This window comes from Ranitomeya imitator, chromosome 3, assembly GCF_032444005.1.
Source record: "Ranitomeya imitator isolate aRanImi1 chromosome 3, aRanImi1.pri, whole genome shotgun sequence".
NCBI classification, from domain to species: Eukaryota; Metazoa; Chordata; class Amphibia; order Anura; family Dendrobatidae; genus Ranitomeya; species Ranitomeya imitator.
Window position 1 is genome coordinate 731,653,253 of NC_091284.1, and position 144,179 is coordinate 731,797,431.

Consider the following 144,179-nt stretch of genomic DNA (forward strand, 5'->3'; position numbering starts at 1 on the left):
ATTCAATATAACTCACGTTTATTTATTAAAAACACGGAAATTTTGCAAAAAATGTTTGCAATTTCCAAACCCAATTGTGATTTAAGGGCATAAAAACTATGGTACACAAAATAGTTAACAAATAACATTTCCCATGACTTCTTTACAGCAGCACAATTTTGGAAACAATTTTTCTTTGTTAGGATGGTAGAAGAGTTAAAAGTTGAGCAGCGATTTCTAATTTTTTCAACAACATCTCCGAAACCATTTTTACTTTAACCCCTTAATCCCATATGACGCACTATCCCGTCGAGGTGACCTGGGACTTAATTCCCAGTGACGGGATAGTGCGTCATATGCAATCGGCCGCGCTCACGGGGGAGCGTGGCCAATCGCGGCCGGGTGTCAGCTGACTATCACAGCTGACATCCGGCACTATGTGCCAGGAGCGGTCACGGACCGCTCCCGGCACATTAACCCCCGGAACACTGCGATCAAACATGATCGCAGCGTTCCGGGGGCATAGGGAAGCATTGCGCAGGGAGGGGGCTTCCCTGAGACCCTCGGTACAAGGCGATGTGCTCACCTTGTACCGAGCGTCTCCTCCCTGCAGGCCCCGGATCCAAAATGGCCGCGGGGCTACTTCCGGGTCCTCCAGGGAGGTGCTTACAAGCGCCTGCTCAGAGCAGGCACCTGTAAGCCAGGAGCAGTGCGCGTCAGATCGCTGATCTGACACAGTGCTCTGCAAAGTGTCAGATCAGCGATCTGTCACTATATAGTGATGTCTTCCCCTGGGACAATGTGATAATGTAAAAAGAAAAATATTTAGATATGTAAAAAAAAAAAAAAAAATAATAATTCCTAAATAAATAAAAAAAATATTGTTCCCATAAATACATTTCTTTATCTAAATAAAAAAAACAATAAAAGTACACACATTTAGTATCGCCGCGTCCTTAACGACCCAACCTATAAAACTATCCCACTAGTTAACCCCTTCAGTGAACACCGTAAAAAAAAAAAAAAAAAAAAAGAGGCACCAAAACATTAAAAAAAATGATATGAATGAGGTATTGCTGTAATCGTACTGACCCGAAGAATAAAACTGCTTTATCAATTTTACAAAACATGGAACGGTATAAACGCCTCCCACAAAAGAAATTCATTAATAGCTGGTTTTTGGTCATTCTGCCTCACAAAAATCCCACTATTATTATTCATTTTTATAGCGCCATTTATTCCATGGCGCTTTACATGTGAACGGGGCAAATATAGACAAGTACAATAAACATGAGTAAAACAAAGCACACACAAGTACAGGGGGAGAGAGGAACCTGCCCGCGAGGGCTCACAGTTTACAGCTATAAAAGTAAATCAAACCCCCCCCTTCATGACCCCCTTAGTTAGGGAAAAATAATAAAATTATTTTTTTTTTATTTATTTCCATTTTCCCATTAGGGTTAGGGCTAGGATTAGGGCTAGGGTTGGGGCTAAAGTTAGGGTTGGGGCTAAAGTTAGGGTTTGGATTACATTTACGGTTGGGATTAGGGTTAGGAGTGTGTTTGGGTTAGGGTTTTAGTTACAATTGGGGGTTTCCACTGTTTAGGTACATCAGGGGCTTTCCAAACGCGACATGGCGTCCCATCACAATTCCAGTCAATTTTGCATTGAAAAGTCAAATGGCGCTCCTTCCCTTCCAAGCTCTGCCATGTGCCCAAACAGTGGTTTACCCCCACATATGGGGTATCGGCGTACTCAGGACAAATTGTACAACAAATTTTGGGGTCCATTTTCTCCTGTTACCCTTGGTAAAATAAAACAAATTGGAGCAGAAGTAAATTTTTTGTGAAAAAAAATTAAAAAATGAAATGTTCATTTTTATTTAAACATTCCAAAAATTCCTGTGAAACACCTGAAGGGTTAATAAACTTCTTGAATGTGGTTTTGAGCACCTTGAGGGGTGCAGTTTTTAGAATGGTGTCACACTTGGTTATTTTCTATCATATAGACCCCTCAAAATGACTTCAAATGAGATGTGGTCCCAAAAAAAAAAAAAAAATGGTGTTGTAAAAATGAGAAATTGCTGGTCAACTTTTAACCCTTATAACTCCCTAACAAAAAAGATTTTGGTTCCAAAATTGTACAGATGTAAAGTAGACATGTGGGAAATGTTACTAATTAAGTATTTTGTGTGACATATCTCTGTGATTTAAGGGCATAAAAATTCAAAGTTGGAAAATTGCGAAATTTTCAAAATTTTTGCCAAATTTCCGTTTTTTTTTCACAAATAAACGCAGGTAATATCAAAGAAATGTTACCACTATCATGAAGACCAATATGTCACGAGAAAACAGTGTCAGAATCACCAGGATCCGTTGAAGCGTTCCAGAGTTATAACCTCATAAAGGGACAGTGGTCAGAATTGTAAAAATTGGCCCGGTCATTAACGTGCAAACCACCCTCGGGGCTTAAGGGATCACATTTAGGCCGTGATCTCACAAAGCGAGATACGGCCGAGTCTGGTTAAAAGCAAGCTCTGGCACCGGCACTCCGGAGCCGCATAGCAATACATGGAGCTGCACGCTCCGCTCCGGAGTGCCAGAGCTTGTTTTTAACCAGCGAGACTTGGCCGTCTCTCGCTGTAGTGTGACTCCGGCCTAAAAGTGACTTTGAGGGGTCTATATGATAGGAAACACTCAAAAGTGACACCATTCTAAAAACTGTACGCCTCAAGGTACTCAAAACAACATTCAAGAAGTTTATTAACCCTTCAGGTGCTTCACAAGAACTGAAGCAATGTGAAAGGAAAAAAAAAATGAACATTTTAACTTTTTTTCACAAAAAAATTTACTTTAGACCCAAACTTTTCTATTTTCACAAAGGTAACAAAGGAGAAACCGCACAACAAATTTTGTGGTCTATTTTTCTCGAGTACGCCGATGCCCCATTCGTGGGGAAAAATCTACTGTTTTAGCGCACGACAAACCTCGGAAAGGAAGGAGCACCGTTTGATTTTTTGAACACTAAATTGGCTGGAATGGAGAGCCGGTCGCATTTGGAGAGCCCCTGATGTGCCTAACCCTAGCACAACCCCAACCCATGGAAAAAAAATAAATTTATGTTATAATTTTTATCTAACTAAGGGGGTGACAAAGGGGGAGTTGCTTTCCTTTTTTGATTTTATTTTGATCGCTGTGATAGACCCTATCATAGTGATCAAACAGAACCAAGAGGAAAAATTCCCTATCGTTCCCAGGCACCAGCCTGCAGATTTCAGCAGGTGCACTCAGCTTTTTTTTTTTTTTCCCAGGAAGACCGGATGGGTTCAGGGGACTCATTTCTCTCTACTCTAATGTTAGATCATATCAGAGGAGAAAAAAAATATTATAAAAATATTTTAAATCTTTTTTTTTTTGTTAACATTTTTTTGGTGAATAATGGCGATCACGTGACAAGGGACCGTAAAAAAACGGCCCTGGTCCTGATCTCCAGGGTCTCAGCTACCCCTGAGACCAGAGATTTCCGATGCGGAGGAGAGGAGGGAATATACCCTTATTTCTTGGCACCGTTAAAAGTCGGCACTGAGGAATAAGGCCCCTTAACTAATATTAAGGCGTATCGGCGGTCATTAAGATGTTAAGTAAAACTTTTGTTTTTTTATACTTCCTGGTAGTTATTGGCAGCACATCACTCCATAAACAGGAGATGTGATCTTGATGGGTGGGGATAAAGTTAACTATTAGTGATTGTTCTGTCCACCATAGGTCGTCACCCTGTGTACACAGGCCAGTAAACGAGTGATTAATTACTGTAATGGCTCCTTTAACGGTGTGAATTCGGTCTGTATAAATGCACCATGATGCTCTGTTCACAGCATTTCTCTTTATTCTGTTGATCTGTTAAATCCCAGGCACAGGAAAGTGAAGTTAGTGGGAACTCTGGACGCATTACATGATGGACGCCAGCAGTGCCTGACGGTCCTCACTGACTTAAGTATCGGGTACAGTGTGCTCAAGGGAATACAGCAACATAAATTAAAGAAAAAAATAAATGCAAAAAAATAACCATACGTATAAAAGTCTACACAGAAAAGTTTGAGGGTCTTGTCATTTTAAAAAGCAAAAGACTTCTGTCCCAGCTTGTCGTGCCAAACCGATGAATGAGCTTGGAGCTGCCATCTTCAATCATGAGCTTCGTTATTTCCTTCTCCATGTCCCCATGGATCGATAGCATATGAAAGTGATCAAAGTCTTGCCTGCCCAGCTTGCGCAGTCGCCGGGCCGCTGATCGGTAACACTTCCATGGCTGCGGCTCAATCAGTAAATAGTCACACATGGTTTTCAGCCGCTTTAGAAACTCTACTAAGCCTCTGTCACCGTGATTCAAGTGAATCCACATCGTTATGGACATGCAGAATCCAATATGAAAGGAGTTTTGGCCAAACCTGTCCAAGTAACTGTACAAGGAGCCCAGTGATGGCGCCTCGGTAATGTCCAGAGTACAGAAGGTGATGGCGTCAGGGTGAGGATTTGTGGACTGAGCTCTAGTGATCAGGTCGGGATCAATGTCACAGCACATGAAGTGGGCACTTCTCAGGGCTTCTGAGCAGCCTTCTGGATGCATGAGATGGTTAAATAAAGCAACACTCAACTCCTGCAAAAGACAAAAAAGTGGCAAATAAATCAAAATGGCCAACACTATAGACAACCTGATGGTGGGACAGTCAGGTGTCATGACCAATATCCTTAGGCCTTGACAATACCTTTAAACCTTCAAGCCTAGCCACAGTCTCAGCCATAAATACCCGACAGGTCCAACTTCTGGGACTTGTTATCATTTAGAGAACAGAGTCTGACTTTTTTTTTTTTTTTAAATTACACCTCAATAAACATGTGTCCATGAATGTGTGAGACCCTCTCCACTAAAATCTATGGGAGCTATGAGAAAATCACATCAAGCAGCCCTTTATGTGTATACAGGAGAAAAGACTGGTCCCACTTGCTACATTGAGCAACTGAGAGTTTTCATTCATACGCAAATAAGGTATTAAGTGCTCTGTGTGTGGCATGGCATTTAAGCCCTTCACGCCCTTGGACGTACCAGGTACCTCATGGTTGGGAAGTGCTTCCAGGGCTTCTGGGTACGTCAAGGCAATTTTGCGCATGATCGCTGAAGGGTGTTCTTCTGATATCACAGCAGACACCCAGCTCTCACTGCCAGCAAAGGTGCTGGCAGTTTAACCCCCTAAATGCAGTGATCGATATCAATCACAGCATTTGGAAGGTAGTCAGAGGGAGGGGGCGCGATCATTGCTGTAATAACCAGATGTCATAATGACGACATCCGGGTCAACAGGCTCTAGCATTTCCCTGTGTTGGATTTGGTCCCTTCTATATGTATTTTTAACCTTTCGGTTATTATGCAGTGTTATATTGATGTTTTAATAATAAATATGCCTTATATTGAATATTCTAGTGTTGATTCTGTACTTTGATAGGATTTATACATTCAATCAGTGAATATTCACATGTTATTTGCCTATCTAATATATAATTGCCTAGAATACTACTTCCTGCAATTTGTGCCAACTTCCTGTCCGGAGCTAATGTCCGGAGCTAATGTCCGGAGCTAATGTCCGGAGCTAATGTCCGGAGCTAATGTCCGGAGATAAGTGACGTCAACAGTGTCCAGTGTCTGATTGGTTGCCGCCTGCTGCGAGCGACCAATCAGAAACGTGCCGTACTGTGACACACTCCGCCCGCCATTTTGGTGTGATTTTTGAATTTTTACCTCACAGCAAGTTTCTACTGCGTGGAGGCGGGCCCAGTGACGTTGCTCTTCAAGCTCCTGCCGAATTTCGTCAAAAAAATGATAATACCATTTACCAAAACTATATATATTTAGTTGTGAAGTGGTTCAGTGACATTTTCACACCAATTTTGAACTTTTGTTTGGTGTTTTCTCCATATACTGCCTATTATTTTTGTTCTTTCTTACTATTATTTATTAATTGTATTCTTACATTTGAATAAATAAACTATATATGGATTCTAGACTCCCGATTCTTTAGAATCGGGCTGCCATCTAGTAATAGATAATTCTATTATCTTTGTTATTGTTTCTCTAAGGCTCTAGCATGCGCAGAACATGATCTAACTAGAGATGGGCGAACCCAAACAGTAAAGTTCGGCATCCGTACCGAACACCTACGGTTCGGGCATGGAAACCGAACACGGACTTCATGAAGAAGTTTGTGATACTGTTCTGGTTCGGCTGCCCGAACACCGGGTGTCTGTCACGCTGAAGTGCATGACAGAACGGCAAACACTGATTCTGATCGGCGGTGAAACCATCCCCGCCGGTCAGAGAGCCGCGGTTCCCACACTATCAAAAGGCAGCGTGAGCACTCAGCTGTGATGGGAGGTATGAAGTTTACCGCCGGTCACTGGTGTCAGCTGATGGGACTCCAGTTCCCATCATCGGACACCTGCTGTGGCTAATAACAGCGAGAGCAGGAGCGGCTGATGAGAGTATTCATTAACCGGCTCCTGCGCTGTAAATATTTAAAAAAAACAAAAAAAACCGTTGTGGGTTCCCATATATTTTTGCTAACCAGCCAGGCAAAACTCACAGCTGGGGGCTGCAACCCTCAGCTGCCAGCTTCAACAAGGCTGGTTATCAAGAATGGAGTGGTCCCCACGCCGTATGTTTTAATTTTTTTGTTTATTTATTTTTTTAAACGGCGTGGGGTTCACTCCATTTTTGACAACCAGCCTTGCTAAAAAGCAAACAGCTGGGGGCTTGCATTCTCAGGCTGGTAAGGGGCCATGTATATTGCCGCCCCCTCCCCCCCCCTCCTGCCTAAAAATAGCAGCCTGCAGCTGCCAGAAAAGGCACATCTATTAGATGCACCAATTATGGCGTTTTGTCCGGCTCTTCTCACTTGCCCTGTAGCGGTGGCAAGTGGGGTTAATATTTGAGGGGGTTGATGTCACCTTTGTTAGGTTGCATCAAGCCCACGGCTTAGTAATGGAGAGGCATCTATAAGGCACCCATCAATTACTAATCCTACAGTTATATGGTAAATAAAGCACACAGCAATGATAGTGTACTTTAATAGAAATAAAACAAGACACACTTTTTCCTTTATTATTTAAAAATAACAAACATAGTTATACTCACCAAACTATTCCACTGAAGCCCTTGTTCTCCTGTAATAAACCAAAAATAAAAAAATAAAAAAAAACACATATCACTCACCTCTCTCATTTTATCCCACACCATAATCCACGTCTGGGGGATAAACAGTTTTCAACCTGAACGATGCCATGATGCAACCATCCAGGCTGAGTACCACTTGTGACTCAACTGCTGCAAGAGCAGCCTCAGTGAGTTTTTCTCACGGTGCTAGTGGGGATTTCACTGAAGTCACAGCAGTTCTGTCCAGCTGGGAATGCAGCCTCAGTGACTGGAGGCAACCTTGATGACGTCAATGAGGCTGCGCTTGCAGTTCAGTCATCAGTGGTTCTCAGCCTGGACAGTCGCATTTTGGCACCATCCAGGTTGAAAACTGTTTATCCCACAGACATGGATTACGGCATGGGATAGAACAACGGAGAGGTGAATGCTAAGGTTTTGTTATTTTTGGTTTAATACAGGAGAACAAGGGCTTCGGTGGAATAGGCGTTTGTTGAGTATAACTGTGCTTGTTATTTTTAAATAAAAATAAGGAAAAGTGCTGTGTGTTTATTTACCATATAACTATAGGATTAGTAATGGATAGGTGCCGTATAGACACTTCTCCATTACTAAGCCGTGGGCTTGATGTCACTGGACAATACAAAGGTGACATCAACCCCACAAATGTGAACACTACTTGCCACTGGGCAAGTGGGAAGAGCCAGGCAAAATGCCAGAATTGGTGCATCTAATAGATGTGCTTTTTCTGGAAAGCTGCAAACTGCTATTTTTAGGCTGGGGGGGGGGGGAAACAACCATGGCCCCTTACCAGCCTGATAATACCAGCCCCCAGCTGTTTGCTTTAGCAAGGCTGTTGTCAAAAATGTTGGGGACCCCATGCAGTTTTTAAAAAAAAATTATTTATTTCAATAATTTAAAAAATACGGCGTGGGGAACCCTCTATTCTTGACACCAGCCTTGTTGATGCTGGAAGCTGAGGTCCTCAGACCCCAGCTGTGAGTTTTGCCTGGCTGGTTATCCAAAATAAAGTGGAACCCACGCCATTGTTTTTTTTTTTATTATTATTTACTTACAGCGCATGATCGGCTGATGAATACACCCATCAGCTGCTCCTGCTCCCACTGTTATTAGTGGCAGCGGGTGTCAGATGATGGGAGCAGTCTTAAAGGTACCCTAAGTGCATGCCTCTTCTTGGGAGAGTCCGTGCACCACAAACTGAAGTCTATACTAGCGATGATTTATGGAAAATAATGAAAGATTTTATTCCCCAGAAACCCTGAGATTTTACACTGAAGTCCAATTGTGTTTTCTTTTTTTTTCGGTTCCCCGTAGATTACAGTGGGGGGAAAAAAACCTCTAAAAATACAGTACTCATGAAATCACATCCATTTCGGAACATTGAATGCAGCAGATTTCCTGCACACACGAAAAAAAAAACCTCCAGCATTTATGCCACGTGGGAACGTTGCCTAAAGGAAATCTGCTTTGCTGCTCACAGCAACCATGGTGCAGATATATTAAAAAAGGGAAACAATCAATCAGAATCTAAAAAGAAAGCTGTACGACCACGAGTTTCTCTCAAGGCCATTTTTTATCTATGCCGCTGTGATCTATTTGAGAAGCATAAAAAAACGTTAATAAAGTGTTCAAGTATGAATAAACTTTTTATTAAAAAAAAAAAAAAAAGTGTTCAGCGATGAGGCCAAATCATCCGAATGGGTTTTTACATTTCCCAAAAACGCATCCATTTATAATCACACAAAATTATAGCGGATTTTTTTCCTTTTTTCACTAAAGTTATGAAAAAAACATTCAATATAGATGGCCGGGCGCTTAACAAAACTTCTGTTCAAAAATGGAAACTTGTGCTTGTCTGAAGCCGTTATGAAGTGCTGGATGAAGCACTGATACCAGACCCGTGACCGTCTCTTCGGGGTCTGTACACACAGGAGCGATCCGCTGCACATACCATCTGGGATACCATGGGGGGCCGCTCCCGGTATAATGCGGAGGGCTGCTCCTGTGTGCTCTGACCCTATAGCGGGGCGCGCGCTCCTGGGATACCACGGGGGGTGTGGGGGGTGGGGGGATGGAAAGGGGGCGCTGCGCTCCTGGGATACCACGGGGGGGCGCTGCGCTCCTGGGATACCACGGGGCGCTGGGCTCCTGGGGTACCACGGGGGTGGGGGGCGCTGCACTCCTGGGATACCACGGGGGGGGGGGAAGGGCGCTCATGTGCACAGACCCTATAGCGGAGCACCCCTCCTGTGATACCGCGGAGCGCCCCTCCTGTGTGCACAGACCCTATAGCGGAGCACCCCTCCTGTGATACCGCGGAGCGCCCCTCCTGTGTGCACAGACCCTATAGCGGAGCACCCCTCCTGTGATACCGCGGAGCGCCCCTCCTGTGTGCACAGACCCTATAGCGGAGCACCCCTCCTGTGATACCGCGGAGCGCCCCTCCTGTGTGCACAGACCCTATAGCGGAGCACCCCTCCTGTGATACCGCGGAGCGCCCCTCCTGTGTGCACAGACCCTATAGCGGAGCACCCCTCCTGTGATACCGCGGAGCGCCCCTCCTGTGTGCACAGACCCTATAGCGGAGCACCCCTCCTGTGATACCGCGGAGCGCCCCTCCTGTGTGCACAGACCCTATAGCGGAGCACCCCTCCTGTGATACCGCGGAGCGCCCCTCCTGTGTGTACAGACCCTATAGCGGAGCACCCCTCCTGTGATACCGCGGAGCGCCCCTCCTGTGTGTACAGACCCTATATCGGAGCACCCCTCCTGTGATACCGCGGAGCGCCCCTCCTGTGTGTACAGACCCTATATCGGAGCACCCCTCCTGTGTGTACAGACCCTATAGCGGAGCACCCCTCCTGTGATACCGCGGAGCGCCCCTCCTGTGTGCACAGACCCTATAGCGGAGCACCCCTCCTGTGATACCGCGGAGCGCCCCTCCTGTGTGCACAGACCCTATAGCGGAGCACCCCTCCTGTGATACCGCGGAGCGCCCCTCCTGTGTGCACAGACCCTATAGCGGAGCACCCCTCCTGTGATACCGCGGAGCGCCCCTCCTGTGTGCACAGACCCTATAGCGGAGCACCCCTCCTGTGATACCGCGGAGCGCCCCTCCTGTGTGCACAGACCCTATAGCGGAGCACCCCTCCTGTGATACCGCGGAGCGCCCCTCCTGTGTGTACAGACCCTATAGCGGAGCACCCCTCCTGTGATACCGCGGAGCGCCCCTCCTGCGTGTACAGACCCTATAGCGGAGCACCCCTCCTGTGTGTACAGACCCTATAGCGGAGCACCCCTCCTGTGTGTACAGACCCTATATCGGAGCACCCCTCCTGTGTGTACAGACCCTATATCGGAGCACCCCTCCTGTGTGTACAGACCCTATAGCGGAGCACCCCTCCTGTGATACCGCGGAGCGCCCCTCCTGTGTGTACAGACCCTATAGCGGAGCACCCCTCCTGTGATACCGCGGAGCGCCCCTCCTGTGTGTACAGACCCTATAGCGGAGCACCCCTCCTGTGATACCGCGGAGCGCCCCTCCTGTGTGTACAGACCCTATAGCGGAGCACCCCTCCTGTGTGTACAGACCCTATAGCGGAGCACCCCTCCTGTGATACCGCGGAGCGCCCCTCCTGTGTGTACAGATCCTATAGCGGAGCACCCCTCCTGTGATACCGCGGAGCGCCCCTCCTGTGTGTACAGACCCTATAGCGGAGCACCCCTCCTGTGATACAGCGGAGCGCCCCTCCTGTGTGTACAGACCCTATAGCGGAGCACCCCTCCTGTGATACAGCGGAGCGCCCCTCCTGTGTGTACAGACCCTATAGCGGAGCACCCCTCCTGTGATACCGCGGAGCGCCCCTCCTGTGTGTACAGACCCTATAGCGGAGCACCCCTCCTGTGTGTACAGACCCTATAGCGGAGCACCCCTCCTGTGATACCGCGGAGCGCCCCTCCTGTGTGTACAGACCCTATAGCGGAGCACCCCTCCTGTGATACCGCGGAGCGCCCCTCCTGTGTGTACAGACCCTATAGCGGAGCACCCCTCCTGTGATACCGCGGAGCGCCCCTCCTGTGTGTACAGACCCTATAGCGGAGCACCCCTCCTGTGATACCGCGGAGCGCCCCTCCTGTGTGTACAGACCCTATAGCGGAGCACCCCTCCTGTGTGTACAGACCCTATAGCGGAGCACCCCTCCTGTGTGTACAGACCCTATAGCGGAGCACCCCTCCTGTGTGTACAGACCCTATAGCGGAGCACCCCTCCTGTGTGTACAGACCCTATATCGGAGCACCCCTCCTGTGTGTACAGACCCTATATCGGAGCACCCCTCCTGTGTGTACAGACCCTATAGCGGAGCACCCCTCCTGTGATACCGCGGAGCGCCCCTCCTGTGTGTACAGACCCTATAGCGGAGCACCCCTCCTGTGATACCGCGGAGCGCCCCTCCTGTGTGTACAGACCCTATAGCGGAGCACCCCTCCTGTGATACCGCGGAGCGCCCCTCCTGTGTGTACAGACCCTATAGCGGAGCACCCCTCCTGTGATACCGCGGAGCGCCCCTCCTGTGTGTACAGACCCTATAGCGGAGCACCCCTCCTGTGATACCGCAGAGCGCCCCTCCTGTGTGTACAGACCCTATAGCGGAGCACCCCTCCTGTGATACCGCGGAGCGCCCCTCCTGTGTGTACAGACCCTATAGCGGAGCACCCCTCCTGTGATACCGCGGAGCGCCCCTCCTGTGTGTACAGACCCTATAGCGGAGCACCCCTCCTGTGTGTACAGACCCTATAGCGGAGCACCCCTCCTGTGTGTACAGACCCTATAGCGGAGCACCCCTCCTGTGTGTACAGACCCTATATCGGAGCACCCCTCCTGTGTGTACAGACCCTATATCGGAGCACCCCTCCTGTGTGTACAGACCCTATAGCGGAGCACCCCTCCTGTGATACCGCGGAGCGCCCCTCCTGTGTGTACAGACCCTATAGCGGAGCACCCCTCCTGTGATACCGCGGAGCGCCCCTCCTGTGTGTACAGACCCTATAGCGGAGCACCCCTCCTGTGATACCGCGGAGCGCCCCTCCTGTGTGTACAGACCCTATAGCGGAGCACCCCTCCTGTGTGTACAGACCCTATAGCGGAGCACCCCTCCTGTGATACCGCGGAGCGCCCCTCCTGTGTGTACAGACCCTATAGCGGAGCACCCCTCCTGTGATACCGCGGAGCGCCCCTCCTGTGTGTACAGACCCTATAGCGGAGCACCCCTCCTGTGATACAGCGGAGCGCCCCTCCTGTGTGTACAGACCCTATAGCGGAGCACCCCTCCTGTGATACAGCGGAGCGCCCCTCCTGTGTGTACAGACCCTATAGCGGAGCACCCCTCCTGTGATACCGCGGAGCGCCCCTCCTGTGTGTACAGACCCTATAGCGGAGCACCCCTCCTGTGATACCGCGGAGCGCCCCTCCTGTGTGTACAGACCCTATAGCGGAGCACCCCTCCTGTGATACCGCGGAGCGCCCCTCCTGTGTGTACAGACCCTATAGCGGAGCACCCCTCCTGTGATACCGCGGAGCGCCCCTCCTGTGTGTACAGACCCTATAGCGGAGCACCCCTCCTGTGATACCGCGGAGCGCCCCTCCTGTGTGTACAGACCCTATAGCGGAGCACCCCTCCTGTGATACCGCGGAGCGCCCCTCCTGTGTGTACAGACCCTATAGCGGAGCACCCCTCCTGTGATACAGCGGAGCGCCCCTCCTGTGTGTACAGACCCTATAGCGGAGCACCCCTCCTGTGATACCGCGGAGCGCCCCTCCTGTGTGTACAGACCCTATAGCGGAGCACCCCTCCTGTGATACCGCGGAGCGCCCCTCCTGTGTGTACAGACCCTATAGCGGAGCACCCCTCCTGTGATACAGCGGAGCGCCCCTCCTGTGTGTACAGACCCTATAGCGGAGCACCCCTCCTGTGATACCGCGGAGCGCCCCTCCTGTGTGTACAGACCCTATAGCGGAGCACCCCTCCTGTGATACAGCGGAGCGCCCCTCCTGTGTGTACAGACCCTATATCGGAGCACCCCTCCTGTGATATATCGGAGCACCCCTCCTGTGATATATCGGAGCACCCCTCCTGTGTGTACAGACCCTATAGCGGAGCACCCCTCCTGTGTGTACAGACCCTATAGCGGAGCACCCCTCCTGTGATACAGCGGAGCACCCCTCCTGTGTGTACAGACCCTATATCGGAGCACCCCTCCTGTGATATATCGGAGCACCCCTCCTGTGTGTACAGACCCTATAGCGGAGCACCCCTCCTGTGATACAGCGGAGCGCCCCTCCTGTGTGTACAGACCCTATAGCGGAGCACCCCTCCTGTGATACCGCGGAGCGCCCCTCCTGTGTGTACAGACCCTATAGCGGAGCACCCCTCCTGTGATACAGCGGAGCGCCCCTCCTGTGTGTACAGACCCTATAGCGGAGCACCCCTCCTGTGATACCGCGGAGCGCCCCTCCTGTGTGTACAGACCCTATATCGGAGCACCCCTCCTGTGATATATCGGAGCACCCCTCCTGTGTGTACAGACCCTATATCGGAGCACCCCTCCTGTGATATATCGGAGCACCCCTCCTGTGATACAGCGGAGCGCCCCTCCTGTGTGTACAGACCCTATAGCGGAGCACCCCTCCTGTGATATATCGGAGCACCCCTCCTGTGATATATCGGAGCACCCCTCCTGTGATATATCGGAGCACCCCTCCTGTGATACAGCGGAGCGCCCCTCCTGTGTGTACAGACCCTATAGCGGAGCACCCCTCCTGTGTGTACAGACCCTATAGCGGAGCGCCCCTCCTGTGTGTACAGACCCTATAGCGGAGCACCCCTCCTGTGATACAGCGGAGCGCCCCTCCTGTGTGTACAGACCCTATAGCGGAGCGCCCCTCCTGTGTGTACAGACCCTATAGCGGAGCACCCCTCCTGTGATATATCGGAGCACCCCTCCTGTGTGTACAGACCCTATATCGGAGCACCCCTCCTGTGATATATCGGAGCACCCCTCCTGTGATATATCGGAGCACCCCTCCTGTGATATATCGGAGCACCCCTCCTGTGATACAGCGGAGCGCCCCTCCTGTGTGTACAGACCCTATAGCGGAGCACCCCTCCTGTGTGTACAGACCCTATAGCGGAGCACCCCTCCTGTGTGTACAGACCCTATAGCGGAGCACCCCTCCTGTGATACAGCGGAGCGCCCCTCCTGTGTGTACAGACCCTATAGCGGAGCACCCCTCCTGTGATATATCGGAGCACCCCTCCTGTGATATATCGGAGCACCCCTCCTGTGATATATCGGAGCACCCCTCCTGTGATACAGCGGAGCGCCCCTCCTGTGTGTACAGACCCTATAGCGGAGCACCCCTCCTGTGATACAGCGGAGCGCCCCTCCTGTGTGTACAGACCCTATAGCGGAGCACCCCTCCTGTGATACCGCGGAGCGCCCCTCCTGTGTGTACAGACCCTATAGCGGAGCACCCCTCCTGTGATACCGCGGAGCGCCCCTCCTGTGTGTACAGACCCTATAGCGGAGCACCCCTCCTGTGTGTACAGACCCTATAGCGGAGCACCCCTCCTGTGATATATCGGAGCACCCCTCCTGTGTGTACAGACCCTATAGCGGAGTACCCCTCCTGTGATATATCGGAGCACCCCTCCTGTGATATATCGGAGCACCCCTCCTGTGATATATCGGAGCACCCCTCCTGTGATACAGCGGAGCGCCCCTCCTGTGTGTACAGACCCTATAGCGGAGCACCCCTCCTGTGTGTACAGACCCTATAGCGGAGCACCCCTCCTGTGATACAGCGGAGCGCCCCTCCTGTGTGTACAGACCCTATAGCGGAGCACCCCTCTTGTGATACCGCGGAGCGCCCCTCCTGTGTGTATAGACCATATAGCGGAGCACCCCTCCTGTGATATATCGGAGCGCCCCTCCTGTGTGTACAGACCCTATAGCGGAGCACCCCTCCTGTGATACCGCGGAGCGCCCCTCCTGTGTGTACAGACCCTATAGCGGAGCACCCCTCCTGTGATACCGCGGAGCGCCCCTCCTGTGTGTACAGACCCTATAGCGGAGCACCCCTCCTGTGATACCGCGGAGCGCCCCTCCTGTGTGTACAGACCCTATAGCGGAGCACCCCTCCTGTGATACCGCGGAGCGCCCCTCCTGTGTGTACAGACCCTATAGCGGAGCACCCCTCCTGTGTGTACAGACCCTATAGCGGAGCACCCCTCCTGTGATATATCGGAGCACCCCTCCTGTGTGTACAGACCCTATAGCGGAGTACCCCTCCTGTGATATATCGGAGCACCCCTCCTGTGATATATCGGAGCACCCCTCCTGTGATATATCGGAGCACCCCTCCTGTGATACAGCGGAGCGCCCCTCCTGTGTGTACAGACCCTATAGCGGAGCACCCCTCCTGTGTGTACAGACCCTATAGCGGAGCACCCCTCCTGTGATACAGCGGAGCGCCCCTCCTGTGTGTACAGACCCTATAGCGGAGCACCCCTCTTGTGATACCGCGGAGCGCCCCTCCTGTGTGTATAGACCATATAGCGGAGCACCCCTCCTGTGATATATCGGAGCACCCCTCCTGTGTGTACAGACCCTATAGCGGAGCACCCCTCCTGTGATATATCGGAGCACCCCTCCTGTGATATATCGGAGCACCCCTCCTGTGATACAGCGGAGCGCCCCTCCTGTGTGTACAGACCCTATAGCGGAGCACCCCTCCTGTGTGTACAGACCCTATAGCGGAGCACCCCTCCTGTGATACAGCGGAGCGCCCCTCCTGTGTGTACAGACCCTATAGCGGAGCACCCCTCTTGTGATACCGCGGAGCGCCCCTCCTGTGTGTATAGACCATATAGCGGAGCACCCCTCCTGTGATATATCGGAGCGCCCCTCCTGTGTGTACAGACCCTATAGCGGAGCACCCCTCCTGTGATACCGCGGAGCGCCCCTCCTGTGTGTACAGACCCTATAGCGGAGCACCCCTCCTGTGATACAGCGGAGCGCCCCTCCTGTGTGTACAGACCCTATAGCGGAGCACCCCTCCTGTGATACAGCGGAGCGCCCCTCCTGTGTGTACAGACCCTATAGCGGAGCACTCTAGAGGAAGACGAGGATAGAAATAAATTATATCTAAACATAAAAAGGCAAAATAAGAATCAGAAGTTCTCTAACTGCAGGAATGCCTCTACAGCACGTCGGCCGGCTGCTCCTCCACACTCACCCCAGTGTTACAGCCGACGTCCAGCGCCAGCAGCGTCTCCCGCAGCCCACCCTCCCTCCGCAGGAGCTCCAGCAGCAAGCCCGGGGGCAACAAGCTTGTGCGGGTCTCGGGAGGATGAAAGCTGTAATAATTGGGGAAGTTTCCATGCTGAGCGGCTCCGGGGTCTTCTCGCTGATCTGCCTCGGAATTATCCATCTCTTCACCATATGACTGTACCCGGCGAACACAGCTGCCTGCTGCACTGGGTACTTCCGGTCCGCGGCCATCTTACTACTCCCAGCACGTGAATTCTGAGGCGGCTGTCGTGTTTCTACACCCGTGACTTTACCCACAGAGGAATATTACTATGAAACCGCTATTAAAAGCCATTTAATAGTATCACATCTGTATGTTTAGATTATTCAATTATTTAGTACTGACATTAGTTTTTTTTTTAAGAAGTACATTTAGGTTTGCCACTTTTTACTTCTCAACATGTGTTTATCAGTGGTGAGTGGTGAGTGAACCTGCTTGGATGCTAACAGTGTCTTCAATGTAGTTGAAAAGTAAGTCCCCGCAGCTGCAGGTCTCAGTTGTTGGACAGTTACACCATATGCAGGAATTGCTTGTTTGTTAGACAATCCCCACGTTACGGCTGCCGAAGAGCTGCCAGACGCGCCGCGGGGACTCGAGCACACTGAAGACACTCGGATAGGACACGAGGCTGCTGAGATAACACCTTATCCGAGCTCGTTCGCTCATCACCATTTATTGAAGCTGTATTTTTCAGCTTTACTTTTTTTTTAAGCCAGAGCTGCTAAAGTGTAGTTTATCCGATTCAGATAAGTGATCTGACGTGCACCTTGTTAAAGGGAAAATGTCACCTTTTTTGCCTTATAAACTCTGCCCATCACCTTTAACATTATGCAAATGTTGTTCTTACAACCTGTTTACATCCTCATAAGTGCCTCTGCTAACCTCCGAAAAAAAATTCAAAATTGTGTGGTCCAGTCCAATAGGCGAGTCCAGATTGTGATCAGCACCTCCTCGGTCCTTTGAAATGCCACCTCTTTTATCCTGATGGAAGATGATCATGTCTCTACGTGGTGCCGGGCAGAAGTTGATCACGTCTCCACATTATGCTGGATGGAAGTTGATCACATCTCTATGTGGTGCCGGACAGAAATTGATCATGTCTCTACGTGGTGCTAGACGAATGTGGATCACATTTCTACATGATGCCGGGCGGAAGTTGATCACGTCTCTATGTGATGTTGGATGCAAGTTGATCACGTCCCTACATGGTGCAGGACGGAAGTTAATTACATCTCTACATAATGCCGGACAGAAGTGGATTACGTCTCTATATGATGTTGGACGGACGTTGATCACGTTTCTACATTATGCCGGATGGAAGTTGATCACGTTTCTACGTGGTGCCGGACAGAAGTGGATCATGTCTCTACATGATGTCGGACGGAAGTTGATCACATTTTTACATTATGCCGGACGGAAGTTGATCACGTCTCTACGTGGTGCCAGACGGATGTGGATCATGTCTCTACGTGATGTCGGATGAAAGTTGATCATGTCTCTACATGATGCTGGACTGAAGTGGATCACGTCTCTACATGATGCTGGACAGTAGTGGATCTCGTCTCTACATGATGCCGAACAGAAATTGATCATGTCTCTACTTGGTGCCAGACGGATGTGGATCACGTCTCTATGTGAGGTCGGATGGACGTTGATCACGTCTCTACATGATACTGGACGGAAGTGGGTCACGTCTCTACGTGATGTCGGACGGAAGTTGATCACGTCTCTACATGATGCCAGATGGAAGTGGATCATGTCTCTACATGATTCCGGAATAAAGTCGATCACAGCCATACGTTGTGCCAGATAGAAGTTGATCACATGTCTACGTGGTGCCGGATAGAAGTTGATCACGTCTCTACGTGGTGCTGGACGGAAATTGATCATGTCTCTACATGGTGCCAGACGGAAGCAGATCACGTCTCAACATGGTGCCGGATGGAAGTGGATCACATCTTTACGTGATGCTAGACAAGAACCCTGAGAACTGCCTCCTACCTACCAGCGTCCTTGGCTCTTTTTTTTATTAGCTGACCTGGACATTGCACTACAACGTCACACCAGGCTGTCTAATCAGCCTCCCGTCCAGCAGCCACAGATTAGTGACGTAGAGGCTGGATCGGGTCCTGCGTCCTGGCAATCAGTGACTAATTTTGAAGATCCATGTGGATTTTTGTAGCCTTTTGACTTGATAGTGTCAAGATTGGAGCACATTCAACGAGGAATTTAGATCAATGAAGAGACCTGTCATTATTTTGACAATGCTGGGAGGTGTTCAAAACATTGTTGGGAAAAAAGGGTAAAAAAAATTGATTGTCATATGAACAGCAAACTGGATTTTACATTGAAGAAAAATAGATTCCACAGAGAAATTAAATTGTTTATTTGAGAAGGGTTTTTGAGCTGTTTCATTTAGAAAATTTTCAAAAGGTCGGTGTGAACTTAGAGGCCAATACATTATTGCATTTGCACCTACAGTGGGGGAAATAAGTATTTGATACACTGCCGATTTTGCAAGTTTACCCACCGACAAGCAATGAAGAGGTCTGTAATTTTCATCGGAGATACACTTCAACTGTGAGAAACAGAAGCTAAAAATAATAACTAGAAAATCACATTGTATGATTTTTAAATAAGTAAATTGCATTTTATTGTATGAAATCAGTATTTGATCACCTACCACAGCAAGAATTCTGGTTCTCACGGACCAGTTGGTTTTTCTTTAAGAAGCCTCCTACTCAGCATTCATTATCTGAATTAATTGCACCTGATTGAACTCGTTACCTGTATAAAAGACACCTGTTCACACACTCAATCACACTCCAAACTCTCCACCATGGACATGATCAAAGAGCTAAGGACACCAGGAACAAAATTGTAGACCTGAACAAGGCTGGGATGGGCTAAAAGACAATAGGCAAGCAGCTTGGTGAGAAGGCAACAACTGTTGGTACAATTATTAGAAAGTGGAAGAAGTACGAGATGACTGTCAATCTTCCTTGGTCTGGGGCTCCATGCAAGATCTCACCTCGTGGGGTAAGGATGATTCTGAGAGAGGTCAGAAATCAGCCCAGAAGTACATGGGAGGACCTGGTCAATGACCCGAAAAGAGGTGGGACCACAGTCTCAAAAATTACCATTAGTAACTTTCTACACCGTCATGGATTAAAATCCTGCAGCACACGCAAGGTCCCCCTGCTCAGGACAACACATGTCCAGGTCCATTGTAAGTTTGCCATCTGGATGATTCAGAGGAGGAATGGGAGAAGGTCATGTAGTCAGATGAGATCAAAATAGAACTTTTTGGTATCAGCTCCACTCGCTGTGTTTGGAGGCAGAAGAAATAAGAATACCACCCGAAGAACACTGTCCCAATTGTGAAGCATGGTGGTGAAAGCATCATACTTTTGGGGTGCTTTGATGTAAAGAGGACAGGATGACTGCACCGTATTGTAGGGAGGATGAATGGGGTCCTGTATCGCAAGATTTTCCCTCAGTAAGAGCACTGAAGATGGGTCGTGACTGGGTCAGCATGCCAATGACCCGAAACACACAATAACGCCAACTAGGGAGTGGCTCCTTAAAAAAGCATTTTAAGGTCCTGGTGTGGCCTAGTCAGTCTCCAGACCTGAACCCAATAGAAAATATTTGGAGGGAGTTGAAACTCAATGTTGCTCAGCGACAGACCGGAAACCTAAAAGATCTGGAGAAGATCTGTATGGAAGAGTGGGCCAAAATCCCTGATGCAGTGTGTGCAAACTTGGTCAAGAACTATGGGAAATGTCTGACCTCTGTAATTGCAAACAAAGGTTTCTGTACCAAAGGTTAAGTTATGTTTTTCTATTATATCAAGTACTTATTTCATGCCTTAAAATGCAAATTAATTATGTAAGAATCCTACAATGCGATTTTCTGGATTTTAGATTCTGTCTCTCACAGTTGAAGTGTACTTGAGATAAAAACTACAGACCTCTCCATTATTTGTAGGTGGAGAAAATTGAATGATTGTCAGTGTATCAAATACTTATTTTCCCCATGTTATAGTTTATATTGTTTTTCATTTTTGCCTAATTCTTCTATTAATTTGCACTTTTTTTTAAGTATTTTCTACTTATTTGCTCATCATATCTTTATGTTCACCATTTTGATACAGGAAAGACACAAAAACATCTAACTGTGTCATTAATCTCTCAAATGATAAACCCAACAAAGTGGAGCTGGCCCTGCTTTCCAGAGGACGCTCATTTTGTCCTACTAAGGCCCTGGATAAAAATGAACTGGAACATTTTTTCAGGAGACTGCGCCTGAGGGAATATTTCAATGATACAGAAGATTAAAAAAACACTCGGACTGAAGGAAAAGGGATCCTAACAACCAAGAAGAGGTCAGACTGGACACCTCCACCTGGACGCAACTCTCATTTGGATAAATATATAGACTCCTTCAGACATTTGATAAAATTCACTATCATAGATACTAACAGGAGACAAGCATCCAACATCAGTGCCCAGGAGAGAAAGGCCATAAAGTCTTTGAAAACCAACAAAGAAATCATCATTAAACCTGCTGACAAGGGAGGTGCAATAGTCATGATGAACACATCAGACTATATGAGGGAAGCAAACAGACAACTTATGGACACACGCTACTACAAAAAATTGGAGTTGGATCCTACACAGGCCTATTACAAGGAACTAAACAAGTTGGTATCTTGTCTGCCCGTAGAATCCATAAGAGGCGATGACCTAATACCAGAAAGTCAAAGAACAGGGATATTGTACATGCTTCCCAAAATCCACAAATATGGAAACACAGGAAGACCAATTATTTCATGTGTGGGCACCCTTACTGAGTAGGTATCTGGATGGGTAGAGGGTATTCTTAAACTCCTGGTAAAGGAGACACCCAGCTTAATTCAGGACACAACTGACCTATTGAATAAACTATCAGCAATAGGTCCTCTACCAGAAGGAACCATCCTGGCCACCATGGATGTGGAATCTTTGTACTCCAATATCCCACACCAGGATGGATTAAATGCCTGCATATTCTTCCTGGAAAACACAGGGACTGATGCTGATTCTGTGGTGAAACTTATAAAATTCATCCTCACCCACAATTTCTTTGAATTTGACAAGATATATCTACAGGAGACTGGCACAGCAATGGGAAGTAAAATGGCCCCACAGTATGCAAATCTTTTCATGGCCAAGCTTGAAAGTGACTTTTTGTCTTCATGCCCCATCAGGCCTCTGGCGTACTACCGCTACATTGATATTTTAATCATCCGGACGGAGTCTGAGCCACAGCTAAAGACGTTCCATGAACAGTTTAATCAATTTCATCCCACTATCAACTTAACACTCAACTACTTCTGTGCTGAAATTAACTTTTTGGACACCATCATTAAGCTGCAGAACAATTAAATAGAGACATCCCTGTATCAGAAGCCAATCGACCGTCCAACATACCTTAAATGGGACAGTTTCCATCCAAAACACATAAAAAACTCTATTGGATATGGGGATGAATACCTTGGTCGCCATAGAAATACTTTTTTGAATCAGGGCTACCATCCGAGAACAATTCAAAACCAAATTACACGAGCAAAAAGAATATCAAGGAATCACCTGCTACATTACAAAGCTAAAGAAGAAAATAACCGGGTGTCTCTAGTAGTTACCTACAATCCAAATCTGGAGGTGCTAAGAGGAGCTGCACGGAAATTACAACCTTCACTTCAAAAAGATGCCCGCTTACAATCCATTTTTCCAGACTCCCCACTACTGTGTTTTAGGCAGCCCCAAATCTAAGAAGCATCATTGTCAGAAGTGTTGTGAATTCTGTGGCAGAGCTCCCTCCTGTGGTCACAAGTGGTACTTCGGCTGATTCTCTCTGTGAGCTTCTGTTGGTGGAGGGAAGTGGTACTGCGGCTTCTGAGTTTCCTCCCTCAGGTGATCTGGTGAGGTCGTTAGGTGCTTCTCTACTTTACTCCACCTAATGCTTTGATCCTGGCTTCCTGTCAATGTTCCAGTGTTGGACTTGCTTTTCCCTGGATCATTCCTGTGGCCTGCTGCTCTGCATAGCTAAGTTCTTCTTTGCTATTTGTGTGCTATTTTTTCTGTCCAGCTTGTCTAATTTGTTGCTGGAAGCTCTGGGACGCAAAGGGTGTACCTCCGTGCCGTTAGTTCGGTACGGAGGGTCTTTTTGCCCCCTTTGCGTGGTTTTCTTTAGGGTTTTGTGTAGACCGCAAAGTTACCTTTTCTATCCTCGCTCTGTTAAGAAAGTCGGGCCTCACTTTGCTGAATCTATTTCATCTCTACGTTTGTCTTTTCATCTTAACTCACAGTCATTATATGTGGGGGGCTGCCTTTTCCTTTGGGGTATTTCTCTGAGGCAAGGTAGGCTTATTTTCTATCTTCAGGCTAGTTAGTTTCTCAGGCTGTGCCGAGTTGCATAGGCAGAGTTAGGCGCAATCCACGGCTGCCTCTAGTGTTGTTTGGAGAGGATTAGGGATTGCGGTCTGCAGAGTTCCCACGTCTCAGAGCTCGTTCTATGATTTTGGGTTATTGTCAGATCACTGTATGTGCTCTGACCGCTATGTCCATTGTGGTACTGAATTGCCTTTCACAACAGTACAGGAAGCCAAAAGTACTAATGATTCTCAATAGAGGGAAAAAAGAAGTTCTGAGACCATTTTTTTTTCTTTGCACTGTTTTGCCTTTTTTTTCCCCTAGACATTTGGGTGGTTCAGTACACAGGTGTAGCGATGGACATTAGAAGTCTGTCTTCATTTACGGATCAGCTCTCGGCAAGAGTACAAAAGATTCAAGACACTATTGATCAGAAAGCTATGTTGGAACCAAGAATTCCTATTCCTGATTTGTTTTTTGGAGATAGAACTAAGTTTCTGAGTTTCAAAAATAATTGTAAATTATTTCTGGCCTTGAAACCTCGCTCCTCTGGTGATCCAGTTCAACAGGTTTTGATTGTTATTTCTTTTTTGCGCGGCGACCCTCAGGACTGGGCATTTTCTCTTGCGCCAGGAGATCCTGCATTGAGTAATATCGATGCGTTTTTCCTGGCGCTCGGATTGCTGTACGATGAACCTAATTCAGTGGATCAGGCAGAGAAAAATTTGCTGGCTCTTTGTCAGGGTCAGGATGAGATAGAGGTATATTGTCAGAAATTTAGAAAGTGGTCCGTGCTCACTCAATGGAATGAATCTGCGCTGGCAGCTATGTTCAGAAAGGGTCTCTCTGAAGCCCTTAAGGATGTCATGGTGGGATTTCCTATGCCTGCTGGTTTGAATGAGTCTATGTCTTTGGCCATTCAGATCGGTCGACGCTTGCGTGAGCGTAAATCTGTGCACCATTTGGCGGTATTACCTGAGCTTAAACCTGAGCCTATGCAGTGCGATAGGACTTTGACCAGAGTTAAACGGCAAGAACACAGACGTCTGAATGGGCTGTGTTTCTACTGTGGTGATTCCACTCATGCTATCTCTGATTGTCCTAAGCGCACTAAGCGGTTCGCTAGGTCTGCCACCATTGGTACGGTACAGTCAAAATTTCTTCTGTCCGTTACCTTGATCTGCTCTTTGTCATCGTATTCTGTCATGGCATTTGTGGATTCAGGCGCTGCCCTGAATTTGATGGACTTGAGGTATGCTAAGCGTTGTGGGTTTCTCTTAGAGCCCTTGCAGTGTCCTATTCCATTGAGAGGAATTGATGCCACGCCTTTGGCCAAGAATAAGCCTCAATACTGGACCCAGCTGACCATGTGCATGGCTCCTGCACATCAGGAGGTTATTCGCTTTCTGGTGTTGCATAATCTGCATGATGTGGTCGTGTTGGGGTTGCCATGGCTACAAGCCCATAATCCAGTATTAGATGGGAAATCCATGTCGGTGTCCAGCTGGGGTTGTCAGGGGGTACATGGTGATGTTCCATTTCTGTCAATTTCGTCATCCACCCCTTCTGAGGTTCCAGAGTTCTTGTCTGATTACCGGGATGTATTTGATGAGCCCAAGTCCGATGCCCTACCTCCGCATAGGGATTGTGATTGTGCTATCAATTTGATTCCTGGTAGTAAATTCCCAAAAGGTCGACTGTTTAATTTATCCGTGCCTGAGCACGCCGCTATGCGCAGTTATGTGAAGGAATCCCTGGAGAAGGGGCATATTCGCCCGTCATCGTCACCATTAGGAGCAGGGTTCTTTTTTGTAGCCAAGAAGGATGGTTCGCTGAGACCTTGTATAGATTACCGCCTTCTAAATAAGATCACGGTTAAATTTCAGTACCCCTTGCCATTGTTATCTGATTTGTTTGCTCGGATTAAGGGGGCTAGTTGGTTCACCAAGATAGATCTTCGTGGTGCGTATAATCTGGTGCGAATCAGGCGAGGAGATGAATGGAAAACTGCATTTAATACGCCTGAGGGTCATTTTGAGTATCTAGTGATGCCATTCGGACTTGCCAATGCTCCATCAGTGTTTCAGTCCTTTATGCATGACATCTTCCGAGAGTACCTGGATAAATTCCTGATTGTGTACTTGGATGACATTTTGATCTTCTCGGATGATTTGGAGTCTCATGTGAAGCAGGTCAGAACAGTTTTTCAGGTCCTGCGTGCTAATTCTTTGTTTGTGAAGGGATCAAAGTGTCTCTTTGGTGTGCAGAAGGTTTCATTTTTGGGGTTCATCTTTTCCCCTTCTACTATCGAGATGGATCCTGTTAAGGTCCAAGCCATCCATGATTGGACTCAGCCGACATCTCTGAAAAGTCTGCAAAAGTTCCTGGGCTTTGCTAATTTTTATCGTCGCTTCATCTGCAATTTTTCTAGTATTGCCAAACCATTGACCGATTTGACCAAGAAGGGTGCTGATTTGGTCAATTGGTCTTCTGCTGCTGTGGAAGCTTTTCAAGAGTTGAAGCGTCATTTTTCTTCTGCCCCTGTGTTGTGTCAACCAGATGTTTCTCTTCCGTTCCAGGTCGAGGTTGATGCTTCTGAGATTGGAGCAGGGGCTGTTTTGTCGCAGAGAAGTTCTGATTGCTCAGTGATGAAACCATGTGCTTTTTTTTCCAGGAAGTTTTCGCCTGCTGAGCGAAATTATGATGTGGGCAACCGAGAGTTGTTGGCCATGAAGTGGGCATTCGAGGAGTGGCGTCATTGGCTTGAAGGAGCTAAGCATCGCGTGGTGGTATTGACTGATCATAAGAACTTGACTTATCTTGAGTCTGCTAAGCGGTTGAATCCTAGACAGGCTCGTTGGTCGCTGTTTTTTGCCCGTTTTGACTTTGTGATTTCGTACCTTCCGGGCTCTGAAAATGTGAAGGCGGATGCTCTGTCTAGGAGTTTTGTGCCCGACTCTCCGGGTTTGTCTGAGCCGGCGGGTATCCTCAAGGAAGGAGTAATTGTGTCTGCCATCTCCCCTGATTTGCGGCGGGTGCTGCAAAAATTTCAGGCTAATAAACCTGATCGTTGTCCAGCGGAGAGACTGTTTGTCCCTGATAGGTGGACCAATAAAGTTATCTCTGAGGTTCATTGTTCGGTGTTGGCTGGTCATCCTGGAATCTTTGGTACCAGAGAGTTGGTGGCTAGATCCTTTTGGTGGCCTTCTCTGTCGCGGGATGTGCGTGTTTTTGTGCAGTCCTGTGGGATTTGTGCTCGGGCTAAGCCCTGCTGTTCTCGTGCCAGTGGGTTGCTTTTGCCCTTGCCGGTCCCGAAGAGGCCTTGGACACATATCTCTATGGATTTTATTTCTGATCTTCCCGTTTCTCAAAAGATGTCAGTCATTTGGGTGGTCTGTGATCGCTTTTCTAAGATGGTCCATCTGGTACCCTTGTCTAAATTGCCTTCCTCCTCTGATTTGGTGCCATTGTTCTTCCAGCATGTGGTTCGTTTACATGGCATTCCAGAGAATATCGTTTCTGACAGATGTTCCCAGTTTGTTTCAAGGTTTTAGCGAGCCTTTTGTGGTAGGATGGGCATTGACTTGTCTTTTTCCTCGGCTTTCCATCCTCAGACTAATGGCCAGACCGAACGAACCAATCAGACCTTGGAAACATATCTGAGATGCTTTGTTTCTGCCGATCAGGATGACTGGGTGTCCTTTTTGCCTTTGGCTGAGTTCGCCCTTAATAATCGGGCCAGCTCGGCTACCTTGGTTTCGCCATTTTTCTGCAATTCTGGGTTCCATCCTCGTTTCTCTTCAGGACAGGTTGAGTCTTCGGACTGTCCTGGTGTGGATACTGTGGTGGACAGGTTGCAGCAGATTTGGACTCATGTAGTGGACAATTTGACCTTGTCCCAGGAGAAGGCTCAACGTTTCGCTAATCGCAGACGCCGTGTGGGTCCCCGACTTCGTGTTGGGGATCTGGTTTGGTTATCTTCTCGTCATATTCCTATGAAGGTTTCCTCTCCTAAGTTTAAACCTCGTTTCATTGGTCCGTATAGGATTTCTGAGGTTCTTAATCCTGTGTCTTTTCGTCTGACCCTTCCAGATTCTTTTTCCATGCATAACGTATTCCATAGGTCATTGTTGCGGAGATACGTGGCACCTATGGTTCCATCTGTTGATCCTCCTGCCCCGGTTTTGGTGGAGGGGGAATTGGAGTATATTGTGGAGAAGATTTTGGATTCTCGTGTTTCTAGACGGAAACTCCAGTATCTGGTTAAATGGAAGGGTTATGCTCAGGAAGATAATTCCTGGGTTTTTGCCTCTGATGTCCATGCTCCCGATCTTGTTCGTGCCTTTCATGTGGCTCATCCTGGTCGGCCTGGGGGCTCTGGTGAGGGTTCGGTGACCCCTCCTCAAGGGGGGGTACTGTTGTGAATTCTGTGGCAGAGCTCCCTCCTGTGGTCACAAGTGGTACTTCGGCTGATTCTCTCTGTGAGCTTCTGTTGGTGGAGGGAAGTGGTACTGCGGCTTCTGAGTTTCCTCCCTCAGGTGATCTGGTGAGGTCGTTAGGTGCTTCTCTACTTAACTCCACCTAATGCTTTGATCCTGGCTTCCTGTCAATGTTCCAGTGTTGGACTTGCTTTTCCCTGGATCATTCCTGTGGCCTGCTGCTCTGCATAGCTAAGTTCTTCTTTGCTATTTGTTTGCTATTTTTTCTGTCCAGCTTGTCTAATTTGTTGCTGGAAGCTCTGGGACGCAAAGGGTGTACCTCCGTGCCGTTAGTTCGGTACGGAGGGTCTTTTTGCCCCCTTTGCGTGGTTTTCTTTAGGGTTTTGTGTAGACCGCAAAGTTACCTTTTCTATCCTCGCTCTGTTAAGAAAGTCGGGCCTCACTTTGCTGAATCTATTTCATCTCTACGTTTGTCTTTTCATCTTAACTCACAGTCATTATATGTGGGGGGCTGCCTTTTCCTTTGGGGTATTTCTCTGAGGCAAGGTAGGCTTATTTTCTATCTTCAGGCTAGTTAGTTTCTCAGGCTGTGCCGAGTTGCATAGGCAGAGTTAGGCGCAATCCACGGCTGCCTCTAGTGTTGTTTGGAGAGGATTAGGGATTGCGGTCTGCAGAGTTCCCACGTCTCAGAGCTCGTTCTATGATTTTGGGTTATTGTCAGATCACTGTATGTGCTCTGACCGCTATGTCCATTGTGGTACTGAATTGCCTTTCACAACACAGAAGCTCCCTGTCCTCTCCAACAGCTGCAGGAACCTTTCCTTGCAACCAGAAAAAATGTAAAACCTGTCCATTTATAATGATCACGGACAAGATAAAGATCCCCAATTCACATCAGGACAACAAGATCCCAGGTACTTTCAGCTGCATTACATCTAATGTGGTATACTTAATTAATTGTACTAAATGTCCAACTGGAGGTCTGAATGTAGGGGAGACAGGACAAAAACTGAGAACAAGGATGAACTCTCTTCGCCACACAATAAAAGAAAAAAGAATAGATCTACCTGTAGCAAAACATTTTTGTCTCCCAGATCACACACACCATGGACATGAGATTACTTGTATTAAAGGGTAATTTCAAATCTCAGAGAGACAGAAGGGTCTGGGAGTATTAGCTGATGATGACATTTGACACTCTCAGTGCAGGAATGAATGTGTCACATGTATTTGTCTTTCTAAATCAATTAAGGAACTTTCTCTTCAGACCTTGTGGGGGCATCGCAACACAGAACTAGACCCCAATCGAGGACAATAAACACACTCCTTATCTATGAACTGTTCCAATATTTATGGACACAAATGTTTATCCCCCTCTCCCATGATAGCTCTGCTTCACCTCACTTGTGTTATCCATTGCATTGTCTTTCTGCTGTGTTGTGTATAAATATGTGATTCTTCAGAATTTGTATTAGTCTACGCCTGACAAAGAGGCCTGAGTAATCTCGAAAGCTTGCAATGTGTTACCATCTTTTAGGTTAGCCATTAAAAGGCATCAACCACTGAGGACTCTCAATTCTAAATATTTTTCTATGTTCACCATTGTGAGTCTGGTTTGTGATTTCCAGATTTTTTCAGCTGATTCATTAACTTCAATCTTTTAAAAAGTCACAAAACTTTACACAAATGTACTCCCCCGGGATCAACTTTATTCATATGCTAGCTATTTTAGCACATTTTTTGCACCATTTAGCAAAACATGTAAACCTTTTGTGCTTAAAATTTGATAACAAAAGGTAAAGGGCAAAAACTAAGAGCATTTTTTATTGTGCGAGAAATTAATGAACTGCGTTGTCCATTTTGGCCAAATTTGTCGGTAAAAAACCAAAGTAAATTCCACAAGAAAAAAAACAAAAAGGCGTTTAAAAAATAAAGCAAATAGTGAACCAGTACCATAGACTTAGCCTGCAAAATATGGGGATTGTTTAGGCATGGGGCTACACTGCAACATTTGGTGCGACACAGGCTACACAGTCACAGATCGCTACCTGACACAGTAACATTGCAGCTTAAGGCAGGTCAATGGGGACGCAAAGAAAAAAATTCAGCTCACCCTTGATGGAAACCAGGTAAGTTTCTGGATTGGGATGCCTGCAGTCTTGTCATGGGAAACGTGTTGGTGCTTTCATTAATGGACTAAGCTTTGGATGTAACACTGTTTTTATCACCTCACAAATAAAGATGAAGTTTTTTATTTCCATGGAGCTGGATCTTCTCTTACAATACAATGTCTTTGCGTATCATTATCCAACACAATGCTCTTGAATGAGAGGTGGAAATGTGGTGGTAATAATAGTCACTGTGCCTAGGAGAATCTGACCCATATTTGGGCCAATATTTGGCTAGTACAGTGGCTTGTAGAGGCACGACTGCAAGAATGCCAATGTTGTGCTGCCGGTCACAGCGTGAATGTGGTCCATCAGAAATCCACCAGGCTTGGTTTGCTGCCTACTCTCTGGTCGCCTTCATGCAAACTTATTAGTTGCAGTGAGACTACGTTAATTATCATTAGTTGTGATCTAGTGGTGTGACATTAGGACCACAAGTCGTCATGTTGGCCCTACCTGATGTTGACTATTACAGAATGTCAGAAGATACAATACAACCACAGAAGAATATAAGACTTTATTGTATCAATCTGCATGTCCGCTGGTAATTCACTGTAACTACAGCTCAGATGGGATACAAAAATAGACATCATGCACATGTTATCGTGCTGCTGTGAAAGTCAATGACCATGACAAGAAATACGAGACTAAGTAAATATCCACCAAGAAAGCAACATTAGATAGCAATTAAAAAGGGGTGTACCAGATGAACAGATTTCTACAGGAAATTGCACCATTCTTGTCCATGGGCTGTGTTAGGTATATTCACATAAAGGGAACCTGTCATGTTGAATATGGTCTCTGATCTGCAGGCAGGATGTTATACAGCAGGAGGAGCTGATCAGACAATTACTGGCAATTCCCAGTATTTGTATGCATAAGAATCCAGTGGGTGGTGCTATTTAGTGATTGACAGTCTTCCCTGTATGGCTGTGCATGCAGAGATAGCTGGTGGTGACAAGCGAACGTGCTCGGATAAGTAAGGTGTTATCCGATCATGCTCGTGTGCTAACCGAGTGTCTTCGGCGTGCTCAAAAAATATGTTTGAATCCCTGACAAACAGGCAACCCCTGTATATGTTGCGGCTGTCGAAAAGACGCGAGACATTCAGCTGCGGGGAGTTGAACATATTTTTTGAGCACGCCGAAGACACTCGGTTAGCACACGAGCATGATCGGATAACACCTTACTTATCCGAGCACATTCGCCTATCACTAATAGGTGTCAGTCTCTAGTAGGATCGCCCACTGGACTCATATACTTACAAACACCAAGGATTTCAATGAATAACACTCAAGTTATTCTAAATTTCTACCCACAAACCTATATATAATTTTTCTCAGCTTCTCCCTCTCTCTACCCGGCCGTCCACAGATCGGACTGTATGTACAATGTGACAGGATTCTTTTAAAAGATACAGAGTTTCATTTCTACACACAACCAATGGATAAGGCTAGGTTCACATTGCGTTAGGGCAATCCGTTAAGCGCATAGTGCTAGCGGATTGCGCTAACGCAATGTTTATTTTGGGTCCGCGTTCGCCGTCCCCGCTAGCGCAGATCCCCGATCTGCGGTAACAAGGGTCGGACCTCGAACGCACCTCGGACGCTGCAAGCAGCGTCCGTGGTCCGTCACAAAAGAACGGCACATCGCTAGCGTGTGCCAAAAATGGCATGCGCTAGCGATGCGCTACAGGCACAAATCACATTGCTGTCAATGGGTGCGCTAACGGACCCGTTGCACGGCGTTAATTGCGACATTTTCGCCATGCAACGCAGTCCGTTAGCGTTAACCCATTAACGCAATGTGAACCTAGCCTAACAGTGACGCTATGTCTGGATAACAGTAGCCACATTTCTAATCTTTTACAGCCCTAATAACAATGAAGCCACGACTGCTAGAAGACGTAATGCTATTCAGTTTTATCGCTCTTGGTAACTTCCATTTCCAGTCTTCTAACTGATTTATTAATAAGCCATATGTGTGAATTGCGCCTCTCCGATGAATAAGTCATTCACGTGTTACCGAGTCTCCTGGTCACATTGAATATTTATGGTGGTAGTCGAGGCTTATTTATTCACTGCAAGTCTTCAATCTTGGGTTGTGCCAAACAATTGGAGGAGGAATGAAAAGATGTAGATGATGTCCAGGTAGATGTTCAGTGCTCCAAAAATATATTCTTCAGGACTGAGGGTATATCGTCGATTTCCCATTAACATCTGCGTGTCAAAAGCCAGAAACTGTGAACAAGAAGAAATGTAAAAATGAACACTCTTTTGATAAACAATTGGGCAGTCCCTAAGAAAACTGGAGTAAAAGCTTTGGAAAGTCGCAAATTCTTGCGCAATTCTTTGTTGCCCAAAAATGTTGTGACTTTTGGTGTTTTCACACCAGTTTGAATCAGCTTCGCCTAAATGGGAAAAAGCTGGGGAAGAACATGTGCAAGACGTGGTGTGTCCCGCCTGTCATATTCACCAAGAGTGCTAGCGTTTTGTACTCCATAAATGCTAACCCAATATTGCACTGGTGTAACATTCATTCATGGCGCAGAGGAGCATGCCTCTCAGAAGAAGTGCCGAATTCATAAGTGGTGTGTGCCTCAAAATAAATTTGCTGCCTTATACTCCAGCAAGACTGCTGAATCGCGAAACTGTGGTGCGCCGGTCTTAATTAATGAGTCAAATGACTATCCATATCGTAACAGTTGATTATGTAAGGTTAAAGATCCCATGCACATTAGACTAAAAAAAGGACAATATCGTCAGGACCGGCCACCAGCCTGATGTGCACGGAGGCCTCACGACTATTCCCTGACAGACGGGCAGTTTGAATTTTAAAGCCAGGTATATACTGGAGGAAATAATCCGCTGTCAGAGCTGTAAGACAATCTCCACTATGTTCATGTGTATGGGGAAGCCAAAACACAGAGCTGACTGCTGAATAAGCACCTGGCCAGCAGATATCACATGTGTATAGCCATCTTTACTGAAGCTGGATCAATGGTACTCAACTGATTGCCAGGCCTACTTCTATGTTTAATGAGCTGTATTTGTGAGACATCAACTTTAACAATATGAAGAAAATAGAATACATTGAAGGATAGCTCAGTAATAGCCTGGAGGGCCAGCACAAAATTGAAGTCCACACCATTGTCCAGCAGGCAGTTCAAGGAAAACCATAAATTCTGTTGTGAATGGACTTTATATTGCACTATTGCTTCTATGACAGCTCCAGTCACAAAATCAAGTTCCTCTATGCTGTTGGTGCCTACAGGGAAGTCAACATCAGAGTGCTAGGGGTGATGGGGAGTAGTTTTTCTTGAAATCCAGCAGGAAGCCAATATTTTGCCCCATTAGCAATTAGCAGTAGGGCCTCAGGAATTAGTCTACTTCTACACTCAGATTATTTTGCTTCGTCTGTTCTGAGAATTTTCATTAAAAAAATCATTTGTAAATGATAAATGAGAAAAATGGATGCTACTTGAACTCACTAATCATAATAGTGCTCCACATTGAGATGGCCTATATTGGCAATTTTTTCTAACAAGATCTATGGTGGGATGAACACGAGATATGAAAAAAAAGAAGTGGACAGGTCATGAGCTCAATATTTTTATCAATCGGACAACAGACCACTAAAATATTGGATACCTTCCTCAGATTTTGACCTTTGCTTTTTGTATTTCATTTCTAGGCTTAGAAACACTTAATGAATTAAATAAACCCCAACATAACGCTAACCCCAACCACAACCCTAACCCCAGACCGAACCCTAACCCCAACATCACCCTAACCCCAACACCACAACCATAACCCCAACAGAACCCTAACCCCAACCATAACCCCATCACAACCCTAACCCCAACACAACCCTAACCCTAGCTCTACCCATAACCCTAACCCCAACACCACAACTGTAACCCCAACACAACCATAACCCCAACACAACCCTAACTCTAGCTCTAACTACAACCCTAACCCCAACCTGAACCCTACATGTATGTCAAGGTGCGCAAAGGAGTTACAACAAGTAAATGGAGATTATCCAATTAGTCAAAACATCATATTAAGACCGTACCTATTAGATAACTATTTAATTCTTATACTTACCATAGTAAACACTATGGCTCCAAGAACAGCATAGAGCACATGAAGCCACGGCACCTGGAAACACATTTAGTTATTATGTAAAACAAATACAGTAATATTTTGTAGACTATGAACTATGGAGGAATCACTATAAGTTAGTAAGTGAATGATTCACGATGCATAGGAGTTTAATATTTGTCTATAAAAATTGTAAAGTGCAGATTACTTACATATTGGAATGGAATTAAGATCACTAGGAAAAGTCCACTGAATAGAAGCACCATGACCAGCGTGAAGAGGACACCGTGACAAGAAGTGAAGTCAAACTGTGGTATGAAAGGAGTACAGTCATTTTTCGGACTGACAGTTTATCTATCCACAAATTGATGGCTAAGTTTTTCATAGGAAATATCATTTGTGAGCTCCTCCAAAAAGCAAAAAAAAAATGTGGTTATAAAAATTATTATAACTTTCATTACAGATGAGAAAATCAAACTCATCTCGCTTTTTACAAAATAATGTGGATTTTTTTATGATTCACTTCAAGCAAATCTAGCAAAATAGCAGTCGTCTGGTTGACATTTTACTGGATTACAGAGGGCCGAGAATGGGTTAAAAAAACAATGTTATATTCATCTCTCCTTGATTTTTATATCACCTTTCTTCCGTCGTGTTTTTTCTTCCTTTCATTAGACCCCACATGACCATATTCAGCAAGTAAATGATGTAAACGTGATGATGTGGGGCCTAGTGAATGGAAGACCTGGTCAGAAGAAAGATAAAAAAAGGAGGTCGAAGATAGAAATGCTGATCAAAGGACTGCTGGTGACAGGAGAGGTATGGAGGGACAAGGAGATGTGAGTGTAACATTTGTTTAACCTGTTCCTGGGTGATTCAGTATGTATCAAATCTATTTCATACAAATTGAATTTCCCTCAATAAATGAGTGAATTGTCCAGAACCAAATTTTGGGAGATTCACTCAAGTCTATACAAAATCTTATGGAAGTCACCAAATAACTATGAAATAGAAGCCAAAATTATATAAATACACGCACATGCTTCATAGTCATTTCCACCCTGTAGATTTAGTGGCTTTCTCAACCCTATCCTCCCTGATTGGGCAGATTCTTCAAATCCAGAATGTAATAGTTACGTCCCTGATAATCAATGCTAGTTCTAGTTATACCCATGGCGGTTGTTCTAAAATCCTATCCAGCTGAGAAGAGGTGTGAAAAAATTTGTCTGGCTATCTCTTTTGAAGTCTATAGGGTCACTGGCTTGCCGGTCAAGAAATCATTGGAAAGCACAGATAACATTGCTATGACAAAGAGTCAGATTTGGCCCTGGTTCAACCTAGTACAAAATTTGAAGTACCGTATATACTTGAGTATAAGCCGATATTTTCAGCCTATTTTTTTAGGCTGAAAGCGCCCCTCCCGGCTTATACTCGAGTCATTGTCCCAGGGGATCGGCAAGGGAGGGGGAGCGGAGGCTGTCACATACTCACCTGATCCTGTCGTGGTCCCTGAATCTATGATGGTCTCCGGACACCGGCAGCTCTTCCTGTGTTCAGCCGGTCACATGGTACCGCTCATTAAAGTAATGAATATGGACTAGACTCCAGTCCCATAGGGGTGGAGCCGCATATTCATTACTTTAATGAGCGGTACCAATGACCGCTGAACACGGGAACAAGCTGCCGGCGCTGAGACCATCTGTCAGTGAGAAACAGGGACCGCACCGAGGATCGGGGGGCCTGAGCGATGAGAGGTGAGTATGCCATTTCTTTTTTTTAATCACAGCAACAGCATATGGGGCATATTACTGTATGGAGCATCTTATGGGGCCATAATCAACCTTTATGCAGCATTGTATGGGGCAAATGTTTATATGGAGCATCTTATGGGGCCATTATTAACCTTTATGTAGCATTATATGGGGCATATTTTAATATGGAGCATCTTATGGGGCCCATCATAAACTTTATGGAGCATTATATGGGGCTCCTGATTCAATATGGATATTCAAAAACACTTGACCTACTGATTTGTCAATTAATTTTACTTTTATTGGTATCTATTTTTATTTTTGAAATTTACCAGTAGCTGCTGCATTTCCCACCCTAGGCTTATACTCAAGTCATTAAGTTTTCCCAGTTTTTTGTGGCAAAATAAGGGGTCTCGGCTTATACTCGGGTCGGCTTATACTCGAGTATATACGGTAATCTATAGCATGTGCACACTATAATGATTGCATTGTATTCCTGATGTGGGTGGGAAATCTCATAACTACACGTACACGATTTTTCTACTTGCAGTCACGGGCTGACTATTCGTAATAGAAAAGAACTGAGAGAAGTGCAAAAGTCTAGTCTGCACATGACCACAAGTATGCAAATGTAACATAATAATCTCTCACCTTAGTCTGGAAGCTGAATAGGGTTACGGCAAGGCAGACAAGAGCGGTGATTCCGAGACACAAGATCACAGACGTGGTGTTATAGTAGCTGAGAAGAAAGAATATTTTAAAATCATAAGTCTGTTTCTTACAGGTACAACTATTTCTTATTATGAAATAGTAATTACAACATAGAAGTGAACCTTACCTAGATAACATCCCAGTAGTGTACGCCATGGAAAGAGTCTGCAAACAGAAATGCATCATTATAAACAATGAAATCTAAAGTTAGCTTTGTGCTAATATCTGTCAATGAACATCAGAACATAAATGCTTTTACAAGGACCATAGACGAACTACAAGTATTAATACTGACCCTATAACATCACAGAGCGGAAATGTTATTTGTAACTAACAGACGATCAGGGATGCTTTCTACTATCTCTGGTGGTAGGCAGATATATACTGTACATATATACTTTGACCAGCATAAGTATAAATGAGTACACCCTAACAGATTTGTCAGAAAACCTTTAGTTTCCTTTCATAATCAACATTTTCTATAGGATGCCATACTACAAAATACTCATACAAATGTGACCATTGATAGCAAACAAGATTTGTTTGTTTTTTCACACGTAAAAAAGGAATTTTACTAACAAAGTCATTCAGACCATGTTTCAAAAGTGAGTAAACCCCAATGAAAGTCTAAGGAGCAAAGATAAAGTTTAGACTACAAGATTCTAATTAACAAGATTTCAAACAAACAAAATCCCTTCCTATTTCATGCTGTCAGCAATGGTACCATGAGGAAGAGAAATGTCACAAGACCTTAAAAATACAATAATTTCTTTACACAAAAAAATGTGAAGGCTTTAAGAAGATCGGAAAATTTTCACTTATCAGTCAGAATGTTGTAGCAAAAAAGATACAAAAATGAACGAAAGATGGAACTCCAACCATCTCCCAGAGACCTTCAGGCCAACCACAGGCATTAACACTTAAATAGGAGTGTCTTCTGATGAGAAGTGGTGAAAAGAATCACCTTGCAAGTTCACTGCAGTTAGATAAAAACGTTGAGAGCTAAACCAGGGAGAGTGTTTCCAGTGACACAATATGGTGCACATTGCAGAGGAATGGCATCCAGGGGTGTTGTCCATGAAGGAAGCCTCCGCTAAAGCTCAAGCACAAAAAATTCCATCTACAATTTGCCAGGGACCACACTGAAAAATAAGAAAACTACTGGGACTCTACAATCTGGAGTGATGAGACCAAGATAAATGTTTTCGAAACTGATGGCTTCAAAACTATATGGCGTTGCAAAGGTGAGGAGTAGTAATGAGCGAATGCGCTCGGATAACATGTTATCTGAGCTTGCTCAGGTGATATCCGAGTATCTTGCCTGTGCTCAAATAATATGTTGTAATATGTAATAATAATATGTAAGTTTAAATTATTTATAATAATGAGAAAACACAGGAAAAAAGTATTGAACATGCTTACTGAAATTTAATTAACACTACGTACAAAAATCTTTATTGGTGATGACAGTTTCAAGACACCTCCTGTGTGGAAAAACTAGTCGCATGCATTGCTCAGGTGTGATTTTGGCCCATTCTTCATCACAAACACTCTTCACATCCTGAAGGTCCCGTGGGCTCCTTCTATGAACTCTGAGCTTTATTTCCTTCCGTACATTTCCTAACGAATTCAGGTCCGGTGATTGGCTGAGCAATTCGAGCAGCTTTATTCTCTTTCTCTGAAACCAACTGAGAGTTTCCTTGGCTGTGTGTTTGGGATCATTGTCTTGCTGAAATGTCCACCCTCATTTCACTTCATCATCTTGGTAGATGGCAGCAGATTTTTTTCAGGAATATCTCGGTACATTTGTCCACTCATCCTTTTTTCAATCATATGAAGTTTGCTAGTGTCGTATGCTGAAAAACAGCCCCACAGCATGATGTTCCCACCTCCAAACTTCACTGTTGGTATGGTTTTTGGGGGGTGATATGCAGTGCTTTTTGGCCTCCAGACATGGTGTGTATCACTGCATCCAAAGAGTTCAATTTTGATCTCATCTGACCAGACTTATTTCCTCCCAGTATCTCACAAGGATTATCTAAATGTTGTTGAGCAAACTCTAAACTCCCTTGAACGTGCTTTTTGATCAGCAATGAAGATTTGTGTGGTGAGCTTGCATACAGGCCATGGAGGTTGAGTGCAGTGTACATTGAGTACTTATTGTTTTCTTTGAAAAAATTGTACCTGCTGATTCCAGGTCTTTCTGAAGTTCTCCAAAGGTCATCCTTGGCTTTTGGACAACTCTTCTGATAATTCTTTTCACTCCTCTGTCTGAAATCTTGTGGGGAAAATGTGTTTGTGGCCAGTTTATGGTGAAAAGATGTTCTTTTCACTTACGGATTATGGCCCAAACAGTGCTCACTGGAACCTTCAGTAGTTTAAAATTTTTTCTGTAACCAATGCCATCAGTATGTTTTGCAACAATAAAGTTGTGAAGGTCTTGAGACAGGTCACTGGTTTTACCCAGAATGAGATGTTTTTGTGTGGCACAATGGTAATGAAGATGAATCCAAGTATAATAAAAAATTAAAAAAAAAAAAACAAAGGAACAAAGAAACAAAAAGAGTCCTTATTGCATAATCCATTATTAGATGGAAGCAGCTAGAGTAATCAATATGCTTCACAGAGCATATTGATTACTCGAGCTGCTTCCATCTAATAATGGATTATGCAATAAGGACTTTTTGTTTCTTTGGTCCATTATTTTTTTTTTCCGCATACAGTATAAGAGGGTCTCTCTCAGTATATTGAACTCATACATTGTATTGACAATTTTTTTCCCTTTTTTTGTTGTTTATCATTTGTAGTTCTGATGAAGGCCTAGTGCGGGCCGAAACATCAACATTTATACACAGTGGATGTACCTATGTTAATAAATTACTTTTTAAGTTTTTCTGCATTTAACCTTGTAGTGCCAAATTTATCTTGGGACTATTTGGAGTGGCATTCTATTCATGCACCCTTTTCAGTGGAGTGCCATGCAGCCTTATTCAATACCATATTATGTACATCGGAAATGTATATATTATTATCATAAATATTACATATACCATATTTTTCGGACTATAATACGCACTTCATTCCCCCTAAATTTGGAAAGAATATGTAGTGCGTATTATAGGGTGGGAAGCAGCGGCGGTGGACTGGGATCACAGAAGCCAGGGTTGTTGCTGCAGTAAGCCGTCAGCAGCAGGAGTGGGGCTGTGTTGCGAGCCCTGGCTTGGGAGGATGGGGAGTACTGGAAGTCCGAGGTATTGATCTCCCGGCAATGGGGATCAGGAAAATGTTAGTGGTGCGAGACAGGAGCCGAGTCCCCACTGTGCACATTGATCTTTCGGCGGTGAACTTCAAGAAAATGGTGCCAGTTTTGGCGCACGTGCAAATTTAGATCTTGGCACAATGACGACCCGAGATCTCAATTTGTGCATGTGCCATCTCCGGGGCCATTTTACTGAATCCCACCACCGGGAGATCAATGGCTCCTGCCTCGCATCACCTGACACCCCTCCTTCCATCGCCCCACTCCTACCACAGCTGGCTTCCTGCAGCAGTGACCCTGCTTCTGTGTCCTGTGACCCCGCTCCGCTGCCGCCCTATCCCTCTGATAATATAAATTTGGACTATAAGATGGACCCCCATTTTCACATTACAAATTATTTTTTCTATTTTCCTCCTCTAAAGTTGGGGTGCGTCTTATAGTCTGAAAAATATGGAATACTTTTGTGCATGTGTGTACTATGTACAACAATGTGTAAATCGGTATGTGAAATGTTATTATATTGTGCTTAATGTGAATATACTTGTTAATGTGCGTGTTTTCATGTGGGTGTGCCTTGGGGGGCCCTTCATTTTCAGTGTCAGCCCGATATATCTATGTGAGTATAATTACTACACAAATGGACCACGAGGATTGGTCACACCGACAGATGGTTAAAACAAGCATTAAATCTCAAGGGAATGTTGTAAGACCAATAGCAGAAGTGTAGGATTGGGAAAGTATTGATGGGTTAAAATGCGGTTAATTATATGTTATTGCCCTTTTCAATATTTGTGAACATAATCAGTTCATTTAGCCATTCAAGAAAGTTCTGATTGGTTATACTTACAAAGACACTGAGGAGGATCAGGTTCCATGGAAAACGCCTCCTGTAAGAGATGATGTATGCGGACAATTAGATTTTACTAGGCACTGGACAGAACTGAATTTGTCACTAAAAAAAGGGCTATTCTCAAGTTGTCTCTTCGAGAAATAGAGTCTGCTTACAGTTTCCTTAAGGTACCGTCACACTAAGCGACGCTGCAGCGATACCGACAACGATGTCGATCGCTGCAGCGTCACTGTTTGGTTGCTGGAGAGCTGTCACACAGACAGCTCTCCAGCGACCAACGATGCCGGTCCCCTGGTAACCAGGGTTAACATCGGGTTACTAAGCGCAGGGCCGCGCTTAGTAACCCGATGTTTACCCTGGTTACCAGCGTAAAAGTAAAAAAAAAAAAACACTACATACTTACATTCCGCTGTCTGTCCTCCGGCGCTCTGCTTCTCTGCACTGTGTAGGCACAGCGGCCGGAAAGCACAGCGGTGACGTCACCGCTGTGCTCTGCTTTCCGGCTGGCCGGCGCTGACAGTGCTGAGAAGCACAGCGCCGGGGACAGACAGCGGAATGTAAGTATGTAGTGTTTGTTTTTTTTTACTTTTACGCTGGTAACCAGGGTAAACATTGGGTTACTAAGCGCGGCCCTGCGCTTAGTAACCCGATGTTTACCCTGGTTACCAGTGAAGACATCGCTGAATCGGCGTCACACACGCCGATTCAGCGATGTCTGCAGGGAGTCCAGCGACGAAATAAAGTTCTGGTCTTTCTGCAACGACCAACGATGTCACAGCAGGATCCTGATCGCTGCTGCGTGTCAAACTGAACGATATCGCTATCCAGGACGCTGCAACGTCACGGATCGCTAGCGATATCGTTCAGTGTGACGGTACCTTTACTGCATGGTTTCTGGCAGGGCGGGCTCTCCTCCTTGAGCGACAGCTTTGCTGAATAATAGAACTGTAGCATTAGTAGACCAGCAGTTCTGATATTCAGTCATCCCTGGTTTGTTCTAAAGTGTACACTGTTATCACTGAATTTACACAGAGATAACAAGAAACTGACAATATACCAGAATCTACAGAGGGAGTACAAACTGGCCCCATATCTAGAGAAACTAGAAAACCCCAAAGATCGACAGATCCTGAGCCGGTAGAGACTGAGCTCCCACAGCCTACTCATCGAATCCGGGCGGAACCGACAGAACCACAAGCCAAGAGAGAGCAGACTCTGCCAGCAATGCCCCCAGGAGGCCATGGAGGATGAGGCCCACTTCCTGCTGAGGTGCTCCAAATACTCCGCAGTGAGGGACACTCACTTCAAGAGACTGTCTGATCTCCTCCCAGACTTCAGCTCCATGGAGGAGGAAGAGAAACTGCCGATAATACTGGGGGAAGAGGAAAGTGCAGTGGCCGTAGCAGCGGAATATGTCAGTGCCTGCCACAGACTAAGAGGAGCCTGATATGTCATGGACTCCTGTACCCCAACACTGGACATATCCCTATCCCCCGACTAAAGAGCCTGATGGACTCCTATACCCCACCCTGGAAACATCCCCTATCCTCTAAAAGGAGTCTGATATATCCTGGACCTCTGTATGCCTCTCTCCCCCACCCCCATATTTTTACCATATGCTTTGGCAATGCTAACGTGTACTTAGTCCTGCCAATAAAGCTCATTTGAATTTGATAACAAGGCATTTAAACAACCACACAGCTGAGGAGAGCCAGAGGAGAAAGCCAACATTAGGAGACCTGCTGTGAAAGCTGAGGCTGGCGATTTATAACAGTATGTCTTCAGAGGATAAGAGTAAAGGTACCTTCACACTCAGCGACGCTGCAGCGATACCGACAACGATGTCGATCGCTGCAGCGTCGCTGTTTGGTCGCTGGAGAGCTGTCACACAGACAGCACTCCAGCGACCAACGATGCCGGTAACCAGGGTAAACATCGGGTAACTAAGCGCATGGCCGCTGGTTACCAGCGTAAAAGTAAAAAAAACAAACACTACATACTTACCTTCCGCTGTCTGTCCCCGGCGCTGTGCTTTCCTGCACTGACTGTGAGCACAGCGGCCGAAAAGCAGAGCGGTGGCGTCAGTGCAGAGAAGCACAGCGCCGGGGACAGACAGCGGAAGGTAAGTATGTAGTGTTTGTTTTTTTTAACTTTTACGCTGGTAACCATGGTAAACATCGGGTTACTAAGCACGGCCCTGCGCTTAGTAACCCGATGTTTACCCTGGTTACCAGTGAAGACATCGCTGAATCGGCGTCACACACGCCGATTCAGCGATGTCTGCAGGGAGTCCAGCGACGAAATAAAGTGCTGAACTTTCTGCAGCGACCAACGACATCACAGCAGGATCCTGATCGCTGCTGTGTGTCAAACTGAACGATATCGCTAGCCAGGACGCTGCAACGTCACAGATCGCTAGCGATATCGTTCAGTGTGACGGTACCTTAACTGATGTATAGAGATCAATGGACTGTAGAGAGTTGATCTTAGGAGTTAACCACTCTCCCAGAATGTAACCACTGCCCAATTTTCCCCAGGGTTGGGAGGCCAAGCTCGATGGAAACTGTTGTGAATTCAGCTTTAGGGCTCGCTCCGGTGGTTGTAGAGGGTAATGCAGTTGTGCCTGGACTGCAGGAGTGGACAGGTGTATCTACTAATTGCAAAACTGACTGGGGTATATAGCTTTGCAGCATCCTTTAGTCAGTGCCAGTTGTCCATTGTTTTTGAAGGATTCACTTCCCTGCTAGTCTCTCCAGTTTGCTGTGCTTTTCTACAAAGATAAGTCCTGGCTTTGTTTTTGCTGTCCACCTGCTGTGGACCTTATAGTTCTGTGCATTTTCATGTTTTTGTCTTGTCCAGCTTAGTCTGTGGAGGATTTTTTGCAGCCTAGCTATTTCTCTGCAGATGCAGATATACCCCCCATGTCTTTAGTCAGATGTGGTGATTCGTATTTTCTGTGGTGGATATTTTCTAGTGCTTTTATACTGACCGCATAGTACTCTGTTCTATTCTTTCTTTTTAGCTAGTATGGCCTTCTATGCTAAAATCTGATTTCATTTCTGCGTATGTTATTTCCCTCTCCTCTCACAGTCAATATTTGTGGGGGGCTATCTATCCTTTGGGGATTTTCTCTGAGGCAAGATAGGTTTCCTGTTTCTGTCTTTAGGGGTAATTAGATCTTAGGCTGTGCCGAGGGGTCTAGGGAGTGTTAAGTACCCCCCACGGCTACTTCTAGTTGCGCTGCTAGGTTCAGGGTTTGCGGTCAGTACAGGGACCACCTTCTCCAGAGTCCGTCTCATGCTGCTCCTAGGCCACCAGATTATAACAGTACAACTGGCCAACAATGAGTTAATTGCATCTCAGAAGAAGGGAGGGAAGCTTTTGAGCCATTTTTTTCCTTAGCCTGTTTGGTATTTTCCTCCCTCTTTATATCTGGGTGGCTACGGAATCTAGTATTAACATGAATGTTCAGGAGTTAGTTTCTCGGGTGGATCAGCTTGCTGCTAGGGTACAGGGTATTTCAGATTTTATTGTTCAGACTCCTGCCTTAGAACCTAAGATTCCCACTCCTGATTTATTCTTTGGTGACAGATCCAAATTTTTGAGTTTCAAAAATAACTGTAAACTGTTTTTTGCATTAAGACCCCGGACTTCTGGTGATCCTATTCAGCAGGTTAAAATCATCATATCCCTGCTGCGTGGTGACCCACAGGATTGGGCATTTTCCCTGGAAACTGGCAATCCTGCTTTGCTTAATGTTGATTCGTTCTTTCAGGCATTGGGGTTGTTGTATGATGAGGCTAATTCTGTGGATCAGGCTGAGAAAATTTTGTTAGCCCTGTGTCAAGGTCAAGAAGCGGCAGAATCGTATTGCCAGAAATTTAGAAAATGGTCTGTACTGACTAAATGAAATGAGGATGCCTTGGCGGCAATTTTCAGAAAGGGTCTTTCTGAATCCGTTAAAGATGTTATGGTGGGGTTCCCCACGCCTGCTGGTCTGAGTGATTCTATGTCTCTGGCCATTCAGATTGATCGGCGCTTGCGCGAGCGCAGAGTTGTGCACACTGTGGCGTTGTCCTCTGAGCGGAGCCCTGAGCCTATGTAGTGTGATAGAATTTTGTCTAGAGCTGAACTTCAAACATTCAGGCGTCAGAATAGGTTGTGTTTTTACTGCGGCGATTCTGCTCATGTTATTTCTGATTGCCCTAAGCGTACTAAGAGAATCGCTAGTTCTGTTGCCATCAGTACTATACAACCTAAATTTCTGTTATCTGTGACCTTGATCTGCTCATTATCATCATTTTCTGTCATGGCATTTGTGGATTCAGGCGCCGCTCTGAACTTAATGGACTTAGAATTTGCCAGACGTTGTGGTTTTCCCTTGCAGCCTTTGCAGAACCCTATTCCTTTGAGGGGCATTGATGCTACACCGTTGGCTAAAAATAAACCTCAGTTTTGGACACAGCTGACCATGCGCATGGCGCCAGCCCATCAGGAAGATTGTCGTTTTCTGGTGTTGCATAATTTGCATGATGATATTGTGCTGGGTTTTCCATGGTTGCAGCTACATAATCCGGTGTTAGATTGGAAATCCATGTCTGTGACTAGTTGGGGTTGTCAGGGGGTTCATAATGATGTTCCTTTGATGTCAATTTCCTCTTCCCCCTCTTCTGAAGTTCCTGAGATTTTGCCTGACTTCCAGGATGTATTCGATGAGCCCAAATCCAGTTCCCTTCCACCGCATAGGGACTGTGATTGTGCTATTGACTTGATTCCAGGTTGTAAGTTCCCTAAGGGCCGACTTTTCAACCTGTCTGTGCCTGAACATACCGCCATGCGGAGCTATATTAAGGGGTCTTTGGAGAAAGGGCATATTCGGCCATCTTCTTCACCGTTGGGAGCGGGGTTCTTTTTTGTTGCCAAGAAGGATGGCTCCTTGAGACCCTGTATTGATTATCGCCTCTTGAATAAGATCACGGTCAAATTTCAATACCCCTTGCCTTTGCTTACTGATTTGTTTGCTAGGATTAAGGGAGCTAGCTGGTTTACTAAGATTGAACTTCGAGGGACATATAATCTTATTCGTATCAAGCAGGGTGACGAATGGAAAACTGCATTTAATACGCCCGAAGACCATTTTGAATATCTTGTGATGCCATTCGGACTCTCTAATGCCCCATCTGTGTTCCAATCCTTCATGCATGATATCTTTCGGAGTTATCTTGATAAATTCATGGTTGTATATTTGGATGATATTTTGATTTTTTCCAATGATTGGGAGTCTCATGTGAAACAGGTCAGGATGGTATTTCAGATCCTCCGAAATAATGCTTTATTTGTGAAGGGGTCAAAGTGCCTCTTTGGAGTGCAGAAGGTTTCTTTTTTGGGTTTCATTTTTTTTCCCTCATCTATAGAAATGGATCCGGTTAAGGTTCAGGCCATTCATGATTGGATTCAGCCCACATCTGTGAAGAGCCTTCAGAAATTCTTGGGCTTTGCTAATTTTTATCGTCGTTTCATTGCCAACTTCTCCAGTGTGGTTAAACCTCTAACCGATTTGACCAAGAAAGGCGCTGATGTGACAAATTGGTCCTCCGCGGCTGTTTCTGCCTTTCAGGAGCTTAAACGCCGATTTACTTCTGCCCCTGTGTTGCGTCAGCCAGATGTTTCTCTTCCATTTCAGATTGAGGTTGACGCGTCTGAGATTGGGGCAGGGGCCGTTTTGTCTCAGAGGAATTCTGATGGTTCCTTGATGAAACCGTGTGCCTTCTTTTCTCTGAAGTTTTCGCCTGCGGAACGCAATTATGATGTCGGCAATCGGGAGTTGTTGGCTATGAAGTGGGCATTTGAGGAGTGGCGACATTTGCTTGAGGGGGCCAAGCACCGTATTGTGGTCCTGACCGATCATAAGAATCTGATTTACCTCGAGTCTGCCAAACGGCTGAATCCTAGACAGGCTCGATGGTCCCTGTTTTTCTCCCGTTTTGATTTTGTGATCTCGTACATTCCTGGTACTAAGAATGTTAAGGCGGATGCCCTCTCTAGGAGTTTTTTTCCTGATTCCCCTGGGGTTCTTAAGCCGGTCGGCATTTTGAAGGAAGGGGTGATTCTTTCTGCCATCTCCCCTGATTTGCGACGGGTTCTTCAGGAATTTCAGGCTGATAAGCCTGACCGCTGTCCTGTGGGGAAACTGTTTGTTCCTGATAGATGGACTAGTAAAGTGATTTCTGAGGTTCATTGTTCTGTGTTGGCTGGCCATCCTGGGATTTTTGGTACCAGAGATTTGGTTAGGAGGTCCTTTTGGTGGCCTTCTTTGTCGCGGGATGTGCGTTCTTTTGTGCAGTCCTGTGGGATTTGTGCGCGGGCTAAGCCTTGATGTTCCCGCACTAGTGGGTTGCTTCGGCCTTTGCCGGTCCCTGAGAGACCTTGGACGCATATTTCTATGGATTTTATTTCCGATCTTCCTGTTTCCCAAAGAATGTCGGTTATCTGGGTTGTCTGTGACCGATTTTCTAAGATGGTTCATTTGGTGCCTTTGCCTAAATTGCATTCTTCTTCTGATTTGGTTCCGTTGTTTTTTCAGCATGTGGTATGTTTGCATGGTATTCCGGAGAATATTGTGTCCGACAGAGGTTCCCAGTTTGTTTCTAGGTTTTGGCGGGCCTTTTGTGCCAAGCTGGGCATTGATTTGTCTTTTTCTTCTGCATTTCATCCTCAGACAAATGGCCAGACGGAGCGAACTAATCAGACCTTGGAGACCTATTTGAGATGCTTTGTGTCTGCTGATCAGGATGATTGGGTGGCTTTTTTGCCATTGGCTGAGTTTGCCCTTAATAATCGGGCTAGTTCGGCTACTTTGGTTTCGCCTTTTTTTTGTAATTTTGGTTTTCATCCTCGTTTTCCTTCTGGGCAGGTTGAGCCTTCTGACCTTCCTGGTGTGGATTCTGTGGTCGACAGGTTGCAGCAGATTTGGGCTTATGTGGTGGACAATTTGGTGCTGTCTCAGGAGGAGGCTCAGCGTTTTGCTAATCGTCGTTGGTGTGGTGGTTCCCGGCTTCGGGTTGGTGATCTGGTTTGGTTATCTTCCCGTCATGTTCCTATGAAGGTTTCTTCCCCTAAGTTTAAGCCTCGATTTATTGGTCCTTATAGGATTTCTGAGATTATTAATCCGGTGTCCTTTCGCCTGGCGCTTCCGGCCTCTTTTGCTATTCATAATGTCTTCCATAGATCTTTGTTGCGGAAATATGTGGAGCCCGTTGTTCCCTCTGTTGATCCTCCGGCCCCTGTATTGGTCGATGGGGAGTTGGAATATGTTGTTGAGAAGATTTTGGATTTTGGATTCTCGTTTTTCGAGGCGGAAGCTTCAGTACCTTGTCAAGTGGAAGGGTTATGGCCAGGAGGATAATTCTTGGGTCTCTGCCTCTGATGTCCATGCCGTTGATTTGGTTCGTGCCTTTCATCGGGCTCCTCCTGATCGGCCTGGGGGCTCTGGTGAGGGTTCGGTGACCCCTCCTCAAGGGGGAGGTACTGTTGTGAATTCAGCTTTTGGGCTCCCTCCGGTGGTTGTAGAGGGTAATGCAGTTGTGCCTGGACTGCAGGAGTGGACAGGTGTATCTACTAATTGCAAAACTGACTGGGGTATATAGCTTTGCAGGATCCTTTAGTCAGAGCCAGTTGTCCATTGTTTTTGAAGGATTCACTTCCCTGCTGGTCTCTCCAGTTTGCTGTGCTTTTCTACAAAGATAAGTCCTGGCTTTGTTTTTGCTGTCCACCTGCTGTGGACCTTATAGTTCTGTGCATTTTCATGTTTTTGTCTTGTCCAGCTTAGTCTGTGAAGGATTTTTTGCAGCCTAGCTATTTCTCTGGAGATGCAGATATACCCCCCGTGTCTTTAGTCAGATGTGGTGATTCGTATTTTCTGCGGTGGATATTTTCTAGTGTGTTTTATGACCGCATAGTACTCTGTTCTATTCTTTCTTTTTAGCTAGTATGGCCTCCTATGCTAAAATCTGATTTCATTTCTGCGTATGTTATTTCCCTCTCCTCTCACAGTCAATATTTGTGGGGGGCTATCTATCCTTTGGGGATTTTCTCTGAGGCAAGATAGGTTTCCTGTTTCTGTCTTTAGGGGTAGTTAGATCTTAGGCTGTGCCGAGGGGTCTAGGGAGTGTTAGGTACCCCCGACGGCTACTTCTAGTTGCGCTGCTGGGTTCAGGGTTTGCGGTCAGTACAGGGACCACCTTCTCCAGAGTCCGTCTCATGCTGCTCCTAGGCCACCAGATCATAACAGGAAACAAGCTGTATACTATAAAACCTCTCATTGTAGGAGAATGAAAGAAGCCAAAAAAAGCAAGTCAATTGCAAACTTGCTTATTTTCATGCTGTCTAACTAAATTTTAGAACTTGAGAATACCCCATTAATGAAGACCTGCAAGTTCTACAGACTTGCCAGCTTTTAGTAAATACTTGCATTCTTCATGGAATAACAATTCTGAAGTTTCTTTTCTTAGAATTCTGCGTTGTGCCATTACTCCATTCTTCCTCTTAGGCCACATTCACACTATCAGTATTTGGTCAGTATTTTTACCTCAGGATTGGTAAGCCAAAACCAGGAGTGGAACAATCAGAGGAAAGTATAATAGAAACATGTCACCACTTCTGTATTTTTCACCTGAGGTGAAATAAAGACCAAATACTGAATGTTTGAACATGGCCTTATGCTATGTTCACAAGACGATTATTTGGTCAGTTTTGATGTTGCAAGTTTTCTGCAGCATTTCTGCACTTATTAGATAAATTAGGTTGCTTGCGCTTTTTCACTGTGTTTTTGAGTGCGTTTTTTTCCATTGAAGATGTTATCTCCTTTTGATATGTCATGTTTTAACAAATATGCAGTGTCAAAAACTCATCATAAGAACGTCGCCTTATAACCTCATGAATAAATTGACAACTTGTTGCGACTTGGGGTCCCTGCATATTCTGGCAGTGTTCAATCAGTGCTGACAGTATCACATTGGTTAGGGACACACCCCCTTGGACAAAGGGAACCAACCAGTTGTTTATCTAATGATAAATTTGATGGCGGAATAACACAATCAGCACAACACAGAGTCCTAAGAAAGGACTGATCCCATATACTCATATCATGGGGATTACAAATATTTACTAAAGCAGACATGTCAGGAGAGCAAACAGGTGATCTTATTGTTTACTTTGCACCAAAATTAATCACATTATTATTTAAAGGGGCTTAACACTTTTAGAAAAGTAGTTCCTATACAAAGGTCATAAAGAAAAATAATAAAATCAGATAGTACTCACCGTGTCGTGGTCTAGCACCGACACATCACTGTTGCTCTTGTCTCTGTGTTTTGGCTATAGTGGTAATGTCATGTGAATGGCGCACATCACCTCTGCAGTCAATCACGGAGCTCAGCGGCTCTTCTGATAGACAGCGTTTCGCGTTCCGCTTCCTCTAAGACCCCCTTAGAAGAAGCGGAACGCGAAACGTGTGTCGGGGAAGGTGCAGCATATACAGGTTATGTATTAACCCTTATTTACTTTTTTTGGGCTGGCATTGAGGGTTATGTGAGGCAAATATATATATAGATGTTCGCTTGAGATAGCTGTGTATATTGGCCCTACTACTGGCGTTATCCATCTAACGTTGTAAACTTTAAGGGGATTGAGATTAGGCATGTAGCCATGAATATGGTACTAAATATTTTCTATACCCCCTCTATATTATAACATATCTCGCCTGAACTGTGACACTTTTTTGATTGTAAGGATTCTTTATATATGGCTCTGTGTCAGCTTGAACTAGCAACCATATGTATTTGGAAAGTGTCTATACACTCCTGCTACTGGTCACCTCTATATGGCGGTACTATTTTGTATGCGTATGTATCTCCAGTGTGATATGCTTTTATTTAACCTAATTTAAAGTTCTCTGATGCCAGAAAATGAATCCTACCTTGGTGCAGTGCAGCAGGCAAGAACCAGATATGTTGTGAAGAACACAGCACTGCAGATAAAAAAACAAGAGTTTCTCAATATTTAGAATACGTTTATGGACAGACATCCATTTTTTAATTATTGATTGACAATAATCCTTTACAGCTTGCCACCATATTTGGCACCATTTTGGCCAAATCACGTAACTTAAAAAGTGGGCAGCATCATTTTAGGCCTCCATAGTACAAGAGGATCCTTACAAATATGGGACCCAAAAAGGCAAATGAAAACAGTCCAGCTGCCAATAACCAAAAGGGCGTATTTCCTACATGGTTATTTCCTACAAAATATCCAGTTCGAAAAAGTTTATTGTAGAACGTGGCGTTAAAGATCTTTATCAAACACCAGTACATTATTTCCAGTCACTTATATTTTATGTGACCGTAAAATGCATTTGGGAGAGATATTCAGTCTTCAGGGCAGAAGAGCAAAACTCAATTCACGACAATCTGTGGCATTAAAACTGAGGTCTTCTACTCACTAGGAAGCCCAGTACCAGCCAGGGTTTTCTTGAACATATTCCTTCACCGGGTCACTAAAAGACAAGCGGATACAATTATATATTACAATACATATTGATGTGTACTTGATACCTTGGATTGTCTATGTTATATGTCATAGTCCTCAATAAAGCTAGAAAATGAGAAACCAAGACACAGAAACATTGTGTCTCACCAATTACAGTGCTTCCTCTCTTCCCTTCTTGTGATTTCTCACGTTTCTATGTGCATTAGTTTCAGAGCTCATGCACACTGCAATATTGTGGCTCTGTACAATCTTAAACTTGTACTGAATTTTAGGCCTTATTCACACGGCTGATTTTTTATACAAAAAATTAATGTGTTTGGACAATTGTACGAAAAGCGTTTTTCACCCATATCACATGTTTATTTTAGCTCAGTTTGTCTTTATTAGGCCACGGTCACACCTTCAGTATTTGGTCGGTATTTTACCTCAGTATTTGTAAGCCAAAACCAGGAGTGGAACAATTAGAGGAAAAGTATAAGGGTATGTTCACACGTTCCTGATTTCCATCCTTTTTTTTTCAGGACTGTTTTTTAAAAAACTGCAGCTCTTGGCAGAAAACGCAGGTCCTTTTTTTGGTCCTTTTTTGATGCGTTTTTTGATCCTTTTTTTGATCCTTTTTTTGATCCTTTTTTTTATGCAGTTTTCTATGCAGAGTCTGTGTGTTTTCTAGGAAGTTTTTTAGGGTTAAAATGGCTGAAAATACCCTAACCCTACCACTAACCCTACCCCTAACCCTACCCCTAACACTACCCCTAACCCTAACCCTATTCTAACCTTAGTGGAAAAAAAAAAAAAAATTCTTAATTTTTTTATTGTCCCTACCTATGGGGGTGACAAAGGGGGGGGTGTCATTTACTATTTTTTTATTTTGAACACTGAGATAGGTTATATCTCAGTGATCAAAATGCACTTTGGAACGAATCTGCCTGCCGGCAGATTCGGCGGGCGCACTGCGCATGCGCCCGCCATTTTGCAAGATGGCGGCGCCCAGGGAGAAGAAGGCCGGACGGACACCGGGACGCCGGGTAAGTATAAGGGGGGGGAGATTAGGGCACGGGGGGGGCATCGGAGCACTGGGGGGGGGGCATCGGAGCACGGGGCAGTGGGATTGGAGCACGGGGGGGGGGGGGCGGGATCGGAGCACGGGGGGGCAGCCACACTCCACCCACGCACTTCCGCCCGCTTCCCCGCACTTCCTGCTGCAGCGGTTCTGCACCACAAACCGCAGTAAAACCCGCAGATATTTTTTTCATCTGCGGGTTTTACTGCGGGTTTGACCTCACAATGGAGGTCAATGGGTGCAGAACCGCTGCGGCTCCGAAAAAAGAAGTGACATGGTACTTCTTTTTTCCCGCAGCTATTCAGCGCGGCTTTTTTTTTTTTTTTCCGCATTGTGGGCACAGCAGTTCCTGTTTTCCATAGGGTACAATGTAATGTACCCTGCATGGAAAACAGCTGCGGACCCGCAGCGGGAAAATCGCGGCAATTCCGCATGAAAAAAAGGATCGTGTGAACATGGCCTAATAGAAACACGTCACCACTTCTGTATTTATCACCCACTGCTGGTTTTGGCTTACAGATGCTGAGGTAAAAAACTGACCAAATACTGAACGTGTGAACGTGGCCTTCCCCTTATTATGTTGCTAACTTTTAACTTAACCTCTTAGTGACAGAGCTAATTTGGTACTTACCGTATTTTTCGGACTATAAGACGCACCGGACCATAAGACGCACCCCAAATTTGGGGTGAAAATTGCTGAAAAAAAGATTTTTTATAAGATGGGGGTCCGTCTTATTGTCCGAATTTACAGTATCTTACCTGAGGGATGGCGGTGGCAGAGCAGGGTCACAGGAGGCAAGGTGTCGGCAGAGGTGGGGTGATGCTGGGATGAGGAGGTGCTGGGATGAGGAGGTGCTGGGATCAGGAGGTGCTGGGATGAGGAGGTGCTGGGATCAGGAGGTGCTGGGATCAGGAGGTGCTGGGATGAGAAGGTGCTGGGATGAGAAGGTGCTGGGATCAGGAGGTGCTGGGATCAGGAGGTGCTGGGATCAGGAGATGCTGGGATCAGGAGGTGCAGTGAGAGGTATGGCGTGAGAGGGGTCCCTGGCTTACCATGCAGGCTTACCTAGGTGGCAGAGGTGCGGTGGCAGAGGTCCGGTGGCAGAGGTGCGGTGGCGGGGGTGTGGCGGCAGAGGTGCGGTGGCGGGGGTGTGGCGGCAGAGGAGGCGCAGTAAGCGGGGTCCCTTTCCCCGGTATAGTGATACAGCAGGCCCGGTATGCAGCAGAGCCGGGTGAATCCTCTTGTTATCGGTGGGCGCGGCCATCTTCCTGAGGCCGCGCGTGTGCAGATGAAGCGCTCTGCTCCCTGAGCTTCAGGAAAATGGCCGCGGGAGGCCGCGCGTGCGCAGATGGAGATCGCGGCGGCCATTTTCCTGAAGCCCCGGGAAGCAGAGCGCTCCATCTGCGCACGCGCGGCCTCCGGAAAATGGCCGCCACCACCGATAACAAGAGGATTCACCCGGCTCTGCTGCATACCGGGCCTGCTGCATCACCATACCGGGGAAAGGGACCCCGCTTACTGCGCCTCCTCTGCCGCCACACCCCCGCAACCGCACCTCTGCCACCGCACCTCTGCCACCTAGGTAAGCCTGCATTGCGACTATTAGACGCACCCCCCATTTTCCCCCCTTTTTTGGGGGGGAAAAAGTGCGTCTTTTAGTCCGAAAAATACGGTACTTAATGACCAAAATGGAAATTTGGCAAAAAAACTGAATATTTTGCAATTTTCTAACTTTTAATTTTTGTGCCCACAAAATAGTTAATAAATAACATTTCCCACATGTATACTTTACATCAGCACAATTTTGGAAACATAATTTTTTTTGTTAGGGTGTTATAAGGGTTAAAATTTGACCAGCCATTTCTCATTTTTACAACAAGATTTACAAAACCATTTTTAGGGACCACCTCACCATTTGAAGTGAGTTTGGAGGGTCAATATAATAGAAAATACCAAAAAGTGACACCATGCTAAAAATTGCACCCCTCAAGGTGCATAAAACCACATTCATGGAGTTTATTAACCCTGCAGTTGCTTCCCGAGAACTAAAGCAATGTTGAAGAAAAAAATTAACATTTTACTTTTTTCACTAAACATTTACTTTGGAACCAAACATTTTTATTTTCACAGGGTGTCCGGAGAAAATGGACCACAAAATTTGTTGTGCAATTTCTCCTGAGTACGCCGACACCCCGTATGTTGGGGTGAGCCATTGTTTGGGCACATGGCAGGGCTCAGAAGGGAGGGAGCATTGTTTGACTTTTTGAACGCAAAATTGGCTGGAATCAATGGCAGGCGCCATGTCACATTTGGAGACCCCCTGATGTACCTAAACAGTGGAAACCCCCCAATTCTAACTCCAACCCTAACACAACCTTAACCCTAACCCCAACCCTAATCCCAACCCTAACCCAACACAACCCTAGCCCCAACCCTAGCCCCAACCCTAACCATAGCCCCAACCCTAACACCAACCCTAACCCTAACCCTAGCACCCAACCCTAACCCTAGCCCATCCCTAGCCCAACCCTAACCCAAGCTATAACCCTAGCCTGTTGTGAATTCTGTGGCTGAATTCACTCCTGTGGTCACAAGTGGTACTGAAGCTTCTGAGCTTCCTCCCTCAGGTGTTCTGGTGAGCTCGTTAACTGCTTCATTACTTAACTCCGCCTGATGCTGCTATCCTTGCTCCTTGTCAATGTTTCAGTGTTGGATCTGAGCTTCTCCTGATTGTTCCTGTGACCTGCTGCTCTGTATAGCTAAGTGCTTTTTGCTTTTTGTTGCTTTTTTTCTGTCCAGCTTGTCTTTTGTTTTGCTGGAAGCTCTGAGACGCAAAGGGTGTACCGCCGTGCCGTTAGTTCGGCACGGTGGTTTTTTTTTGCCCCCTTTGCGTGGTTTTGCTTTAGGGTTTTTTGTAGACTGCAAAGTTCGCTTTACTGTCCTCGCTCTGTCCAAGAATATCGGGCCCCACTTTGCTGAATCTATTTCATCCCTACGTTTTGTCTTTGCATCTTACTCACAGTCATTATATGTGGGGGGCTGCCTTTTCCTTTGGGGAATTTCTCTGGGGCAAGTCAGGCCTATTTTTCTATCTTCAGGCTAGCTAGCTTCTTAGGCTGTGCCGAGTTGCCTAGGTAGTTGTTAGGCGCAATCCACAGCCGCTTTTAGTTGTGTTTAGGATAGGATCAGGTGTGCAGTCTACAGAGTTTCCACGTCTCAGAGCTCGTTCTTGTATTTTTGGGTATTTGTCAGATCACTGTGTGCGCTCTGATCGCTAAGCACACTGTGTTTCTGGATTGCCTTCATAACACCTGTCATTAGCAAACATAACACTAGCCCCAACCCTAACCCTAGCCCCAACCCTAACCCTAGCACCCAACCCTAACCCTAGCCCATCCCTAGCCCAACCCTAACCCAAGCTCTAACCCTAGCCCCAACCCTAACCCTAGCCCCAACCCTAACCCTAGCCGAAACCCTAACCCTAACCATAGCCCCAACTCTAACTCTAACCCTAATGGAAAAATGGAAATACATTTTATTTTATTATTTTTACCTAACTAAGGTAAGTTTACTATTTTTTTTATTTTGATCACTGTGATAGGGTCTATCACAGTGATCAAAATGAACCAATAGGAAAAATCTCATATTGCTGCCGGGTGCTGGCGGCATGCTCCTGCCATTTTCTTCCCGGAAGAAGACGCCGAGGGCCAGAGGGACTGGAGGACACCGCAGGTAGTGGGGGACCCCATTTATGTCTCCTCTGATGTGCTAGTTTACATCAGAGGAGAGAGAAATAAATAGGAAATCAGACTTTTTTTGCGGTTGCCGTTATTCCATGAATAACAGTGATCGCAACACTGGGGACGGTAAAAACCAACCCCAATCATGTCCTCTGATTCCCTAGCAACCAGGCAACCCCCACATGTACTCAGGCTGGCTAGCAGCCGTAAGTCATGCGGCTGTGTCAACAAAAACTAAATCTCCGAGCAGTTACAAATACTCAGAGACCACCCAAGCATGTGCGGAAAAACCCGAGCAACGAGTACACTGGCTCATCAGTAGTGGTGACGCGCTTCTATTATACTTTTCCGCTGATTGTTCCACTCCAGGTTTTGGCTTACAAATACTGATATAAATTACTGACCAAATACTGTATATGTGAATTCAGCCTTATGGTTAAGATCAGTGATCTTAAACTATCTCACCAGAAGGTAAAAAGAGCCACAATTGCCACAGTCACCAACAGCTGTAAGGACAGGATTGAATACACCTGAAAGATAGGAAAACAATAGTTTATTTCACAGAGTGGAACAAGCTCATGATATCACCATTGTCACATTCTCTTCACGAAAACAATGGCCCCTGTGTTGAGGCCGCACACAGCTTAGTCTTCCTCCCCCTCCCAAATATATTTTCGTCTCAACATCACTTTTCTTTACAGTGTACATCTCTGAGGTCACACTTACCTTCCTAATAAATGACCGCCGCACTCTGTCGTCATCCCAGCTCATCGAGGTCAGCATTTCGGTGTCTCCTGGATAAGCTCCGCTGCCGTAGACTGGGCTACTGCCTGTATGAGAAGAGCCAGTTTACTACCCAATGTCGCACAGACCAAGCATCTAAGTGCCTACATCTGCCAGGCCGCAGTGTTACAGAAATACATCAAATTCCTTCTTCTATTGTCTGTCAGAAATCCTGCCGTATACACCATGAGCAGAAAATAGACACCAATATCATTTTAGTCACTTACTGCAATACACTAAGACCTAAAATCATATAAAAATAGAAGTATAACACATACCAAGAAGGTCCAGTAACACATGAATATTGCACATAAAAAGGACAAAAACAATGAAAAGAAAATAAAATATCAAAATGAGTATACATCAGAGAGTAGAGGAACCATCAAATCTATAGAACCCACTACAGATCTAGGCAATGATCCAACATTCTGTACACCAGCCTTAATGAAGAGTAAGATGCAACAAATTTGTTAAGAGGTGTGGACCCCTGAATGTATTTGGTGCATCTTACAACTACTTTGCACCTCCGCCAGAAACGTTTCTCCAGCCAGAAGCTGGCATACATTTCTGACTCAATTTATATGCCACTCTTGTGGTGTTGGTGATGATGAATTTGTTGGACGTACCTTGTCATGTCCCATCACACCCAGCTGTGTCCACTTTGGCATAGCTGACATCAATAGCCATAACATTTATGGACAACCTCAAAGATTTTAGAAAAACTCCTTGATGAATCAGGGCAAAATTACCAACCAGACTAAGTCATTATTGTCACGACTCCCGGGTATTACTGCTGCTGGGAGAACTGCGCACCGCAGCAAGGGAGCTGAGAGCAGAGCGGCGGGAAACTCACCGGATAGCAAACAGGACCTGAACCACGTGACAGGGAAGGAGGTGGTTGAGGACGGCGCCAGGCACCGGGGTGCAGAGGACACAATACACACTGGAGAGTAGTTAAACGTGCCAAGGTCAAAACCAAGAGATAATGAGGTAACCAAGGGGTGAAGCCAACAGAACAACAAGCAGAGTAAAGCACAGAGAGCAAAACAAGCAAATGTTTTTTACCAAGTGTAACGCCGCTGGGTTAATACCTTATTCTTCGGCGTTACTTTTGCATGTCTCTGCTTTAACCCTTGCTCCTCTCCCCCTAACTTGCAGGGATACTGTAGTTTGCTACCTGTATGGACACTGCTCAGTTCTCTGCCTACCGCTGCGTAGCTGTACATGTGCTGTGATGTCTTTGCTCTACTGCATGGCCACTCGCATGTGCGGTCCCTGGCTATCGCGGTGGAAGCTAGCCACGGCTTCCGAGGTCCTCTGCAGCTGTGCATGACTTTCCACGTGTGTCCAGTCTAGCAGTCGCTAACAGGTGCCCTAGGCCACAGTTCTTGTGCTGACTGTGCTGTAATGGTGTCTGTTTGTGCTTAGGGTGCGCGCGGCCACACCTACCCTGCTTTTATTAGGGTTTGAGTGTGCACCTGTGTTGCTTCCTCAGCCTATTGCTGAGGAGCAGCTCCTATATAAACTCCCTCTTTCCTATTGGGCGCTGCCAGAGCATTGCATTGTGTTTCTGTGTCTTGCCTTGTGAGGTATCCAGCTCCCGTTCTGTCTGCAGTATGTTCTGAAAGAGCTGATACCTGTCTCTCGCCTGTTCTGGGGGCAGAGTACCCAGATCCGCCTTTCCTGGAGGCAGTATATCCAAATCCGTTTGTGTCTTGTTTACCCGCCTGTCAGAAGCGTAGCTAGAGCTTTTGCCGCCCGGGGCTGTTACCGAGTTTGGCGCTTCCCCTCCCCCCACCCCGGCTCAATACACACAAAGGTTACCAAAAATAGTCAGGACAACATGCACAGAAACAAAACTCTTTATTGTTTAACTGGCGACATGCACGCTGTTTAACTGGCAACGCCGGCGACATGCACGCTGGGACTGACGTCAGCTGCCAGCCTCAGATTGGCTTGCGGCTGTTAACTATTGACGTGCGGGCGCGGGCCCGCACGTCAATATCGTTAAAGGGAACCTGTCACCCCATTTTTTCAAGATGTGATAAAAATAGCGTTAAATAGGGGCAGAGTTGTGCTTTACATTAGTGTATTTTTTGTGCCTTTATTCCCCACCTATGCTGACGAAATACCTTTGTAAAGTCGCCGTTTTGGGCTGTCACTCACGCTGGTCTGGTCATATGGGCGTGCTGACATCGCTGTTTCTCCCCCAAATCTTGCTCATCTTTCCGTTGGTGGCGTAGTGGTTTGCGCATGTGCAGTGCCCCAGAGATCTGGTCGTTCCAGTATGACACTCTGCCACTAAGGGGAGTGATGGTACGTCGGATGGCACTGAAGGAATTCTACTGACCAGGTATCACCAGCACACATTACACTTCACACTCCGGCCACTAGGGGGAGCAAAAGGCTTTATTTATTGGGCCACTCCTCACACTGGTAAATCTAGGGGTTGGATAGGAAGTTAGTCAGAAGCTGACTGGGTCGGATTCAGGCAACATCCCGTGGCAGGGGGTGTTGCAGTGAGAAGACACAGGGGGGTCCCTGTCAGGCGTGGGAACCTGGCAGGTGCCTAGCGAACAGAGCAGAACGTTACGGAACCGCGCCTGCACACCCTGCGGCGGTATCCTAAGGAAGTGACACGAAGGGAAGGATATTGTGGAACAGTGAGAAACGAGATCAAGCACAAAGGAGAACCAGTAGGAGTCGTGCCGTGAGACCGAGGCAACATCCTACTGAGGCGTGTAGCCTGTGGCCGGAACACCGCGGAAGTAACTGACTCTAGGCCTTACTTCGAACTCCGCAGGACAGTTAATTATAGGTTGGCTGTCTACCTTAAATTTCCTACGAAGACATAGGGGGCAACGCGTGGAGAGGGGCGTCTCTAGGGTCCCGGAAGAGCTCCGAGCCTTCCCGTCATACGGGTGTGTCCTAGCCATAACATAGTGGGGGACGAGAAACTAGTAACATCTGGAACAAGCGAGAGAGAATTAGAAAGAACGAACGAGAACAGAAGTTGTGAGGACTATTCCGAATGCTAAGGAGGGTAGTACTACAACACACAGGCGCTAGTGGTAGGCACTGATTTCCACCTGCAAAGGGAACTCTGGATGTGCCCATCGGACCGGCCGGTCTCAGATAGCCCTGTTAAGCGAGCTCTGGATTGAGGATCCTGAAGTCTTCAGTAAAGAGGTAAAGAGACTGCACCCTTGTGTCCTCGTTATTGACTGCACCTCACACCATCACCACCCACCTTACTGGGAAGCCCTGGGGACATACTTCACCTGTGGGAAGGTATACCATCTAGCTGCCATTCCATCACCCCAGCGGACCCCCCAGCAGCGTCGGTCACCCTGACCGAACACCACAGGTGGCGTCACGAACCCCTGATAGACTGTACCACCTTTATTGGACGCCCCTTAGCAGGGTCGCGGACCGGGTCTAGCCACCGTGACAGCCTCAGAACTGAACCAGAGAGGCCCGGTACTGAGAACTCGTGGCCCTGTGTCTGGGGGCGCTCCAACTCACGAACAGGATCGTACTTAAGCCTGAGAAGCAGATCATGTGTGCCTTGGAATTGTGATTGAAACGTGTTTGAACTGTGATTTATTGCAAGGACTGTGTATTGCTGCTTGTCGCATGATTCCCGTCAAAACCGCCGCCATTGCTGTGCCACCAGGAGCGCAGGAGAAGAAGGAGGGCGTGACATGGGATGAGATCGCGAAAGCGGCGCGAAAAGTAGCGAACGCCCCCTCCGACTACGGCTGCTGGATGACAAGCTCAGGAATGGAGGAGCTCAAACCCCAGAAAATGGCAGAGCCTCGTGTGTGTGCCGCCGCTGCAGACCAAGGAGCAGAGCTGACGACCAGCGGGTACTGAAAGACGACGAAGTGACCCGGTATCACCGCGGCCCAGCGGAGGTGAACCAGGGCTTGCCGTCACAGGGGAACCCGGATCCCCTGGAATTGCCGGAGGAGGCATCGGACCACCCGACTCCAGACGGGGGGTCGGCGACGGCGAGGAAATGAAAGTCGGAGCTGTGCTGGAAGATCGCCCAGGGGGAGCCGTGGTCAGGGCTGCAGCGGACTCCAGCGTCCTCGTCAGCGGAGCCGACCGACATCGGTGGAACCACATCAGACGCAGGTACCAAAAGCGACCCTGCCCCACCGACCGCTCCAGCTCCGGTGACCGCTCCCCAGCCCATTGATGACTGGTCTCCCGCTACTGAGATTGTGGTGGCGGCCCTTTACGCCATGAAGGGGATACTGCCCCCGCTGCCGACACCTCTGGGTAAACCGATAGACGTGAGTTCCAGGGGGGTGGTCTTTGAATGGGACGCTCCCCGGTTCCAACCAGCCGGGTCCCGACAGGAGGGCTCCTACGTCATCAGGTTCACCTGGGATCAGTATAGACGAAGCTTGATTTTATCTGATTTTAATATGCATTGTACTTAATAAAGATTATATATATTTTTTATCTTATGGCCTTGGTGTGAAGGTTGGTTTTTTGGTGTATTGATTTCACAATGGGAAGACCGGGAACGAAAGGAACAGACTGTCCGACCAGAGGAACGGGTGCCCCTCGTCAATTGCTGCCCTGAGAGTTTGGTGAAACAGGGGATTGTGCTGGCCTTCCACCGGGGAAGGGGTTGCGGCTTCATATTAGAACCAGGGCTGCTGACTGAAGTCTTTGTGACCAGCTGTAATGTGGAACCCCAGTCCCACAGTGTACCTCCACTCCGAAACTTGTACAGAGGGGACCATGTGACCTACACCCGCCACTGGAGTGAGCGAGGGTGGTATGCCAAGAGAGTCAAACGCTGCACGCTCGTGGTCGCGCCATCTACGGTCACGACCGAAACTGGTGGCGGAACTCCACTGACCCCTGATCCCATAGGACCCAGCACTACCATCCCGGTGTGTGGTGTCCTGCTTGCGGAGTCTGCCACCGGCATCACCGCTCGCGCCCAGACCGCTGCTGATCCGATGAAGACGGTGCTGGACGGCGGCACAGAGCCAGACCTTCCCCGGCTGGGACGTGGTCACCACCGGCTGATGTCGTGTCACCTATTACAGCACTAAACCTCGAAACCCCGACAAATGTAAATAGTTAACTGTTTCCTGTCTTTGCTGCTTTAAACCCGTCCAGGGTTATTTCTTAAAGGGGTCCCTTTGTTTACCCGGGATCCCTATTGTTTTACATTTCTTTTTCTATTTTTGCACAAGTTATCATTGTTTCAAAGACTGCTGGATCATGAACAGTGAATGATTCCAAAACTGTTTTGTATATTGTTTGCACCTTTTTAAAGGTACTCCCTACTGGTTTTACAAAAGAAAGAAGACTTTGCGAAGATAATGCTTCTGGACATGACGCAGAAGGTCTTGCTTTCACTGGACTTGCAGACAGAGAGAATCTGCACTACCTCATAGAGACTCGGCTCCCTCTTAAAAGGAAATGTTTACATGTTGCCTTAGGAAAGGTTGAAATGTTGATAATGTTGAAATTTAGAATAGTTTGATAATGTTGATAGAGATTGAGGACAGGAAAGATTGAAAGTGAACCCGTAGGGGTTAGAGAGAGAGTCCTCCTGAGAACTGTAGAACGACAGTTGGTTGCTGAAAGAGAGACAATGACAGTAGGCCCGGCCCAGGAGCTAGGCGGTCCTGCATTGGTGAAGCTAGAAAGGAAAGACAAGTTGAGTTATTTTATAGTATTTTGTAGTAGGCCTTTAGTGGGTTCAGCTTATACGCCCTTAAAGGAAAAGTTAACTTATTGTTCAGAATTTGCACTGAGTAGAATACCCGGTTGGGTGAAAATAGTTATTTATAGTCATAATGTTATTTAAAAATATTTAATCCTGTTTTTGTTTATAACGTTCAAGTGTCCTCACCTCCCATAAAGGGAAGCATTGTTCTATTTACTTGTTTTAAGCATTTCAAAAATTTTGTATGTCTTTTGCTGAAATGTATTGTTGTTCTTCTTCCCAATCCAGGAGTACTGGATTTAACCTGGGGGGAGTGCAGCGCCCCAGAGATCTGGTCGTTGCAGTATGACACTCTGCCACTAAGGGGAGTGATGGTACGTCTGATGGCACTGAAGGAATTCTACTGACCAGGTATCACCAGCACACATTACACTTCACACTCCGGCCACTAGTGGGAGCAAAAGGCTTTATTTATTGGGCCACTCCTCACACTGGTAAAACTAGGGGTTGGATAGGAAGTTAGTCAGAAGCTGACTGGGTTGGATTCAGGCAACATCCCGTGGCAGGGGGTGTTGCAGGGAGAAGACACAGGGGGGTCCCTGTCAGGCGTGGGAACCTGGCAGGTGCCTAGCGAACAGAGCAGAACGTTACGGAACCGCGCCTGCACCCCCCACGGCGGTATCCTAAGAAAGTGACACGAAGGGAAGGATATTGTGGAACAGTGAGAAACGAGATCAAGCACAAAGGAGAACCAGTAGGAGTCGTGCCATGAGACCGAGGCAACATCCTACTGAGGCGCGTATCCGGTGGCCGGAACACCACGGAAGTAACTGACTCTAGGCCTTACTTCGAACTCCGCAGGACAGTTAATTATAGGTTGGCCGTCTACCTTAAATTTCCTACGAAGACATAGGGGGCAACGCGTGGAGAGGGGCGTCTCTAGGGTCCCGGAAGAGCTCCGAGCCTTCCCGTCATACGGGTGCGTCCTAGCCATAACATACTGGGGGACGAGAAACTAGTAACATCTGGAACAAGCGAGAGAGAATTAGAAAGAACGAACGAACGAGAACAGAAGTTGTGAGGACTATTCCGAATGCTCAGCAGGGTAGCACTACAACACACAGGCGCTAGTGGTAGGCACTGATTTCCACCTGCAAAGGGAACTCTGGATGTGCCCATCGGACCGGCCGGTCTCAGATAGCCCTGTTAAGCGTGCTCTGGATTGAGGATCCTGAAGTCTTCAGTAAAGAGACTGCACCCTTGTGTCCTCGTTATTGACTGCACCTCACACCATCACCACCCACCTTACTGGGAAGCCCTGGGGACATACTTCACCTGTGGGAAGGTATACCATCTAGCTGCCATTCCATCACCCCAGCGGACCCCACAGCAGCGTTGGTCACCCTGACCGAACACCACAGGTGGCGTCACGAACCCCTGATAGACTGTACCACCTTTATTGGACGCCCCTTAGCAGGGTCGTGGACCGGGTCTAGTCACCGTGACAGCCTCAGAACCGAACCAGAGAGGCCCGGTACTGAGAACTCGTGGCCCTGTGTCTGGGGGCGCTCCACATGCCCAAGAGCCGAATCCACTGCGCAGCTGAAGAAAAAGAGCGCAATCTGCGCTATACAACGGATTATCGCTGGCGGCGGCCATCTTCTGGAGGCCGCGCGTGCGCAGATGGTAGTGCTCGGCTTCCCGGGGCTTCAGGAAAATGGCCGCGGGATGCCGGGCGTGCGCAGATGGAGAGCGCGGCGGCAATTTTCCTGAAGCCGAGATGCGAACTCGGCTTCAGGAAAATGGCCGTGGCGATCTCCATCTGCGCCCGCGCAGCATCCCGCGGCCATTTTCCTGAAGCCCCGGGAAGCTGAGCACTACCATCTGAGCACGCGCGGCCTCCGGAAGATGGTCGCCGCCAGCGATAATCTGTTGTATAGCGCAGATCGCGCTCTTTTTCTTCAGCCAGCGCCGGCCGCGGCCCGGTGATCCACCCCCCGCATTGTGCCGCCCGGGGGAAACCCCCCCCCCCCCTGCACCTCCCTTCCTACGCTACTGCCGCCTGTTCTGGGGACAGAGTACCCAGATCCGCCTTTCCTGGAGGCTGTATATCCAGATCCGTTTGTGTCTTGTTTACCCACCTGTTCTGGTGGGCAGAGTACCCAGACCCGCCTTTCCTGGAGGTTGCATATCCAGTACCTGTTCCTGTCTGAACTGTGTCCGTTGTGCTATGTTCCTGAAGTCCTTTTGTGTCTGACACCCCGCACCCAGTGACTGAACTTTCAGGGCTCATCTTTTAAAGATGGAGTCCGGAGTTCTTGCTGAGCTCCTACTATGCTGTGCTCAGCCTTCCATGCGGTGCTAACCCCGTCTGGCCCAGTTCCAGTCCGGCGGTGCTTGCACCATCATGCTTGAGTTCCTTCCTAGGTCCGATGCCCGGAGCCTGACGGCCGTAGCTAGGAACCTAATGTCCACCGCTACCTGGTCCTGTGCCTTCCGTGTCCCAGCTGATGACCTGGGCTGCCACGCCAGTGTCCCAGATGTCTATCCGGTATTCCTGATATCCAGCCTGTGTCTGATGTCCTGTGTCCGATGACCTGATGCCCTGGGCTGCCACGCCAGTGTCCCAGCCGATGACCTGGGCTGCCACGCCAGCGTCCCAGATGTCCTGATGTTCTTCCTGTGTCCAATTACCTGATGCCCTGGGCTGCCACGCCAGTGTCCCAGCCGATGACCTGGGCTGCCACGCCAGTGTCCCAGATGTCCTGATGTTCTTCCTGTGTCCAATTACCTGATGCCCTGGGCTGTGACGCCAGTGTCCCAGCCGATGACCTGGGCTGTCACCCCAGTGTCCCAGATGTCCTGCCTGTGTCCGATGTCCTGCCTGTGTCCGATGTCCTGCCTGTGTCTTATGTCCTGCCTGTGACCCGATGTTCCACCGGTTCCCTGGGGTCCACCCTGTGATGATGTCTGTCCTGGGTCAGTGTCTGATGTTCTCCTGCTGAGCCAGTGCTATGCCTGAGGTCTGAGAGAGGCCATTCTAGTAAGCCCGTGCCAGATGACCCTGGACTGCATCAACCCATGATGACCCCTGCCATCGTCTGACGTCTGTCCAAGGTCGGTGTCTGATGTTCTCCTGCTGAGCCTGTGCTGCGCCTGAGGCCTGAGAGAGAGGTCATCCTAGTAAGCCCGTGCCAGATGACCCTGGACTGCATCAACCCGTGATGACCCTTGCCATCGTCTGAAGTCCCTCTGAGGTCGGTGTCTGATGTTCTCCTGCTGAGCCTGTGCTGCGCCTGAGGCCTGAGAGAGAGGCCGTCCTAGCATGCCCGTGCAAGATAACCCTGGACTTCATCAGCCCGTGATGTCCTCCTGCCTTTGTCTGTTATCCTGAGGCGTGTACCCTACTCTGATGTGTGGAATCGGGATCCTGACATTGTTTTGTTATGAAGTGTTTTCATTTGAGTAAACTTTGTTTCTTCATACCTGAAGTTGTGCGGTGTAATTTAGTTCTGCATATCACCATCTTGTTCACATGCTCAGCTGCCACAGACCCTGCTCTCTGCCCTTCCCTAGTCTGGGTAGGTCCAGGTAACTCTATGTGGTCCAGTGGGTCCACATTCCGTTCTCACTAGGCGGTCACAGCCGTAACACCAAGCACACACTCAAGGGGTCAGACACACAGACTAAATGAAAGTATAGCTGACAGGGAATCCTAGTCTGGAGTGTGTATAAATACCACTCCCAGATCCAAAGAGAGGGCAGCAGTATTAACCCTGAGAGAGCAGGACATGAACCATGTCCTATATCATGACAATTAGGATCTGAACCCAAAGTGTAAATGGCTTCCCCCTCAGATCCAAACATGCGTTTCGTCATCAGCTTTCTCAAGTGGTAATATTCGGATGTTTTCTGTACATTTATTTTGCCCCTTTAAGACACGTGCCGTATTGAAAGTCCCAGTTTGGATGCGAGAGTGTGCAGAGGGCTCAGAAGCCCTTTTTTTTACTGTATACTGCAATTACTCGTAGAGCAAGCGATCAAAAGATGTTTGAAAACTGAAGAAGTAATAAAATAAAAAAGATTAATTAACTCGATATTGCTCAATCTACAAAAGTCTGACCTAAAATTAATTGACCCGTATAGTAAGGACTGTAAAGAGAAATAAATTGCATTACTGTTTTTTGGTGGCCAGAGTTCCACAAAAAATGCGATAAAAAGCAATCAAAACTTCATATTTATCTCAAAATGGAATAAATAAAAATGGGAACTCAGCACTCAAAAAAACAAAGACTCACACAATAGATGGAAAAATCAAAAATTAAAGATCTTTAAGAAATGACAACATAGAATTTTTTTTTTAGATTTTTTCAGCTGAAAAACTATAAAAAAAAATACAGGTTTGTTACTGCAGTGATCAAACTGGCCTGAAGAATCATATTGCTATGTTGTTGGTTTTTTTTTATCACACAACAAATGCTGTAATGCTGTAAATACGATGGAATTGATTTTTTTTTTTACGACCTCACCCTTCTTGAAATTTATGTCCTATTTTTTTAGTAAGGTTATAAAACAAGTTATGGTTTTTGGAAGAATCGTATGAAAAAACATACATGAAAAATCACCAATCAAGAAGAGTTTAAAATATCTCTGTCAATTCACTCAACCCAGAGTAAAATCATGGCCTTGAAGTTCACATTCTCTACAAGTTAAACGGACTCTATCAGCACAGAATGATTTTGGGCATCAGATGAGACAAAGGTTAAAGAGATATATCCTCTGCTGTTCTTGGGATTTTGGGTCCAGTGGGCGGTCCTAGCAGTGACTGCCAGCTTTATTTGTATACTAGATGGTAGCCCGATTCTAACGTATCGGGTATTCTAGAATATGTATGCGTAGTGTACAGCACAGCCCACGTAGTATATTGCACAGTCCACGCAGTACATTGCGCAGCCCACGTAGTACATTGCGCAGCCCATGCAGTACATTGCGCAGCCCACATAGTACATTGCGCAGCCCACGTAGTACATTGCGCAGCCCACCTAGTACATTGCGCAGCCCACCTAGTACATTGCGCAGCCCTCGTAGTACATTGCCCAGCCCACATAGTATAATGCGCAGCCCACGTAGTATAATGCGCAGCCCACGTAGTATATTGCGCAGCCCACGTAGTATATTGCAAAGCCCACTTAGTATATTGCAAAGCCCATGTAGTATATTGTGCAGCCCACGAAGTATATTGCGCTGCCCACGTTGTATATTGCGCAGCCCACGTAGTATATTGCGCAGCCCACGTTGTATATTGCGCAGCCCAAGGTGTATATTGCGCAGCCCACGTAGTATATTGCGCAGCCCACGTAGTATATTGCGCAGCCCACGTAGTATATTGCCCAGCCCACGTAGTGCATTGCGCAGCCCACGTAGTATATTGCGCAGCCCACGTAGTATATTGCGCAGCCCACGTAGTATATTGCGCAGCCCACGTTGTATATTGCACAGCCCATGTTGTATATTGCGCAGCCCACGTTGTATATTGCCCTGCCCACGTAGTATATTGCGCAGCCCACGTAGTACATTGCGCAGCCCACGTAGTACATTGCGTAGCCCACGTAGTACATTGCGCAGCCCACGTAGTACATTGCGCAGCCCACGTAGTACATTGCGCAGCCCACGTAGTACATTGCGCAGCCCACGTAGTACATTGCAAAGCCCACGTAGGACATTGCAAAGCCCACGTAGCACATTGCAAAGCCCACGTAGTATATTGCAAAGCCCACGTAGTATATTGCAAAGCCCACGTTGTATATTGCGCAGCCCACGTTGTATATTGCGCAGCCCACGTTGTATATTGCGCAGCCCACGTAGTATATTGCGCAGCCCAAGGTGTATATTGCGCAGCCCAAGGTGTATATTGCGCAGCCCAAGGTGTATATTGCGCAGCCCATGTAGTATATTGCGCAGCCCACGTAGTATATTGCCCAGCCCACGTTGTGTATTGCGCAGCCCACGTAGTATATTGCGCAGCCCACAGTATATTGCGCAGCCCACGTAGTATATTGCGCAGCCCACGTTGTATATTGCGCAGCCCACGTTGTATATTTCCCAGCCCACTTAGTATATTGCCCAGCCCACGTAGTATACTGCGCAGCCCACGTAGTATATTGCGCAGCCCACGTTGTATATTGCGCAGCCCACGTTGTATATTGCACAGGCAACGTAGTATATTGCCCAGCCAACGTAATATATTGCACAGCCCACGCAGTCTATAGCAATGTGGGCACCATATCCCTGTTAAAAAATAGAATTAAAATAAAAAATAGTTATATACTCACCCTCCGTTGGCCCCCGGATCGAAGTGGTTACCGACGCTTCTCGCGCGCTCCGGTCTGAAGAGTGCATTGCGGTCTCACGAGATGATGAAGTAGCGGTCTCGCGAGACCGCAATGCATGGAGCGGTCACCGCAGTGTCGCGAGAAGCGGGAAAGGCCGGTTCCTGATCCGGGGGGCAACAGGAGGGTGAGTATATAACTGTTTTTAATTTTTTAAATTATTTTTAACATTAGATCTTTTTACTATTCATGCTGCATAGGCCGCATGAATAGTAAAAAGTTGGTCACACAGGGTTAATAGCAGCGTTAACCGAGTGCGTTACACCGCGGTCAACGCTGCCATTAACCCTGTGTGAGCGCTGACCAGAGGGAAGTATGCGGGCGCCGGGCACTGACTGCGGGGAGGAAGGAGCGGCCATTTTCTTCCAGACTGTGCCCGTCGCTGATTGGTCGAGCTGTTTTGCCGCGACCAATCAGCGACTTGGATTTCCATGACAGACAGAGGCCGCGACCAATGAATATCCGTAACAGACAGACAGAAAGACAGACAGACGGAAGTGACCCTTAGACAATTATATAGTAGAACAGTGAATTCAGAGATAGCTGTCAGTCACTGATAGGACCGCCCACAGGACCCAAAATCCCAGAGAGAGAAGATGTTTAAATGACATAAACACAGGTTATACTGAATCTTTTCTCACAAAACTACATATAAATCTCCTCGGCTTCCCCAGCTCTATAACATGATGCCTGCAGATTAAACTGAATTTCATGGTGACAGATTCTCTTTAACCCCTTAGTGACAGAGCCAATTTGGTACTTAATGACCGAGCCAATTTTTACAATTCTGACCACTGTCACTTTATGAGGTTATAACTCTGGAACGCTTCAACAGATCCCGCTGATTCTGAGAATGTTTTTTTCATGACATATTGTACTTTATGTTAGTGGTAACATTTCTTCAATATTACTTGCGATTATTTATGAAAAAAAGGAAATATGGCGAAAATGTTTAAAATTTTGCAATTTTCAAACTTTGTATTTTTATGCCCTTAAATCAGAGAGATATGTCACGAAAAATAGTTAATAAATAACATTTCCCACATGTCTACTTTACATCAGCACAATTTTGGAAACAAATTTTTTTTTTGTTAGGGAGTTATAAGGGTTAAAAGTTGACCAGCAATTTCTCATTTTTACAACACCATTTTTTTTTAGGGACCACATCACATTTGAAGTCATTTTGAGGGGTCTATATGATAGAAAATAACGAAGTGTGACACCATTCTAAAAACTGCACCCCTCAAGGTTCTCAAAACCATATTCAAGAAGTTTATTAACCCTTTACGTGCTTCACAGGAACTGAAACAATGTGGAAGGAAAAAATGAACATTTAACTTTTTTTTGCAAACATCTTAATTCAGAACCATTTTTTTTATTTTCACATGTGTAAAAACAGAAATATAACCATAAATTTTGTTATGCAATTTCTCCTGAATATGCCAATACCCCATATGTGGGGGTAAACCACTTTTTGGGCGCACCGCAGAACTTGGAAGTGAAGGAGCGCCGTTTGACTTTTTCAATGCAGAATTGGCTGGAATTGAGATCGGACGCCATGTCACGTTTAGAGAGCCCCTGATGTGCCTAAACAGTGGAAACTCCCCACAAGTGACACCATTTTGGAAACTAGACCCCTTAAGGAACTTATCTAGATGTGTGGTGAGCACTTTGAACCCCCAAGAGCTTCATAGCAGTTTATAACGTAAAGCCGTGAAAATAAAAAATCGCTTTTGTTTACACAAAAATGATCTTTTCGCCCACAAATTCTTATTTTCTCAAGGGTAACAGGAGAAATTAGACCATATAAGTTGTTGTGCGATTTCTCCTGACTACGTAGATACCCAATATGTGGGGGTAAACCACTGTTTGGGCGCACCGCAGAGCTTGGAAGAGAAGGAGTGCCGTTTTACTTTTTCAATGTAGAATTGTCTGGAATTGAGATCGGACGCCATGTCGCGTTTGGAGAGCCCCTGATGTGCCTAAACAGTAGAAATCCCCCACAAGTGACCCCATTTTGGAAACTAGACCCCCATGGAACTTATCTAGATGTGTGGTGAGAACTTTGAATGCCCAAGTGCTTCACAGAAGTTTATAATGCAGAGTCGTGAAAATAAAAAATATTTTTTTTTTCCACAAAAAAGATTTTTTAGCCCCCAAGTTTTTATTTTCACAAGGGTAACAAGAGAAATTGGACCCCAAAAGTTGTTGTCCAATTTGTCCTGAGTATGCTGGTACCCCATATGTGGGGGAAAACCACTGTTTGGACGCACGGCAGAGCTCGGAAGGAAGGAGCGCCGTTTTGGAATGCAGACTTTGATAGAATGGTCTGCGGGCGTTATGTTGCATTTGCAAAGCCCCTGATGTACCTAACCAGTAGAAACCCTCCACAAGTGACCCCATTTTGGAAACTAGACCCCCCAAGGAACTTATCTAGATGTGTGGTGAGAACTTTGAATGCCCAAGTGCTTCACAGAAGTTTAGAATGCAGAGTCGTGAAAATAAAAAATATTTTTTTTTCCACAAAAAAGATATTGTAGCCCCCAAGTTTTTATTTTCACAAGGGTAACAGGAGAAATCGGACTGCAATAGTTGTTGTCCAATTTATCCCGAGTACACTGATGCGCCATATGTGGGGGTAAACCACTGTTTGGGCGCACGGCAGACCTCGGAAGGGAAGGAGCGCCGTTTTGGAATGTAGACTTTGATAGAATGGTCTGTGGGCGTCATGTTGCGATTGCAGAGCCCCTGATGTACCTAAACAGTAGTAACCCCCCAGAAGTGACCCTATTTTGGAAACTAGACCCCCCAAGGAACTTATCTAGATGTGTGGTGAGAACTTTGAATGCCCAAGTGCTTCACAGAAGTTTAGAATGCAGAGTCGTGAAAATAAAAAATATTTTTTTTTCCACAAAAAAGATATTGTAGCCCCCAAGTCTTTATTTTCACAAGGGTAACAGGAGAAATTGGACCACTAAAGTTGTTGTTCAATTTATCCTGAGTATGCTGATGCCCCATATGTGGGGGTAACCCACTGCTTGGGCGCACGGCAGAGCTCAGAAGGGAGGGAGCACCATTTGACTTTTTGAGCGCAAAATTGGCTGTCGTGTTTGGATGATGTACCTAAACAGTGGAAACCCCCCAATTCTAGCTCCAACCCTAACCCCAACACACCCCTAACCCTAATCCCAACCTGATCCATAATCCTAATCACTAACCCTAACGATAATCACAACCCTTACCCCAAAACAACCCTAATGTCAATCCTAACCATAACCCTAATCAAAACCCTAAATCCAACACACCCCTAATCCTAATCTCAACCCTAACCTCAAACCTAACCCTAATCCCAATACACCCCTAATCACAACCCTAACCTTAACCCTAATCCTAAACCTAACCCTAATCCCAAGCGTAACCCAAATGCCAACCCTAACCCTAATACCAACCCTAATCCAAACCCTAACCCTAATCCCAACTCTAACCCTAACTTTAGCCCCAACCCTAGCCCTAACTTTAGCCCCAACCCTAACCCTAGCCCTAAGGCTACGTTCACATTTGCGTCGTTTGGCATCCGTCGCAATCCGTCGTTTTGGACAAAAAACGGATCCTGCAAATGTGCCCGCAGGATGCGTTTTTTGCCCATAGACTTGTATTGCCGACGGATCGTGACGGATGGCCACACGTCGCGTTCGTCGTGCACTGGATCAGTTGTGTTTTGGCGGACCGTCAGCACAAAAAAACGTTTAATGTAACGTTTTTTTGTACGTTGCATCCGCCATTTCTTACGGCGCATGCGTGGCCGTAACTCCGCCCCCTCCTCCCCAGGACATAGATTGGGCAGCGGATGCGTTGAAAAACTACATCCGCTGCCCACGTTGTGCACAATTTTCACAACGTGCGTCGGTATGTTGGGCCGACGCATTGCGACGGCCCCGTACCAACGTAAGTGTGAAAGAAGCCTAACCCTAAATTTAGCCCCAACCCTAACCCTAAATTTAGCCCCAACCCTAACCCTAAATTTAGCCCCAACCCTAACCTTAAATTTAGCCCTAGCCCTAACCCTAGCCCTAACCCTAGCCCTAACCCTAATTTTAGCCCCAACTGCTTTCTCCTGCCGGCCGGCAGATGGAGACTGATGGCGGGCGCACTGCGCATGCGCCCGCCATTTTCTTTTCCCCAGAAGACGCCGGCGGCCAGGAGGAGCAGCAGGTGGACCCAGGGACACCGGTAGGTATGATAGGGTCCCCGAATCCCCCTATTTCTCTGTCCTCTGATGTGCAATCACATCAGAGGACAGAGAATGACACTTTGCTTTTTTTTGCGGTCGCCAGTAAACAGTTAATTACCGGCGATCGCAAAACAGGGGTCGGTAAAACCCGATCATGTTCTTTGGGGTCTCGGCTACCCCCGGCAGCCGAGACCCCAAAGATTCTCCCGGGGCCGGCCGGCGGGCGCACTGCGCATGCGCCCGCCATTTTGAAGATGGCGGCGCCCACCGGGAGCCACGAGGAGCACCGGGGGAGACAGGTAAGTATTGGGGGGCTACCTGGGACCCCATTTCTCTGTCCTCTGATGTGCGATCACATCGGGGGACAGAGAAATTAAAAATAAATCGCGTTTTTTTTTTTTGCGATCGCCGGTAAATGGTTAATTACCAGCGATCGCAAAAGCGGGGTCGGTAAAAAAAACCCCGAATCATGTTCTCTGGGGTCTCGGCTACCCCCAGCAGCCGAGACCCCGGAGAAAATCCGACTCTGGGGGGCGCTATTTACTTTTTCCACAGCGCCGTTAATTAACGGCGCTGTGGTTTAAGTACCCTTAGCGGCCACCGTTAAAAGGCGTATCGGCGGTCGTTAAGGGGTCAAGTTTATAAAGTTGATCCATATAATTTCTGGTACAACTATTGTCAAAGCAGTATTTATTGTTAAATGTGACAGTACTGTGACAAAAACCATTAAGACCTCAATAGCAAAAACTAAAAAAGCCTAGTTTGCTGGTGAACTCATCCTAAATACTTGCGAAAAAGAATCCCAGTGTTTGTTGAGTAGAAACCTTGCATAAATAAGAGGTGCGATGAACCTCAGGATATTTTTCCCCTATTTGTTTGCTGTTGCTATGGGAAGCTATTTGCACTGTCATATGCACATAGACCACACAGCACAAGGGGATGGGGCCAGAGGAGTAACTGTGGGAAGTCCAATGTTTGATCACAGAGAGGTTTGATATTACAGAGCTTCTGTAACTGTAGGAGCAGAGATGAGACAGAGAACCCGGCATTACAGTATTGTTAATGGAGCAGACGTGTGCTCCGGAGCAGCTGACTATTTAATGTGTAGGTTGGACTCCTGATGTTTCCCCTATAGCAGGTGTCAAGGGAAAAGAAAGATCAGTCTGTTGGGCTTCAATTTCTTTGATCCTTTTGTTCTCCCAGCCACCACATAAGATGTCCTGCAGGAGATTATTCCCTTTTGCTCTTTGAAAACTCATGCAGGCTCTGCCAAACAGTGCATGATGTACATTATATTAAAAAGAACCTGTCAGCAGCATTTTATGTATAGACAGGGCCATATTGGAGCTTAGATACTGATTATCTGTTTTGTAGATTTTCTTTAATCTTTGAAGATTTATTGTATTCTTAAATTCGTGTATCAGGGTGGGATGGACTGTGTGTAAGATCTTCAGCTTTGTTACTTCCCCTCCGCTGGGTCTGGAGGTTTTTCCTTCTTCTTTATTAAAAATTTGACGCCGGCGCCAATTGAGCTCTTGGAAGTCATCAGGAAAATAGCGCCAGTGGCTGCATATGCATAGATTGCTGAGTGCCAACGGATCCACTTTACAGAAGCCCACCATTAGTCTTAGTCATGGGGGGCGCTTGTGCAGAGTCATCTAATGGTGGGTTTCAGTAAAATGGCACTGAGTAATCTACGCAGGCTGAGCCAGCGACATTTTTCTGAAGACTTCCAAGAGCTCAATCGGTGCAAGCGCTGCCTGCGGGTAGGACGGTGCCGGTGCTAATTTTTAAATAAAGAAGAGACGCCCAGACACAGAGGTGGAGATGGAACAAAACTGAAGCCCCTACCCACAGACCCACCAACAGGCCCGGCCCAATGCACAAAGATATGAATACAAGGAAACAATTACTGTATTTAAAATCTACAAAACAGATTTCTTCACCTGAGGTATTATTTTAGTCAGTATGACAGCAGCAATATGGCCCTGTCTGTACTTGCTTAGTTAAATGCTGCTGACGGGTTCATTTTAAAGCACCATTAATTCCAGGATGCTGTACATGTAAAAATGACCTACGAATATATAATAGATAGTTATACAGATGGAAAAAAAACACAGGTCCATCAAGTTCCAGCTTTCTCCAGCAGTTATACATTCTCTATTGCTAGATTATTTACAACCTACAATCCCATTTGTTGTGAGAAAAGCGTCCAGTCCTTTATAGATGCTGTTATAGTGTCTGCTGCCATTACTACCTTGTGGTCGGTCATTCCACAGTCTGACTGCTGTATCTGTAAAGAACCCCTTTCTATTTAGCTGTAGCAATTGTCTTTCCTCCACATGTAATTAATGCCTCTTAAGGTACCTTCATACTGAACGATATCGCTAGCGATCCGTGACATTGCAGCGTCCTGGATAGCGATATCATTCAGTTTGACACGCAGCAGCGATCAGGATCCTGCTGTGACATCGTTGGTCGGCGCAGAAAGTCCAGAACTTTATTTCGTCGCTGGACTTCCCGCAGACATCGCTGAATCGGCGTGTGTGACGCCGATTCAGCGATGTCTTCACTGGTAACCAGAGTAAACATCGGGTTACAAAGCGCAGGGCCGCGCTTAGTAACCCGATGTTTACCCTGGTTACCAGCGTAAACGTAAAAAAAAAACAAACACTACATACTTACCTTCCGCTGTCTGTCCTCCGGCGCTGTGCTTCTCTGCACTGTGAGCGCCGGCCAGCCGGAAAGCAGAGCACAGCGGTGACGTCACCGCTGTGCTTTCCAGCTGGCGCTCACAGTTAGTGCAGAGAAGCACAGCGCCGGGGGACAGACAGCGGAAGGTAAGTATGTAGTGTTTTTTTTTTTTTACGTTTACGCTGGTAACCAGGGTTAACATCGGGTTACTAAGCGCGGCCCTGAGCTTAGTAACCCGATGTTTACCCTGGTTACCAGGGGACCGGCATCGTTGGTCGCTGGAGAGCTGTCTGTGTGACAGCTCTCCAGCGACCACACAGCGACGCTGCAGCAATCGGGATCGTTGTCTGAATCGCTGCAGCGTCGCTTAATGTGACGGTACCTTTAGTCCTTTGTAAGATCAGTGAAAGGAATCATCATGTGCAAGACCTGTGTATTGACCACACATATAACTGCAAACAAAATCAATATGGAGGAGTCTTTTTTCTAACAACAATATATACCAGAAGTTTACATACACTATATAAAACGACACATGTTTTTCTCAATATCTGACATATAATCAGAATAAACCGTTCCCATTTTAGGTCAATCAGGATTTCCATAATTATTAATATTTGCCAAATGCCAGAATAATGAAAGAGAGAATGTTTTAAGGCATTTTTATTACTTACTGCTAAGTCAAAAGTTTACATACACTAAAATTACTATGCCTTTAAACAATGGACTGTCCATAGGATGATTTCATGTGTTTGGAAGCTTCTGATGTTTTTTTGGCAACATCTGAGTTAATTATAGACACACATGTGGAGGTATGTTAATGCACACCTGAAACATACTGCTTCTTTGTGCAGCATCATGAGAAAGTCTAAAGAAATAAGTCAAGATATCAGGAAGAGAATTGCGGACTTACACGAGTCTGGCTCATCCTTGGGTACAATATCAAGATACCTGAAGCTGCCTCGTTCATCTGTACAAACAATTATATGCAAGTACAAACAAGCGGGAATGTCCAGCCATCATACCGCTCAGGAAGCAGAAGGGTTGTGTGTCCCAGAGATGAATGTGTTTTGATCTGACATGTGCATATCAACCCAAGGACAAAAGCAAAATACGTTGTGAAGATGATGGCGGAGCTGGTAAAATTGTGTCAATATCCACAGTGAGATGAGTACTGTATCAACATAGGCGGAAAGGCCACTACGCAAGGAAGAAGCCATTACTCCAAAATAAACACAAGAAAACAGAATAATGTTTGCAAATGCACACAGGAACAAAGACCTTAATTTTTGGAGACATGTCCTGTGGTCTGACGAAACTAAAATTGAACTTTTTGGCCATAATGACATGTGTTACATTTGGAGGAAAAAGGGAGAAGCTTGGAAACCTAAGAACACCAACTAATCTGTGAAACACGGGAGTTAGCAGCATCATGTTCAGTGGTTGTTTTGCTGCAGGAGGAACTGGTGCACTACACAAAATAGATGGCATCATGAGAAAAGAAGATTATGTGGCAATACTGGAGCAACATCTCAAGACATCAGCCAGGAAGTTAAAACTTGGTCGAAAATGGATCTTCCAAATGGACAATGACCCAAAGCATACTGCCAAAATGGTAGCAAAGTTAGTGATGGAGCCCAATTTTTGAAATCTGACCAGTGTCACTTTATGTGGTATTAACTCTGGAACGCTTCAACAAATCCCAGTGATTTTGAGAATGTTTTTTCGTGACACATTATACTTTATGATAATAGTAAATTTAGGTCGATATTTTTTATAAATAAACACAAAACGTATCAGAAATTTGAGAAAAATGTTAAAAAATTATCAATTTTCACACTCTGAATGAGTATCTCTTTAATCCAGAAAGTCATACCACAGCAAAACATTAATAAATAACATTTCCCTCATGTCTGCTTTACATCAGCACCATTTGTAAAATTTTCTTTTATTTTGTTAGCATTTTAGGATTTTTAAAAATGTAGCAGTAGTTTTTAATTTTTTCAAGGAAATTTACAAAATTTACTTTCTTAGGAACGTATCCATGTTTGAAACGACTTTAGGGGTCCCATATATTGGGAAACACCCAAAAGTTATACCAATTTAAAAACAGCACTCCTCGACATACTGAAAACTGCAGTCAGGTAGTTTATTAACCCTTCAGATGCTTTTCAGGAATTAATGCAAAGTAGTATGACAGAAATGAAAATATGTATTTTTACCACCTAAATTCTGAACAGATTACTATAGCCGTCAGACTCTAAAGGTACCTTCACACTGAGCAACTTTACAACGAGAACGACAACGATCCATGACGTTGCAGCGTCCTGGATAGCGATCTCGTTGTGTTTGACACGCAGCAGCGATCAGGATCCCGCTGTGACATCGCTGGTCGTAGCTGAAAGTCCAGAACTTTATTTGGTCGTCAGGTCGGCGTGATTCGTCATGTTTGACAGCAAAAGCAACGATGCCAGCAATATTTTTACATGGAGCTAACAACCAGCGAGAACGATAAGTACGTCACTGGATCACTCCTGCATCGTTCTGGTGTTGCCGGTGTTTGACGTCTCCTAGCGACCTAAACATTGACGCTGCAGCGATCGGCATCGTTGTCTATATCGCTGCAGCGTCGCTGACTGTGACGGTACCTTAAGGCCACTATTTGGTCGTGAATTGCCATCGCAAACATCAGGACCACAAAATAATGATCTGAGGGCACCAATTTGCATAAAGAGGAAGCCCCCACACTCTGTTAACCATTTATAATGATGTAGTCACTATTGACAGCAGCATCTAATGGGTTAAACAGATATGGAAGGTGCAAATACTGATCGTGGCTGATACAGCAAGTTGTCAGCTATAGTGTACAGCCGACAGCTGCTGGATTGTCACCTGTATGGGGATGCTATTCTCTTATATCTCAGGTCAGTAAAAAGACGTATTGGCTGTCATTAAGGGGTTAAGGATCAATGTTTTGGAGTGACCACCACAAAACTCTGAACTCAATCCTATTGAAAATTTATGGACAATGCTGAAAAGGCCGGTGCGAGCAAGGCGACCTACAAACGTGGATCAGTTACTCCAGTTTTGTCAGGAGGAATGGGCCCAAATTCCGACCAACTATTGAAAGAAGCATGTGGAAGGATATCCAAAATGTTTGACCAAAGTCATTCAGTTTAAGGGCAATGGTACCAAATACTAATGAAATGTATGTAAACTTTTGACTTTGCAGTAAGTTATAAAAATGCCTTAAAACATTCTCTCCCTCTCATTATTCTGGCATTCGACAAATATTAATAATTATGGTAATCCTAATTGACCTAAAACCTAAAAGGTTTTTTTATTTCATTTCAAATATTGAGAAAAACATGGCTAAAGTACATGGCCAGATTTAGGCCCAGTTCTGCTATGGGTTTGTGTGTTTATATAAAATCAGTCATGGTTTACTGTGCTCTCGGGTCAGGTAGTTGCAGGGTTTACTCAGATGGCCTCTTTCTGGGTCCTGGGAGGCTTTTTATAGCCTCACTCTGAAGTCAGTCCTTGTCGTTTATACTCTGACCCTTGACTGAGTGTGTCTGACCCTGGTATGCCTCTGCTTTGTGCAAGTACTAGTCTGTCTGTTTGGTTTCTGATCTGGTCCTGTCCCTGTTGTGATTCCTGCTTGCTGTTTCTGTACCGTCTATTGCCCGTTCTGGTTTTTCCGATCTTTTGCTACATCCTGACTATTCTTCTGACTGCCCCTGTGTACTGCGCCGCCCTCTCCGTGTATGACCCCCGCCTGTCCGACATGAGTTCCCCTCTCCTCTACTTCAGATTCCCTGCAAAATCCTGCACTCATCTCCAGCAGCAGGACGCTAAGCCCCACCCCCTGTGGTCACATGATCGTAGGTCCTTCTGTTCTCTACTCGGCACACTGTGCAGGTCCCGTCTGTCTGAGTTTTCCTTGTGGTATCTGACCCCGGGCCCTCCTGTAGTGTGGGTGAGTCACCCTGTTCAGCCGTGACAGTGCCTCGGTGCTGACAGGATCCTGACAAAATCATTATACAATTAGGAATTACAGTTTGCATAGTGCAGTAGTGAAATATGCAATTTAATACTTTTTTTTACCATATCTCAAGAATATCTTTATAAAAAAGGAAAGAAAGCACCTCAAGTCAAAATAAATTCTTTGCAATAGTCGGCGTTGATGTTTAAAATGGCAGCTCAAAATGCTCCCCCCTACAAAAAAAAGGATTTAGTGAGGAATGGAAGTCTGCAGTTTTTAAGTACCGTACTTTTATTCATTAATATGGAACATTGGCAGAGAAAAAAAAATTGAGGGCCCCTCAATTTTTTTTACAGTTTGTAAAGTCAGTCAGATGCCATCAGGTCAAAGAAACTACCTTGGACAGACTTGGCGATAGCCATTCCATAAAGCAAGTTCCAGAGGAATCTCATCCTCTACCCTAAGACCCCTTTACAGTGATCTGGACTGACAATGAGGCCCTCTGAGTAACGTCCACGGAGTAGCAGCTGACCTAAGGAGCAAGCTTGAAGCAAAGATATATACAGTAGGTATCACAGCTCCCAGCCACACCAAGTTTTCCTTGCTGGACAGAACATGTGGCTTCCAGTGATCTTGAATGTGATGTCTCCATTACAACAAGTGATGCCTGCAGGGTACTATAACAAAAGTCACTGGTGCAGAATTGGGTCGGGATATAACACATAGGAGGTACCAAAGGTAGAAAACCCAATTGATCTAATTGACAGGTCATAAAAATAAAAAAAGTTATTATACTGTTTAAAGTAAGTATACGTAACAGAGGAAAACCTGAAAGATTTAACAAAAAATGCAAAAAGAATAATACAATATTACAGGTGATTTTGAATAGGTAAGGATGTAGATTTACCTGCATCCTCCGGCATCCAGTTTGGATATGGGGTCACAGTTGGAGATGTGGTAGGACAACCAGCCTTCTTTCCATCTCCTGCTGTTGCCTCCTCATAGGACGGAGGTGCTGAAGGAGCCAACGTACTTGGCTGAACGTCCATACTACCTCCTCCACTCTCTGGTGGCTTGTTATTGACGGAGACCTTCAGAAAAAAAAATCTTACAATTAGTGGAAAGATTTAACGAAGCACAGTAGACATGACTGAGAAAAGATTGAACTATTTCAGCCCTGGACAAAGCAGAATTATGACTGCTGCATTGCGAAAGCTTGGGACTGCAACATATACTTCAATATCCAGTTCTAGAGCCACTTAAAGGGAACCTGCCCCCCCTCCAGGCGTTTGTAACTAAAAGAGCCACCTTGTGCAGCACTAATGCTGCATTCTGACAAGGTGGCTCTTTTAGTTCGGGTTCCTGGCACTGCTGCAATAATCGCTTTTGAAATTTGTTCCTCATACCGTGAAATTGTTCAGGGTAGGTCTTTCCCCCCGAATCTAGACGCCTCACAACCGTCAATCGTGGCCTCTGCGTGCTGGGCGCCATCTCTTCTTCCTTCAGTAGTGTCCCCGGTGCTGTAAGTTTGAAGGGCAGCGCAACTGCGCATGGCCGAAAAAAAAAACAACAGCGCAGGCGCCGGGGACGCTACTGAAGGAAGAGGAGGTGGCGCCCGGCACGCAGAGGCCACGATTGACGGTTGTGAGGCATCTAGATTCGGGAGGAAAGACCTACCCTGGACAATTTCCACCTTGTCAGAATGCAGCATTAGTGCTGCACAAGGTGGCTCTTTTAGTTACAAACGCCTGGGGGGGGGGGGGGGGGGGGTTACAGGTTCCCTTTAAAAGGGTTTTCCAGCCACATATTCTTATTGTGTCCATGGCCTGAATAATGGTGGTACCACTACTGTGGCCTCCACCGATCCAGAGTCTGGGTCTACTAACGACTACGGGAGACACAGAAAGTGGGAAATATGAGCATACCCATTCATACTCAGATTTTATATCACTCATAAATGTTAAAAGGGATTCAAGGATTTATAAGAGTTAAGGGCAGGGAATATTAAGATGATAAAGTTGCCTTTGCTTTCATATTACATCTTACTGCTCTAGTTTGTTCTGGATCTGTATTACTGATGCCACAATCATCACGTACGAGACCAGTTTGGATGTGTTGTACATTCAAGCGTCACCGCTGAGACCAGTGATTGGCTGCAGCGGTCACCTAGATGACGACCATGATGTAATCACTGGAGGATTGTAAATGAATAATATACATACAAATATTGTGACATTTTAAAACATAAATAAAATAAAATTTGCTGCCGAATTCACGGCACAAAACAAGTCTATGCCGTCCTAGTACAAAATGAGTGGTTGTTATATGGCACAGAGAACACATTACCATCTCCCCTCTGCACAGACGCTGAGCTCTTAGTCACAGGTCGTCATATCCATGGATACAGCATTTCGGATAAAACATTATGTTAAGAGTCATTTCAACTAAAGCTGTGGCAATCATTATCGCTCCACAGATGGAGGAAACGTAGAGGAGATCTTATGACAGGAAGCACAGTGTTAGGCCACTGAGGTCTGAAATTGCAATCCTACAAGCCAAAAGGTACAAATTTGTGCCACCTCTTATTGCTAAACCAACTACCGTATATACTCGAGTATAAGCCGAGATTTTCAGCCCAAATTTTTGGGCTGAAAGTGCCCCTTTCGGCTTATACTCGAGTCATGGTGGGTGGCAGGGTCGGCGGGTGAGGGGGAGAGAGGGCTGAGGCATACTCACCTAGTCCCGGCGCTCCTGACGCTCCCTCTGCCTGTCACACTGTTTCCGGGTGCCGTAGCTCTTCTCCTGTTGAGCAGTCCTGTGGCACCGCTCATTAGAGAAATGAATATGGACTCCACTCCCATAGGGGTGGAGCCACATATTCATTCCTCTGAGCGGTGCCAGTGACCGCTGACAGGAAGAGCTGCGGCACCGAAGACCGTGTGACAGGCAGGGGCAGCGTCAGGAGCGCCGGGACTAGGTGAGTATTTTATATTCACCTATCCCCGTTCCACACGCCGGGCGCCGCTCTGTCTTCCCGGCGTCTCTCCGCTCTGACTGTTCAGGTCAGAGGGCGCGATGACGCATATAGTGTGCGCGGCGCCCTCTGCCTGATCAGTCAGTGCGGAGAGACGCAGGGACGAGACGCTGGGAGCTGCAAGCAAGAGAGGTGAGTATGGTTTTTTTTTTTTTATTATTGCAGCAGCAGCAGCAATGGCACAGATTTATATGTAGCATCTATGGGGCAAAAATGAACAGTGCAGAGCACTATATGGCACAGCTATGGGGCAATAATGAACGGTGCAGGGCACTATATGGCACAGCTATGGGGCAATAATGAACGGTGCAGAGCACTATATGGCACAGCTATGGGGCAAGAATGAACGGTGCAGGGCACTATATGGCACAGCTATGGGGCAAGAATGAACGGTGCAGAGCACTATATGGGACAGCTATGGGGCAATAATGAACGGTGCAGAGCACTATATGGCACAGCTATGGGGCAAGAATGAAAGGTGCAGAGCACTATATGGCGCAGCTATGGGGCAAGAATGAACGGTGCAGAGCACTATATGGCACAGCTATGGGGCAATAATGAACGGTGCAGAGCACTATATGGCACAGCTATGGGGCAAGAATGAACGGTGCAGAGCACTATATGGCAGAGCTATGGGACAAGAATGAACGGTGCAGAGCACTATATGGCACAGCTATGGGGCAAGAATGAACGGTGCAGAGCACTATATGGCACAGCTATGGGGCAAGAATGAACGGTGCAGAGCACTATATGGCAGAGCTATGGGACAAGAATGAACGGTGCAGAGCACTATATGGCAGAGCTATGGGACAAGAATGAACGGTGCAGAGCACTATATGGCAGAGCTATGGGGCAAGAATGAACGGTGCAGAGCACTATATGGCGCAGCTATGGGGCAAGAATGAACGGTGCAGAGCACTATATGGCACAGCTATGGGGCAAGAATGAACGGTGCAGAGCACTATATGGCACAGCTATGGGGCAAGAATGAACGGTGCAGAGCACTATATGGCAGAGCTATGGGGCAATAATGAATGGTGCAGAGCACTATATGGCACAGCTATGGGGCAATAATGAACGGTGCAGAGCACTATATGGCACAGCTATGGGGCAAGAATGAACGGTGCAGAGCACTATATGGCAGAGCTATGGGGCAAGAATGATCGGTGCAGAGCACTATATGGCACAGCTATGGGGCAAGAATGAACGGTGCAGAGCACTATATGGCACAGCTATGGGGCAAGAATTAACGGTGCAGAGCACTATATGGCACAGCTATGGGGCAATAATGAACGGTGCAGAGCACTATATGGCACAGCTATGGGGCAAGAATGAACGGTGCAGAGCACTATATGGCAGAGCTATGGGGCAAAAATGAACGGTGCAGAGCACTATATGGCAGAGCTATGGGGCAATAATGAACGGTGCAGAGCACAATATGGCACAGCTATGGGGCAATAATGAACGGTGCAGAGCACTATATGGCACAGCTATGGGGCAATAATGAACGGTGCAGAGCACTATATGGCAGAGCTATGGGACAAGAATGAACGGTGCAGAGCACTATATGGCAGAGCTATGGGGCAATAATGAACGGTGCAGAGCACTATATGGCAGAGCTATGGGACAAGAATGAACGGTGCAGAGCACTATATGGCAGAGCTATGGGGCAATAATGAACGGTGCAGAGCACAATATGGCACAGCTATGGGGCAATAATGAACGGTGAAGAGCACTATATGGCACAGCTATGGGGCAATAATGAACGGTGCAGAGCACTATATGGCACAGCTATGGGGCAAGAATGAACGGTGCAGAGCACTATATGGCGCAGCTATGGGGCAAGAATGAACGGTGCAGAGCACTATATGGCACAGCTATGGGGCAAGAATGAACGGTGCAGAGCACTATATGGCACAGCTATGGGGCAAGAATGAACGGTGCAGAGCACTATATGGCACAGCTATGGGGCAAGAATGAACGGTGCAGAACACTATATGGCACAGCTATGGGACAATAATGAACGGTGCAGAGCACTATATGGCACAGCTATGGGGCAATAATGAACGGTGCAGAACACTATATGGCACATCTATGTGGTAACAATGAACGGAGCAGAGCACTATATGGCACAGCTATTGGACAAAAATGAACGGTGCAGAGCACTATATGGCACAGCTATGGGGCAATAATGAACGGTGCAGAGCACTATATGACACAGCTATGGGGCAAGAATGAACGGTGCAGAGCACTATATGGCAGAGCTATGGGACAAGAATGAACGGTGCAGAGCACTATATGGCAGAGCTATGGGGCAATAATGAACGGTGCAGAGCACTATATGGCACAGCTATGGGGCAATAATGAACGCTGCAGAGCACTATATGGCAGAGCTATGGGACAATAATAAACGGTGCAGAGCACTACATGGCACAGCTATGGGGCAATAATGAACGGTACAGAGCACGATATGGCAGAGCTATGGGGCAAGAATGAACGGTGCAGAGCACTATGTGGTGCGAAACCGGCTAAATAAGATTAAAATAGATAAATCTCCGGGTCCGGATGGCATACACCCACGAGTACTAAGAGAACTAAGTAATGTAATAGATAAACCATTATTTCTTATTTTTAGTGACTCTATAGCGACAGGGTCTGTTCCGCAGGACTGGCGCATAGCAAATGTGGTGCCAATATTCAAAAAGGGCTCTAAAAGTGAACCTGGAAATTATAGGCCAGTAAGTCTAACCTCTATTGTTGGTAAAATATTTGAAGGGTTTCTGAGGGATGTTATTCTGGATTATCTCAATGAGAATAACTGTTTAACTCCATATCAGCATGGGTTTATGAGAAATCGCTCCTGTCAAACCAATCTAATCAGTTTTTATGAAGAGGTAAGCTATAGGCTGGACCACGGTGAGTCATTGGACGTGGTATATCTCGATTTTTCAAAAGCGTTTGATACCGTGCCGCACAAGAGGTTGGTACACAAAATGAGAATGCTTGGTCTGGGGGAAAATGTGTGTAAATGGGTTAGTAACTGGCTTAGTGATAGAAAGCAGAGGGTGGTTATAAATGGTATAGTCTCTAACTGGGTCGCTATGACCAGTGGGGTACCGCAGGGGTCAGTATTGGGACCTGTTCTCTTCAACATATTCATTAATGATCTGGTAGAAGGTTTACACAGTAAAATATCGATATTTGCAGATGATACAAAACTATGTAAAGCAGTTAATACAAGAGAAGATAGTATTCTGCTACAGATGGATCTGGATAAGTTGGAAACTTGGGCTGAAAGGTGGCAGATGAGGTTTAACAATGATAAATGTAAGGTTATACACATGGGAAGAGGGAATCAATATCACCATTACACACTGAACGGGAAACCACTGGGTAAATCTGACAGGGAGAAGGACTTGGGGATCCTAGTTAATGATAAACTTACCTGGAGCAGCCAGTGCCAGGCAGCAGCTGCCAAGGCAAACAGGATCATGGGGTGCATTAAAAGAGGTCTGGATACACATGATGAGAGCATTATACTGCCTCTGTACAAATCCCTAGTTAGACCGCACATGGAGTACTGTGTCCAGTTTTGGGCACCGGTGCTCAGGAAGGATATAATGGAACTAGAGAGAGTACAAAGGAGGGCAACAAAATTAATAAAGGGGATGGGAGAACTACAATACCCAGATAGATTAGCGAAATTAGGATTATTTAGTCTAGAAAAAAGACGACTGAGGGGCGATCTAATAACCATGTATAAGTATATAAGGGGACAATACAAATATCTCGCTGAGGATCTGTTTATACCAAGGAAGGTGACGGGCACAAGGGGGCATTCTTTGCGTCTGGAGGAGAGAAGGTTTTTCCACCAACATAGAAGAGGATTCTTTACTGTTAGGGCAGTGAGAATCTGGAATTGCTTGCCTGAGGAGGTGGTGATGGCGAACTCAGTCGAGGGGTTCAAGAGAGGCCTGGATGTCTTCCTGGAGCAGAACAATATTGTATCATACAATTATTAGGTTCTGTAGAAGGACGTACATCTGGGTATTTATTATGATGGAATATAGGCTGAACTGGATGGACAAATGTCTTTTTTCGGCCTTACTAACTATGTTACTATGTTACTATGTTACTATATGGCACAGCTATGGGGCAAGAATGAACGGTGCAGGGCACTATATGGCACAGCTATGGGGCAATAATGAACGGTGCAGAGCACTATATGGCACAGCTATGGGGCAAGAATGAACGGTGCAGAGCACTATATGGCACAGCTATGGGGCAAAAATGAACGGTGCAGAGCACTATATGGCACAGCTATGGGGCAAGAATGAACGGTGCAGAGCACTATATGGCACAGCTATGGGGCAAGAATGAACGGTGCAGAGCACTATATGGCAGAGCTATGGGGCAATAATGAACGGTGCAGAGCACTATATGGCACAGCTATGGGGCAATAATGAACGGTGCAGAGCACTATATGGCAGAGCTATGGGGCAATAATGAACGGTGCAGAGCACTATATGGCACAGCTATGGGGCAATAATGAACGGTGCAGAGCACTATATGGGGCACAGCTATGGGGCAAAAATGAACGGTGCAGAGCACTATATGGCACAGCTATGGGGCAAGAATGAACGGTGCAGAGCACTATTTGGCAGAGCTAGGGGGCAATAATGTACGGTGCAGAGCACTATATGGCACAGCTATGGGGCAATAATGAACGGTGCAGAGCACTATATGGCAGAGCTATGGGACAAGAATGAACGGTGCAGACACTATATGGCAGAGCTATGGGGCAATAATGAACGGTGCAGAGCACTATATGGCACAGCTATGGGGCAATAATGAACAGTACAGAGCACTATATGGCACAGCTATGGGGCAAGAATGAACGGTGCAGAGCACTATATGGCACAGCTATGGGGCAATAATGAACGGTGCAGGGCACTATATGGCACAGCTATGGGGCAAAAATGAACGGTGCAGAGCACTATATGGCACAGCTATGGGGCAAGAATGAACGGTGCAGAGCACTATATGGCACAGCTATGGGGCAATAATGAACAGTACAGAGCACTATATGGCACAGCTATGGGGCAAGAATGAACGGTGCAGAGCACTATATGGCACAGCTATGGGGCAATAATGAACGGTGCAGGGCACTATATGGCACAGCTATGGGGCAATAATGAACGGTGCAGAGCACTATATGGCACAGCTATGGGGCAATAATGAACGGTGCAGAGCACTATATGGCACAGCTATGGGGCAATAATGAACGGTGCAGAGCACTATATGGCACAGCTATGGGGCAATAATGAACGGTGCAGAGCACTATATGGCACAGCTATGGGGCAATAATGAATTGTGCAGAGCACTATATGGCACAGCTATGGGGCAATAATGAACTGTGCAGAGCACTATATGGCACAGCTATGGGGCAAGAATGAACGGTGCAGAGCACTATATGGCACACCTTTCTATGGTACATCTATGGGGCAATAATGAACGGTGCAGAGCACTATATGGCACAGCTATGGGGCCATAATGAACGGTATGGAGCATCTATTTTTATTTTTGAAATTCACCAGTAGCTGCTGCATTTTCCACCCTAGGCTTATACTCGAGTCAATAAGTTTTCCCAGTTTTTTGTGGCAAAATTAAGGGGGTCGGCTTATACTTGGGTCGGCTTATAATCGAGTATATACGGTATTAACAGTGAGTATTTCACATTTAGTAAGGGAACATGAAAGAAGTGACACAGCAACCATAGAAAATTGAGCAAAGCTTTGAGGACCCACAACAGAAAATTAACTGAAAAAAAGAGCTATAACTATAAGATGGTATACATGTAAAACAGGCGAATATTCACACTGACCATCAAACAGTCAAAACCTAAGACAGGTATCGTCTGTTTTATTGGCCAATGTGAACATGCTGTTATTTTGCATCTATACCAACTTATACTCCAGTTCATTTTTTTCGTGTAAGTTTCAGGTTTCTGCACTCTGAACACATCTGACAGCATGACCCTGCAGCACTCTGACTGACAGTAACAGTATAGTGTTACCGCGAGTGACAGTCACAGCTGCGTGATCATGCTGACATCTGACAGCATGACCCTGCAGCGCTCTGACCGACAGTAACGGTGTAGTGTTACCACGAGTGAGCCACTGCTGCGGGGTCATGCTGACATCTGACAGCATGACCCTGCAGCGCTCTGACCGACAGTAACGGTGTAGTGTTACCGCGAGTGACAGTCACAGCTGCAGGGTCATGCTGACATCTGACAGCATGATCCCTCAGCGCTCTGACCGATGGTTTTACCAGCGTTAGCATTACCGCCGATAAGAACGACCGCACCGGTGTTCCACATGCTGTCACACAGATGACAGCGTGGGAAACACCATAGGAAGATGGTAAAACGCAAAACAAATACTCAGCAAATCTGCAAATATTTTTATACCTGCAATTTTGCTGCAGATTTGACTGACTCAATTGTAGTCACTGGGTGCAGAAACGCAAAAAGAATTGACATGTTGCAGAAAAAATGCACTGCAAATACGCACCAAAATTTACTGATCATGTGCACAACACTGCAGGATTGTTATTGAATAAGCATGCATAAGGATTCCACAGCGTTTTTGGCCCATTCCCGAGCGGAGAAACCGCATAACAAACGCACTGTGTGCACATAGCCTTAAATATGCAACTACAATCGTGCAGTGTCTGATTCATGCTGGTCATTGATCGGGCAGCATGCATCAGCTGACAGGGTTCCTAAATATCCCCAAAGCCAGTTTTACATGCCCAACATACACGATCCAAATATGGACCACAATGTCCAGAACGGACATATGGACATATGTCTATGATGCTGGTGAGACTGGATCAGGAGATCGGGAATGGTTCAGACATTGCTGTCCTTAGGCTATGTTCACACTTTGCGGATTTTGCTGCGGATTTTGCTGCGGATCCGCAGCGGATTTGACCGCTGCGGATCTGCAGCAGTTTCCCATGAGTTTACAGTACAATGTAAACCTATGGGAAACAAAAAACGCTGTGCACATGCTGCGGAAAAAAACGTGCGGAAGCGCAGCGGATTACATTCCGCAGCATGTCACTTCTTTTCTGCGGATTTTCACCTGCTCCAATAGGAAACTGCAGATGAAAATCCGCAGAAGAAACCGCAGTAAAAACCGCGATAAATCCGCAGTAAAAACCGCAACGGGTTTTCACTGCGGATTTTGGAATTCTGCTGCGGAAAAATCTGCAGTGGAATCCGCAAAGTGTGAACTTAGCCTTAAGCCTGAGAGAATCCAGTCAATTAAGCAAACAACACTCTGATCAGAGTGTGAGCATAGTGCGATCTGATTTTCTCAGATGAGAAGATGTAGAAAAAAATAGATATCGGACTACACTCATATGTCATCCGAGTGCAGTCCAATGCTTCCCACGCACTGATTGACTTGAATGAACAAGTGCAATCCGAATTTTGGATCAGACTCGGGCATGCAGTGATTTTTTTCCTCGGACAGTCTCTGTCTGAGGAAAAAAAATGGACATGTGCACGGCCTCATAGATTAGCATTGGTCTAAGTGTGATCCGATGTTTTGTCGGATTTCACTTGGAGCCAAAATACGGTCGTCTGCTCCTGCCCTTATTCAGACTGTGATGTTGAATATGTGAAACCAGCCTAAGGCCCGTGTTTCCAGTATGTGTAGTCTCCATGTTTTCATGGATACCACATGTACCCGTTTTAACCTATGATTCTATTCACATGATTCACGTCCATTGTTTTACATAGGCCGTGTGCCCATGTAAGCCACGCAGAGACAGGTCCTTTTTTCTCAGGTAGCATGAATGACAAGGGCCAATACAAACCAAAGTTTCAGAAGTGAAGGACAGCATCCAATCCGGGTGAAGAAAATAAACACTTCATTGTGCCATAGGTGCAACGTTTCAACCTCAAGGGGTCTTTATCAAGGTTGAAAACGTTGCACCTATGGCACAATAAAGTGTTTATTTTCTTCACCCGGATTGGATGCTGTCCTTCACTTCTGAAACTTTGGTATGTGCTCCTCCACCTGGGTCCTGTGGAGTTAGGACGAGCAACCACTTTATGCTGCGGTGTGCTGTCAGCCGCCATTGTATTATAAGGGCCAATACAAGTCTATGGGTCTGTGGAAAACACGTACAGCACACGGACGGCATCAGCGTACAGTCTGTGTGTTCTCCATGTTTAACATTGTGAAGTAGAGGAGAAGCTTTGTCATTTATTTAGTTCTTTATCTATCCCGGAAAAACACTGATGGTAAAAACGGACACACTGATAACACACTGATGGTAAAAACGGACACACTGATAACACACTGATGGTAAAAACGGACACGCGGATGACACACTGATGGTAGAAACGGACACGCGGATGACACACTGATGGTAAAAACGGACACACTGATAACACACTGATGGTAAAAACGGACACGCTGATGACACACTGATGGTAAAAACGGACACGCGGATGACACACTGATGGTAAAAACGGACGCGCGGATGACACACTGATGGTAAAAAAGGACACGCGGATGACACACTCATGGTAAAAACGGACACATTAATAACACACTGATGGTAAAAATGGTCACACGGATGACACACTGATGGTAACAACGGACACGCGGATGACACACTGATGGTAAAAACGGACACACTGATAACACACTGATGGTAAAAACGGACACACTGATAACACACTGATGGTAAAAACGGACACGCTGATGACACACTGATGGTAAAAACGGACACGCGGATGACACACTGATGGTAAAAACGGACGCGCGGATGACACACTGATGGTAAAAAAGGACACGCGGATGACACACTCATGGTAAAAACGGACACATTAATAACACACTGATGGTAAAAATGGTCACACGGATGACACACTGATGGTAACAACGGACACGCGGATGACACACTGATGGTAAAAATGGACTCACGGATGACACACTGATGGTAAAAATGGACTCACGGATGACACACTGATGGTAAAAATGGACTCACGGATGACACACTCATGGTAAAAATGGACACACTGATGGTAACAACGGACACGCAGATGACACACTGATGGTAACAACGGACACGCAGATGACACACTGATGGTAAAAATGGTCACACTGATGGTAACAACAGACACACTGATAACACACTGATGGTAAAACGGACACGCGGATGACACATTGATGGTAAAAACAGACACACTGATAACACACTGATGGTAACAACGGACACACTGATGACACACTAATGACAACGGTACCGTTTTTTACGTCTGTGTTTTATATGAACTTGTGAAGGAGGATTAAGTGGTCTTCAATTTAGATAAATTACCGTATTAGCCTAGAAATCCTACACCCGTACGTACCCCATTGCTTTATCTTAGTGATCCATAACCTATTTTTAGATAAGACCCATTTTTGTTGTGTGGATCCCAAAATAGATATTATTACACTCTGAATAAAATGGGTCATTGTAGAAACTGTCCATTTTGACACTTTTTTCATTTTTTGTTTTATTGTGCACGGTAATACGAAATATATTTTAAGAACTCATGCCAGTGGATAAAAAGATGCTAGAAAGACAGATAGAAAGATAGATAATAGATGATAGATGGATGGATGGATGGATAGATAGATAGATATAGATGATAATAGATAGATAGATAGATAGATAGATAGATAGATAGATAGATAGATAGATAGATAGATATAGATGATAATAGATAGATAGATAGATAGATGATAGATAGATAGATAGATAGATAGATAGATAGATAGATAGATCTATAAAGATAGATAGATAGATAGATAGATAGATAGATAGATAGATCTATAAAGATAGATAGATAGATAGATAGATAGATGATAGATAGATAGATCTATAAAGATAGATAGATCTATAAAGATAGATAGATAGATAGATAGATGATAGATAGATAGATAGATAGATATAGATGATAATAGATAGATAGATAGATGATAGATAGATAGATAGATAGATAGATAGATAGATAGATAGATAGATAGATCTATAAAGATAGATAGATAGATAGATAGATAGATAGATAGATAGATAGATAGATGATAGACAGATAGATAGATAGATAGATAGATAGGAGATAGATAGATAGATAGATAGATAGATAGATAGATAGATAGATAGATAGATAGATAGATAGATAGATCTATAAAGATAGATAGATAGATAGATAGATAGATAGATAGATAGATAGATGATAGATAGATAGATAGATAGATAGATGATAGATAGATAGATAGATCTATAAAGATAGATAGATCTATAAAGATAGATAGATAGATAGATAGATAGATAGATAGATAGATAGATGATAGATAGATAGATCTATAAAGATAGATAGATAGATAGATAGATAGATAGATAGATAGATAGAGATGATAATAGATAGATAGATGATAGATAGATAGATAGATAGATAGATAGAAAGATAGATAGATAGATAGATAGATAGATCTATAAAGATAGATAGATAGATAGATAGATGATAGACAGATAGATAGATAGATAGATAGATAGGAGATAGATAGATAGATAGATAGATAGATAGATAGATAGATAGATAGATAGATAGATCTATAAAGATAGACAGATAGATAGATAGATAGATAGATAGATAGATAGATAGATAGATAGATAGATAGATCTATAAAGATAGATAGATCTATAAAGATAGATAGATAGATAGATAGATAGATAGATAGATAGATAGATAGATAGATAATAGATAGATAGATAGATCTATAAAGATAGATAGATAGATAGATAGATAGATAGATGATAGATAGATAGATAGATAGATAGATAGATAGATAGATAGATAATAGATGATAGCTGGATGGATGGATGGATAGATAGATAGATAGATAATAGATAGATAATAGATAGATAGATAGATAGATAGATAGATAGATAGATGATAGATAGATAGATAGATAGATAGATAGATAGATCTATAAAGATAGATAGATCTATAAAGATAGATAGATAGATAGATAGATAGATAGATAGATAGATAGATAATAGATAGATAGATAGATCTATAAAGATAGATAGATAGATAGATAGATAGATAGATGATAGATAGATAGATAGATAGATAGATAGATAGATAGATAGATAATAGATGATAGCTGGATGGATGGATGGATAGATAGATAGATAGATAATAGATAGATAATAGATAGATAGATAGATAGATAGATAGATAGATAGATAGATAATAGATAGATAGATAATAGATAGATAGGATAGATGATATATAACAGATAGATATAGATGATAGATATAATGTAATCTTTTATTAATTTCTCTACAGATAGCTCTACATACAGACTCTTCCTTACTGACATATAAATGCTATATGAGGGGTGACATTGGCACAGCGGGGTTAACCCTTGCATTTCTCCCCTCGGGCCGTCGTGTGACGCAGTTTCCCCTTTCTAGAAGTGACTAGTACATGGTGCATAATTCATGTGTCCGGCTCAGTTCCCTCCATTTCTCCAGCCTCTGGGTATAAGCGGCTGCAGGATACCTCGCTGGTTTGGCGGCTGTCTCTATGTACCGCGCGCTGTGTATAGGATGCTGCCGGAGACGGTATGCGGGCGCGGTATACAGGGGTCCTGGTATAAGCGGCCATTACCTTTCCCTGGGTCATGGTGCTGCGCTCCGGGGTCTCTCCGTGGACCGGACGCTCCGCTGTGGACAGCAGCAATGATGCGTTACATCCAGCAGCATCCAGCAGCCCGCAGGACTGAACCATTCCTCCACAATCCAGGAGGGGGAGCAGTGGATCTGTGTTTGTTTTTTGGGGGGGGATTAGAAATCACATGTTTCTACAAAACACCAGCAACTTCTAGAGCAGAATATGACTGATGTATCAGAAGGGTGGAAATGAGACTAAAATACAATACATACAATGAGATGCAAAGCTGACAATGTAGGAGAGTATTAAAACTTGCTGAGAATTCAATCTATGACGACGCGTACTCGTATGTCGCCATTACATTAATGTTTATGATCTTAGTCTGTACCATGACAGCCTTTGAGGGTAGCGCCATAAGGTCACTAGAACATGTAGCTGGATGTCTGGCTAGTAGGCCAATGTCAGGTCATGTAGACACCGGTATGTGACACCATATTTCTCTTGCAATACAAAATGGAGCACTGCACACCAGTCTTCAAATCTGACAAGAACACATGGGCAGCGCTATGAAAAGTCTTCATAGGGGAACATTACAGCGGTTCTACTCCTGGAGTTGTAGTTTGTGGTGCGGTAATTTACAGTAGTTGGACCCCTCTAGCCTTCATTCAAGGTATGCTAACAGCTCAAGCAGACAGGCTATGGCACTAGGTAATAATGAGACAGCATTATATGGATGGCCCCAGGGTAAGGGCAATGGGGTACTCGGTACCGGGTCCCTCGGTTCGGGGAATGGGATGTCACGGTGGCCTGACCCGGTCCGTGGCCCTTTGAGGGGCGTCCAATTAAAAGAGTTTATATATGGGATAGTGTTCGTGACGCCACCTGTGGTGTTCGGTCAGGGTGACCGACGCTGCTTAGATGTCCGCTGGGGTGATGTTATGGCAGCTAGATGGTATACCTTCCCACAGGTGAAGTATGTCCCCAGGGCTTCCCAGAGTGTAGATGGTGGTGGATGGTGCAAGGCGCAGTGAATAACGAGGACACAGGGTTGCAGTCTCTTTACCTTTTACTGAAAGTTCGGCATCCACAGTCCAGAGTAGGGACCACAGGGTAGGCAGAGTCTGGCCGGTCTGAAGGCAAATCCAGAGTACCCTTGTCCAGAAGGAATTCAAGAGCCTTCCCCTTGCGCACAATAACGTAGTAGGTCCCTACTTACATAAGCTACCATAAGGTCCTCACTGTTGTTACTTCTCTCTCTGTCCCCCAGATGGTACGGATAGGACAAAACCCGTATGACTGATGGCCTGAGGCTTATTTATAGGGACCCTAGAGACGCCCCGACCCCCACAAGTTGCCACTGTGTCTTCTTGGGTATAAAGGTCGGACAGCCAACTTGGAATTAACTGCCCTGCCAGTCTCTGAAGTAACGGCTCTTTACTCCCTCGGTATTCTGGCCACTGGATCTGCGCTTCAGATGGAAGCAGCCTGCTTCTAGCTGGTCTCCCACTGATGTTTCACTCCTGTTGCTATGACTTCTTTTCTCACTCACTACAGCACAATTCCTTTCTTGTCCTTTCTTAGGATGCTGCCGCATGGGTTGCAGGCGCAGCTCCGTGTCCTTTCCTTCCTCCTCAGACTTCAATTTACCCAAAAAACATAGACCAATAAATACATGTGGGGTACCGCCAGAAAAATATTTTCATGTATCCAAAAAAAGGGGGAGTACCATCCAAATATAAAATGAAAAATGTTTTATTGATAGAAATTAAAAATACATACAATACAAGGAAAAAATGGGGACAAGGCAAAGTAGCCCCAAAGCAATCCGTATATAGGTTAAATAACCAAGTACATGTACATGAAGGAAATCAAATCCAATAATAAATAAATACTCATGCATCAGCAGGCTCAGGATTGGTAATAAATACAAACACAATGTTACGAGGTAGTCTATGTATATGTATATACGTGCAAGTGTTGATACAGCTCCAAAAAATGTAAGGGTAGATAGTCCCGTTGTAAGTAAGGGGCATAAAAGGTTAATGGGGTGTGCTAAAAAGTAGCTACGTCAAAGAGCTAATAGAGTGACAGTGCAATGCAGCTAAACTAGCAATACAGTTTTCTATGTAGGCAAGGTGCCAGTGCATATACAAGAGTAAAGTCTAGCCACAATGATATAGAGCAAAAGGGGACTACAGAAAAATAAGAGCAAATGAGGTGACGGTTCAGGATGGCTAAACTAATAATCCAGTACTCAATATAAGTAAAACGCAAATGCATATACCGAGATAGAACATTAGCCACACTAATATAGAGGCTATAGGTTACACCAAAGAATTAGAAGCTAATAAAAGAACAGTGCAATGCGGCTAAATAGCGATGCAGTACTGGGTATACAAAAAATGCCAGTGCATATACAAATACGAGGTCTAAACCGCACTAGTATAGGGCAAAAGGAGGAGCTGTAGATATAGTGTAAAACATCATATAAATACCTGCTAGGGGGAGGATTGCTGTAGGGAGGAAAACCCCGACGCGCGTTTCGCAACGTAGCTTCTTCCTGGGGGTTGTGGTAGTGTGGAGGGCACAGTGCAAACCTTATATGTGCGGCGATAAATTCGGCGCTGGCGTCCATCGGACACAAACCAGGAAGCGGCAGATCCGGCGTCCCACGTCACCAAGTCCCGCCCCACTCCGACGCGTCAGAGAGGTGGGGAGCAGGATGACGCTGAGGGACACGTTACCACGGCAACCCAGAACGGCCGACGGGCGCAAGCGCACTACGCTGCAGCAGGGAAGCACCGAGAGGGAACTAAGTGAGGGTATAAGGAGACAATACTGAATGTATGCAGAGCGTAGACCATATGGATATAGTATGTTGCTGGAGTGTGAACAAGTGGTGATAACAAAAGGTAGAGTGAAGGCAAAATAAGGAAACCAGTGTGTGATAAGTATGGGAAAACTTAAACAAAGGAGGGTATAAGCCTAATGAGGTGTAAGGGGAAGTTACTGCAATAGAAGGAAGTAAATGCAGATAAGGGTACCAATATGTGACAAATATGGACAAACAAAAGGGATATAAGCCCGATAAGGGCCAGGTGTAAGTAAGAATAATGCTGAAGGCAGCAATTAGCAAAATAACAGTGTGCATATAAATAAAGATAATGCAAAAACATAAATAAAAAAATAATAAATAAACAACAACGTTGATCTGTTGTAGATGAAGATGACGAAGTCCATCAGGGTGCGTACGGTGAAGCCTGGACCGGTGACATCACATAAAAAGGTGACTAAGGTAAGTAGCAGCAACTTGGTCATACCTCATTCGTGTATGTAACATAAATTACTATAAAAAAGAAAAAACAACATACAGTATTAAAATCACACATATAAGATGTAAATAGACAAAGATTATAGAAATAAAAAAGATAACAAATACCCGTGCACAAAAGATATTATAAAGCACAAGTATCTGTGTAAGAGGTTAAAATGAATAAATTAAAACTGAAAAAACACTGTGAACAATTTCTCAAAACGAATTATATTATTTAGAGAAAGGGAGCGAAGCTCATAACTTCATTTAGGCCTCTAGGTTGTAGTGAACCTATCCTTGAAATCCATCTGGTTTCAAGCTGAGCCAGTCTGGTTTTAACATTGCCACCTCTTGAATCCTTCAGTATTCTGTCAATGCCAATTACCCGTAATACACTTGGATCACAATTATGGGCTGCTTTGAAATGTCGTGGTATTGGCTTCAGAAACGCCAAATCAGTCACCTCACGGGCATTGGTTATGTCACGGTCATGTTCCCGTGTCCGTATTTTCAATGGTCTGGAGGTCATGCCTATATATATAAGGTAAATAGAAGTAGCGCGTGCACTATTAGGAATGGTGCAACAAGGTAGGTTCCCACACCTAGGTAGAATACGAAATAAACCTTGGCACTCAACTTAATGCTCAGGTGAACTTTAATGTAGTACTTAAACGTTTCGGTCCACAATACATAGGACCTTCATCAGTAACGTACTAGTGGGTGAATGAAGGGCTGGAATAAACTAATCCCAGGACTGGGGCACAAGCGGCGCCTGAAGTAACCCTGAATAAAGCGCGCAAAGGCTGCGGGAAGATAACAGAAGGTGCCCAGTATAGACGCGGTATCCGGAGACGAGCGGCGGATACCGCGTCTATACTGGGCACCTTCTGTTATCTTCCCGCAGCCTTTGCGCGCTTTATTCAGGGTTACTTCAGGCGCCGCTTGTGCCCCAGTCCTGGGATTAGTTTATTCCAGCCCTTCATTCACCCACTAGTACGTTACTGATGAAGGTCCTATGTATTGTGGACCGAAACGTTTAAGTACTACATTAAAGTTCACCTGAGCATTAAGTTGAGTGCCAAGGTTTATTTCGTATAATATATATATAAGGTGGCACGGACATGTGGCATAAAATATCACCCAGTCCGTGCCACATGTGATGTTGTGGGTGATGTAGAAGACCTTACCCTGTGTGTCCTTAAATTCTTGGGCCTTGTCCATATTGTTACAGGCCAGGCACTTTTTAGTCTACGTTCACACTAGCATTGTGCGCCGCTGCGTCGGCGACGCGACGCACAACGCACCGAAAAACGCATGCAAACACACGCAAAACGCTGCGTTTTTCGACGCGTGCGTCGTTTTTTGACGAAAATCGGACGCAAGAAAAATGCAACTTGTTGCGTTTTCTTGGTCCGACGCTAGCGTCAAAAAAGACGCACGTGTCGGAAAACGCAACAAACAAAAACGCATGCGTCCCCCATGTTAAACATAGGGGCGCATGACGCGTGCGTCGCCGCTGCGTCGCCCGACGCTAGCGCGACGCACACTAGCCGAACGCTAGTGTGAACGTAGCCTTACAGGGGAAGAAACCCCAGCTAGGTCCTTTGGAATTGAAAATACCACGGGCAGTAGTACCCTTATACTGGCTATGAACCAGTATATCCTTGAGATTTTGTGATCTCCTGTATGTGATCGTGGGTGTTGCAGAGACACTTTTCGCTAAGAGAGGATCATTCCCAATGATAGGCCAGAATTTAGAGAGGGCTTCTCTCATAGGTTTCCATTTCTCGTTGTAATTTGAAATAAATCTCACTGTAGATGGTATATTTGAGAGATTTCTTGGTTTCTGTTTCAACAAATCACACCTTGATTTGTTGCTGGCTTTCACCCAACCCCGATGGATAACCCGATTCGAGTATCCCCTCTGTGAAAATCGTTGGGCCAATTCAGAGGACTGGGTTTGAAATGAAGACTCGGTGGAGCAAATTCTCCTGCTCCTCAAGAACTGCCCATATGGAATACTGTCTTTTAATGGTCTAGGATATGATGAGGTGGCGTGTAACACTGAGTTAACGGAAGTGTCCTTCCTGAATACTTTAGTGTGCAGAAACCCATCTTCACCTTTAAAGATTTTGGTATCCAGGAAATCGATACATGATTGATTGTACTTACAGGTCAGCTTTATGTTCAATGTGTTGTCATTCAACAGTTGAATGAAAGAAACCAAGTCCTCTTCAGAGCCTTGCCAGATGACAAAAATGTCATCTATAAACCGTACCCACGTACATACTTTCTCAATCAAGGGGATACCATTGGTTAGAAAAATCGTACGCTCCCATGACCTCATGAATAGGTTTGCATATGAGGGCGCAAATGCAGCCCCCATAGCAGTCCCCTGCAATTGGAGGTAGAGGACCTCTTTAAACATGAAGAAATTATGGGTAAGAGCGTATTCCAGTAGTGTCAGCAAAAATTCAATTAGGTCATTGTCATTACTGGACATATGAAGAAAGCTTCTGACTGCTTCAATCCCATCATTGTGGCGGATAGACGTATATAATGACTCCACGTCAAAGGTTACCAACCACATGTCAGCTTCTAGTGGAATATCCATTAGTCTGCGGAGCTCTTTGACGCAGCTACTTTTTAGCACACCCCATTAACCTTTTATGCCCCTTACTACAACGGGACTATCTACCCTTACATTTTTTGGAGCTGTATCAACACTTGCACGTATATACATATACATAGACTACCTCGTAACATTGTGTTTGTATTACCAATCCTGAGCCTGCTGATGCATGAGTATTTATTTCTTATTGGATTTGATTTCCTTCATGTACATGTACTTGGTTATTTAACCTATGTACGGATTGCTTTGGGGCTACTCTGCCTTGTCCCCATTTTTTCCTTGTATTGTATGTATTTTTAATTGCTATCAATAAAACATTTTTCATTTTATATTTGGTTGGTACTCCCCCTTTTTTTGGATACACTCCTCAGACTTCACTCTGGATCTGACCAGGGATCACCCCAGCCAGCTCGACCGGGAGACCTTTCCTCGTCGGTCCCCAGCCAGGAACTCCCTTCTCCTCTCCTCCTTCTGATACTCACTAACTTCCTAACCAACCCTCCAGTTTTACCCTATGTGAGGAGTGGCCTAATAGATAGAACCCTTAGCTCCCCCTGGTGGACTGGCGTGTGAAGTGTGTGTGTGGCTGTGATACCTGGACAGCAGATCTCCTTCATTGCGTTCAGACGTAACATCACTCCCCCTGGTGGAAGAACAACATTACTGCAATGAACCAGGACTCTGGGGCGCTGCATTATGCATAACAAGAAAGGACACTGTAGTGGCTGCGACCGCAAACGGGGCCCAGCTGATGCCTCCATGTCACCAGACCTCGACGACGTGGGGAGCGTCCCAGGTGGGAACGGAATGTGGACCCACTGGACCACAGAAGGGAACCTGGACCTACCCATACTAGGCAAGGGCAGCGAGCAGGGTTTGTGGCAGAGGAGCTAGTGTGTAAGATGAAGATTTGCAGAACTTAATAACATCGCACTACTTCAGGTATGAAGAAAAATAAAGTTTACTCAAACGAAATTACAGTACATACACAGAACATAACTAAGCCAGGATCTCGATTCCGAACATCAAGAGAAGGTACTCGTCTCAAGGAAACAGGTGAAGGCAGGAGGACATCACGGGTTGATGCAGTCCAGGGTTATCTGGCATGGGTATACTAGGATGGCCTCTCTCTCAGGCCTCAGGCATAGCACAGACTCAGCAGGAGAACATCAAACACCGACCTCGGACAGACTTCAGACGATGGCAGAGGTCATCATGGGTTGATGCAGTCCAGGGTTATCTGGCACGGGCATACTAGGATGGCCTCTCTCTCAGGCCTCAGGCGTAGCACTGGCTCAGCAGGAGAACATCAGACACTGACCTCGGACTGACTTCAGATGATGGCATGGGTCATCACGGGTTGATGCAGTCCAGGATCATTTGGCACGGGCTCACTAGGACGGCCTCTCTCTAAGGCCTCAGGCGTAGCACAGGCACAGCAGGAGAACATCAGACACTGACCCAGGACAGACTTCAGACAATGGCAGGGGACATCACGGGTTAATGCAGTCCAGGGTCATCTGGCATGGGCTTACTAGGATGGCCTCTCACTCAGGCCTCAGGTGTAGCACAGGCTCAGGAGGAGAACATCAGACACTGACCCAGGACAGATGTCCTCACAGGGTTGACCCTAAGAAACCGGTGGAACAGGCACAACATCAGGACACAGGCAGGACATCAGGACATCTGGACACAGACAGGACATCAGGACATAAGAACACAGGCTGGACATCAGGACACAGGCAGGACATCAGCACATCAGGACACAGGCTGGACATCAGGACACAGGCTGGACATCAGGACACAGGCTGGACATCAGGACACAGGAAAGACATCTGGGACACAGGAAAGACATCTGGGACACAAGCGTGGCATCCCAGGGCATCGGTTACATCAGGACATCAGGGACACCGGAAAGACATCTGGGACCCAGGCGTGGCAGCCCAGGTCATCAGCTGGGACATGGATGGCACAGGATCAGGCAACGGTGGTCAGGCTCCGGGCACCAGGCAGCGGTAATCAGGCTCCAAACTACGGCCATCAGGCTCAGGGCATCGGGCCTAGGAAGGAACACAAGTGGGATGGTGCAAGCATCGCCGGGTTGGACTGGGGCCGGACAGAGTTAGCACCGCATAGCAGGCAGAGCACCGCATAGTCAACGCTCAGAAAAAACACCGGACTCCATCTTTAAAAGATGAACCCAGGTAGTTCACAGTCACTGGTTATGGGTTTCCAGACACAGAAGGACTTCAGGAACATAACACAGAGGACACAGTTCAGACAGGGTCAGGTACTGGATAAAAAAAAGCCTCCAGGATAAGCGGATCTGAGTATTCTGCCCCCAGAACAGTCGGAAAAAACAAGACAAAAACAGAAACAGATCTGTGTACTCAGCCCCCAGAGCAGGCAGAAGAACAGGTATCAGCTCTCCCAGAACAGACTGCAGGCAAAACGGGAGCTGGATACCTCACACACAAGGCAAGTCTCAGAAACACAATGCAATGCTCTGGCAATGCCCAACAGGAAAGAGAGAGTTTATATAGTAGCTGCCCCTCAGCAATAGGCTGGGAAAATCAACTCAGGTGCACACACTAACCCTAATAAAAGCAGGGAAGGTGTGGCCGCGTGTACCCTAAGCACAAACAGAAACCATTACAGCACAGTCAGCACAGGAACTGAGGCTTAGGGTGCCTGGCAGTGACTGCAAGCCTGAACACACGTGGAAAGTCGTGTACCAGCTGCAGAGGACCTTGCAACCCATGGACAGCTTCCACAGTGGCAGCTAGGGACCGCACATGAGGATGGTCATGCAGCGGAGCGAAAGCATCACAACACATGTACAGCTACATAGCGGAGCAGGGAACTGAGCAGCATCCATACAGGTAACAGACAACAGTATCCCTGCTAGTTAGGGGGAGAGGAGCAAGGGTTAAAGCAGAGATATGCAGAGTAACACCAAAGAAGCAAGGTACAAACCCATCGGCGTTACAGACACTATGTAATAAGGGACGGTGCTATAAATAACTAGAGAGGATGATATGTAATAAGTGATGGTGATAGGCATAATAAGAGAGTAAAATATGTAATAAGTGATGGCTCAATATATAACAAGACTCTACAATATATAATAAGGAACAGTGCTAAACATAATAAGATTCAAATCACACATCCGTAGGAAGTGGCGATGTTCTGCCTGATTTTTCTCGGACACCACACAGACCCATTTCAAATGTCCTATTCTGTTTCACAAAACCGGATCAGATTAGGACATGTTCTCATGGATCTCATTCTCAGTCTGTGATTGTCTTGAATGAGTGAATGGATCAATGAAAATCTATAGGTCTATGTGCAGTGTGCTAAAGAAATGTTGACAGAACATAGATATTTCACATGGCTATGTTAATAAAGCTTAACCCCTTCATGACCCAGCCTATTTTGACCTTAAAGACCGTTTTTTGTAATTCTGACCAGTGTCCCTTTATGAGGTAATAACTCAGGAACGCTTCAACGAATCCTAGCGGTTCTGAGATTGTTTTTTCGTGACATATTGGGCTTCATGTTAGTGGTAAATTTAGGTCGATATTTTTTGCGTTTATTTGTGAAAAAAAGGGAAATTTGGCTAAAAGTTTGAAAATTTTGCAATTTTTAAATTTCGAATTTTTATTCTGTTAAACGAGTTATGTGACACAAAATAGTTAATAAATAACATTACCACATGTCTACTTTACATCAGCACAATTTTGGAACCAAATTTTTTTTTGCTAGGAAGTTATAAGGGTTAAAATTTGACCAGCGATTTCTCATTTTTACAGCAAAATTTACAAAACCATTTTTTTTAGGGACCACCTCACATTTGAAGTCAGTTTGAGGGGTCTATATGGCTGAAAATACCCAAAAGTGACACCATTCTAAAAACTGCACCCCTCAAGGTACTCAAAACCACATTCAAGAATTTTATTAACCCTTCAGGTACTTCACAGCAGCAGAAGCAACATGGAAGGAAAAAATGAACATTTAACTTTTTAGTCACAAAAATGATGTTTTAGCAACAATTTTTTTATTTTCCCATGAGTAAAAAGAGAAACTGGACACCAAAAGTTGTTTGGGCACACGACAGGGCTCGGAAGGGAAGGAGCGCCATTTGACTTTTTCAATGAAAAATTGGCTCCAATCTTTAGCGGACATCATGTCGCGTTTGGAGAGCCCCTGTGTGCCTAAACATTGGAGCTCCCCCACAAGTGACCCCATTTTGGAAACTAGACCCCCCAAGGAACTTATCTAGATGCATAGTAAGCACGTTGAACCCCCAGGTGCTTCACAAATTGATCCGTAAAAATGAAAAAGTACTTTTTTTTTTCACAAAAAATTTATTTTAGCTTAAATTTTTTCATTTTCACATGGGCAACAGGATAAAACGGATCCTAAAATGTGTTGGGCAATTTCTACTGAGTACATCGATACCTCACATGTGGTTACAAACCACTGTTTGTGCACACGGCAAGGCTCGGAAGGGAAGGAGCGCCATTTGACTTTTGAATGAAAAATTAGCTCCAATCGTTAGCGGACACCATGTCGCGTTTGGAGAGCCCCTGTGTGCCTAAGCATTGGAGCTCCCCCACATTTGACCCCATTTTGGAAACTAGACCCCCAAAGGAACTAATCTAGATGTGCGGTGACCAGTTTTGAACCCTCAAGTGCTTCACAGAAGTTTATAATGCAGAGCCATGAAAATAAAAAATCATTTTTCTTTCCTCAAAAATTATTTTTTAGCCCACAATTTTTTATTTTCACAAGAGTAACAGGAGAAATTGGACCCGAAAAGTTGTTGTCCAGTTTGTCCTGAGTAAGCTAATACCCCATATGTGGGGGGGAACCACAGTTTGGGCACACGTCGGGGCTCGGAAGGGAAGTAGTGACTTTTGAAATGCAGACTTTGATGGAATGGTCTGCGGGCGTCATGTTGCGTTTGCAGAGCCCTGATGTGCCTAAACAGTAGAAACCCCCCACAAGTGACCACATTTTGGAAACTAGACCCCCAAGGAACTTATCTAGAAATGTGGTGAGCACTTTGAACCCTCAAGTGCTTCGCAGAAGTTTACAACGCAGAGCCATGAAAATAAAAAATCATTTTTCTTTCCTCAAAAATTATGTTTTAGCAAGCAATTTTTTTATTTTCACAAGGGTAACAGGAGAAATTGGACCCCAATAATTGTTGCCCAGTTTGTCCTAAGTATGCTGGTACCCCATATGTGGGGGTAAACCACTGTTTGGGTGCACGTCGGGGCTCGGAAGGGAGGGAGCACCATTTGACTTTTTGAATGCAAGATTCACTGGAATCAATGGTGGTGCCATGTTGCGTTTGGAGAATCCAGATGTGCCGTAACAGTGGAAACCCCTCAATTCTAACTCCAACACTAACCCCAACACACCCCTAACCCTAATCCCAACTGTAGCCATAACCCTAATCACAACCCTAACCCCAACACACCCCTAACCACAACCCTAACCCCAACACACCCCTAACCCTAATCCCAAACCTAACCCTAATCCTAACCCTAATCCCAACCCTAACCTCAACACACCCCTAACCCTAACCATAACCCTAACCACAGCCTAATCTTAACCCTATTTCCAACCCTAGCCCTAATTCCAACCCTAATCCTAAGGCTATGTGCCCACGTTGCGGATTCGTGTGAGATTTTTCCGCACCATTTTTGAAAAATCCGCAGGTAAATGGCACTGCATTTTACCTGCGGATTTACGGCGGATTTCCAGTGTTTTTTGTGCGGATTTCACCTGTGGATTCCTATTGAGAAACAGGTGTAAACCGCTGCGGAATCCGTACAAAGAATTGAAATGCTGCAGAAAATACAACACAGCGTTTCCGCACGGTATTTTCCGCACCATGAGCACAGCGGATTTGGTTTTCCATAGGTTTACATGGTACTGTAAACCTAATGGAAAAGTGCTACGAATCCGCAGCGGCCAATCTGCTGCGGATCCACAGCCAAATCCGCTGCAGATCCGCAGCCAAATCCGCACCGCGTGCACGTAGCCTAATTCTAACCCTAACCCTAGTTCTAACCCTAATTCTAGCCGTAACCCTAACCCTAAGGCCAGGTTCATACTGCGCTAGCAGCAGCCCGTTCAGCACATACGCTTACGGGCTGCTGCTAGCGCAAGTGCCGACGTTTGCATCGCGCTAGCGCAGATAGAGCATCTGCTAGCTCTATCTGTGCTATCAGTGACGGCTGCAGCCCGCGTCTCCGGGTCCGTCACTCAATGATGGCGCATCGCTAGTGATGCGTCCGACATTGCTGTCAATGGCGGCCGTAACGGACTACGTTACACCGCGTTTATGCCGCAGTGTAACGTAGTCCATCTAACGTACTGCTTAGACGCAGTGTGAACCAACCCTAACCCTAAACCTAACCCTAACCCTAACCCTAGTGGGGCAAAGAGAAAAAAAAAAAGTATTATTTTATTATTGTCCCTATCTATGGGGGTGATAAAGGGGGGGTTTATTTATTATTTTTTTATTTTGATTGCTGTGATAGAACCTATCACAGCGATCAAAATGTACCTGTAATGAATCTGCCGGCTGGCAGATTCGGCGGGCGCACTGCGCATGCCCCCGCCATTTTGGAAGATGGCGGCGCCCATCGAACACGCGGACGTAGACCGGGAGTGACACACGTCGGTAATTATGAGGGGGGGTGATTGGACAGAGACGGGGGAGCGGACAGGAGGACAGAGGGGAGCTTGGGACACTAGATGACCGGACGGAGGACCGGAGGGGAGGTGATCGGTGGTGGTGGGGGGGGTTAGATTGCGATCTCCAGCCATGGCTGATGCTATTGCAGCATCGGCCATGGCTGGATTGTAATATTTCACCAATTTTCATTGGTGAAATATTACTATCGCTCTGATTGAAAGTGAAAGTGAAACGTCACTTTCAACAGCCAATCAGAGCGATCGTAGCCACAGGGGGGCGAAGCCACACCCCCTGGGCTAAAGTACAACTCCCCCTGTCCCTGCAGGCCGGGTGAAATTACAGTTAACCTTTTCATCCGGCCTGCAGGAGTGCAATCCGACCATGATGCATATGCTGCGTCACAGATCGGATTGGCACAGGTTTTCATGACGCATACGGTGCGTCAAAGGTCGGGAAGGGGTTAAAAGAGGATGTTTTACAAACAAGAGTATCTGTCATGACTCTGTTGTCGGGTGTTCAGGGACCAGGGGCTCCTTCCCTGTCCCAAATGCTAGGGACACCCTAGCTCGCCCTGTTCCCCGAATTACTTATGATGGTGAAGATGCCGGGGCCATGTACCTTGCCATAGCTCCTGAATCCCTCAGTTTGTACCCTTCAGCCACCCTGGGAAGAGGGGAGTAGTAGTGTACCATAATACACCAACTAGACTAAGAAGGTAATACAAACAGGGATAAAGGAAAATACCAATCATTCAAATATACTCACACAAACAACAGAGCTACACACTGGGGAGTTGAGGATGGGGTAAAACCAAAGTAGGAGAAGGAGGGGAATTAGCACACACCCAAAACCTTGCTACAGTCTCAGATAAATTGACCAAACACCTTCTCTTTTTCTTTCAACGTTCTTTTTATTAAGTAAAAAATAACAAGGAACAGAGAAAATACAGTAATCTTGATCATGTCAACAAAGGACTTTAAACAATTGTGAAAAGAGTGTCGAAGTAGAGTCCTTTTTAGTAAGCAATACATCAATTATAGGTCCAGGTGTTAAGAGAATCAGAATAATCAAAAATTTGATTAGTTTTCCTGGAACAACTAGTGAGATTAATGATAAAGTAAACAAAACATTCAAGAGGTGAGGATATCAAACAAAAATTAGACAGAAGAAAAAAAAAGGGGGGTAAGAGTGGGGTGGATAGGTAGGAAATAATAGGGGGGGGGGTGACCCGGCGGAGAATGTTCAGAAGCAAGATATAGATAGGGTGAGAGGTTTTAGTTATCAAATCAACTATCAGATATTTCTAGTGTGAAGTTGGGATTGGATCTAAATTGGATCCAGGGTTCCCATGTCTTGCGGAAAGAGAATGATGATTCTTGTGTGTTGGCTACTATTTCAGCCGTGTGAAACAATAGATCGATTTTTTCCAGGACTTGCTTTTTGGAGGGGGTTTGGGTTGACTTCCATCTAGTAGGAATTAGGTATTTGCCAGCTGCTATAATAATATTAGCCATCTTGGAAGCTGAGGGATTCTCTGGCCATAAAGGTAAATTAAGAAGAGCAGATTGAGGTTTCATCAAAGGGACTTGGCCCAGAACTTTTGTAATTATTTCACCAATCAGTTGCCAAAAGATCTTATTCACTGGACATGTCCACCATATGTGAAAATAGGTGCCTAAGTCTGCCCTGCATCTCCAACATTCCTCTGAAACGGAGGGATGCCATTGATGCAGTTGAGCTGGTGTACGATACCACCGAGTTACAATTTTATAAGAATTTTCTTGAATTTTCACACATTGGGAAGGGCCGTGAGACCTCCTATATATAGAGGCTATTTGATCTGGTGTAAAGTGAACATTCAGGTCTTTTTCCCAGAGTCCAACAAAAGCTCTCTTAATGTCAGCCTTTTCTGTGACCAGAGAATTATATAGTTTGGATAAAACCTTTTTTGGAGGTCTGTGTTGGGCGCAGAGTTGTTCAAAATGAGAGGTCGGGCGGGGTAGAGCAAGCTGAATCTTGTATTTGGTACAATAATCTCTAATCCTATTAATATGGAGAAAGGAAACGTGGAGGTGAGGTTTAAAAGCTTGGAACTCCGAGATAGTCATCAAAGAGCCATCTAAGAATACTTGATCTATTGAGATTGGGCGGTCTTCCGAGTCAGACAAAGCAGCATCGGGGACTTTAGGCAATTTAAGGGGAATGGGGCCAGTTACATCTTGAAGAGTCAGAATTGGAGAGAGAGGGGGGGTGGCTTTAGGGAATTCTGTCCTCCATAATTTAAGCGTTGCCAGGGTGATTTCGTTTGCAACTAAATGAGGTAGTTTAATGTAGTCATGCAGAAGAGCCATAGATCTCAGAGGCGCAGGCGCTAAGTGTTCTTCAATAGATAGCCAAAGTTTATTGGGTGGGTTTCTAATCCAGTCCACAATTCTAGTTAACAGCTCTGTAATATTTAAAAATGTCTGGAACCCCCATTCCACCCTCAGATCTAGGAAGAGTAAGTGTTCTGGTGTTTATTCGAGGACGTTTATTGTTCCAGATGTAGTTAACAAAAAAGGAATTGATTTTAGATAGATAATGGTTGGGGATGTGAATGGGGAGCATCTGGAAAAGGTAAATAAATTTGGGGAGTATTATGCTTTTTAATAGGTTTTTTCTCCCCATCCAAGGTAGAAAGGGTGCTCTCCAGGTGCGGATTGTTGAAGTTGCCTTATTTAGCATAGGTATAATGTTGAGATCAAGAAGCTCGCCTGCAGATCTTCCAATTTTAATGCCTAGATTTGTTATGTATTTGGGTGGCCAATTAAATGGATAGAGTCGTTTCAGATTATCTATTGCAGATTTAGATATATTTAGGCTAATTGCTTCAGATTTAGATGGATTCACCTTAAAATTTGAAATTTTTCCATAAGCATCTAATATACGGACGAAGGCAGGGATCCCCCTGTGAGGTTCTGATAGGAATACAAGGAGGTCATCAGCAAATGCTGCAGATTTGTGATGGGAACCACCTATTTGGATTCCTTTAATCTCTGTGTCTTGTTGGATACTCTGAATAAGAGGTTCCATGGCAAGCACGTAAAGAAGCGGGGACAAAGGACATCCCTGCCTCGTGCCGTTTCGTATTTGAAAAGGTTCCGATAACATATTATTAATTTTTAGTCGAGCTGAGGGGCAAGAATACATTTGGAAAATGGCGTCGGCTAATTGTTCAGGTATTCCAAATCTAATAAGCATTTCGTATAGATATATCCAGTCCACCCTGTCAAAGGCCTTCTCTGCATCTGTTCCGATCAATACCAGTGGTGTTTTATTTATTTTTGCATATTGAATCAGGTGTAAGATTCTACTAGTATTATCCTTCCCTTCCCTACCGGTTACAAAGCCTGTCTGGTTGAAGGAAATAAGATCCGGCAGAATTGCGCTAATCCTTTTGGCTACAAGACTTGCAAAGATTTTTAAATCGACATTTAGAAGGGAGATAGGCCTGTAGCTTCCACAACATTCAGGGTCTTTGCCTTCTTTGTGAATGAGAGTAATATGAGCTTCTAGAGATTGTGGGGGGAATGATTTCCCACTCAAGACTGCATTGCACATGTTTAGCAAATGTGGCCCTATTTCATTTACGAAAGTTTTGTAGTATATTTTCGTGAACCCGTCAGGCCCGGGGGACTTCCCCTTGGAACACTCCGACAGGATGGACTGGAGTTCTGGCAAGCTAAAAGGTTTGAGTAGGTTCTCCTGTTGGAGATCCGATAATTTGGGGAGGTGCAAAGAAGAAAGGAAGGCTCTAGAGGCATGTTTCTGTTGAATGTTATCTTCAGTTGAATCGTTATGGCGTAATTGGTATAGGTTTTTATAGAAGGATAAGAAAGTGTCAATAATCTGATTATATTGTTGGGTAACTAGGCCGGTTTTAGTTTTAATTTGATGGATATAGGTACGGGATTGGCGTTTTTTAATTAGGGAAATCATGAGTTTTGAAGCTTTGTCACCATGGGCAAAGATTCTGTTCTTCCAGGAGGTATATTGCCTGGAAGATCGCTTATTTAATAGGTCCTTGAGAGATTGTCGTTTTTCTGTAAGTTGGGTGAGCGTCTCTTGTGTTAGCTCTTTTTTGTGGAGAGCATCCAAGGTGACTATGTCATTGTATAATGATTCCATTGCTCGCTTCCTCTGTTTGTTTAGATAGGAAGCTATTGATATGAATACTCCTCATACTGTGGCCTTGTGTGCTTCCCACAGAACTGTGGGGTTTATCTCTGGATCAGTGTTTATAGCAAAATATTCTTGTAGTGAATCCCGTATACGAGTTTTTATGTCTTCTTGTTGTAGTAGTGACTCATTGAGCCGCCAAGTTCTGAAGTGGGTATAAGGTTTATGGAATTCTAGGTTCAATAGCACTATAGAGTGGTCAGAGTGAAGTGATGGAATTATATCAGCTTTTAGGGTGTTGGGCAAAACCGATCTGGAGGCTAGGATGTAGTCCAGACGGTGGTAAGAGTTGTGTGGATGGGAATAAAAGGTGAAATCAATATCTGAGGGATGGTGATATCTCCATACATCAATTAGTTCAAGGGAGTGCAGAAGAGTTTTAAGTCTAGCTAAATCTTTCAAAGAGATAGAACTTTTTTTTGTTGATGTGCTATATTTAGGTCTCCACCCAAGACAACTACACCCTCCTGGAAAGAACGGAGCTTGGACAAGGTCTTGCGCAGCCACGTGAAGTGGTGTCTGTTTGGGGCATATAAGCTACCTAGGGTCACCATATTCCCGGCCACCAGGCCTTTAAGAAATACGTAGCGACCGTCAGGGTCGTATAAGCTGCCAGTGAGAAGGAAGGGGATGTCCTTGGCCAGGGCTATGGAAACACCTCTAGAGCCTTTTTGGGGGGAGCTAGCGTGATACCATCTATCGAAGAAACACTTCTCAAATGATGGAATTTTGTCTGAAGTAAAGTGGGTTTCTTGTAATAATAAAATGTCATAGCCTGATTTTTTAAATAAGTTTAGAGTTTGCGACCTGGGAATTGGAGAATTAAAGCCATGTGTATTGTGGGAGATAACCTGGAAAGACTTACGGTTTGACGTCATAGCTGTTGTAAGAGGAGGTGAGTCACATGAGTAGGGAAGTCCTCCACCGGGCCTGGGAATATAGGGGGACGAACATGGGTAAAAGGGGGTAGGAGAGGTAAAGACTTAAAGGAAAAGGAAAGGGGGAGGGGGAGAGATGGGGAAAGAAGAGACTCCAGCAAGGAAAGACAAGAGATAATAAGAGTTATTATTTGTAGTAAGCTCATTTAGGCTGAATTACTCGAAGGGAAAGGGGGGAGAGGAGAGCCAGTAGGAACACAACCTGGAGATCGAAAGAAGAGAAAAAGAGAAAAGAAATATTGCAATACGATCTGTAAGTGTTAATGAAAACATTTCTACACAACTATATGTCACAACGGTCGGACATCAGAGTTATAAGAACTCAGATAGCGGGAATTATGCTATATCATAAGAATCAGAGTAATCAGAGTAGTCGAGGGGCATGACCCCACGCGGAACTTCAGTCGCCTGGACCTTCAGCGTCAACTCTTGGGGATGATGATTTGGACGATCTTCGTTTTGCCCGCGAGGACCTTGAAGTCGGGGAGGACTGCCACGGAGGCGGAAGCGGAAGGTGCTTCAGGCGGTGGGCTTCGCCGGATGTCTCCAGAATCGGAAATTGGTTGAGATGAATCTCCAGTTCTTTGCAGACCTCTTTGAGATCTGATGTGGATCTTATTAGAAGCCTCTTGTCTTTGGCCGAGATAGACAGGCCGAATGGAAACAGCCAGCGGTAGGGGTAGCGCTTCTGCTGGAGTATTGATGTGAGGGGCCTTAGGAAACGGCGTTTGTATAATGTAGAGGCCGAGAGGTCTTGGTAAATTTGAATTGAGTGCCCATCGTGAGCAATCTGATCGGCCTCCCTTGCTCTTTTTAGAATGAGGTCTCTGGTTCTAAAGTCTAAGAAACGACAGAGCACGTCTCGAGGAGGTTCGTCGGGTTTTGGTTTGGGTCTCAAGGCTCTGTGGATTCTCACTATCTCTAGATCTGTTGGGTCAGTGGTGACCATGATGTTTCGGAAGATTTCAGTTACTGTGGTTGAGAGAGCATCTGGCAACACTGACTCCGGGACACCTTTTAACCGCAGGTTGTTTCTTCTTTCTCTATTCTCGTGGTCCTCGAGGATAGTATAGATTCGGTTAATATGATCTTCCTGTTGCTTATGACAGTTGACAGAGGAGTTGGTACTCTGTATGATCTCCGTTTGGGTAGATTCAACAGATTCAATTCTGTGACCTAAATGGTTAAGGTCATGTTTTATAGCTGTAAGGTCTTTTCCTAGAGGGTCCAGCGCTTTTTCTAGGATCCGTTTAATGAAAGACCTAGTGACCTGGGGGCCCTTGTCCAAATCTTCTGATTCTCCCTCACTTTCAAGCTCAGATTCTGTATGGTCCTCTTGAGCTGTCTCGAGCGGACGGGAGGATTTTGGAGTGTTTGTGGGATGCCTTTGCTTTTTCAGGAATTTATCCATTTCTGGTTGAGGTCCTGACCTGTTGGATTTAGAGCTGGATCTGGTCTGTTTATGGGAAGTTTTAACCATTGCGGGTAAGCTGTGCAGATTGAAGTAGAATTCCTCTAACTCTCCTCAGAGTCCCCTTAGAGCTTAATTACATCTTTCGTGGCCCCATAATGTGGCTTATGTGGGTAAAGTCTTTTCAGGGTTGTAGCTCGTTATGCAGGGGCGCAGTGTGAGCGTTTATTTCGGTCCAATGAGGCTGAAGGTGAGTCACAGTGTGTGTGGGCACCACCTTTTCTCAGGTCAGGGAGTGTCAGGTTCTTTTATCTCCTCTGGCTATAGCTCCTTCCAGAGCAGAAGAGCTCCTTAGCAGTGACCAGGTCCTAAAGAGTTAACGGACCGAAGTAATTGTTTTTATCAGTATGTGGAGTGGCTTATTACAGTTTGGACAGCAGGTGTCGCTGTTGTGCCGGGTTAGTGCTCTAGACAGAAGGGGATTTCTGTCCTCCTCGGCCGACCTGCACTCCTCCCAGACACCAAGGCGGATCCTCACCAGCAGGGCGGCTCGTCACCAAGTCCCGGGAGCTGCCACCCTCAGGTAGGCTCAGTCGTTTTCTCTGCACTCACAATCAGGTGCTGGCAGCTTCCCCCGGAGATCCGCTGAGTGCTTCAGCTGCCTGCGGTGTAATTAGCGTGAGGCAGCGCCGCCGCTATAGCGCGGTGCGAGTCAGGCCCTGAGCTCACCAGACCCTCTTCTGCCGCCGCTTCGATACGCGTCCACCTGGGGATCTGGAGTACACTTCAGGGGTCACCACTGTGACCTCCTTTCTTTAAACTTTGCTTGAAGCAAATCCCCAATGTTTTCTGCTGTGAGAGTGTAGTTTTTAACACCGAATTTCGGTCTGAAGACGGGAGCTGAAAGAAAGCACGACCGTCTCAGTAGCTACCCAGGCCACGCCCCCCGACCAAACACCTTCTCAAACAACAACCGCCAACTACCATCTCCAAACCATGCAGCATAAGCTAACTCCGGCAATGAGTGTCAGCCAGGGACCAGATTGTAAAGGAGATGGAAGTGGCTACCAGTGAACATCTGAGAGCCTTAATGCAGGAAAGCTTTCAAGAGCTCTTAACTGAGCAGATTAACCCCTGCACTGCTAAAATAAACCTGCACCATTTAATATAAGGGAGAAGTGCTTCTAATCAGTGCAGGAGTAGGAGAAATCAGATGCTGTGATCTTCTGACTCCTCTTTGTAGCGGTAAACCTGTGACAGTATTACTACAAGTGGTACAGTATAGCTATAGAAAAAAATATTTATACCCAGTGACTTACTGGAGTTATCTGATCTGAGTTATTTTCTTTTGTTTCTACTGATTTATACTTTATGTCAACATCTTCCAGCTTTGACTTTTTTTGCCTGACTGATCTTCGCAGCCCTAAAAATAAGATGGTCACATATCAATTTGCATCCTGAAGAAAAAATCCCTCACACTGTGTCCCTGAAATGAAATATGTAGCACACTATTACTATACAATTAACTACGCACCATTCAAAATATTAATTCATAAGCCAATGCGACTGCCACCCATTAACTATAATTTCCACTTAATATATATATATATATAAAATAATCAGTCATTGTGTCTCTCTTTCCAATTTATTATAAGTGCCTATTTTGTTTCATTTCTTCCCCAAATTCATCATAAGCTTACCGTATATACTCGAGTATAAGCCAAGAATTTCAGCCCAAATTTTTGGGCTGAAAGTGCCCCTCTCGGCTTATACTCGAGTCAAGGTGGGTGGCAGGGTCGGCGGGTGAGGGGGAGAGGGCGCTGAGGTATACTTACCTAGTCCCAGCGATCCTGACGCTCCCCATGCCGTCCCACGGTCTTCTGTGCTGCAGCTCTTCCCCTCTTCAGCGGTCACGTGGGACCGCTCATTAGAGAAATGAATAGGCGGCTCCACCTCCCATAGGGGTGGAGCCGCTTATTCATTTCTCTAATCAGCGGTAACGGTGACCGCTGATAGAGAAAGAAGCTGCAGCACAGAAGACCGTGGGACAGGCAGAGGGAGCCGGACGTCGGGACCAGGTAAGTATGTCATATTTACCTGTCCCCGTTCCAGCCGCCGGGCGCCGCTCTGTCTTCCCGGCGTCACTCCGCTCCGCTCTGACTGTTCAGGTCAGAGGGCGCGATGACGCATATAGTGTGCGCGGCGCCCTCTGCCTGATCAGTCAGTGTGGAGACGCCGGGACCGGACGCCGGAACGAGACGCCGGGAGCTGCAATCAAGAGAGGTGAGTATGGCTTTTTTTTTTTTTTTATTGCAGCAGCGGCACAGATTTATGTGGAGCATCTCTGGGGCAGTATGAACGGTGCAGAGCACTATATGGGGCACTACTATGGGATAATATGAACGGTGCAGAGCACTATATGGGGCACTACTATGGGACAATATGAACGGTGCAGAGCACTATATGGGGCGCTACTATGGGACAATATGAACGGTGCAGAGTACTGTATGGGGCATAGATATGGGGCAGTATGAACGGTGCAGAGCACTATATGGGGCACAGATATGGGGCAGTATGAACGGTGCAGAGCATATAGGGCACAGATATGGGGCAATATGAACGGTGCAGAGCACTATATGGCACAGCTATGGGGAAATATGAACGGTCCAGAGCACTATATGGCAGAGCTATGGGGAAATATGAACGGTGCAGAGCACTATATGGCACAGCTATGGGGCAATAATGAACGGTGCAGAGCACTATATGGCACAGCTATGGGGAAATAATGAACGGTGCAGAGCACTATATGGCACAGCTATGGGGAAATAATGATCTATTTTTATTTTTGAAATTCACCGGTAAATGCTGCATTTCCACCCTAGGCTTATACTCGAGTCAATAGGTTTTCCCAGTTTTTTGTGGCAAAATTAGGGGGGTCGGCTTATACTCGGGTCGGCTTATATTCGAGTATATACGGTAAATGCTTTGCATGTGTCTGTCATTGAAAAAGCGCAGATCATCAAGCTCAGAATGGTTTCCTACTGCCATCATCTACTGTAGGATCGCTCTCTTGCTGGCGTGCCACTAATGATGAGGGTAATCTTGCCTTGGGTTTCCTGGAGCTTCGGGCTCCAAGGGACAGGTCAGACTGTCCTCATTTTAAGCCACCCTGCATAGGCCACACTCAAGCTCAGGGGCCCGATTCAGCTATATCAACAGTATGTCTGCCCCTTCCTGAACATGCCAGAAATGTTTTTTTCAGTTACTACATTCAACAAAATTCAATAAAAACTGATCTATGCACACCAAAATGGTATTAGCAAAATCATCAGCTCGGCACGCAAAAAAAAGGTACTCACAAATGTCCATCAACCATAAATTGAAAAAGTTAGGGGTTTCAGAAAATAGGAACAAACATTTTGTTTTTCGAGTTGCATATTTTTTTGTTCTCTAAGAGAAAAAAAGACTATACAAGTTTAATACAGCCGTAATAATACTGACCTCAGTATCATGTAACAGGTCATTTTTACTGTATAACGAAAGCCATAAAAACAAAACTTAAAAAACAATGGCAGAATTGCATTTTTTCCCCAAATTTACCCCACTTGGAATTTTTATTCCTATATTTCAGTGCATAATATGTTTATAATAATAGCGGCGTAATAAACTACAAGTCCTCATACATCTATATTGATGGAAAAATACTAAATTATACTTCTTGAAAGAAAGGGAGCAAAAAACGAAAATTGGCCAGTCCCAAAGGGGTATTTGAAGATTAACAACTCAGATGCGGCATAGAGACAGATGGAGTCTATGCTAATACCAGTAAGGGAAGAGGTTTGCCACCACAGAGGTGGTGATGATGAGACTGATGTTAGAGTGTGATGGACTGATGAACCAAACTACAGCTGCATTATTGTCAGAAGAGGTGACTGAGAGCATGACTGAAATGAGCGCTGACAGAAAAAGTGCTGTGCTCCATTGCGAGTGACACAGATGGATCGCCCCCAGACACAGGGCCACAAGTCACTCGGTACCGGTCCTTTCTGCTCGGTTATGCGGTTGTCACGGCGGCTGGACCCGGTCGTGACCCTGCTAAGGGGCGTCCAATAAAGGTGATAGTACAGTCTGTCAGGGGTTCGTGACGCCACCTGTGGTGTTCAGTCAGGGTGACCGACGCTGCGGTGGGGTCCGCTGGGGTGATGGAATGGCAGCTGGATGGTATACCTTCCCACAGGTGAAGTATGTCCCCAGGGCTTCCCAGTAAAGTAGATGGTGATGGTGTGAGGTGCAGGCAATAACGAGGACACAAGGTTGCAGTCTCTTTACCTCTTTACTGAAGGCTTCAATATCCTCAGTCCAGAGCACGTTCAACCGGACTATCAGAGACCGGCCGGTCCGATGGGCACATCCAGAGTTTCCTTCGCAGATGAAAATCGTTGCCTACCAATAGCGCCTGTGTGTTGTAGTCCTATCCTGCTGAGCATTCGGAATAGTCCTCACAACTGCTGCTCTCGTTCGTTCGTTCTCTACAGCTTTCTTTCTCTCTCTCGTTCTTTGGTTCCAGATGTTACTAGTTTCTAACGTCCCCCAGATATGTTATGGCTAGGACGCCACCCGTTTGACGCGAAGGCTTGGAGGTCTACCGGGACCCTAGAGATGCCCCTCTCCCAATGTTGCTGTAACGCTCGCACCGAGACTGGTTGGTGCGGGCGCCTGGGGGTGTGGCCCCACTGGACCACAGACCAAACTTCCCTGAAAGGGCCGTAACTAAGTAGCTTCCTAGGTGTTCGCTGGAGCCTCTGATGGTGAGGTCAGACTTGTGCAATAGGAAGCTACCAGGTGCTACTCCAGGGTGGAGTCGGACTGTGGATGCTGATCCCACCGGGGACAAGACACGGGCAGGCAGGCACGGCTGTGACACTGGCTGACAGACGGGTATGGCAGAGGCCCTGACGGGCGGACTGGCTTGACGGAGATACAGGCAGGCAGACAGGCGCGGCTGGCACTCAGGCAGACAGGCGGGCACGGCTGGCACTGGCAGACAGGACTGATACTCTGGTAGGAACTGGGATTCAGATGGATGTGTGGAAACAGGTAAGAACCTGTTCAGACTGGAGAATATAAAGCAACAGGTAGAGACCTGTATGGAAAGTTGCAGAATAAAGATAGAGCAAGAGTGGAAGCAAAGCTGAATCGCAGGAGGCTGAGTACGAGTAGAAGGCGGAGCTATGAGCAGAGAAGGAGAAGGCAGAGTAGAGAAGAAGGCAGAGCAGAGAGTAGAGAAGGAGAAGGCAGAGCCAAGGACGGAGCCGCAGGAGGCGGAGCCAAGAGCAGAGATGCTGGAGGCGGAGCCAAGAGCGGAGACGCTGGAGGCGGAGCCAAGAGCGGAGACGCTGGAGGCGGAGCCAAGAGCGGAGATGCTGGAGGCGGAGCCAAGAGGGGAGACTCTGGAGGCGGAGCCAAGAGCGGAGACACTGGAGGCGGAGCCAAGAGCGGAGATGCTGGAGGCGGAGCCAAGAGCGGAGATGCTGGAGGCGGAGCCAAGAGCGGAGATGCTGGAGGCGGGGCCAAGAGCGGAGACGCTGGAGGCGGAGCCAAGAGCGGAGACGCTGGAGGCGGAGACAAGAGCGGAGACGCTGGAGGTAACGCCAAGAGCTAAAGACGTAGAACCGCAAGCAGCAGTGCCAGGTGGAACCGCAAGGAGCGGAGCCGCAGAGCAAAGCCACAGAGTGCGGAGCAAGATCAGAGAGCAGAGCTGAGAGAAAGGCTGAGAGACACAGAACCACAGGTTGTGGTAGAACTGAGCAGAGAGAAGAAGAGCCACAGACAGTGGCGAACAGAGCAGAAAGATAAGGCAGAGGTACACACAGCAGAGTGGGAAATGACTAATGACAAAGAAGGAGCAGGGACGGACATAGACCAGAGTACAGACAGGAACGGACACGGATACACAAACAGAACACAGATGAAGGCCTGCAATAGTGCAGCCCTCTGAGACAGGAAACACACGACCTGGCAGCTCAGTAGCAAATGCTAACTGAGGGGAATAGTTTGCTCAGGCATCCTCCAATGGGTGAGGATGCCTTAAGTATCAGAGGCCTCAAGGCTATTGGCCAGAAGCACCTTAGGGAGGTGCACACAGTCTCAATAAGAATCCGGAGTGGCTGGTGCCGCCCCCCTATGCACACAGCCAGGAAGTGTACACAGAGCAGGCCGCCATGAAGCACATGGCATGGAACCAGCAGCAGACAGATCTCACAGCATGGCACTGGGTGAGTGAGTAGATGTAACAGGCAGGTGGGGAATGGAAGGCCATGCAGTGATGCCGGCAGGGTTGTTACAGTTGCCCCCTATGTCTTCGTAGGTGTAGAAGGTAGACAGCCAACCTATGATTAACTGTCCAGCGGAATTTGAAGTAAGGCCTGAAGTCAGTTACTCCTACGGTGATCCAGCCACCGACTACGCGCCTCAGTAAGATGTTGCCTCTCCTTCTCGGCACGACTCTTACTGGCTTTCCTTTGTGCTGATCTCATTTAAACTGTTCCACAATATCCTTCCCTTCGTGTCTCTCTCCTGGATACCATCGCAGGGTGTGCAGGTGCGGTTCCGTTACGTTCTGTTCTGTTCGCTAGGCACCTGCCAGGTTCCCACGCCTGACAGGGACCCCCCTGTGCCTTCTCCCTGCAACACCCCCTGCCACGGGATGTTGCCTGGTTCCAACCCAGTCAGCTTCTGACTAACTTCCTCCCCAGCCCCTAGTTTTACCAGTGTGAGGAGTGGCCCAATAAATAAAGCCTTTTTCTCCCCCTAGTGGCCGGAGTGTGAAGTGTAATGTGTTCTGGTGATACCTGGTCAGGAGAACTCCTTAGTGCCATCAGGCGTACCGCTGCTCCCCTTAGCGGCAGAGCGTCATACTGCAACGACCAGGTCTCTGGGGCGCTGCACAGACACTATGCAAGAGTGAAGAAGCAGTTGCTGAGAGGATTTCCAGCAAAAGAAATGAAGTGTTGTAACTAGAAGCCCACTATTATTTTAATTACCACTATCTTCAAGCATGTTTCCTATTAAGAGGCCCAATAACCACCAACCTTGTTTCCTCTTCATGAATAAAGTTGTTTCTACACTGTGTCCTGTGTACGTTTTGCATTTTTTCGACCATCACAAAGTGGAGAAACCACTGTCCTTCAATGGCCACTGCATCCAATTTGCTTAACTGGGTGCAATATCACCAAAAAACGCAACTGCTCCTACAGTCTCAGAGAGATTTAAGCTAAAGCGAAGATGTCACCAGGTTGGGCCAATATGAGTTACAGCTACCACTAGTGATGAGCGAATATACTCGTTACTCGAGATTTCCCGAGCACGCTTTTGTGTCCTCCGAGTATTTTTTAGTGCTCGGAGATTTCGTCTTCCTTGCAGCAGCTGAATGATTTACATCTGTTAGCCAGCTTGATTACATGTGGGGATTCCCTAGCAACCAGGCAACCCCCACATGTACTTAGCCTGGCTAATAACTGTAAATCATTCAGCTGCGGCTATGAAAACTAAATCTCCGAGCACTTACAAATACTTGGAGGACACCCGAGCGTGCTCGGGAAATCTCGAGTAACGAGTATATTTGCTCATCACTAGTTACCACCTTTCATGGCTGATATAAAGCATTCTATAATGCTGTCCTCCTTCTTGGTTCGTGTGGATGAAGCGTCCCTGTGTCATCCACAGAAGTCTCCTCAGTATTGCGCTCCGGCGTACTTATCTGATCGGACTAGGGCACAGTAAAGTACTGCAGTGTACATGCACCGGTGCTCTCTGACCTTTCCCACCGCATGTGCACTGCAGTACTTTGCTTTGCCCTCAACAGGGGTACATGGTGGACCATTTCTGCTGTGAAAATGTTAAGCTAAATGTTAAGCTAAATTTGTTTTACGGGGATAGATCTAAGTTTTTGAACTTTAAAAATAACTGCAAATAGTTTATTGCTTTTACCCCGTTCCTCTGGTGACCCCGTTCAGCAAGTAAAGATAATTATTTCTCTACTGCGTGGCGACCCTCAGGACTGGGCATTCTCACTTGAGTCAGGGAATCCGGCATTGCTTAATGTAGATGCATTTTTTCAGTCGCTCGGATTATTGTATGACGAACCTAACTCTGTAGAGCATGCTGAGAAAACACTGTTGGCCCTGTGTCAGGGTCAGGAAGCGGCAGAATTATACTGCCAAAAATTTAGAAAATGGTCTGTGCTCACTAAATGGAATGAGGACGCTCTGGCAGCAATTTTCAGAAAGGGTCTTTCTGAAGCCCTTAAAGATGTTATGGTGGGGTTTCCCACACCTGTTGGTTTGAGCGAATCTATGTCTCTGGCCATTCAGATTGATCGGCACCTGCGCGAACGCAAAGTGGTGCACCATATGGCAGTGTCCTCTAAGCAAAGTCCTGAGCCCATGCAATGTGATGGGACTTTGACTAGAGCGGAACAGAGGGGATACAGACGTCAGAATGGGCTGTGTTTTTCCTGTGGTGATTCTGTTCATACTATTTCTGATTGCCCTAAGCGTATTAAGAGGGTCGCTAGATCTGTTACCATTAGTACTGTGCAGCCTAAGTTTCTCCTGTCTGTGACCCTGATTTGCTCATTGTCATCTTTTTCTGTCATGGCATTTGTGGATTCAGGCGCTGCTCTGAACTTAATGGACTTAGAATTCACTAGGCGCTGTGGTTTTTCTTTGCAGCCTTTGCAGAGTCCCATACCCTTGAGAGGTATTGATGCTACACCATTGGCCAAGAATAAACCTCAGTACTGGACGCAGATGACTATGTACACGGCTCCTGCACATCAGGAAGATTGCCGTTTTCTGGTGTTGCATAATTTACATGATGTTGTTGTACTGGGTTTTCCATGGTTACAAGTACACAATCCAGTGCTGGATTGGAAATCAATGTCTGTGACTAGTTGGGGTTATCAAGGGGTACATAGTGACGTTCCTTTGATGTCAATTTCCTCTCTAGGAGTTTTTTGCCGGATTCTCCTGGAGTCCTTGAGCCGGTTGGCATTCTTAAGGAAGGGGTGATTCTTTGTGCCATCTCCCCTGATTTGCGGCGGGTGCTTCAGGAATTTCAGGCTGAGAGGCCTGACCGCTGTCCAGTGGGGAAGCTGTTTGTTCCTGATAGATGGACGAGTAAGATGATTTCTGAGGTCCATTGTTCAGTGTTGGCTGGTCATCCTGGGATTTTTGGTACCAGAGATTTGGTTGCTAGGTCCTTTTGGTGGCCTTCCTTGTCGCGTGATGTCCGTGCTTTTGTGCAGTCCTGTGGGACTTGCGCCCGAGCCAAGCCTTGCTGTTCCCACGCTAGTGGGTTGCTTTTACCTTTGCCCGTCCCGGAGAGGCCTTGGACGCATATTTCCATGGATTTTATTTTGGATCTTCCTGTGTCCCAGAGGATGTCTGTTATCTGGGTGGTTTGTGACCGGTTCTCTAAAATGGTCCATTTGGTACCTTTGCCTAAATTGCCTTCCTCCTCTGATTTGGTTCCATTGTTTTTTCAGCATGTGGTTCGTTTGCATGGTATTCCGGAGAATATTGTGTCTGACAGAGGTTCCCAGTTTGTTTCCAGGTTTTGGCGGGCCTTTTGTGCTAGGATGGGTATTGATTTGTCTTTTTCTTCGGCGTTCCATCCTCAGACCAATGGCCAAACTGAGCGAACTAATCAGACCTTGGAAACCTATTTGAGATGCTTTGTGTCTGCTGATCAGGATGATTGGGTGACTTTCTTGCCATTGGCCGAGTTTGCCCTTAATAATCGAGCCACTTCGGCTACTTTGGTTTCGCCTTTCTTTTGTAATTTTGGTTTCCATCCTCGTTTTTCTTCAGGGCAGGTTGAGCCTTCTGATAGTCCTGGTGTTGATTCTGTGATGGACAGGTTACAACAGATTTGGGCTCATGTGGTAGACAATTTGACGTTGTCCCAGGAAAAGCCTCAGCGTTTTGCTAACCGCCGTCGGTGTGTTGGTCCTCGGCTTCGTGTGGGGGATTTGGTTTGGTTGTCCTCTCGTCATGTTCCTATGAAGGTTTCTTCCCCTAAGTTCAAGCCTCGGTTAATTGGTCCTTATAAGATTTCTGAGATTCTCAATCCTGTGTCTTTTCGTTTGGCCCTTCCAGCCTCTTTTGCCATCCACAATGTTTTCCATAGATCTTTGTTGCGGAGATATGTGGTGCCCGTTGTTCCATCTGTTGATCCTCCTGCCCCGGTGTTGGTTGAGGGGGAGTTGGAATATGTGGTTGAGAAAATTTTGGATTCTCGTTTTTCGAGGAGGAAGCTTCAGTATCTTGTCAAGTGGAAGGGTTATGGCCAGGAGGATAATTCTTGGGTTGTTGCCTCTGATGTTCATGCCGCCGATTTGGTTCGTGCTTTTCATTTGGCTCATCCTGATCGGCCTGGGGGCTCTGGTGAGGGTTCGGTGACCCCTCCTTAAAGGGGGGGTACTGTTGTGAATTCCGCTCTTGGGCTCCCTCCGGTGGTTGTAAGTAGCATTTTTGTGAGTTCTGCTCTTTGGTTCCCTCCTGTGGTTTTTAGTGGTATGTCTGCTTCTTGGATGTAGCTTCAGCAGCTGTTTTCACTGATCGTCTTTCTGGCTCGGCTATATTAGTCTGGCCTTATGCCTCATTCAATGCCAGTTGTCAATTGTTCCTGCCTGGAGTCATTGCTCTTAGGACTTTCCTGACACTCTGACCAGTTCATCAAAGCTAAGTCCTTGCTTGTTCTTTTGCGGTTCTCTTGTTGTGGACTTGTTGTTCAGCACTTTCTTTGTTTTTGTTCATTTGTCCAGCTTTTCAGTATGGATCTATTCAGTTAAGCTGGAAGCTCTGGGCAGCAGAGTTTGTCCTCCACACCTTTAGTCAGGTGTGGAGATTTTTGCATTTCCCTGCGGTGGACTTTTTCTAGTTTTTTTTACTGACCGCACAGCATTCTGTTCTGTACTATTTCTATTTAGCTAGAAGTGGCCTCCTATGCTAAATCTTGTTTCATACTACGTATGTCATTTCCTTCTCCTCTCACAGTCATTATTTGTGGGGGGCTAATCTATCCTTTGGGGATTTTCTCTGAGGCAAGATAGTTTTCCTGCTTCTATCTTTAGGGGTAGTTAGCTCTTAGGCTGTGACGAGATGCCTAGGCCGAGTTAGGAGCATTCCACAGCTGCTTCTAGTGTTGTGTTGAGCTTAGGGATTGCGGTCAGTATAGTTGCCACCTGCTCAGAGCTAGACGCATGTCGCTCCCTAATCACCAGATCATAACACGTATGTGTCCCTATTACTGCACCTGATACCCCAATACTGAGCCGCTGCTGCCGTATGTGTCCCTATTACTACACCTGATACCCCAATACTGAGCCGCTGCTGCCGTATGTGTCCCTATTACTGCACCTGATACCCCAATACTGAGCCGCTGCTGCCGTATGTGTCCCTATTACTACACCTGATACCCCAATACTGAGCCGCTGCTGCCGTATGTGTCCCTATTACTGCACCTGATACCCCAATACTGAGCCGCTGCTGCCATATGTGTCCCTATTACTGCCCCTCATACCCCCATACTGAGCAGCTGCTGCCGTATGTGTCCCTATTACTGCCCCTGATACCCCAATACTGAGCCGCTGCTGCCATATGTGTCCCTATTACTACACCTGATACCTCAATACTGAGCTGCTGCTGCCGTACGTGGCCCTACTACAGCCCCTGATACCCCAATACTGAGCCGCTGCTGTCGTATGTGTCCCTATTACTGCCCCTGATACCCCAATACTGAGCTGCTGCTGCCATATGTGTCCCTATTACTACACCTGATACCCCAATACTGAGCCGCTGCTGCCGTATGTGTCCCTATTACTGCACCTGATACCCCAATACTGAGCCGCTGCTGCCGTATGTGTCCCTACTACTGCACCTGATACCTCAATACTGAGCTGCTGCTGCCGTACGTGGCCCTACTACAGCCCCTGATACCCCAATACTGAGCCGCTGCTGTCGTATGTGTCCCTATTACTGCCCCTGATACCCCAATACTGAGCCGCTGCTGTCGTATGTGTCCCTATTACTGCACCTGATACCCCAATACTGAGCTGCTGCTGCCGTATGTGTCCCTATTACTGCACCTGATACCCCAATACTGAGCCGCTGCTGCTGTATGTGTCCCTATTACTGCACCTCATACCCCAATACTGAGCCGCTGCTGCCGTATGTGTCCCTATTACTGCACCAGCTGTGTGGTTCTCTGTGCCCTCTAAATTCTAAAACAACTCTTTACAATATAGTAATGCCAGGTGCAAGTGCCTTAGAAAACAGTGCCCATATTTTGCCTCTAGAAAGTAATAATGCCCCTTTGATAGCCACAGTAACCTGAGTTCCCCTATAACAATAAGTGCCCACTTTACATTTAATAAAGTCTCGAGTCTCCCCCCTGTACAGCTCCCCTATACACAGCATGATGCTCTCTTATTCACAATATAATGCACCCACACAGTATACTGACTCCTTAGTAGCCCTCAAACTGTTTGATGGCTCCAACAATGTATAATGACCCCCACACTGTAATCTCCATACTGTATGATGGCCCAGAAGATAGCCTCCATATACAGTAGCATAATGCACCAAATAGTCCACAATATAGTATAATGCACTCCGCATAGGCAGACTCTATAGCATACGGCAGCCCCCATAGGCAGACACTGTACTAAGGCAGCACCCCCATATAGGCAGACCCTGTAATAAGGCAGTACCCCCATAGGCAGACTCTGTAATAAGGCGGCAGACCCTGTAATAAGGTACCATCCCCATAGTCAGACTCTGTAATAAGGCAGCACCCCATAGGCAGACCCTGTAATAAGGCTGCAGACCCTGTAATAAGGCACCATCCCCATAGTCAAACTCTGTAATAAGGCAGCCCCCATAGTCAGAACCTGTAATAAGGCAGCCCCCATAGTCAGACCGTGTAATAAGGCGGCATCCCCATAGTCATACCCTGTAATGAGGCAGGACCCCTATAGTCAGACCCTGTAATAAGGCAGCACCCCTATAGTCAGACCCTGTAATGAGGCAGCACCCCCATATTCAGACCCTGTAGTGAGGCAGCACCCCTATAGTCAGACCCTGTAATGAGGCAGCACCCCTATAGTCAGACCCTGTAATGAGGCAGCACCCCTATAGGCAGACCCTGTAATGAGGCAGCACCCATATAGTCAGAACCTGTAATGAGGCAGCACCCCTATAGTCAGACCCTGTAATGAGGCAGCACCCCTATAGTCAGACCCTGTAATGAGGCAGCACCCCTTTAGGCAGACCCTGTAATAAGGCAGCCCCCCATAGGCAGACCACACAATAAGGCAGCACACCTATAGGCAGACCCTGTAATAAGGCAGCACCCCTATAGGCAGACCCTGTAATAAGGCAGCACCCCTATAGGCAGATCCTGTAATAAGGGAGCTCCATAGTCAGACCCTGTAATAAGGCAGCACCCCTATAGTCAGACCCTGTAATGAGGCAGCACCCCTATAGGCAGACCCTGTGATAAGGCAGCCCCCTTAGTCAGACCCTGTAATAAGGCAGCACCCCTATAGTCAGACCCTGTAATGAGGCAGCATCCCTATAGGCAGACCCTGTAATAAGGCAGCCCCATAGTCAGAGCCGTATTTGCCACTAGGCACTTGAGGGCACGTGCCTAGGGCGGGACGATGCGGGGGGCGGCACCTGAGCAAGTTTTTTTCTGTTTTTTTTTTTTTAAGTCCGGGGTCACCTCCCGACCGGCTGCCTGCCTCCTTGAAGACATCATACTCACCCTACTCCAGCGATGCCTGGTCTCAGCGCTGGCAGCTCGTCCTGTGTGAGCGGTCAAGTGGTACCGCTCATTAAGGTGATGAATATGGACACATTGAGCAGTACCATGTGACCGCTCATGCAGGAAGAAGTTGCTGCGTCGGGACAGAGATGGAGGGATGTTCGGCGCGGTGTGGGAAAGGTGAGTATGACAGCCAGGGAGGCCAGGGGGGAGGATGAAGGATGGCGGGGAGCCGAGCCATGCAAGATGGGAGCAGGGAGCATGCATACAGGAGGGGAGGGGAGATGAGCCATGCATACAGGATGGGAGGGGGGGAGATGAGCCATGCCTACAGGATGGTGGGGTGAGGTGAGCCATACACACAGGATGGGAGGGGGAGTGAGGTGAGCCATGCACACAGGATGGGAGGGGGTGAGATGAGCCATGCAGAACCTTTATACAGTATGGAGCACTGTGTGGTGATTATACAGTACTAGTTTGTGGCCCGATTCTAACGCATCGGGTATTCTAGAATATGCATGTCCCCGTAGTATATGGACAATGATGATTCCAGAATTAGTGGCAGACTGTGCCCGTCGCTGATTGGTCAAGGCAACCTTTATGACATCATCGTCGCCATGGCAACCATTATGACATCTACGTCGATACTGTGCCCATCGCTGAATCAGAAACGTGGGATTTCTACGTCCTTTATGACATCATCGTCGCTGTGCCCGTTGCTGATTGGTCGAGGCCAATCCTGGCCTCGACCAATCAGAGACGCGGGATATCTACGTCCTTTATGACATCATCGTCACTGTGCTCGTCGCTGATTGGTTGAGGCCTGGCGGCCTCGACCAATCAGAGACGCGGGATTTCTACGTCGATGCTGTGCCCGTCGCTGATTGGCCGAGACCTGGCGGCCTCGACCAATCAGAGAGGCGGGATTTCCAGGACAGACAGACAGACAGACAGAAAGACAGACAGACAGACAGACAGAAAGACAGACAGACGGAAAAACCCTTAGACAATTATATATATAGATGGAGCATCATGTGTGGCCATTATACAGTATAGAGCACTGTGTGGCCAGTATACAGTATGGAGCATCATGTGTGGCCATTATACAGTATAGAGCACTGTGTGGCCATTATACTGTACGCAGCATTATGTGGGGCCATTATACAGTATTGAGCATCATGTGGGGTCGTTGTACAGTATGGAGCACCGTGTGGACATATTTTTTTTTGTTTAAAATTATTGTTTATGAAACAGTGTGATCAGCAGTACTCAATGGGTGTGGTTGGGGAGTGGATATGGGTGTGACTAGTTGTGAAATGGGTGTGGTCAGAGGCATGGCCTAAAATTTGCAAACTTTGTCCCTCATTCCCTTCTTCAAAGTTGGGAGGTATGATACCGCATTTGCCAGATAGCGGCAAGTGCCGCAAATCCCATAGGCAATGAATGAGGCCGAACGCAGTGTTGCCATAAGTGATCCGTTACGTGGGAGATGCGGAAAAACTGCCGGATCTGCTGCAAAAGGCTACTTTCACATCAGCAATTTTTGACAAAGTCACTGCCGATAGTGTCATACTCACCAAAGGGGGAGGCAGCACTAAAAGTGCCTAGGGCAGCAGAAACTCTAAATACGGCCCTGCCCATAGTCAGACCCTGTAATAAGGCAGCACCCCTATAGTCAGACCCTGTAATGAGGCAGCACCCCTATAGGCAGACCCTGTAATAAGGTAGCACCCCTATAGGCAGACCCTGTAATAAGGCAGCCCCCTTAGTCAGACCCCGTAATAAGGCAGCCCCCATAGTCAGACCCTGTAATAAGGCATCACCCCATAATCAGACCCTGTAATAAGGCAGCCCCCATAGTCAGACCCTGTAATAAGGCAGCACCCCCATAGTAGACCCTGTAATAAGGCAGCACCCCATATTCAGACCCTGTAATAAGGCAGCACCCCCATAGTCAGACCCTGTAATAAGGCAGCACCCCTATAGGCAGACCCTGTAATAAGGCAGCCCCCACAGTCAGACCCTGTAATAAGGCAGCACCCCCATAGTAGACCCTGTAATACGGCAGCACCCCCATAGTAGACCCTGTAATAAGGCAGCACCCCCATAGTAGACCCTGTAATAAGGCAGCAGCACCCATTAAAAAAAAAAAAAAATATTCACCTCTCTTCTTCCTGGTTCCTGCACTGCTCTCGCTGATCTCCTGACAGTGGGCGCCAGGCATTGACGTCATCGTGCCCACTGTCAGTGTCGGCGACGTCAGATGCCGACACTGACAAGGGGATGTGTTATGATGCGGTGGTCTAGGAGCAACATGGAACGAACTCTGAAGGAAGTGGTAACTGTACTGACCGCAGTCCCTAAGCTCAACACAACACTAGAAGCAGCTGTGGAATGCTCCTAACTCTCCCTATGCATCTCGTCACAGCCTAAGAGCTAACTACCCCTAAAGACAGAAGCAGGAAAACTATCTTGCCTCAGAGAAAATCCCCAAAGGATAGATTAGCCCCCCACAAATAATGACTGTGAGTGGAGAGGGAAAAGACATACACAGAATGAAACCAGGATGAGCACAGGAGGCCAGTCTAGCTTGATAGATAGGACAGGATGGAATACTGTGCGGTCAGTATAAAACACTACAAAAATCCACGCAGAGTTTACTAAAAATCTCCACACCTGACTAAAGGTGTGGAGAGTAAATCTGCTTCCCAGAGCTTCCAGCAAGACAGAATAAATTCACACTGATAAGCTGGACAAACATAGAAAGCACTGAACGGATAAGTCCACAATCTGTGAACAGAACAGAGCAAGTAAGAACTTAGCTTTGCTGAACTGGTCAGGAAAACAGGGAAATCCAAAGAGATGTGAATCCAACCAGAAACCATTTACAAGTGGCACTAGCTGAAGGAACAGCCAGACCTAAATAGCCGAGCAGAAGAGAAGATAAGTGGAGGCAGCTGATGACAGCTAACTCCAAGGAGCAGCCATACCACTTGAAACCACAAGATGGAGCCCAAGAGCAGAACTCACAAAAGTGCCACTTACAACCACCGGAGGGAGCCCAAGAGCGGAATTCACAACAGGGATGATGGGAGAAGGAGCGCAGCGCTCTTTCTCCCATCATTGCGATCAGCTGTATCGGCTAAATACCGGTACAGCTGATCTTCCAATGACTGCGGGGGGCCCACTGCTGGCACCGGGCCCCCCTGCCTGCCCAGAGGCCCCATAGTAACATAGTAACAGAATGTAACTGTATCGGCACGCTGCGTGCGCTGATACAGTTACAGTAGCGTAGCTCCTAGTGGGGCCCCTGAGAGCACCGACCCGGGGCGCCCGCACCCTCTGCCCCCCCGGTAGCTATGCTACTGACATTGATATATTTGTCTTATACAGCTCATGTAATATAGCCTGTATTATAGCCCCAAGCTGTATTCACATTTTACATGCTTTAGCGCTCTTTCAACCTATTATCCTGAGGTCTTACTAGTACACAGAGCCAGTGACATACATTGAAATCAAAGGATCCCCCAGCAAAAATAAATGAAAAATTATATATGTACTTTACATATTCAGCAGTTACGTCTCTGAACTTCTATTCACCAGGGAGAACATGTATTATTACACATACACAGTTATTATTTTCCTACTTGAAGCCCCGTAATGTTCCCACCAGTGATACCCCTTTTATATCCATTATAGAGTATGACACTTCCAAAAATGCCTCTTCCCACACGGTATGGTATCCCCATAGTTTACCTCACATGTACAGTATGATGACTCCACAATGCCTCCAGCAAAGTTTCATGCCCAATAGTGCCTCTAACACAGTATATAGGCCCACAGAATGAAGCCCCTAAAGTATCCCCTCATAGTATGATATCCCCATTGTCGCCTTCCCCCCACACACAGCACCATTTTCCCCACAGAATATCATGGCCCTGACCCAGTATCATTGCCTGTCAGTATGAATCACTCACTCAGTATGAGGCTCCCACAGCCTCTCCGTATGATATCTCTCACACAGTATAACTGCCTCTACAGCCTCTCACAAAGCACAAGGACCCCTAAAATTCCCAGCTCAGTATGATGGCCTCTACAGCCTCTCAGTATGATGTCTCTCACACAGTATAACTGCCTCTACAGCCTCTCACAAAGCACAAGGACCCCTCCAATTCCCAGCTCAGTATGAGGTCCCCACAGCCTCTCAGTATGATGTCTCTCACACAGTATAACTGACTCTACAGCCTCTCACAAAGCACAAGGACCCCTCCAATTCCCAGCTCAGTATGAGGCTCCCACAGCCTCTCAGTATGATGTCTCTCACACAGTATAACTGCCTCTACAGCCTCTCACAAAGCACAAGGACCCCTACAACTCCCAGCTCAGTATGATGGCCTCTACAGCCTCTCAGTATGATATAATTCACACAGTATAACTGCCTCTACAGCCTCTCACAAAGCACAAGGACCCCTACAATTCCCAGCTCAGTATGATGGCCTCTACAGCCTCTCAGTATGATGTCTCTCACACAGTATAACTGCCTCTACAGCCTCTCACAAAGCACAAGGACCCCTCCAATTCCCAGCTCAGTATGAGGTCCCCACAGCCTCTCAGTATGATGTCTCTCACACAGTATAACTGCCTCTACAGCCTCTCACAAAGCACAAGGACCCCTCCAATTCCCAGCTCAGTATGAGGCTCCCACAGCCTCTCAGTATGATGTCTCTCACACAGTATAACTGCCTCTACAGCCTCTCACAAAGCACAAGGACCCCTACAACTCCCAGCTCAGTATGATGGCCTCTACAGCCTCTCAGTATGATATATTTCACACAGTATAACTGCCTCTACAGCCTCTCACAAAGCACAAGGACCCCTACAATTCCCAGCTCAGTATGATGGCCCCCACAGCCTCTCAGTATGATGTCTCTCACACAGTATAACTGCCTCTACAGCCTCTCACAAAGCACAAGGACCCCTACAATTCCCAGCTCAGTATGAGGCTCCCACAGCCTCTCAGTATGATGTCTCTCACACAGTATAACTGCCTCTACAGCCTCTCACAAAGCACAAGGACCCCTCCAATTCCCAGCTCAGTAAGATGGCCTCTACAGCCTCTCAGAAGGACCCCTACAATTCCCAGCTCAGTATGATGGCCCCCACAGCCTCTCAGTATGATGTCTCTCACACAGTATAACTGCCTCTACAGCCTCTCACAAAGCACAAGGACCCCTCCAATTCCCAGCTCAGTATGAGGCTCCCACAGCCTCTCAGTATGATGTCTCTCACACAGTATAACTGCCTCTACAGCCTCTCACAAAGCACAAGGACCCCTACAATTCCCAGCTCAGTATGATGGCCTCTACAGCCTCTCAGTATGATATCTCTCACACAGTATAACTGCCTCTACAGCCTCTCACAAAGCACAAGGACCCCTACAATTCCCAGCTCAGTATGATGGCCCCCACAGCCTCTCAGTGTGATGTCTCTCACACAGTATAACTGCCTCTACAGCCTCTCACAAAGCACAAGGACCCCTCCAATTCCCAGCTCAGTATGAGGTCCCCACAGCCTCTCAGTATGATGTCTCTCACACAGTATAACTGCCTCTACAGCCTCTCACAAAGCACAAGGACCCCTACAATTCCCAGCTCAGTATGAGGCTCCCACAGCCTCTCAGTATGATGTCTCTCACACAGTATAACTGCCTCTACAGCCTCTCACAAAGCACAAGGACCCCTACAATTCCCAGCTCAGTATGAGGCTCCCACAGCCTCTCAGTATGATGTCTCTCACACAGTATAACTGCCTCTACAGCCTCTCACAAAGCACAAGGACCCCTCCAATTCCCAGCTCAGTATGAGGTCCCTACAGCCTCTCAGTATGATGTCTCTCACACAGTATAACTGCCTCTACAGCCTCTCACAAAGCACAAGGACCCCTCCAATTCCCAGCTCAGTATGAGGCTCCCACAGCCTCTCAGTATGATGTCTCTCACACAGTATAACTGCCTCTACAGCCTCTCACAAAGCACAAGGACCCCTACAATTCCCAGCTCAGTATGATGGCCTCTACAGCCTCTCAGTATGATATCTCTCACACAGTATAACTGCCTCTACAGCCTCTCACAAAGCACAAGGACCCCTACAATTCCCAGCTCAGTATGATGGCCCCCACAGCCTCTCAGTATGATGTCTCTCACACAGTATAACTGCCTCTACAGCCTCTCACAAAGCACAAGGACCCCTCCAATTCCCAGCTCAGTATGAGGTCCCCACAGCCTCTCAGTATGATGTCTCTCACACAGTATAACTGCCTCTACAGCCTCTCACAAAGCACAAGGACCCCTCCAATTCCCAGCTCAGTATGAGGCTCCCACAGCCTCTCAGTATGATGTCTCTCACACAGTATAACTGCCTCTACAGCCTCTCACAAAGCACAAGGACCCCTACAATTCCCAGCTCAGTATGAGGCTCCCACAGCCTCTCAGTATGATGTCTCTCACACAGTATAACTGCCTCTACAGCCTCTCACAAAGCACAAGGACCCCTCCAATTCCCAGCTCAGTATGAGGCTCCCACAGCCTCTCAGTATGATGTCTCTCACACAGTATAACTGCCTCTACAGCCTCTCACAAAGCACAAGGACCCCTCAAATTCCCAGCTCAGTATGATGGCCCCCACAGCCTCTCAGTATGATATCTCTCACACAGTATAACTGCCTCTACAGCCTCTCACAAAGCACAAGGACCCCTACAATTCCCAGCTCAGTATGAGGTCCTCACAGCCTCTCAGTATGATGTCTCTCACACAGTATAACTGCCTCTACAGCCTCTCACAAAGCACAAGGACCCCTCCAATTCCCAGCTCAGTATGAGGCTCCCACAGCCTCTCAGTATGATGTATCTCACACAGTATAACTGCCTCTACAGCCTCTCACAAAGCACAAGGACCCCTCCAATTCCCAGCTCAGTATGATGGCCTCTACAGCCTCTCAGTATGATATCTCTCACACAGTATAACTGCCTCTACAGCCTCTCACAAAGCACAAGGACCCCTACAATTCCCAGCTCAGTATGATGGCCCCCACAGCCTCTCAGTATGATGTCTCTCACACAGTATAACTGCCTCTACAGCCTCTCACAAAGCACAAGGACCCCTCCAATTCCCAGCTCAGTATGAGGCTCCCACAGCCTCTCAGTATGATGTCTCTCACACAGTATAACTGCCTCTACAGCCTCTCACAAAGCACAAGGACCCCTCCAATTCCCAGCTCAGTGTGAGGCTCCCACAGCCTCTCAGTATGATGTCTCTCACACAGTATAACTGCCTCTACAGCCTCTCACAAAGCACAAGGACCCCTCCAATTCCCAGCTCAGTATGATGGCCTCTACAGCCTCTCAGTATGATATCTCTCACACAGTATAACTGCCTCTACAGCCTCTCACAAAGCACAAGGACCCCTTCAATTCCCAGCTCAGTATGAGGTCCCCACAGCCTCTCAGTATGATGTCTCTCACACAGTATAACTGCCTCTACAGCCTCTCACAAAGCACAAGGACCCCTCCAATTCCCAGCTCAGTATGAGGCTCCCACAGCCTCTCAGTATGATGTCTCTCACACAGTATAACTGCCTCTACAGCCTCTCACAAAGCACAAGGACCCCTCCAATTCCCAGCTCAGTATGATGGCCTCTACAGCCTCTCAGTATGATATCTCTCACACAGTATAACTGCCTCTACAGCCTCTCACAAAGCACAAGGACCCCTACAATTCCCAGCTCAGTATGATGGCCCCCACAGCCTCTCAGTATGATGTCTCTCACACAGTATAACTGCCTCTACAGCCTCTCACAAAGCACAAGGACCCCTACAATTCCCAGCTCAGTATGAGGCTCCCACAGCCTCTCAGTATGATGTCTCTCACACAGTATAACTGCCTCTACAGCCTCTCACAAAGCACAAGAACCCCTCCAATTCCCAGCTCAGTATGATGGCCTCTACAGCCTCTCAGTATGATATCTCTCACACAGTATAACTGCCTCTACAGCCTCTCACAAAGCACAAGGACCCCTACAATTCCCAGCTCAGTATGATGGCCCCCACAGCCTCTCAGTATGATGTCTCTCACACAGTATAACTGCCTCTACAGCCTCTCACAAAGCACAAGGACCCCTCCAATTCCCAGCTCAGTATGAGGTCCCCACAGCCTCTCAGTATGATGTCTCTCACACAGTATAACTGCCTCTACAGCCTCTCACAAAGCACAAGGACCCCTCCAATTCCCAGCTCAGTATGAGGTCCCCACAGCCTCTCAGTATGATGTCTCTCACACAGTATAACTGCCTCTACAGCCTCTCACAAAGCACAATGACCCCTCCAATTCCCAGCTCAGTATGATGGCCTCTACAGCCCCCCACTCAGCATAAAGGGCTATGTGGGATGCTTCTATGGATGGTACTATCCAGAACAGATCTTATGCAAAAAATACAAGCACACTGTCTGAATCCATGTGACTAACCAAAGTCAAATGCACTGGTCATTGCACTGGGGTTTAGGCTCTGTTCACATGGCATTTTTTGTTTTTTTTATTCTTTGTACTTTTATGAGGTGCTGTGTGGATATCATTAAACAATGAAGACATTTATTGCAGTCCACGTCATGGATACTTTAGACTTTTTAAAATTAATTCAAGCATTTTGAAACGTTTTTGTCATTAGCTGTAGATAGGTGCTGTCTCCAAGTCGTCCACTAGATGGGGCAACAGCATAGAAAATGACATGAAATTACAGTCTGAATTACAAACATTATTGAGACTTTGATGATTTATCTCAGAGATTAAGTTTGCACTTGCTGCAAATCCTATCTATTGTGGATAATGCTTTTACTCAATCTGGAATATTTGGAATGTCATGAAGGGGGTTTTTCTTTATCAGTGTGGCAGAACTCTCAAGTGCTTTACTTCTTTTTTTACAAATGTACCAAATTGTTGATTTTGCTGCACCTAAAATTTCTGCTCACTCTGATAGTTTTCTCATGTTATTTTATAGCCTAATTATGACCTCCTTCACTTACATTGACACCCCTTTGGACTACATACTGAGAGCCCCTATTAAAAGCTGCCAAATAAAATTCAACACTAAGGATCCGTTTGGTCCATTTATTACCTTAAAGGGAATCTGTCAGCAGGATGTCACCCCCAACCTATTTATATGTCCATGTAATTCTTTTAATGAGAAGTCCAGGAATACCTTTACATGGTCAGCCATTCTTCTATTACTGAGAAATAAGCATTTCAATTGATATGCAAATAACAGACAAAGGTAGATTGAAGCCTCTCTCACTCCAGCTCTATACCCCACCTGGTGCCACTTTCTCCTCTTTTTCTGACAGCCTCTATGCTGTGGGCATTCAGGCAAAAGAGCCGTCCCATCAGACAAGCAGGAGGAGGCGGTGCTGTGTGGAGAATAGAGCTGGAGTGACAGAGGCTTCAGATCTACAACCTCATTTGCATATCAAATGCTGATTATTCAGGAATGGAAGAACTGTCCATGTAAAGGTATTTCTGGACTTGTCTTTGAATGAGATATAAATATTTTGGAGGGTGATAACCAGCTGACAGATTCCCTTAAAAGGATTATTCTGACAATCTTTCTCCTAGATTGCAGGCTCCCCTTATTGATTGACAGTTGACACAAGCCATATTGTCAATCTGATTACCTGAATTGTGCACTTTCCAACATTAATTTATGAGGCAGTTTTTTCTTTGCAGCAGTGAAACTGACCCTCGCAGCAAACTGCAGAGATCCTGACTGACCTCATTGTTGTGCTTACAAGCACTATAGAGGTTGTCACCACTGTGTATGCTCAGTAATTTCCTGGACTGCACCCCCCAACATGGGGGCTTAAGGAAGGGCTGTGTAGGAAGATGGACTGGGCTGGTGATTCTCCTCTCGTGCTGGTTCCGGAACTATCAGGGCTGTCACCATTGTTGCTGGGGGAAAAGCTTTCCAACCCGGACAGACCTTTGCACTCAACTGTAGAGGGAGTGTCAGGTATAAAAGGGGTGGTGTGTGAGAAAACGGGACAATTGGCCGGAAGACAGAGCGTGCCCCAGAAGAAGGTTGACTCACTCTCTTTGGGGCTATGCAATAAAACAGGCCCGGGCTGCAGTACCTTAGACCTTGCGCACACTGAATGTGAGGGATGTGAGGTGGTGTGTCTGTCCATTCTGACTACCGACACTCTGATCCACACCTCTCCCTACCGGCCATGAGTGTGCGGCCTAGATCTGACCGGGCGGATTGTCGAGAACCGGGTAACTTCATCCCCGGCACCAGCGTTGTTCAGTGACATCTTCCAGTAGAGGCAGAGACTTCTACACTTAGTGGACATTGTCCCAGTAATCGGCTACTTCGCCGGAGAGAACCAGGATACGCCATTTCCGTTGGGAGACAGTGCTTCACTTTCCATCAAGAACAGGCCAGAGACTTCACATGTCACCTACGACGCCACCATGGGATTTCAAGCTTCCACAGCCTGGAAACCATCAGACTGCTAAGTTTACCAGTTTCATAACCGTTTGTTCATACCCTGAAACAAAACCCAAGTTTACTTCCCCCTTAATCCTTCCACTTCCTGCGAGGAGTAATCCTTGTAATAAACCCGTTAACTTTTTTTCTGCCTCCTGCTCGTCACTTCCCCTCTCCGGAACTGGATGTGCAAAGGAAAGAAAAGGCTTATTTTCATTCCGATATATGTGTCCCATTGACTTGCATTGGTTTCCGTTATTGGTATCGGCGATACCCGATATTTTTTGGGTATCGGTCCGATCCAATCCGATCCGATATTTCCCGATATCGGAAGGTATCGCTCAACACTACTCCTGGTACTTAGTATAGGTACAGTATGTCTCAGCATGTATCTGTTGCTGTGTATGATCGGCAGGGCATTCCAGGAAGGTTTTGACATTTTCAGTGGTGCCTAGTAGGTTAGCAGGTTTGACTTTTTTCTTAAAATTAGTTGGTTGGAGGGGTTTCACAAAAGATTTTTTGACTTGGGCATCAGGGCTTTGAGAGAATAGATCCGTGACATCAAATACGATTTCCTCAGGCTCTTGTCATCTTATCCGGGTTTGGTACTTGTTTGGTTGAACATTGTCGAGCGCCTGGCTTAGAAACGTGCCACGTCAGTAGAGAGGATTACCAAGACCTGTAACAAGGTAAACAGAGAAGTGACCCACTTCACTGCACGGCGCGGGGAGATATTGGTGCAGCATCGGGAGTTGGAAGTCCCTTCCAGGGAATTTCTTAGGTTATACGGTCTTCATTTGAATAAGATCAGGATTGACATATGGACCCTTTCGCTGATGGAAGGAGCTCAAAAGGCAGTGTCAGTGTGTCGGGACTCGCATGTGCGGCGCCCCCAAGGGCTGTGGGGTACTCAGATCCGGGCCCTTCTTCTGTACTCAGTGGGGATGTCACGGTGGCTGACCCGGTCCGTGGCCCTCAGGAGGTCCGTTGATGTAGTGGGGGAAAGGTCTTTAAAGGGATGACGCCACCTGTGGTATTCGGTCAGGGTGACCGATGCTGCTTAGGGGTCCGCTGGGGTGATGTTATGGCAGCTAGATGGTATACCTTCCCACAGGTGAAGTGTACCCCAGGGCTTCGCAGAGTGTAGATAGTGGATGGTGGATGATGTAAGGCGCAGTAAATAACGAGGACACAAGGTTGCAGTCTCTTTACCTTTACTGAAGGCTTCAGCATCCACAGTCCAGGGTAGGGACCACAGGGTAGGCAGAGTCCGGCCGGTCTGAAGGCAAATCCAGAGTCCCCTTATCCAGGTGGAATTCAATAGCCTTCCTCTAGCACTTGGGCATTGTAGTCCCTCCCTACTGAGCAACTCGGTAAGGTCCTCACAACTATTGTAGATGTTAAGTCTCCTCTCTGTCCCCCTGACGGATAGGACAAACCCGTATGACTGGTGGCCTGAGGCTTTTTATAGGGACCCTAGAGACACCCCGGCCCCCACAAGTTGCCACCCTGCCTCCTGGGTATATGGTCGGGCAGTCAACATAGAATCAACTGTCCTGCCAGTCTCTGAAGTAATGGCATAGAGATCCTTACTCCCTCGGTGTTCTGTCTACCGCTACTGCGCTTCAGAAGGAGGCAGCCTGCTTCTAGCTGGTCTCCCACTGATGTTCCTCTCCTGTTGCTATGACTTCGTTGCTCACTCACTGCAACACAATTCCTTTCAATGTCTACTTCGTGGGATGCTGCCGCATGGGATGCAGGCGCAGCTCCGTGTATCCTCGTCTTCCGCAGGCCGCAGTCTGGAGCTGGCTGGAACCCACTCCAACCAGCCTCTGCCAAACTTGGTCGGGTCTCACTGACTATCTCCTACTCCCTCCAGTCAGCTTCTGTCTAACCTCCTAACCAAAACACCAGTTTTACCTAAGTGTGAGGAGTGCCCTAATAAATAGAAGCATGGCTCCCCCTGGCGGACTAGAGTGTGAAGTGTGTTTTGTGGTTGTGATACCTGGACAGAAGATCTCCTTCATTGCCTTCAGACGTAACATCACTCCCCCAGGTGGAAAAATAACAATACTGCAACGACCAGGACTCTGGGGCGCTGCACATGCATAAGGGATTATGGTTGCTTGCTGTGGCGTAGAAGGAGGGGGGTTTTGAAGATGGTTGGTTGCATTGAAGAACAGAGGGAGTCCAAGTGCAAGGATGGGTTACTCCCTAAATGTTTTCAAGGTTCTTACAAAATTGTAAGTGGGTCCCTGCTGGGCTAGATCTCAGCAGTACAACTTGGCATGGGCAACATGCCACTGGGTGCTCCCGAGTCGGTGCCATGGGGCTGGGGGTCATGTGGAGGAGCTGTTTGTTGCAGTTCAAGGAAATGGTTTTGAACCTTCATTTTTTTCCCCTTCTTTTGCTGCTCATTTGCTATTTTTTTTAATGTTTTAGTTTTGTTTATTAAATGATCGAGGCTGCTGTGGTCATTACATAAAACGTCATGAAGTGTGGTGTGTTTTTTATTTTTAGATAAGAGAATTCACAGAGGATTGGGTTCTTGGATTGTCATGGGGCCTATAGTTACACATTCCTAAGTAAAGTCACCGCTGCTAGACAACAACATTGGAAGACCTCACAAGATCTTCTTCTCTACTCCCCTCTTATCTCCTCTTCCCACAATCGCATACAAAATTTCTCCTGTGCATCCCCCCCTCCTCTAGAACTCTCTATCCCAACTTATCAGACTCTCGCCTACCATGGAAACCTTCAAAAGGAACCTGAAGACCTACCTCTTCCGACAAGACTACAACTTGCAGTAACCCTCGCTCCACCATATCACTGCACCACCAGCTCTCCCTTAACCTACTGTATCCTCACTCAACCCTTGTTGTCTGTGAGCCCTCGTGGGCAGGGTCCTCTCTCCTCCTCTACCAGTGACTGGTGCTATAATAATAATTATAATCTCTGGCAGTTTGCAGTAAAGAAAAAATGAGTGAAGCAGGGATAGAAGGAGATTGGAGACAAGTAGAAATAGTTAACTATAAACTTGATTAATTTCTCATTGTCTTTTATTCTATACCTATTTTTATACTTGAGAATAAACCCTGAACACGCATTAAACGATTGAATGGTTTCTAATACAATTGTGCACTTACTTTTGAGTATATGAGACACATACAACACATAGTTCAGCACACGTGTAGCGCGTGTCCGAGGTGCGGCTGCTTAGAATTACTTCTCATTAGTTGCAGTGAATGTCCCTTCCTTTTTCTTGCAGAAACCACATGGCCATGAACAGTAACAGTTACAGCTGAAATCCTGCACTTCAATCACATCTTGACGGCTTTCTTTTAAATCCATTGCACTGATGTATAGCTGATAATTAATAAACATTCTGCCATTGTCTGAATACTTCCGGATCAACTGTGTTTCCAGTTCATATGCTCTAAGGGGCAGTGTGAGATCGCTTTGGAATGTGGATTTTTTTTTCAGACCTAATCTCCTGTTGTTTAGAGTTGCCTTTCTGAACAGAGTTGCGTGATCAGAAGTGCACCATCTGATGTATTGAATACATTAGTGAAACTTGTGTAACCAGACTAATAACTGTTATACAAGACTTCATCTAAATGCCTGTGATTTCATAACCATGTCACATATTAAGCCTTGTAAGTAGAATATCTTTCAAAATGTATTTTATGAAAAATAATCAGAAAGCTTTATTGTGGTATACGCGTGAGCAGGTAGGAAGATGCCGTAACGGGTCGGAAGCCGAGCAAGTGTTAACTTTGGGTTTAATTTAACAGGTATACTCCTCGCAGGGAGAACACAGATAAAACAATATAAAGGAACACAGGGGACGTAACTCAGGGGAAGCGGGTGTGTAGCATAGGATAGGAAGTTCAAGGATAGCAAACTTATCAGTCTGACGACTTCAGAATGCGGTTAGCTCAGGATGTGGACGTTGGCGGCGCATTAGGGGGCCAGTATAGTCCTTGACAAGATGGCGTCCTGGATCCTGGTGGTGACGGTGATTCCTCGTGGTCCAGTGTAGTCCTGGAAAAGATGACGTCTTGGCTCCTGGCTGCGACGGTGATTCCTTGTGGTCAGGTCGGTGATCGGTGTGTCAGGAAACGATGAGCCAGACAGAGCACAGTCTTTCCCCCTGTCAGCGTACAGGAACAACGAGCAACTGGATTTAGGTATAAAGGGAAACCCCTCACAGCGGGTGTCCCAATTCTCCCATCGGTACGTGCACAGGTTTATGTCCTGACTGGGCGTTCTGTCACTCACGGTCAGCGATGTCAGCAGGGACCAAGTTCGTTGTTGTCGGCAGTCTCTGTTAACAGCTTTTAGACTCTGCTGGTTTTTGCCCACTCTGGCAGTTGGCCCCCCGCAGAAGCCCTGACACTGCCCTCCTGGGCGATTTACATTCCCACGGCAACTAACTGATTTGCCACGCGCTGTGGCCCTTTTATCTAGGTGCAGAGGTTGGTCCGGGGCTTTAAGCTTTCCCCCATGAAACCTGGGTGACAGCCCCGACAGTTCTGGATCCGTCACGGAGTAGGTAGGCCTGTTCCGGGTCTTCTGCTTACATATGAATGGTAATTTCTGCTAAAGGTACCGTCACACTAGACGATATCGCTAGCGATCCGTGACGTTGCAGCGTCCTCGCTAGCGATATCGTCCAGTGTGACAGGCAGCAGCGATCAGGCCCCTGCTGTGCTGTCGCTGGTCGGGGAAGAAAGTCCAGAACTTTATTTGGTCGCTGGACTCCCCGTAGACATCGCTGAATCGGTGTGTGTGACACCAATTCAGCGATGTCTTCGCTGGTAACCAGGGTAAACATCGGGTAACTAAGCGCAGGGCCGCGCTTAGTAACCCGATGTTTACCCTGGTTACCATCGTTAAAGTAAAAAAAACAACCGCTACATACTTACCTACCGCTGTCTGTCCTCGGCGCTCTGCTTCTCTGGTCTGGCTGTGAGCACAGCGGCCGGAAAGCAGAGCGGTGACGTCACCACTCTGCTTTCCGGCTACCCGGCGCTCACAGCCAGACCAGAGAAGCAGAGCGCCGAGGACAGACAGCGGTAGGTAAGTATGTAGCGTTTGTTTTTTTACTTTTTAGGATGGTAACCAGGGTAAACATCGGGTTACTAAGCGCGGCCCTGCGCTTAGTTACCCGATGTTTACCCTGGTTACCGGGGACCTCGGGATCGTTGGTCGCTGGAGAGCTATCTGTGTGACAGCTCTCCAGTGACCAAACAGCGACGCTGCAGCGATCCGGATCGTTGTCGGTATCGCTGCAGCGTCGCTTAGTGTGACGGTACCTTTAGTGTGAAATTTAACCTTACTGTGTTTGACGAATTTGAACAACAGGTGAATGGTCTGAGCTGCAGACTGTGAATGTTAATGGTGAGATTAAGGGTATGTGCACACAATGTGGATTCGTCTGTGGATTTTTCTGTGCAGATTCACAAAAATACGCAGGTAAAATGCCCTGCAAATAACACATAGAACAGCCCCAGCAAAACACCCAAGATGGTGCAAATTACAGAGTCTCATCGTTCTGTTGACTCGCTGAGATAAAAGCAGCTGTTACTTCAGAGCTTCTAGAACCAACTACCCCACCTGTTGCACGCACACAGAGAGAAGGTAACAGCAAACTTAGGAAGATAACAGTCCATTGAGGTACAAGGTCAGAGTCATAACCTGGCTTCTCCAAACATCTCTATGGAGCCAGGTGACCGGTGGGTCCCATAACTTTCATTCACAAAATGTATTTATGGGGCTAAGGGGACCGGCGGGTCCAAATTCTGCCTACCTCAAACATATCCACAAGCATCTTCTCAGTCAGTGCAGGGCCAGGCAGTGCAGGCACATAGGGGTTAAGAACGCAGCCAGCTTGACATTGTTTGTGGGCGGAGAGAGCACGTTTTCCTGCTCTGCTCTCCCGCCCGCCCCTCGCTGGCTGCTGAACTTATCAGATTCAGGCAGATTCCTGAGGAGCTCCTTGCCGCCCTGAGTGAGTGCGATGTATCGCTGTTTTCTGACACTCTGGGTGACCTGGGGTGGCCACAGCTGATATACTGTATATTATATACTTCAGCAGCCGCCCAGGCCCCCAGCACCTGTCCTGTATATGTATAGACTGTATCTGTACAGCCTGTATGACAGTTTATATAATATATACACAGGACAGGTGCTGGGGGCCTGGGCTGGGCGGCTGTTGAAATATATACACTGCACAGTACCATCACTCCCCTGTATATATACACTGCACAGTACCACTGCCCTGTATATATACACTGCACAGTACCACTGCCCTGCATATATACACTGCACAATACTGCTCCTCCTGCCCTGTATATATACACTGCACAGTACCATCACTCCCCTGTATATATACACTGCACAGTACC

The 144,179-nt window shown here is 46.4% G+C and overlaps 2 protein-coding genes across 3 annotated transcripts; both read right to left on the reverse strand.

The window, feature by feature from the left end:
- Nucleotides 1-3,846: 3,846 nt before the first annotated feature.
- On the reverse strand, nucleotides 3,847-16,713 carry BCDIN3D (BCDIN3 domain containing RNA methyltransferase). Its single transcript, XM_069758811.1, has 2 exons — nucleotides 16,493-16,713; nucleotides 3,847-4,632 (listed from the first exon to the last, which is right to left on the reverse strand). Exons 1-2 carry the CDS (start codon nucleotides 16,685-16,687, stop codon nucleotides 4,060-4,062), a joined length of 768 nt encoding a protein of 255 aa, XP_069614912.1. The 5' UTR covers nucleotides 16,688-16,713; the 3' UTR covers nucleotides 3,847-4,059.
- A 13,379-nt stretch (nucleotides 16,714-30,092) lies between these two features.
- FAIM2 (Fas apoptotic inhibitory molecule 2) lies at nucleotides 30,093-94,335 on the reverse strand. Of its 2 annotated transcripts, XR_011319406.1 has the most exons (13): nucleotides 94,180-94,335; nucleotides 80,304-80,487; nucleotides 56,340-56,443; nucleotides 56,079-56,143; nucleotides 50,766-50,819; nucleotides 50,244-50,294; nucleotides 40,265-40,304; nucleotides 36,286-36,323; nucleotides 36,099-36,186; nucleotides 33,909-34,004; nucleotides 33,700-33,753; nucleotides 30,742-31,830; nucleotides 30,093-30,610 (listed from the first exon to the last, which is right to left on the reverse strand). XR_011319406.1 is itself a non-coding variant. In XM_069758812.1 (12 exons), exons 1-12 carry the CDS (start codon nucleotides 94,297-94,299, stop codon nucleotides 31,681-31,683), a joined length of 1,044 nt encoding a protein of 347 aa, XP_069614913.1. In that variant the 5' UTR covers nucleotides 94,300-94,335; the 3' UTR covers nucleotides 30,093-31,680. The 2 variants fall into 2 exon arrangements, 1 of the variants encoding a protein (XP_069614913.1); XM_069758812.1 differs by having other exon boundaries at nucleotides 30,093-31,830.
- Between the last annotated feature and the right edge of the window lie 49,844 nt (nucleotides 94,336-144,179).

Excerpts from the sequence above, each read along its gene's own strand:
- BCDIN3D (XM_069758811.1), bottom strand. The coding sequence starts at position 16,687 with ATGGATAATTCCGAGGCAGATCAGCGAGAAGACCCCGGAGCCGCTCAG. Across the intron at positions 4,633-16,492 it reads ACGTCGGCTGTAACACTGGG|GAGTTGAGTGTTGCTTTATT; the intron begins GTGAGTGTGGAG and ends TGTCTTTTGCAG.
- FAIM2 (XM_069758812.1), bottom strand. The coding sequence starts at position 94,299 with ATGGTTCAGTCCTGCGGGCTGCTGGATGCTGCTGGATGTAACGCATCA. Across the intron at positions 80,488-94,179 it reads GCACCATGACCCAGGGAAAG|GTCTCCGTCAATAACAAGCC; the intron begins GTAATGGCCGCT and ends TTTTTTCTGAAG. Across the intron at positions 36,324-40,264 it reads TGATCCTCCTCAGTGTCTTT|ACTCTTTCCATGGCGTACAC; the intron begins GTAAGTATAACC and ends TTCTGTTTGCAG.